Source organism: Lygodium microphyllum, chromosome 9, assembly GCF_053477565.2.
Source record: "Lygodium microphyllum isolate KBCC chromosome 9, Lygodium_microphyllum_v1.1.10, whole genome shotgun sequence".
NCBI classification, from domain to species: domain Eukaryota; kingdom Viridiplantae; phylum Streptophyta; class Polypodiopsida; order Schizaeales; family Lygodiaceae; genus Lygodium; species Lygodium microphyllum.
The window spans coordinates 137,848,601-137,992,779 of record NC_141143.1 but is presented as its reverse complement, the minus strand read 5'-3'; the positions used below and the strand labels follow the sequence as shown (position 1 = coordinate 137,992,779).

Below are 144,179 nucleotides of genomic sequence, written 5' to 3'. Positions count from 1 at the left end.
AAATAACCAAAATACTTGCTTGTATCGAAGATCGAAAGCCCCAACTTCGTACCTATCTCAAGCTCTGGTTCAGGGATGAATCCCTTACTTCAATGTTCGATATGAGGCATGCAAGTGCTCAAGCTTGAATCCATTGGTCCTGGAAATGGAACCAAAATGTGGGAGCTCTTGCTCGATTGCCAAGACCCACGGACCACTTATTGTTTCAAGCATTCCAAGCAGGCTCTAATTGCTACCTCTCACCTAGCCAATACACCTCCAAACCTATGAATGTAGTAAGCTTACCTCGATGCCGAAATGAGTTGCCTCCTACTTCACACACCGGTAGCTCCATGATCCTAGATGCTAGCTCAAGCCTCCTCCTTCAAGCTCCATCCACCATAGCCGTGTGCGAGCAAGAAAAGAAAAGAGAATAGAAGAAGAGAAGGGGGAATGGTGAAGAGCTTCACCCTCTTGATCCCTCACTCCCACGTGCTCACTCCCTCACTCTCTCAATCTCCCTCTCTCTATATCACACACACACACAAACAAGAGAAGAGAAGAAGACAATGAGAGAGGTCTCTTGTTAGCCACACATCAAAGAATGAGCTTCCATTCACTTTTTAGACTTTATATACAAGCCCTAAAATCCCATGGCCACCCATCCCTTTTTACATGACCAGTCATTGTGGCAAGGTCCTTTTTTCTATTTTCCTCTTCTTGCCTCATGCCTTAACCCCACACCCGTCTATTCTTTTACAAATGGCACACGAGGGAGTCTAGCGCTCTTTTACAAGAGTTTTTAGAGTTTTTTTAAAAGGCACCTTCTATTATACTCTCACAAGAGAGTAATGAGACTCGCTTCCTCTTCCTTAGTCAAGTCATCGACTATAAAGATAGGCCGAGGTGTCTCCCCTTCCTTGGCTAAATTGACCTCCTTGACCTTGGCAGGTCCTTCTATTGGTTTGTTGGCTTGCCCTTGGTATTTGGCTCCAAGCAAGATCACCATCCTATTGCCTTTTTTAAACTTCATGAATTGCTTTGGTAGGTCTTGCAGATTTCTTTACTTATCAACATGTGGTTCCTTAGGTTGCTTCCTCCTTCAGCCTTTGGTTCCTTAGGTGAATAGATAAGTCCCCTTTGGTGCATCTAGTCTTAGGAGGTTGAGGTATTTTGGGATCACTATCTGAGCTTACTTCTGACTCGAAATCGAACTCTCTATCTTCACTAAAATAGGGAGTATCTCCTAGAGGTCGCAGCTCAGAGGGTGAATCCATCCTGAATAATGGTACGGCACTTGGTTGGACTAGGCCTATTTGACCATAATCTATCGCTCCTATGTGCTCCAACCATGTGTGGTTGCAATCCATGTGCATGACTCCTTTCTCGATCCTAAAAACATTCTTCTTGCTTGGTTTGAAGTATGCTCATATCTATTCTATCACTCGTCCCTCGGTGTCATATTCTATGGTATCCATCTCTCCTTTGCTTTGGTTACTAAAGGAATAGCATCCCTCATATTCATCATTAGAGCTATATCCATCCGACTACTTGTCATATCCTAAGTCTTGATACAGCTCCTCTTTTCCGTTGGTGACTAAGGCCCAATTGTATATCAAGTTTAAGTCATGCACTTTAGTCCATTGCCACTTAGGTTCGTCCAATAGATCTTGGAGAGGTTTAAGGTTGGCGGTTGGGTTGCTTCCTAGCTTGTTTGTCAGATGCTCTAGGACCTCAAGGAGTTCTTGCTTTTTTCTAGGGATATGGAATTTGATAGGGTTTGGTCGTTCATTCGAGCTTTTAGCCAGCATGCAGACTGACACTGAAGGTTCGTCTCTAGGCTTACCAACTACCTTAGCAACTTGCTCGTACTCCTCACAATCTAAGAATGGTAGATTGATAATGGATAGCACCTGCATCTAATCTCGCTAATCTTCTGGACAAGGGATATACTTAGCCAATGGCCCATAAGATTTTCTAATCTAGGTGTCACCCTTCAGCATGGTTGAGATGGCATCTAGGTTGACTATTGTTATCTTCCAAGTGTCCATCTCTACCCTCATTGCTTCTATTCTATGGCCTAAGAAGATTATACCATTACCCTAGTCCTCTATGACCCGTGCATTGCACATCCAGGGCCGGCCTAGCAAGATGTCATAGTCCACCTCCTTCATGATTATAAGTCAATGGAGAATTGGACTCCTATGATCTTCAAGGGCCAGTTCTTTAACACTCGGAATGGCCTTACCTTTGTTCTATTAGCTAACGTGATATTAAACCTAGCATTCTCAATAGGCAGGTTACCCCAAGCCTAGAGTACTGCGTGGTTAAGCACACTAACTCCTGCCCCCATGTCTATGATTCCCTTTCTTGTGGTATCTCCAAGAGCTAAGATTGGTAAGACAACATGCATTTCCATGCCTTCCCAAAAAGCATTGATTGCAAGGATTTGGGCATTCAGTACAGTGTTAGACTCGGTATTTGCATCTCTGCATCATGTTCATGCAAGTTAGCAGTAGGTTGCTCCATCAAACCTTCAACCCACTATTTCAGCTCTTGCCACAACATCGGATGATGCTGCCTAAGCAAGTCTCCTAGGCTTAGCATCACAAGGGTGGTCACTAGTGTGGTGAGGAGGTTGCTAGTTGCTTGCTTTTCTCCAAATCCTACATTTTCAGGCCAATGGCCTTGACAGATTCACTAGCCCATAGCGATCAAGCTCTGTCTAATCGACACTACTTTTGGTGCAGTCACGTCTCTCGATTTTGGTCGTGGTGGTGAGTCTGGCATACTTATGCTTGACAGATCATCAGTCTAATCTTCCAATATGGGCTCAGCATCTTTTAAGTGTTCTTGGTCCTCTTTTACCCACTCCTTCACTTTTTCTATGGCTTTGAATTGGCGCTTTGGGTGACCTTTGCACTTCCCTTCTTAGCCGTCTTTGGAGCCAACGTTCCTGCCTCTACGTTTGTCATCTTTTTTGTAGCGAGCAGCAGCAGTGTTGTGGCACTCTTTTTTAATGTAACCTTTGCGTCTGGTCTCTTTTTCCTTTGCTTATGACTATTTTTTCCAATTAAGGGTGCGTCTAAGTTGAGCGGCCCTAGTAATGACATGCTGATCTACTTTGTCTATTCACAGGTCATGACATGCAAGGGCATGGACATGGCCTCCCTGTCAAGTGTCTCGACACCAAACAACCCCAATGGTTTGATGGCACGATTGCCAAACTAGAGGATAGTTTCCATCTAGGGAAATCCGCAAAGAGAGGAGTGATTCTACACTCCTCACATCTAACTTGCGATTGGCTTGCTCCCTATCAGGGAGGGGGGGCAGCATGAGGAGATATGTCCTGGGTGATTCCACACTCTGCACATCTAAGATCCGCCTTGTCACAGTTGGCCTACTCCCTCTCGGGGCAGTGCGAGGAGATATGTCCTGGGTAATCACGAGTCCACTTGGGTCTACCCTCCTAAGCCTCTACCTCTACCTCTACCTAATATCATCATCAGTATTGGTCTATAATCCATAAGGATCGGATTATCCCCTTCATCATACGAGACGTAAAGGTTCACATAAGGTTCTTCATCCTGCGGCTCCTCCACATAGTGGACTAGAGCGTCGCTTGGTGGATGGGTTACATAGGGTCCATGTGGTCTGGGTATTCCTATGGGTTTTATTTCCATCCTAAGAATGCCTGGTTTAGCATCGTCGGGTGCCGGGAGGGCCAATGAGGCTTCCCTTCTGAAGAAGTTTAGCGGCTTATTCACTAGGTAAGGTAGGGTTCATGTGGTCTGGGTATTCCTATGGGTTTCATCTCCATCCTAGGAATGCCTAGTTTAGCATTGTTGGGTGCTGGGAGAGCCAATGAGGCTCCCCTTCTAAAGAAGTTTGGTGGCTTATTCACTAGGTAAGGTTGATTGTAAGGTTACGAGTACAGAAGTTTCATTTGCAATCTACAATGCATGGCATCGTGGCCAAACCTACCGTAATTTGCGCAAGGTCGAAACCTAGGGTCCTGACACTCAATTGGTAGGTGGTTTCTGCCACAATACACACATTGAACATGAGGGCATGTTGGTCGTTTCATCATCTCTTGTAGTTTAGCTAGCTCAATCTTCATCTCCGCTAGCTCCTAACTTGAGTCATGACTTGGGTCAGCACCCTTTCCTTTGTCCTGAGTACTTGAGCCTGATCTGGATTCCTAGTGGTCAAGGTCTCCTGACATCATTCTAGCGTTGGGTCATCCTGGACATCCTACTTTACGCAAAGATACCCAATCTGAAGTAGATCACACTTGGTTCAAAGAGAATGGGAAATGAGAGGGCCCTCTCAACCTCTCTACCCGTGGGGCATAGTCCCATTCCGGTCCCCTAAAATGACATAAATCGAGTTCTAAATTAACAATACCTGAATGTCAAATGACAATAAAATCTTGTGAGAAGCCTCCCAGTTCTCTAGGACCACCTTGCCGTAGGACAAACCCGTCAAGGGTTCCGCCCACCCGCTTCCCTTAATAGCTTTAGTTTTCTAATTAGGTCCTATCACATTTATGTATGACATTCAAAATTAGCTTCCTTAATTAGGCCTTTTTGGGAACGGGGTTCGTTCAGGTAATTTATGGCACAGACACGAAAATAGAGGAAGCAATTCTTTTGACAAACAAGTTCCTTAAATTATCTTCAAGTTAATCTTTGTCTCCTACCCATACATGAGAATTATATATTCCTTCTGCCCAGCATAAGTAACTGGTCCAAATCACATGGCACCACAAATTACATCCTTCATCTAGAATAGGATCTTCCAATGACACATATGTTGGGCTCACAGTAGTCTTCAACTCCATTCTGGACTAAGCAAGGGGTGTCTAGAGCTCCACCTAACCCCAAGCAACCTAGGAGTGAGACACAACTTCCGAGGTTGGCCTTTTCACCACTCGACCTTTGGCCTGTGAATCGAGCAGTGCTCTCTCAGGTTGAAGTGCGGTTTGACCTTGGAGATGATCCACCCATGCAAAATATCATTTCCTTAATTAATCTAGTTAAGAATCAAGCACAATCAAGGCAATCAGTCCTAATATCATTTTCCAGGAAAACATTCCTTTGCCCTCATGGCAACTTGTCATCACAAACCCCTGCCATGAATTTACCATCAATCACAAGCACTTGGAATAATCATCCAAATCACATCCCCACAATCAGTTTAATGCAAAATCATTTAGGATGTTATTTAATCAATTCAGCCAAAAAACAATGGTATCCTTTTCTAAACATTGCAGGAATAGTCATGATGACCTTTCCATCGCATATTTGCTCTTGCCCTTGGGATCAAATAGCGATTCCGTGTAGAATTTACTTAACAATCCCCTCTTTTAGCTAAGGCATACGGTACGGTTTCAAACATTGTACAAGACATAAGTTCTATTAATCACTTACATTGTTTGATAATCGAACCTTCTTTCCAACAAGTACAAAAGCATCGGTCATTCCTTTGACTTAGGGTTTCCTAATCCTTGAGCTCTTCATTTTCCTTGGAGTTGTTTTTGCATCTAGCTCAACCGCGAATAGGATTGATAAACATAGTAGCTATCGGACGAATCTCAAGGCATCTCAGTTTTTAATCCCTATGATTGTTATTTGTGTCAACTACGCACAACATCAAGATCCCAATGAACTAACAATTCATGATATCAGTGAGAGCTTGGGCAAAGATCTCAAAGATTCGAGATTGAATTTCCCATAGGCTAGATTACTTACTATGTAATCCATCAAGCGTGCAAGCTACAAATACTTTCAGTGTGGGGAAATACATATCTATTATTTTTACGAAAGGAGAGTCAAAAATACCTTGGAGTGCTATTATGTTATGTACGAATTTGTTGCACAGCATCTAATTTACTTCTCTTGATACCCGCGATTTGTAACTTTATCTTTTGAATATGTGGGATGAACTTTATCCTTTTATTTAAACCATCCTTGTGTGGCATAGTATGGGTCTAATGCATCTCATGTGGGAATCAAAGCAAGCATCTGTCAATTTGGAAATGCATTACTTACAACCGGTACCGCAGTGGCATTGATGTCTTCACTCGAGGCTTCATTGCAAATTGTGGAATTGCCATCCGCACTCGACATTCTTTGCTTGGGGGCCATTCACAATTGTCCTTTCTTTTGCACACAATTCCCACAGGATTTCAGCAACCTCCTTCTCAAATAGCAAGGCCAATTGGAGAGAAAATAGAGCTTGTAGGGTGGAGGACAATCTCACGCGAGGTACGGGGAATAAATAGGTGCGTGTGGCCACCCTCTTAGGAGGGGAAAGGGAGGAGACCCTTTGGCATATTCCTTCTCTCCCTGTCTTTCCCTCTCTATCACACTCTCCCTCCCTCCCTCCCTCTCTCACCCTCTCCCTCTCTTTTCCACTGCCCATGCAGCAACACGTTGAGGCCTCCTCCTTTTGTTATGATGGGGGGGTTATAGGGGAGAGGTGGGTTATTATGGGGAGGGGGAGTGTGACACAAAGGTGGACTGGTGATGTCTCCCCCACCCACCAGTCGTCATAGCATGGCGGCGGGGACTGGGCAAGGTGGCCGCGAGATAGGTTGATATGCCCAAGGGGGGGAGTGGTAGGCCCGTGGCCTCCCCCCTCGTCATCATCGACTTTCTTCTTGTCGTCTTCCTCCCTCCTATCAATGTCATCACACCATCGTCATGTTCCTCCGCCACGTGCCAGCTTCCTCCACTCCTTCCTCGTCATCATCGACATGCCGATGTCATCCTCTTCCTTTCACCTGCCCACCACCTGTCAGCAATGACACGAGAGAGGGATTTTAAAAAAATCAATTATTATTTTTTAATCAGGGGGAGGGGTTTCTATAGGCCGCGGTAGGGGGGAAATATTACATCCTCTCCCCCTTAGAGAAATCGAGATGTCCTTCCTCATCTCAGAAGAACTTGGAAAGACAAGCATTAATGGGGCTTAAGGCTTGTGGGTTAGGACCCACCATGCCCGTTGTGCTACTCGTAATGTTTCAAGTAGTGCAACTAATATTATTTCAATTAACTACAAGTACAAGATTAGGATTTATTCCCAAAACAAGTTGTATTACATGTCGATAAAAATTTTAGAATTGCTAATCATCCTGAAAAGGTGTAGAGGGTTCTAGGTCTTCGTCTTCATCTGATTCCTATATATATCTAAAGACTGTGCCTATGTAGTTTGTTTCCTTGGGGGTTCAATGTCTTCCAGACTTAAGTTAGGGAAATATGCTTGGATGTGCCCTAGCTCATTGCAATGGAAGCATTGATGGTAGCAATATCTCCTACAGATGTTCCCTATCTCACCACACGTGTGGCATCTCTTACCCTGATCTCAAGAATCCTCTTTGTCACAATTGCTAGTTTAAGTTCTTGGACGATTGGCTTTGCTCGAAGTAATGCATCTCTTACAAGTTCATTGGACGCATTGCTTCTAAACAATGGTTTAGAGGAGTGTTTAGGCCATGGCAAAACTTGGATACTTGTTGCGCAATATCCATAGGTGGTGCATATTTTAGTAGGGCTACAACCTTTGAGTAGTAGGCTTCCAAGGTTAATTCTAGCTACTTAAGCTTGAAGAATTCATTCATCCTCAAAGTCTGGTATGTTGGTAGAAGATATATCGTCTGTGTACAACATCTTTCAGCTGAGCCCAAGTGACAATGACTTCAGAAATACCTTGATCTTTGCACCATTGCTTCCATCATATCTGAGTCTTGGCAACTAACTTCAGTTTTCCTATCATTGCTTGATTGGAAAAAGCGGTTCTTGAAGTAGAGAAATAATCATCCATCGACTCAATCCATATCTTTGCCTTGGCTGCGACATCTTTTATGTCTCCATCAAACTCACGCGTCTTAATCTGCTTGAGAAGGAATTTCTTCTCTTGCACATCACCATTTGTGGGTGCAAAGGGTGCTTGACAATCAAGCCATATCATTTAGGTTATTCTGTTTAGGATATGCCTATGAACCATACATAAATCTATCACATATCATTACAAAGTTTTGCTCTGATGCCAACTGTAACATGCCTGCTTATCGGCTATCCAAGCATGTTTTTAGTGGTCCATCAAGAGATGAATCTAAGTGACACCACCCGGCACTCCCATGGAATGTTACGAGGTTTGTCGCCTAGGGTTTCCCAAGCCCACCTTGCAAACAGAACGTTCGTGACCAAACCCACTAGGATCGACCTAAAATCTGGATTTCTAGTGGTCAAGGTCTCCTAACAGCATTTTAGCATAGGGTCCTAGACATCCTACTTTATGAAGAGATACCCAATCCGAAGTAGATCCATGTCGCACTTGGTTCAAATAAAATGGGAAATGAGAGGGATGCGCTGCTCAACCTCTCTACCCATAGGGCATAGACCCAGTTTGGTCCCCTAAAACGGCATGAATCGGGTTCTAACTTAACAACACCTAAAGGTTGAATGACAGTAAAACCTTGTGAGAAGCCTCCCAGTTCTCTAGAACCACCCTGTCATACCTAAAGGTCGAACGATGGTAAAACCTTATGAGAAGCCTCCCAATTCTTTGGGACCACCCTGCCATAGGAGGGATCCATCGGGTGTTCCACCCACCCACTTCCCTTGATGGATTAAGTTTTCTATTTAGGTCCTATCACATTTATGTGTGACATTCAAAATCAGCTTCCTTAATTAGGCATTTTTGGGAATGAGATTCGTTTGCGTAATTTATGGCATAGATATGAAAACAGAGCAAGCAGTTCTTTTGACAAACAAGTTTCTTAAATTATCTTCGGGTTAATCTTTGTCTCCTGCCCAATAGAAGTAACTGGTCCAAATCACATGGCACCACAAATTCCATCCTTTATCTAGAATAGGATCTTCCAACACCACAGACGTTGGGCTCACGATAGTCTTCAACTCCATTCTAGACTAAGCAAGGGGTGTCTAGAGTGCCACCTAACCCCAAGCGACGTAGGAGTGAGACACAACTTCCATGATTGGCCTTTTCACCACTTGATCTTTGGCCCATGAATCAAGCATTTCCCTCTCGAATTGAAGCATGGTGTGACCTTGGAGATAATCCACCTGCACAAAATATCATTTTCTTAATTAATCTAGTTAAGAATCAAGCACAATCAAGGCAATCAACCCTAATATCATTTTCCAAGAAAACATTCCTTTATCCTCATGGCAACTTGTCTCATCACAAACCCCTACCATGAATTTGCCATCAATCACAAGCACTTGGAATAATCATCGAAATCACATCCCAACAATCAATTTTATGTAAAATCATTTAGGACACTATTTGATCAATTCAACGAAAAAACAATGGTATCATTTTCCAAACATTGTAGGAATAGTCGTGATAACCTTTCCATTGCGTATTTTCTCTCCCCCTTGGGATCAAAGAGCGATTCCGTGTAGAATTTACTTAACAATCCCCTCTTTCAGCTACGACATATGTTATGGTTTCAAACACTGTACAAGACATAAGTTCTATTAATCACTTACATTGTTCAATAACCGAACCTTCTTCCCAACAAGTACAAAAGCATCGGTCATTCCTTTGACTTAGGGTTTCCTAATCGTTAAGCTCTTCATTTGCCTTGGAGTTCATCTAGCCCAACCCCGAATAGGATTGATAAACATAGTAGCTATCGGATGGAGCTCAAGGCATCTCAGTTTTTAATCCTTATGATCATTGTTTGTGTTAACTATGCACAACATTAAGATCCCAATGAACTAACAGTTCGTGATATCAGCGAGAGCTTCGGCAAAGATCTTAGAGATTCGAGATTGAATTTCCCCTAGGTTAGATTACTTACCATGCAATCTGTCAGGCGTGCAAGCTACAACATATTTTCAGTGTGGGGAAATACATATCTATTATTTTTACGAAAGGAGAGTCGACAATACCTTGGAGTGCTATTATACTATATATGAATTCGTCGCACAACATCTAATTCACTTCTCTTGATACCCATGCTTTGCAACTTTATATTTCGAATATTTTGGATGGACTTTATCCTTTCAGTTAAACCATCTTCGTGTGGCATAGTAAGGGTCTAATGCATCTCATGTGGGAATCAAAGCAAGCATCCGTCAATTTGGAAATGCATTACTTACAACCGGTACCGCAGTTGGATTGGCAGTGATGTCTTCACACGAGGCTTCGTTGCAGATTGTGGAATTGCCACCCATACTCGACATTCTTTGCTTGGGAGCCATTCACAATTGTCCTTTCTTCTACGCGCAATTCCCACAGGATTTCAACAACCTCCTTTTGAAATAGCAGGGCCAATTGGGGGAAAAACAGAGCTTGCAAGGTGGAGGACAATCTTACAAGAGGTATGGGGAATAGATAGGTGTGTATAGCCACCCTCTTACGAGGGGGAAGGGAGGAGACCCTTTGACATATTCCTTCTCTCTCTCTCTCACCCTCTCCCTCTCTTTTTCACTACTCGTGCAGCAACAGGTCAAGGCCTCCTCCTTTTCTTATTATTGGGGGGGGGGGGGGGGGGGGGGGGGGGGGGGGTGTTATAGAGGAGAGGAGGGTTATTATGGGGAGGGGGGGTGTGACACGAAGGTGGAGTGGTGGTGTCTCCCCCACCCACCACTCGTCATAGCATGGCGGCGAGGACTGGACGAGGTGGCTACGAGACACGTTGATATGCCCAAGGGGGGTAGGCCCATGGCCTCCCCCCTCATCATCATCGAGTTGCTTCTTGTCGTCTTCTTCTCTCTTATCGACATCATCACGCCGTCATCATCTTCCTCCACCATGTGTCAGCTTCCTCCACTCCTTCCTCGTCATCGTCTACATGCTAACGTCATCCTCTTCCTTTCCCCCTCCCCCTCACCACTGTCGACAAATGATAGGGGAGGGATTATAAAAATTTTCAATTATCTTTTTTTTTTTTTGGGGGGGGGGGGGGGGGGGGGGGGGTTCCTATAGGCTATAGCGGGAGGGAAATATTACACATTGTGATATTGTTATTGGGTTTTATCCTTGTGCTTTACGGTGTGGTTGTGTTTTAATCTATATTGGTTGTGATGTTATCTTTGTGTGCAAGTTGGATTAAGAGCCCTATATTTTGTGTGTGAAGTGAATTTTTTGTGGTGTGATTTTCAACCTAGGCTCCCCTTCCTAGTTGTGTTTTTTTCTATTGCGTGCTTTTTCCTTTCCTCTCCCATGGAAATTTGGAGATTTAAGAAGAAAATGAAGACTGAAGATAAATATGCAGATTTTTCAAGTGCTGATTGTGGTTCTTCTTCAACTTGTTCGCGGGGACACTTCACTCTTAAGCATGGGAGAAATGATAACTGAGAAATTTGTGCAAATAAAGGAACCAAAATGTGCTCGTCATAGAAACATCTTTTGTATAATGATCCATTGCAAATGTAATTCTTGTAAAAAATCAAATATGAAACAATGTATAAGTGTGGGCCCAAAGGCTCACAATGTAAAATATGAAAGGAAAAGGATGGTCAAACACCTTTTGTCCCATTCTAAAAATAAAGGGTCTTTAGACCTTAATCAAAATGTATGCAACCCAATCTTATAATATCAAGAAAGGAAAAGGAGGAGGCTTGTTGGGTGATTTGAGGAGATGGGAGGTTGAGGTGGTTACAACCTCTCTCTTCCATTATCTTCTCCTCTCACACTTCATTTCTCTCTCCCATTTTGGCACAGCTCTCATCTTTCTTGTTCTTGTTTCTTTCTCTCTTGTGCTCCTTTGCAAGATCTTATGGAGAGTGAGGAAGAGGAAGAGAGTGAGAATGGAAGCATTTCTCAATTTCTTGTGTGTCATCTCTCTTGTGTGTTGTGAGGACATGGATTCTTGGTGAGAAGGAGAGTTTTCTTGTAGGTTTTCATGGCCAGTAAGCCACTTGCAGCCTCTCTTGGCTGGTTCGTGGTTCTCTTTGTGTCGTGGGTAGGGTGCTCTTCAAAATGCCATGACGTGCAAAATATTTGTGAGATTCTTTGATATGGTACTCATCTCATTATTAGATCAAAGATCCTTCAATTGTTTTCTCTTTATTCTCTACAAGAGCATGCTATGCCACTACTTAAAAGTGCTAAAACATCAAAATTGTATCTAATAACCCAAGTCTTCTTGGATGAATCACTAATGAATGTAACATAATAATTAGATATGGCAACAAGCAATGGTACCTGTGTAGGACCCCATACATTGGTGTGTACAAGCACAAGCTTGTCACTTTTCTTTGACCTCCCAACTCTCAAAAGCATAACCCTTTTCTATTTTCCATTAAAAAAATGCACACAAAAACCCACCCACTTGCATACCTACCTACCTCCTGACTTGTGTACCTACTTTCCCACCCACCTACCTACCTATCGACATACCTACTTACTCACTTGCTTGCCCACTTGCTTGCCTACCTACCTTTCTATATACCTATCTACCTACCTCTTGACTTGACTCCCTATCTTCTTGTCTAGTTGCCTCCCTAACCTACCCACCTACCCATCTATCTATCTATCTATCTATCTATCTATCTATCTATCTATCTATCTATCTACCCATCTCTCTCTCTCTCTCTCTCTCTCTCTCTCTCTCTCTCTCTCTCTCTCTCTCTCTCTCTCTCTCTCTCTCTCTCTCTCTCTCTCTCTCTCTCTCTCTCTCTCTCTCTCTCTCTCTCTCTCTCTCTCTCTCTCTCTCTCTCTCTCTCTCTCTCTCTCTCTCTCTCTCTCTCTCTCTGTGTGTGTGTGTCTGTCTGTCTGTCTGTCTGTCTGTCTATCTATTTACCTACTTTCATGTCATCTATCTACTATGTGTCAATTAGTCTATCTATCTATCTATGTGGCTTTTTACTAGAAACTACTCATGAGGCTAATCTTGGCAACTTATTAACACCAATAAGGGCCAACTCATCAACATGTCAATTTGTCAACCTATCAATCTATTGATAAAGTATCAACAAGAAATATCTCAACAAATTAACTTGCTAAACTACAAACTTGTTAACTAGCAACTCAAAAGTGCTATTTGAAAACTTATTTGTTTGTTAAAAATTTGTCAATTGACTAGCTTGGGGTCAACTCACCAACAAGGAAATGAACTTATAGTGATGCTAAGATCAACAATTTTAGCAATGACTTTTGACAATGAGAATTAGTACATTTTTGTATCTGCCTTGTACTTATCTTGGTCTCTCATCACGCACGCACACACACATGCACGCACGCACGCATGCACCCACGCACCATGAACACCATTGAGGTGTCATTGTCCATGGATCTACTTGAGCTCATAAAGAATGTTGGCTCCTAAACTAAAAAACTTTTAGGGCCATAAATTCCTTGGTTCATAATCATTTTCTACATTACCTCTCCTAGCCATCACTTTTGGACCAATTTTAAGGAAAACTCTTTTTCTTTAGCTTGTATAGGTCTATTAGTATAAAGGATGATGTAAGATTGGTTTGTAGAGTGACGATATTCAATATGCCATATCTTTTTGAGACTACTTATACTTAAAATGCTTGATGCCCATAATTCTTCAAAATTGTATGCATGCCTGTTACATTGATGGGACCTAAAATGGGCCAGCACTGGCTATAGCACTAGCCAGACCTCATGCGTACGACAGACAACCCCACCACATGGCCTCGCGGGCTAGGAGTGTCTAAGACTCACTTTGCACTAAATGCTTATGACGATTTTTCGTTTGTATCCAATATGTAATCCAACATTCATTTTCCCTTCTCCTCAAAGGGAGATCCCATAACATATGGGCATAATGCCTCGTAATACACACATAGGGAAGCACCTCTCGGCTGTTTGTCGCGGCTCCACTGCGACTCTCCTATACCTCGGGGATTAGCCCCAAGATGCGTCGCTAACACATATAACATTCGCACAAACTCCACTCTTTCATAATTCAGCGTTCCAGGAGATTTTGATTTGCCTCACAAAACTTTCCCCAACGGAAGCACTCGTCTAACCTATGACTTAGGTTTCTTGTCCTCTCAGCATTGGTCAAAGTTTATCAGTCAATTGCAATGCATTCCAGGAGATACCACGTGGCATGCTTGATGCAAGGTATATGACGATTTTGCACAACCATTTTATGATTTAAAAAATAGCCATGTGAGGTGCGGAAAATGGCCCTTTCATGAATTTTAACTAAGCGTTACGTGATGCACTGCTTTAGGGACTAGCACCGGAACTTCTGTGCTACTCGTCACCCCTATTTAATTATGGAATGATCCCTAAATGCTATGTACAAAAAGGGAAATCATAATTTTTATCTTTTCAGCAATTAGATCGTCGCACAAACTTCCTCCCCCCCCACCGTTTAGGTGTTGCTGCAGTGCATAGGTGTAAATGGATGTTTTGTATCATTTTTGTATGTAAAAAGCAAAAAACACGGACTATAACACAAAGGATGAGGCCAAACTGAGGCTTGGCCCCATGCTTTAACCTTGCCAAACATTCACGCACATAAATCTTATTTTTCCATATTTTTTAAGCGCGAAAATCTCAATTTTCTCTATTTCTCACTATTTTTTCATATTTATTATTCATGGAAAATAGGTATTTTCTGACTTATTTTTATTGGCTTATTATTTTGACTAAAACTTAACATTTTCTCTGATTTTATTCCATTTCCACTCCTTTGCCCAACTCAAAAACGGAAAAAACTACTAATTTCCATCAAAAATGACATTTTGCGGATTTTAAAGAATTAATAATGGCTCTAAATCATCACGGGTTCTATATTTTTGTAGTTACAGCCCTCAAACATGATGCAAACAAGGTTCAATCAAAAATTCATTGGATATGAACAACATTTGGACCATGAAACAACAAAAACAAGCAATTTTCTTCATAAAATTGGAGCATACCGCGTGTCTTGCATGTTGCGGGTTTTTTAATAATTATTCTGGGTAGCCCACAAACCGACCAGCAACCATTCTTCAATGCTGAACCTCTTTTCTCAGCCTCCTCTTCATCTTGAAGCAATCCGATCACAGCCGGACAAGCATCCTTCAGCCCCCCTTCTTCTTGATTTCTTGCACATGAATTGCCTCTATGCAGGAGAGAGAGGGAGGAGAGAGAAAGACTGGTTTTTTATCTCCACAACCAGGAAGCCAATTGATGGGTGGAGACTGGTGATGGAGAGTGAAGATAGAATGTAGATCATGTATCCGGTCAGTTGGGGGGGTTGTTTACATCCCCCATCTTCCATCTCTCCCTCAATTCGTGGATATGGCACCTTCTTCTTGATTAGGCAAAAAAAATGCAACCCCCCCCCCCCCCCCACCCTATGTTTTTTATTTTGGGGCTCCCAAAGGGTCACACCCTTGGGCTCTCCTAAAGTCCATTTCCACACTTGCCAATTTGGCCTTTGACCTTCCGGGCACTCCCTTTTCCATGTCCGGTGTCCGATTCTTGGTCTGAAAAATTATTGGGCATCCATCTTGAAGTCTTCCACTACCGTGTATCTCCCAAGGTCTTGTCTTGCATGCCAAAAAATTATGAAAATTCTCCAACCGCCATCCAGTGGCTCTTTTAAGTACTTCTGGGGCATTGCCGCTTAAAATCGTGCTGATTGCCACCGCCGCCTTCGACGAAGTCTATTTTTCCCCAGATATTCATAATTTTTTGCTATTTTTAAGCACTTCTCGGTATCAAAAATCATCTGTCATACATGAAGTTTTGTTCATAGTCATTTTCAAAGGGTTTGTATAAAGGCTAGTCACACTACAAGGCTATAACATTTTCTATATTGTCGATAATTTGTTTCAAATGTTTTTTTGAGTTATTTTGGGGCTTTTTAAATCCTAATGTCAAGAAGGTGTTAGGAAAATCAAGGGAATATCCTTTGATTTCCTTTAGTCGAAGGATGTTTAGAAGTAGGTTAGCTATAGGGGCTTAGAAGTCATGGGAATCCACACATTTGGGAATGATTTTTTGGTTTTGATCAACAACAAAAAAACAACTATAGCTATATGTGTATATACATGCTCAAGTGTGTGGTTGTATGAGTCTAAAGGAGACATCTTATGCTATTTTAGTGCTATACAACTTACGTTTAGATTGGAAAAGATGAGGTCCAAGAGAAGTGGATTTCCTAATGCTCTCTACATGTATGTTAAATCTAACCTTGTCCTTGGCATCTCTCTCTCTCTCTCTCTCTCTCTCTCTCTCTCTCTCTCTCTCTCTCTCTCTCTCTCTCTCTCTCTCTCTCTCTCTCTCTCTCTCTCTCTCTCTCTCTCTCTCTCTCTCTCTCACAGACAGACCTCCGGGCTCACACTACAGCAGGCTGAGGACCAGCGTACCCGACGCCGCACGAGGATCCGGGGGTTTCGAACCCCACAGCCACACCGACAAGAGATCCGGAGGATTCTTGATCTACATCGACAGCAGACTGAGATCCGACGACACTCGACACATTGGATCTCAGATCTCCAGTTTGCTCTTTCTCCACCGCTGATGTACCACATCCTGCATCCAGGAGGGATCACCTACTATTAGCGACTTCGACGACTGCTACTACATCCCAGGATAGTATATCTCCCTGCATCTGTTACATATACACATCGCACCACTTTATCACAGCCGACAGTTGTTCCCCTATCACAGCCGACATTTGTTCCCCTTTTGTAGCCATTATCTGGAGTACCAGAGCTACATACGCACATACACATATACGACACTTATCACACTCACAGCACCGTATTTTCAGTTTCCAGTTTTTAGCTTTTCATTCAGCACTTTTATTTTGGATAGCTGGACCTCATCAGTTGTATCACAGTTTGTCTCATAGGCCAGTTTTGGTCTTTAGAAGACGTTAATATAACTTTCTCTCTCTCTCTCTCTCTCTCTCTCTCTCTCTCTCTCTCTCTCTCTCTCTCTCATGATGGAACATTCACCGATTTCAAAAACTTGTTATCAAATATACTTTCAAGGAAAGGCACCAATCTTGATGATGTCCATGTTCAATATCTTATTTTTAACATTGTCCACTTGAGTGGTACTCTAGTTATATATTATTAGACTTTTTAAGGCATCCTCATCAAAGTAGAATCCTTTGTTTATCAAAATAATTTGAGCATATTGCCAAGAAAATCAATATGAACATAAATTCAAGTTCATATCCTCACATCTCATGATTGCTATATTGTAAAAATCAAAATGAAAATAAATTCTAGCCAACGATCTTACTTGTCATGATTGCAATATCTTAAAAATCAAATAATATTGGCAAGCAATTGTATATTTTGTTGCATTCTTAAACTATGTCTATTATGTATATGTTTGATTAAGGCATTATTAAACTAGAAAGCCAAACCTTGCATATGCAAATATGCATTATCTTTTATGGGAGACTCTAATAACCTTTTAAAAAACCTAAATTAAGCTCAACAAACATGTAGATAGTAAATACTTTTCTTGCAAATGAATGCTTTAGCCAAGGAATTTTACTTCGGTTTATTTGTTAAGATTTATAGAGTAGAATTGCTTTCTCATTGGTTTATTTAAATGAATCAAATTACAAACTCATACTATGCAGGGAGTATCGCATCTAGAATGATTAAATAATGCATGTATATGTAACCTCATAGAGTGTGATAGTATATTGGAAGAAAATATTGTAAAAAATAATGTATTTTCTAAGTTAGAATATTCCTTAGGAATACAAAGGAAAGATTATATGTTGAAAGAAATCAAAACTACATAACTATTCAAGCTTCAAAAAGTGGAAAATCAATTTCCAAAATTTTAAACTTTGAACCCCAAAAAGCTTCTCATAAAAGTTACTTTTCATTGAAGCTGAGAGTGCCAACCTTGTTTTCCTATGTTGCCATAGATATTATATGATTGACTTTAAGCATAAGAGCTCTATCATTACTTGCTTGTTAATGCAAAAGGAGACATTCATTTTCACAAATATTTACTAGATTTTTTTCTAAAGGATTTGGTTATGCAATATTATTTCTTAAAAATAAATAGCACCACTTTTTACAAAAAAACAAGTAATGTGCTACAATTTTATCTGTGGTTCAAAAATAATGGATGGCCTCTTTGTTATAAATTTTTCATTATCTAATGGACATTTGGGATTCTTTGAATGGTGCTCTAATCATACATATGTGATTGAGCTAGAGATAAACATTTTTTGTGCTTGCCCCTACATCCTCTTACTTTCTACTATACGTTTTCTATTGTACATTTCCACAATCAAATAAAACCAATTGAAAATTTATTATTTGACCACAATGATATTTTTGAAGATTTTCTTTGATTATGAGTATCTAATGATAATAGAAATTAGCTCTAATGTAATAAGAGAAGAATTTAGGCTCTATGCATAACTCAAGTTGCCTCATTATGTTTCTACTTACCATCATTGGGGTGGTATGGAAACTACTAAAGGATGCCAAGGATCTTGCATTCCCCTTGTTGATTTGCATCAAACTTATTAAATTATTTCAACTTATTTTAGATGATCTAATCAAATTTAGTGTTTACATACTTGTTGGAATGAAAGCTATAGATATACAAAATTTATCCTTGCATATATAGATTTCAAATGTGAAAACATTTCAAAGATCTTGTATTGTGTAGATTGATCAATATCCATCACATCATTGAATCATTTGAAACAATATCATATGTTTATTTTTGGCTTCACATTGTTAACAAAGTTTCATATAGAGATTTGGTAGGCCATCTCAAGTTTCTAGGACATAATCATTATTGAGTTGTCCTTTTGAAGCAACACCATCAACTTGGGTTGTCACTTTCATAAATACTTACATTCTCATTGATGTTATCCCATAATTTATGGCATGAGTCTTTTCACTATATCTAATTGATAATATCTTCCAAGTTGGTATTGGATTTCCTCCATAGGTGTCATCTTTGTGGACTTGTAAAGAGCCTATTCGAGAATTTTTTTCTTGGAGATTAGGTGAAGATCATATTCATGAAGGTGTCTATGAAATGTTGATTAGGTTGATTGATTAACCTTAGATGAGTGGACATTGATCCTTATTATCTTGGGAAGACCTTTTTAGAATGTAAAACGATTGTTAGAGCACATAGATGTGAGAAAGCGCACTAGAGTCCTATAATTCGGACTTGGTTGTTGGACGATTGGTCTCTATATCATGAACCTCAATAAGAATGTTAACCTTTTGATCATCATGAGGAGGTGATATCTTTGAAAAATTTTAATCCTAAGAAGTGAAAATAAAAGCAACAAGAAACAACTAATGCAACCAAATATGTGAAAGCCTCATCTTCTAATCCTATTGTAGAAGGTTTATCATTCATGATAACTAGTGTGTCAAGCAAACAGGAGATTGAAAATAATTCTACATGCACACACATATGCTTTCATACCATGAATGCACAAAATCACAATTTAAAGGGGCATGTATAATGGTATCAAAAAAAGGGGATATGATACATGAAGAGAGATAAGTGTGAGACTCAAATAGAGAGAAATCCTAGAGAGAGAAACTACGTAGTTGATTTGAATGTGTTAGATATGTGGCAGACTCTATATCCTTCTAGCACCACTACCTAGCCCTTGCCTGAAGGTAGTCACTATTAGAAAACTACCCTTATCACATCTGTCAAGAACCCCCATAAAGAAACCCATTTAGTACATGCCTAAGCTAATATTACTACCCCCTAATGTAGAAAACACCAATTTAATTTATGTATCTCTATATATATGATTTTTCCTGATTGGAATTTTCCACCACTTATTTAGAAGATTGCCTATTAAACCTCTATGTATTAACAGGTCACATAATTTAAACTCTCTCACTAGTTAACTTACATGATAGGATGTATTTACAAAAAGTGAATGCTCAATGACCTATTTATGATCATGCATGGCAAAAATGGAATGTGTCAATGATTTTTTTAAATAGGCTAGGTGAATATATTGGATTTTATTTTTAAGTCTTCATTCATCAACAACCATCTAGTTTGAAGGCCATCTATCAGACGATGAGTTCACATTAACAATGGTGAGGTTGACAAGCTAGGTTGACATGTTAGATTAATGAGTTTGAGTTGAAAAGTTTAAGATCGATGAGTTTGCTCTTTGGAAGGTTGAGATTGATAACTTGAGATTAACAGTTTTAGGTTGATTAGTTTTGATCAAAGAGTTATCATCAACAAGTTGGGGTTAACACATGGTTGGCAACTTAGGTTGAGGTTGACAGGTTTGAGCATGTATCAATGAGTTCACGTTGCAAGTTTTACTTTGACAATATCACCCTGATAAATTCTTGTTTATAAGTTCCCATTGACAAGTTTGTAGTAATAGTTTTAAGTCCAAAGTTTGCATTGATATGTTTCAGAATGAAAGTTTTAGCTTGACAATATCCCATTGACAAGTTTACATTGATAAGTTCTCGTTGACAAAGGCATATTAACAAGTTTAGTTGGACAAGATCCCATTGATATGGGCATGCTAATAGTTTTGACTTGACAATTTCATATCGATGGTTTTATATTAACAAGTTTACATTGACAAAAGTTCACATCAATGGTTTTAAATTGACAAGAAGACCTTGTTGATAGGTTTACTTTGATCAGATTTCATTGAAAAAATCCATTTGACAAAGGCACATTGACAATTTAAGTGACATGTCTAGGTTCACAAATTTACAACAATAGTTTTAGATTGATAAGTTCATGTTGACAATTTTGGTTTGATAGTCTCCCCTAGACAAGACTCCGTTAACAAATTTCCATCGACAAGTTTGAATTGATAGTTTCATGTCGACAGGTTTTAGTTACAAAAATATTCTTTCAATAATTTAATAGCAAGATAATACAAAAAGGACAACCTGCAAGCAACCAATTCTAGATAATAACCACTTTTGATTGCAACCTCTAGATTCAATGCTTCACTCTTTTTCTCACTCTTCCCGACACCTTGACACATTGCTATCGACTCATTTTCCAAGAGTCACAAGTAAGATTTATGAGTTATCAAGAATCCAATTTAGGAAATTTAAATAATTAGGATAGTGTGAAATCTACCTCCTTAGTGGCTCCTCATTTTGGTAGTAGTGATGGCTCCACTCCTTTGATTGGTGGCTCTTTCCTCCCTTTTCAACATCATCATGGTGGTTGTCCCTTCTTGATGGCATGGGAGTAGTATTGATTGGGTGGTTGCTCTGGTGAAGGGAAGCAACTAAGAGGGAGGGTGGTTATAGTGGGAAGAGAGAGGGATGTGTGGGGATGGAGAAGTGGTTGGAGTGAGAAGGATATGTAGAATAGGGGATGGTGAAAAATAAGGGGTGTACGAAAAGAGGACATTGGTAGTGGTAGGGAAAGGGGAGTGATGTGGCAGGGGGAAGCATGGAGAGAATTGAAGGGGTGATGGGGTTGTAATTGGAGAGATAGAGTAGTGGAAATGATATGGAGGAAGTTGAGGTATAAGTGGAGAAGGGAAGAGGGATTGGGGTTATGTCAAAGATATGGTGGAAGAGGGGTGCATAGTGAGAGGATGAAGATTATGCGAGAGAATGAGTGGGTGGAAAGGGGTGATGGTCTATTGGGAAAGACATCAAAAGTTTGTGGTGGGATATTGGGGCTTATTCAACATAGGGCATAGAGTTATGTGATAGTTATGGCATTCATTGTAGTGGTGTAGCTATGGGCACATGTGGTAGGGTCATAGGCTCGTGGTGGAGGGTTGCCGATGGCTTCAATGCTACCACACAATGGTTGTGGTAGTGGCGGGCTGCTAGGCAACACGGTTGATAGTGCTTGTGAAGTGGGTGCTAGTCAAGCTAGTGGGGGTGCTACAAGGTGGATGTGGCAAGGTTGTTGACTATCAGCTGGTGGCAGTGCAAGGCAGTGAGGCATTGGAAGGCACAAAGATAGACGTGAGGCATCCAAGGGTAGCCTAAAAGTAAATTGCAATAATAGGGCACACAGGTGAAGTTGAACCATTGCCACTTGATCAATCCCAACATTGATGTCAAAAAAGAGTGGGGTAGCCCATCTTCATAAGGGGTTATAGATTGTTGAGGAACCTTGATGATGAGGTAGAGATAGTTGTAGGTTGTGAGATGAAGGAGGGGTCTAAACTCTATTTCAAAATGTGCAAAGGAGGGAATCAGGTCAATAGGCTAGAACATGTAAGTTCTTGTTGACATGAAATGCTCTAATATTAGGGATCCTTAGGAAATTGTACCTACCATTCTCCTTTTCCTGATAATCTTGGCCATACCTTCTTGGCTAGGGACAAAAAAGTGGATCTACTTGCTCCTTTTTTTAGAATAGATGAAGGCTTTCAAGGACATCTTATTATTTTCCAGAAGGGGATAATGCCATTTTGGTAGTCCTAGCCATAGTTCCTTGGGCTTTATTTTTAGGTACCTTCCCTTGCTATTTTGAAGCTTGCATGACTTTTGATAAGGTTACAAATCTAGGGGGTTTAGCTAGTTTGCCGCAATGTTGTCAAAAGTTCATATGAGAAGCCATACAATGCATAAGGGGAGTGGCTTCATGAATTTGCTCTCCTCATTCACCTTGAAGTCAAACTTCACAACATGACTAGCCTCTTGCTTCTCCTAGTATTTGTGCACTATGTCCTTGAGGCTTTTTTTCTCTTCCTATGGTAGAAGCTCATGTGGAATGGGATAATCCATTACTCTTTGTGGTTAAGCTTATAGGGTCTAGATCATGGTAGTGTAGGCCTCCTTCTACTGTAGATCTTGCTCTTCAATCCACTAACTCCCCTATGTCAAAATTTGGAAAGCTTGATAGGTCCATGGGGGGATGTTATGACTTTAGGTGGATCTAAGGAAATGGGAGATGTTAGCTAGGGCTACACAAGCTGCATCAGTCTTGTTGAATTGAGTTCATACTCTTTATAATCCTTTTGTCTTGATTATCGAATTATGTCCTCTTGGTTTGGCCCTTTTGTCACTCGTTAGATTGATTCCTTGAAACCTCTTGATGCTTTCCAAGGTGTGGGAGACCAATTCAAGTTGGCTTTAAGTTATTTTGGATTTTTAGATTGAAGCATATAGGTTGTCATCATAGCTTCCCTAAATAGCTCTTGTAGCTTTACCATGACCAATTTGCAAACCTCTAATTGGACTCTATGATGGCTTTCACTATATAGGGTTGCTCCTAGGTCATTAGAGAGCTTTTTTAAGATGGTCTCATACAGCCTTTGCTTGTCATTTTCTACCATGCTCATGATCCTGAACAAGTTGGTAGAGATGGTCTCTTGCAAGGATGCATATGAGTAGCTCCATTGACCCTATATTTGTTGATGCTCCAAATGTTATTGCTAATGTTTAATGTGGATTTATCTTTGATTTCTCTTAAGCCACTTCAATCTCAACATTAGTGAGGTACCAATGGTGGCTGATTATAGCTATCTATGTATTTACCTCATCCATTATGATTTTATAGATTGTGAGTGATTGGTCTTACTCCTTGAGTCTATCTTGAAGTTGCCAATCTCGTGCTCTTTAAGTTGATCTTGGAGCTTTTTAAGAACTGTGTTGTGCTCCTTTATTTGATTTTGAACCTCTTGTATCACTTCTCTTGAAGTCCTTAAGTGTAGTGTCATGCTCTTTCATCTCCTTTTGGAGATTTGCAAGCGCCAAGGCGTGCTCCTTCAACTAGTATTAGAAATCTTGCTCTTGCTTTTCTTGAATCTCCTTCAATGCCTTTTCACATACCTACAATTCAACTTGGAGCTCCTCAAACTATTTTTTTGTGTCTATCAAGAAGTTTTTATACTATTCCCATGTCCTCTCCAATAGGTCCTAGAGCTCCTAGTTGGCCTTAAGTGCATTGGCTTCGTCTTCTTTGAGCTCTTTGATTATCCACTCAAGGGCTCCTATCCTTCCTACTACAGTTTTCTCCTTGGAAGTGTCTTGCACATTCTTAGTGGTATCTCTTGGGCAAGAGTTCTCTTTTGGATTGGTTGTGGTGGTGACTTTAGGTGTGGTCCATGCCTTTGTGCCAACTCACTAATCTACACTTGCATGATGGCACCAATTTGAACCATTAGCTTACAAGGAGTCACAAAATCGATGGTTAATTGCTTTATCTTCTTCTCCTTCCCTTGTAGAATTGTTAAGGTTTGCTATTTACTATGTGATGGATTCTTACTTGCTATGCATGGACTTCTCTACTAATGCTTTGATAGCCCTTTCATGCCCTTCCTGTGATTGCGTCATTCTAGCTTCTAGTTTTCTCCATTCTTTTCTTAACCTCCATTTAATAGCATAGATGATCAATCACTATTCTTATGTGTCCCCTTTGTTAGAGTCTTCCAAAGATGAGCTCCCTTCTTCCTCTTCTTGATGCTTCTTCTTCTTCTTGCGTGTGTCTTCACTATGGCCAGGGTTTCCTCCTTCTTCTCTTTGCCTCTTTTCTCTTTCTGTGCTGTCCTCAAAGGAATTCTTAGATAGTTCGGGTGGCTCTATACATGATGTCAAGATCTCTTGGAGAGGTACTTCCACTATGATAGCGATGCTGCAGATAAGCAAGCTGCCATATTTAATGATGCTATGCTTAGCCTCTATGCGATTAAGCTTCCCAGCTTGGAAGGGTAGGTCATAGTGTGTACTTATATTTTTTCTGTTTGAATTATTTTATTATATTTTATGTATTTTATAGATTGATTAGCATTGAGGTGGTTCTTTAATTTGGCCAGTGGAGAAGGTTGGTATTCACTCACTCAATATGGGGAAACTTGGTACATGTAAGAAAGGATATCCTCTTGTGGGGGCAAATTGGTGGACAAAGAGATTGTGCCAACAATAGTCGTGTCTAGTTTAGAGGATTTAGAGGTTGTGTTGAATGGAGAATCTAGGTAGAGAAGGAGTGGCCAATAGTGTAGAATGCATTAATGAATCTTTTTCCTAAGTGGGAGTGTTGCATGAAGGTTCAATGGGGCCTTGGTTAGTAGGCATAGTGTTAACAGTTGGTTTGTTTGACTCATGGGATGTCATCAGAGTTGTAACGAGATCTATGCATGACAAATAGCCATGCATGCATTTGTGGATAATTTGGGCATCTAGAGTACCATAGAACTCTTATGCATGGGTTACTATGAGACTGACGGTGTTTAGAAGCATGTCTTTGCTTCTATTTTCTTGTCTTACATTGCAAAGAGTTGTGGAAGGAGGTTTTGGGTAGGTATTTCTTCTCAGTGGTATAGTTGATAGGTGACTTCTTGCAAGCTTAGTCACTTAAGAGTTGGATCAAGAGCATTGAGGTGTTTGGTGTGGTTGGGCTGAGATGTAGGGGAGATCTGAGTAGGCTTGAATCCACCTCTTTGGAATTGAAGGTCGTGATTACTTGTCCCTTACTTGTTATCTACTTTATCTACTAGCTGTAGGTTGATACACTTATCAACATAGTTAACATTGCAATTACTCAAGAACTTAAATGTTCGTCTTAAAAGAATCTCCATTCAACTCCCCTCAGAGTTTGGAGAACATAAAAGATGAGTGGAATGCTCTCAATTGCATGGTGATTATCAATTTACACTTATCCAACAAGGAGTAAAGTCATCCTTCATAGGGATTTGACTTTGTATTCATGGAATGTGGTTGCGGCTAGCTAAGCTTTTCCAATAGTAATAAGGAAGTGTGTTATAATCTAACCCCTTGTCAATAAGTACATTAGCAAAGAAAAGTTTGACTTAGTTGCTATAAGGCAAATATGAAGGTAAGCGGCTTGAATCATAGGCTCATCGTTCATTTCTAAACTACTAATAGTAATAGCTCAAACATTTATGACTTGGCTAGTTAGATCTAGTTAGGAGTGTGGTGCATGGATATGTTGTTATTGTTGCTCAAATTGTTCATAGAAGGTCTATTCTATTCACAATAGGAGGCTACGTTATGTGCCATGGGTAGTTCATGGGAGGGATGTCAAGTGGATAATACTAATTTATTCTACTGCCACTAAAATGACTGATGGGTTGGCCATCTAGTGTTTCTAGCTCAACATTCTGTATCTTGTTGATTATATGGACATCAGATGGTTTAAGGCCTTGGAGTTTCAACTTTTTCTTGTGGCATTCAATCAAATAGAGTAGCAAAAGACTCCCCTTGTCTAAGGATCATCTCTTGACATGCATGTCAAACTAGGCCTTTTGTCAAAATTTCTTAACAAGTAGGCATGAGTGACTAGTATGCGTGTTTTAGTCAAGCATTTGAGTTCTTTGTGGCAAATTTCCAAGCTCTATGCCTTCCCAATGTTCTTGGCTAGGAATGTGTAAGCTAGGGACTAATAATTGTGCAAGCATGATCATGTCTATGCTATATGTAAGTCAGAATGGGTTTTGTTATGCGGTAGTCTTGTAACCTACCCAACATGTCCACAATGTTGTTTTGTGAGCTTATGATCCCATTTTGAATGTGATGTTGATATAATTTTGGTTAATATACTAATGAAAACTTTGTTCGTGGCTTTTGCAGGCCATGTGTTTGGGGATAATATGGACTAGAATTCCTATGAATGACTAGGAGTGTAAATAGCAGCACTTAATCACTTCATCATTGATGAAGATGGTCATCAATAATATCACTAATGATTTCAATGGTTAATCGAAATGTGAGATGACTTGCTTCTAGAGAAACCATGTAATGGTTCATGCATTGTTCTGACAGGTTGCGATGGCCTCAACCCATTTAGTCATATAATTTGTGGTGACAATGATATATCAAGCCTGTGAGTATTATGCGTTTGAGCTTTTGGGTCCTATGAAGTCTATACTCCATTTTTCAAAAGATTAGTGGGTAAGTATCAATGTGAGCTTCATTTGATCCTTTTGAATAGGCAACTATGTTCATTAGTGCTTGTCATAGTATTTAATAAATCTGGCTGCATGCTTAAAGAGAGTGGTCCACAAAAATTCAGCTTAAAGCACTTTCCAAGCTATGGTATTTGTGTTGAAGTGTTCTCCATCAATGCCATTATGTGCCTCTTGGAGCACATTCTCAATTTTATACTCATAGATGCATCACCAAAGAAGACCGTCCTACCCTAGGCACAATACAATTTACCCACAATCGATTGATAGGGTCAAGTCTTAATCATGAGGTGTACTAGTCAAGCTTTTTCAATTTGTTGTTTCAATAAACCTTACTCAAGAATATGCACAATGTCATCTTCCCAATGAGATGTAAGATTGACCTTAAAGAGCTGAGCTCCCTGGTTAACATGTGAGCATTAGGGAGTTGATCATCAACTCTTGTTGCCTTTTTTCCACTTGTAATATGCCCCCCCTTTTTTTAAAAAAATTAATTTTAAGGCAAATTTTTTTATCCCTCTCTCTCTCCCCGCCAACAACACATCGGGAGAGAGAGAGAGGGGAGTGAACTAGTGTTAGGGGGGGCATGCAGCCCCCCAGGTGTGGGAGGGGTGGCGGCCATCTCCCCCCCCCCCCCCCTCCACCATAGAAGGGAGGCTCCCCCTCCTTGTGTCGATCAGTGCCCCCTCCCTGCATCGAACAGAGACCCCCCCTCATGCTTTATCACCTTCCCCCCCTCCGTTGCGGACTACAGCAGCCCCCCCGGGCTTCGTCAGGAACCTTCCCCCCCTCTTCATTTGCCAAGCAGCCCCCCCCAGGTGATCAGTGAGAAGAGAGAAGGAGAAGAAGAAGGGAAGAAGAAGAAGAAGAGGAAGAGGAAGAAGGAGAGAAGGAGAAGAAAAAGAGAAGAAAAAGAAGAAGAAGAGGAGGAAGAAGGAGGAAGGAGAGAGAGAGAGAGAGAGAGAGAGAGAGAGAGAGAGAGAGAGAGAGAGAGAGAGAGAGAGAGAGAGAGAGAGAGGGAGGGAGAGAAGGAGAGGGAGAGAGGGAAGGAGAAGAAGAGGAAAAGAAGAAGGAGAGGAAGAAGAGAGGGAGAGGAGAAGAGAAGGAGAGGGAGAGAGAGAAGGAGAGGAAGAGAAAAAGAAGAAGAAGAGGAAGAAGAGAGGGAGAGAAGAAGAGAAGAAGAGGGAAGGAGAAGAAGAGAAAAAGAAGAGGAGGAGGAGGAAGAAGAAGAGAGAGAGAGAGAGAGAGAAGAAGAGAAGGAGAGGGAGAGAGAGAAGGAGAAGAACAAGAGAAGAAAAGAAGAAGAAGAGGGAGAGAGAGAGTAGGAGAAGGAGAGAGGAAAAGAAGAAGAAGAGGGAGAGAGAGAGAATGAGAAGAGGAGAAGAAGAAGAGAGAGAGAGAGAGTTGGTGTGTAGAGAAGGTGTCAAGGGCCGTGTTGAGGAGCTGCATTCAAGAAGCCATTTTTTTTCAAACCACCCCCCCATCGGTGAAGGTCACCCTCTCACGACCTTTCCTTTCCCGAGCCTGTCATCTTGAAGGCCCGTTAAGGTCAAGACTATCCAAACTCCGTGTGGTAAATGGCTCCCAAAAAGAGAGTTGTGAGAAGTGTAAGTGCCAAAGCTACCAATGGTACCGGTAATGCGGGGGAGGCGAGCGAAGCGACCAACGCAACAAATGCCCCTACGGTCACGAATTAAACCCAGGTTCTTTAGATATCCTAAGCTTTATATTTAATTCTGTATTATTTCTCAAGGAAGAAATAAAGGGGTAGCTACATGCATGGAACAAGAACGAGTCTTAGGATTTTTTTGCATGCATGAAATGGTAGAGTATGGAATTCGCATAAGTTTATATACATGGAATGATAGCTTTCACACACATAAAATGATAAGGTTTTCACATTATTTCACATAAAATAATAGTTTTTAAACCAGTTCAGTGCATGAATAGTCATTTAGAATTCATGCTTCGCAATCATGATTAAAAGAAACACATGAAATGTTAGTTTTCGTTCATAAGATGCAATTGCACCGATGGATAGAAACCTAGACTTTCATATACGTAAGTCACATGAGATCCGGTGCATTAGGAATAAGTATTCGTTGCCGGGCATGAAGAGAGTTAAAGGTCGTTTAGGATGTACAAATATACTAAACGCACCATGTGCATGATGGATAAGGATGATTGGATAACTCTACATAGTACCACACTATGAGAGATGGAAGGGACGCATGCATCTAGACTGTATCCTGAACGCCTAGATGAAGAATCTTGTGTTGCCAAGTCTGTTAACTGAACTTGGTTAGAACTAGAAGAATAACGGACCCTTGGTTGGGTTGCAAATAAGGCATGTCCGTTGCCTTGGTTGACCAGTTAATGCTTTGGGTTAGGGTTAAGATACCACAAGGTAAAACTCAAGGGAAAGAGCAAGTCAAAATAAGTTAACTTACCAAGAACATTTACTTGCATGATCTTGTTTGAGATTATTGGGATCTTGCCAAGTCGCGAATGATCCAGGATCGGATGCTGGGAGCATCCGAGAAAAAGGTCCAGGATCAGATGCTGGGAGCATCCTAGAAAAAGGAATCACACCTTAGCAATTGGTCGTGCAAACGGCCTCCAAAATGTTTGTGATTGTACACTTAGGTACATTATTTGATCTCCTTTGCTCAAGGAACTAATTCAAGGAAAAACACTTAATGCTTCATGTTAGAAGCCTAGAGGGAGAAGCAGGAACAGTTACCTCCGACTGTCAGCCTGGCCCTATCCAAGGGGGTTGTTAGCCGTGCCGGGTATTTGGACCTAACCCACCGCGAGAGGTCTCTCTGTGGGTGCTACTTGGAGCGGGAGGACGCTTGGGTGCCAGGGGAGGCTCTAGGTGTAAATTCCTTGCCTTCGAATCCCGCACAAGAGGCCGACATGACTCGAGATGGGATCTCAAGGCCCGTGTACTAGTCTATGGGTGAAACTTGGAGCATCAATCCTGTAGATTGCTGGGATAGCCTTCAGGCATGATACTTGAAGTACTCCGAGATTATGATAAATAAAGAGCAGATATTTGAGAAAAAGGAACTTGCTTGACATTGTTTTTGTGTCAGTTCCTAAGTTACGTGAAGGAACCAATGGTTAAATTGATTAATTAAGGAAGCTGCTTTTGCATGTCAAACGTAATGTGGTAGGTAATTAGATAACTAAGCAAACTGAGGAAAGTGCGGTGGATGTGACTTGGGTCCGTCCTATGGAAGGGTGGTCCCAGTTAGCTGCTGGGAACTTTTCTCAAAGACGAGATAACGAGACTATGAAGACCTAGCATCTGTAGAGTTAGAATCCTGATTTATGTTGTTTTAGGGGAAAGGAATGGGACTATGCCTTATGGCAGAGAGGTTGAGCTTCGCATCCCTCTTGTTTCCCATTCTCCATGAACCAAGTGCAGCATGAATCCACTTCAACTCTATTGTTCCTACGCAAAGTGGTTCATCTGGAGCTCAACTCTAGCTACTTCCTAGAGACCTTGCTGTTAGGAAAGGAACCCTGACTTCAGGTCGATCCTAAGTGGGAACGGCCGGACACTTCTACTCGAGGCAGACTCGGGAAGACCTAGATCGCAAACCCTGTGACATTCCTTGCGAGTGCCATGCAGAGCTTTCTAGACCCTCTTCCCGATGGGCTGCTAAGACGTGTCCCACAAGTGGACGAGCGGACACATTACACCACTGGTCAATCGTGACAAGTGATCGACAATGAAGTGATATTCCCTTTACAAACAACAACTCATAGACTATCACTAATCCCTAAGCTCACAAGAGGAAATCCACATTATGCTCACTGGGTTGGCATAACACTACTCTAATAGTAATTTTGGATGCATCAATATTTACATGGAATTTTATTGTTCAATCTACAGATCTTAAAATAAGACTAGTCATGAGAACCTTTTTTAATGCTTATCTAGGCCCAATAATCATAGCTTATAGAGTGGTTGTACAATAGTAGCATAGTTTAGCACAAAGCACTGTTAATACCTGGTATGGGCAAAAAAGAACTACACCCCCTTTGGCTTGATGGATGGAGAGAGATTCATGATAACTTTAATTTTAGCGGTGTCAATTGGGATCTCATTTTTAGACATAGCATAGCCTAAGATTGCACCATGATAAACCCAACATTGACACTTAAGGGGATTCAAGGAGAGGTTATATTGCCTGCATCTTTCAAAGACTAGGTGGAGCTTATTAAGATATTCTTCCTAGTTAGAGTGGATAGACAGGTCATCAACAAACACCTTGAGCGACTTTCGTGGCATGTCCTTAAAGATAGTGCACATGAGTCTCTAGAAGGTTATTGGTTATTAGTTAGTCCAAAAGGCATGACAATATAAGAAAATATCATTTATTGGTAGTAGAGTCAATTTTTGGTCTATCATTTGGATGAACTTGCACCTAATTATATCGTGAAAAACCATATAGGAAGCTTCCTTTGTTGCTACCCATTTGATCATAAAATTAGTGCATGGTAGCAGATAGTAATCTTTCTTGGTTGGAGCATTTAATTTCTTGTAATCGATGCATGCAAAAAAAATTTTGTTCTTCTTTAGTACCATGATGATCAATGATATCCAATTAGTATGCTTGATTTCATAGATAAATCCTGCTTTTACATCTTATTGATTTCTTTTCTAACATAGTGGGTGTATCAAGGATTCATAGGATAGGGTCGCTGCTTGACGGTGGGATTGGTATCAACTTTGAGATGAATCATGTGGACATGAACTTGCACATTGAAACACCTAGTGTAACATATCAAAATCTTTTGTGTCAACCTAAAATGCTCCTAACCACCAAATGTCTTGCTTTTATTGCATGCTGAAGTGCACTAAGTGATCCATGTCTTCATCACCCTCACTACCTAGTTGAAGAGCCCTATTCATTAGGGTGATAGAAACTCTCATCTTCTTATCCTTTACAATCTCTATTTCATCAAGTTGATAACAAAAATGGAAACCCCATTTGCTATTTTCTACTCTAGCCTATAAAGTCTTTAGGTTGAAGAATATGTTATTACAATTGTTGTACTTTAGCACCCTCTTCTTTCTAGGATAGCTTCTATGATGTGAAAGGGCTCACCAAGTACTTCCAAGACTCTCTCATTGATATTATGTCTTGCTTATATGAATTGAGGATGGCTTTGAAAGCAAAGACCCCTTTACCCTTTTCTTCTTCAATGTCTCTTACATGACTTTGAAGAGCTGAGTGTAGCTTTGTCTACTAATCCCCAGTTTGTCTAGGATGATTTGGATATCCTCTTTGTCCAGGAAAAAACATTGTAAGAAATTTTCAATGCATTGTTTCTCGATCTTCCTAAACCTCTTCTCAACCAATATGTTCCTTGCATCTTTGGGAGAAATGATGTTGTTGTAGGCTTATGATGCTTTCTTCATGCTCCTTGTTATTGTGTTTGGATGGAGAATGGCCCTATTGACCACAACAAAAATGAGCACACACATATGCGCGTGTATTTTTAATGCATTCATAGAATGAGCACTTGCTTTGAACTTGAAGCTCTTGAAACAGAAGAGAATAATACAAATAGTTTAGCATGAGTGGCCAACTATTACCGTATTATTCTTCTTCTTCTCTTGCAACCTCCACTTCCAAGCTTGAGTATGTTGATATTCTTCACACATCCTTTTTCTTTCATGTAACTTGAGCACTATTTTCTTCCATTTGATTGTAAGTAGTTGGATTTGGATACTCCATATTTTTCCTTAGCTCTCCTCTCATTGTTTTTTCATTATACGTATTTCCCAACATAACCATTGGTTCTCCAACTTTGAGTTATTTGAATGGCCTACTAGCATCTGAGTATATGGTAGAAGCCCTTAACGACCATCTCCAAAAAACCTCAACAATGAGGAATACAAAGAGAATGGAGCGGTGCTTCTTGTCATAGCATCCATAGGATACAATTTACTATTAGTCCATAAATCGATCTTCTTTTTGTCTTTTGATCTCATTGCTTCCAATGACTTGGTGTGTGACTTGACACCTTATTTCTTTTTGTGAACATGTGCATACTCATCAACTAGATCAATATGGAGGTGGTATGGATGTTTATGATTATCCACGCGTGAAATTGAGTTACCAAGAGGCGATCCAAGCTTGTAATGGAAGTAGTTTACAACCCCCAAAATGAAAATTTGAAAACAAAGAGGTAATATTTTGAAAGAGTCACTAACTCTTGAAGAAAAGTTTCTAAGTAGCGGCAAGGCATTGAAGGTGACAAGTGCATGTGATGCCTTTAAGGAGGTTCATCATTGAAAGATAGAGCCTGAGTTGAAGCACACAAGCAGAAACAAGATCTATGGTAGATAGAGTAAGAGAGAAAGAGAGAGAAAGACATCATATATGAGAACTCCAAGAGTCACAATGTGTGACCACGATCTTTCCTCATTCAATAGGTACTAAAAGAATAAAGATAAAGTGATAGTGATGGGTGCCTAGCACCTATAGTGTATAGGTGTGTGATCACGGTGTATGAAGTAAATACAAGGAGGCATAGACATAGGTGCCTTTATCCCCAACAACCTCCCAGTTAAAGGCGAATTCTTCTCTAGTGAGGAGAGAACAGGAAAAAGTGACAAAGTACAAATGTACATAAAGTACAATAAGATGAGGAATAGACATCATCTCATCCTATGCCCATCATCTTCCTAAGGAAGGACAAACGTTCCATTGAGAGACTTTCAATGAGTAAATCTGTAGGATTCTCATCAGTTCAAAATGATATTGAGAAGCTCAAGAGACTTGTCCTCTACCACCTCCTTGATGAAGTGATAACACACCTCAATGTGCATTGTCATCACATGGAAGACCGGGGATCCTTGGCCAACTGAATAGCACTCATAGATTCTAACTTAGTGTAGGATTAATAGTAATACCAAGGTTTGGCCTAATCATAGAGCCTCCTTGTAAGCCTCAGTGGTGGTTATCGCATACTCTCTCCCAGTAGTAGATAAGGCCGTGCATTTTTAAAACCCTCGACATTCAAGGGACATCACCTTTGGAAAAAGTAAAGACATATCCAGAGGTGGACTTTCTAATATCTGTAAGTCGTGCGTAGTCAGAGTTAGTGTAACCCATGATTGTAGTATCTTGATCACCATAGTAAATCCTCATATCTATAGTTCCTTTTAAGTACCTCATGATACTCTTTACAACATCCCAATGTTGTTGGCTAGATATAGCCATATAGCGTGCCACATCTCCCACTGTAAATGCTAGGTACCTACTTAAGACCTCAAGGGATCTTTCTTAACTTACACATTAGGTGTTTCCCACCCTTTTCCTGAAAGTTCTTAGGCTACTGCATATAAATCTCATTATGCAAGTCCCCATGTAAGAAAGCCATCTTAACATCCATATGATAGAGATCTAGATCTAACTGAGTAACCAAGGCCAACACCAGGCATAGGATAGTTATCTTGACTATAGGAGCAAAGACCTCATCAAAGTCAATACCATACTCTTGCTTAAAACCCTTAGCAACTAGTTTAGCTCTATATGCTAGCTTGGTGCATCCAGGGTTACTCTTCAACTTGTACACCCATTTGCATGGCAATGCATGTTTTGCATTGGTCAAAGGAATCAAATCCCATGTATGGTTTTTCTGTAATGAGTCATACTTTGAATGCATGGCTCTCTCCCATGGCCCTCTTTCAAGAGTGACTATAACCTCTGTGCATGACTTCCAAGAGGGCCATGGCTCTCTCCCATGGCCCTCTTCCAAGAGTGACTATAATCTATGTGCATGACCTCCTCGTAAGTAAGGGGCTTACCAGAATGTGTCACCATAACATCGTCCATGGAGGGTGCAAATTGATCAAGTTGACATCTATATCAAGTAGATTATCTCAAAACAGGTTGTGGGGCCTATACATTTGTTCCAACATCATGATTATGCGCCACTGGAACATCATCTATAGGCTATCTAGCTAGGTGTATAGTAATAGGAGGCTTCTCTTAAAAAATCACATACGTATCTCAACTAGGTACTCAGATGTCTTATATATCTTCTCCTCATGGAAAACAACATCATGGTTGTAGATAATCTTTCAAGCATGTAGATCCCATAGGTGATAGTCCATCTCACCTACGTCCCCATAACTAAGAAAGATGTATTTCACTAACTTAGGATCCAACTTATTGCATTTGTCCTTTGGTACATGGCAAAAAGCCTTACATCCAAAGACACGCAAATGAGAACATGATGGAGGTTTTTTAGACTATACCTCTCCTCTGAAACTTGACAACTAGTAGCAATGCATGGAAATTTTTTTATCAAGTGTACAGTAGTAATAATTGCCTTAGTCCAAAAATGCTACGATAAGCCTACCTGGCTAAGCACACTATGGATTCTCTCTTGAATTGTCCTATTCATACACTCTATAACACCATTTTGGGGTGGAGTATAAGGGGCAATTAACTAACGCTTAATACCTCACTCATCACAAAACTACTCAAATACTTTAGAGATATATTTATCCCCATTATTTGACCTGAGGCATTTCAACCTATACCTAGACCGATTCTCAAAAAGACCAAGACAAGTCCAAAAGGTAGCCAATATATTGGATTTTTGCTTTATGGGATATGTTTAGACCTTATGTGAATAATCACCAATGAAAGTCACAAAGTATTTCATGCTACCTATTGATTCATAGGGCATGGAACCACTTACCTCATAATGAACAAGAGCTAGAGGCTCACCTATGTGCATAATGCCAAACTTCTTATGAGAACTACATGTCTGCTTGCCGTAAGCACAATGATCACATGAATTAAAACATTTGTAGCCAAGGCATGCAAGATACTTCAAATGAGAAATCATTTTCATTCCTTTTAAAGACATGTGTCCAAGGCAATGATACCATAAAGATACATGTGGTATGTCAACCATAGCCAAAATATGGTCTATGGACCCACATACAAGCAAGGGATAGAGACTGTCAGCCTTGCATCTCGAGCAAAGACAAGATCCCCACAAGTAATCTTTCACAAGAAATTACCAAATTATATATGATAGCTTGCATTATCTAACTGTCCATCATCAGAGAGTAGGCTTTTGGTCAAAGTTGGAATATGTTGTACATCATGCAAAACAAAAGTGCTGCTTGAACTAAAGTGCAATCTAGTATCACCAATGCCAACAATATCCAATAAAAAGTTATTTCTTAGTATCATAGAACTTGTCATGTTGCGATAGGAATAAAATCAATCCCTATGTGGGGTAACATGTAAAGAAGCCCCCAAATCAAGTAGCCAACACTGAGAAAAAGTAGATGAGGCATCAATCAACTAACTGGCATCAAGAGAAGAAGTTATAAGATGTAATCATCATCAAACTTAGGCTTCAAGATATTTATCTCCTCAATTTTTACATTGGAATTACTAAGAACAATGTTCAAACTTTTTCAGCACTTTGCCCTTACCTTTCTCTTTGCACTTATAATCACACATCTTACAACACTATGACCAAATATGTCCCTACATCCCACAATAATGATGTGTAAGAGAGGCCTTACAACCATGGAAGTTATTGTGACACTTCCCACAAAATTGAGACCTCTATGTCTCTACCATGGTGGTCATTATACCATTTTTACCATCATGTCTGCCCTTAATAGTCAACGCATGAGAAGTATGGGCTGCATTCACATTTTTTCTATTTATCTCCTCTATGAGTAAGGCACCCTCAATATCCTGGAGTTTTAAACCATCCTTAGGTATATTAGCACATACGGTAGTACACAAAGTATCCCATGACTCATGAAGTGTCACAATCAAGAATAAGGGAGAAAGATCATCCTTAGATTCAGTGCCCTATGAAGTCAACTAGCTGAAAATCAAGTGAAACTTATTCAGATACATGGACACACTAGTCCTGTCCTTCATACAAAGGTCCATTAGCTATTTCAACCAATATATCTATGAAGAAGGACTTTCCTTGTCATAAAAATTGAAAATCTTTTTCCATAACTACCAAGCATTATCCTTGGATGCCATGACATTGAAATAAACATGTTTAGACAATGATAACATAAAAATGGATTTACATAGCTTACCCAACTCATCCCAAGTATCTTAATCAATACCTTCGAGCTTTACACTCTTGGTTTTCAAAGGCCTAACTTGCTTCTTTTGAATTAGTACTTGCCATATCTGCATCTTCTAATAGGTGAAATTTGTTCCATCAATCTTTCTAAAATTGAAAATAGCATATCATTTGAATAACCAATCATAATGACAATATACCAATGAAAAATCCAAGAGAATAGGTTGTTGTAAATCAGTGCAAAATTAGCTCCCAAAACTTAGCCAAAATAAGGAAAAAATAGGAGGGAATATCAATGTATAGAGATGTCAATCCAACTATAGACAAATAGTCAAGAAAGCAAGCTTTCACTACTAGGGATATATAAGTAGTTACCGAGATACAAAGAATGTAACTAGTGACTAAGCATAGACCACCGATACCAACAATGATTGTCACAAACTCAAAGTGTTAGTAAGCCATACATTCCATAAGTATATATATACATCACAAACAAAATTTTGACAAATGTAAGTGCTAGCGTCCAAAGCATACAAAATCAAATCAGCCCATAAGCGAAGGTAAGTACGTCCAATAGTATACAAGAGAGCATATACATGGACCAAGAGTCCCACGATCTCAAAGAACCAAGCTCTGCTAAGTAAATACAAGCATCTCCCACTAGAAGCAAATCCAAAATGCAAAATGAGCAAGCAAAGCTTAAGACATATACATCAAAGTATTTGAGAAGCCCAAGCGCATCACAAATACATCCAAGAGCATAAGTGTCCAATGAAGCTTCAATACCCAACCATAAGTGAATAAACATAAAAGCTCAAAGAATTTGACCAAAGTCCAAGTACATCAAGTGTAGCTTAAATCCAAGTGCCAAAGCATGTCATAACCATATCCAAGCTCGTACATCAATGCTAGACATCATTGTAGATATGTAGTATACCCGAAATACCATGTAGGTACAATAGGCATTCAAAGCATGAAGCTCATTGTTGTATGCTTCATGTCCACACTATTATGACAATAATAAATCTATGAAAAACTGAACAAATCAAGCTCTAAAAAATATAGATAACATTCCAATGCATAACCATACCATTTGGGTACCAAAATAGCATTCCCAAACCATCAAGCATGCATTATGGAATTTATTGTTTTTACTATCCAAAACTAGAATTGTTCTATTTTTGTGAACTAGAGAACCAAAGACTCCATAGAATTAACTCTATGACTACTTAGAATTGTAGCTCTCATTGCATTATTTAGTGAGCAATATGTGAAGATAAGTCTCTCACACAATCCAAAAATGAGACGCCAAGGAGTGTTGGTTAGGGAATTGACTTTATCGACATGTGGAGCCCCAAGAGGAACACCAAGGAAAAGGGAATTCTCTTGCAAGAAAATCTATCTTGTAACATCAACAAGCTTGTTCATTATGTTTCATATGATCATAATGAAGAAAAGAACACCAGGCACAACAAATCTTCATACAGCATCATGTAGATCTCCCACGGATTTGATAGAATCAACCATATTCTTCAAAATCTTCATAAAATCCATCAATAGAACAAAGAAAGCAAAGGAATACACCATCTTTGAATGAAAATACATCACATAGTATTCATCTTCAATATCTTCATAGTCTTCTCTCTCAATCTCTCATATACAATCACTATGTTTCAGTAGAATTAGCTATCTCTGACTCTCTCTCTCTCTCTCTCTCTCTCTCTCTCTCTCTATCAATAATACATCATATCCTCACTACAATCTCTCATAATCACTCTCAATAATCCTTCTTAGGTCGTGGATACCCCTCCCAAGAGGTATGTCTGATATGAAGAGTCACCAGAGCCACTACAGTGTCCTTTCATAGCTCACTACTATCACTGTCACTTAGTCTTCTCTTCGGTTTTCAACAGCTACTTCTTTCAGCTCTTTTGCACTTGTATTCACCTCTTTCCAAGGCTAGAAAAACGAGGGTGACCAGAGGGCGGGGGCGGCCTGGAGGACAGCGCGGGGCGCTGTCACTGGCGTCGAGGACGAGGCGGGCAGGCGTCGAGGGCACTGGCGACGGCCAGCGGGAGGCATGAGAGGAGGGGAGAAAGGGGAGGAGGAGGGTAGGTGGGAGAGGAGGGAGGCACAAGAAGATGGAGGAGAGGGAGGGGAGCGGCACGACAAGTAGGGAGAAGAAGATGGGGGAGAGGGAGAACGGGAGGGAGGAGATTGGAGGGGAAGGGATCGTGAGAGGGGAGGGGGGATAGGGAAAGGTAGGGGTGGGAAGGGCAATGGGCAGGGTAGGGGTAGGGGTTAGGGGTAGGGTGAGGTAGGGTAGGCCATAGGGTAGGTGCCCAAGGGGTGGGGTAAGGTAGGTGCCCAAGGGGTGGGGTAGGGTTAGGACCCAAGGGGTGGGGTAGGGTTAGTGGGCGGGGTAGGGGTAGGGGTCAGTGGTAGTGGGCGGGGTAGGGATTAGGGTTAGTGGGCGGGGATTAGGGTTAGTGGACGGGGTAGGGATTAGGAACCCAAAAACGAGGCGTACCCCCGTCCCGCGCGCGTGCGCGGGGCGGGGTAAAAAAATTTGTCGTGACGGGAGTGAAAGGGCGCCCGGACGCTGGGACAAGGCACGCGGATGCGACCGAGGCGCGTTAAGATGCGGAAAAGCGAAAACGGGCGCATTCATGGGCGGGACAGGGCGCGCGAAAACACATAAAAATAAATTTAAAAAATTTAATATCTTCCAATCCAGACGTCAAAACGAAATGGCGTAAAAACAAAAACTGGGCAGGATAATAGGGGGAAGACAGGAAAAATGTGCAACGGGAGTTCCGGGGGAGTTAAGGGCGGTCACGTGCAAAAAACGCAAAAAATGAGTCCAAAAACGCAATTAAAAATTAATATCGGAAGATCCATGCATCGGAACGAGGTGTAGGAAAGAGGAAAAATGTGCAAAAAGACGTGCCCGACAATCCTATCATGTCTAAACATAGTTTTGACTAAGATAAGACGCGTTCACGTGGGAAAAACCAAAAAACAAACCCGAAAATGGGATCGGAAATTAATATTGGACGAACCGTGCACCGGAATGACATGCAGTAAGAAGGAAACATGTCCGCAGGAAGGGATGGCACAGGGTTTTCATGTTAAAACACAGTTCCGGTGGAAGTAGGAGGGGTTCATATGCAAAAAACACCCAAAAACACATGTAAAAATTAATAATTAATAATCCAGAAGGCGAAAGAGGGTGGAGGAAAAAGGAAAAAGGTGGGGGAAGGCGCGGAGGACATGGTTATCAAATAAAATTGGAATTCCGATGCAAACAGGGCAGGTTCACATGGAAAAATGTCAAAAAGACGCACGAAAAAGTCTTTAAAAAATCGAAAAATTAATATTGGACAAACCATGCATCAGAATGACTTGGAGTAAAAAGGCAAAATGTCAGGGAGAAAGTGGTTGTCAGGGCTATGACATCAGATCACGGTTTTGAAACAAGAAAAGCACGTTCACATGGAAAACCAGCTAATTTACGCAAAATGCTTCAAAAATTAATAACTCAAAAACCGTGCACCGGAACAAGGGTAGGTAAAAAGAAAAAATGGTCAGTTCAAAGGGAGGAACATGGCTATAAGGTTAGATTTGGACTTCGATGAACGTAGGATGCATTCACATGGCAGGACAGCAAAATCAGGGAATGAAGGAAAACTGCAAGGAAACAGTCCCAAGGGTGGGTGAAAAATGAACGCTTGGGTGGGAAGGGACTCCATCAGGGTAAAAGCAAGTCATGGCATAGATGCATTAGTAGGTTGAGGCATATGCAGAAGGGTATGCAATGTAGACGCGCAGGGACGCGTCCCCACACTTAAGACCTTAACGAATAGGGTTAACCGAGCAACAGGGACCTAGGACCATGTCACAGACCATCCACTAGCGTCCCCACACTTAAGACATGATCGTCACTGAGAAACAGAAGGTGTAGGGTTAGAAAAACTTGGCCCATATTGTCGGGAATCAAAGTTGATTGTCAATGGCACTTCTTGTGTCGTTGTCGGCTGCTGGAGGTACCAAGGCATCTTCTCGGCACACATCCTTCATGGCAGGGACCATGCAGCAGCACCCAGGGAGGTAGCTGATTGAAGGAATCGCAGGAAATTCGTCGATGATGAGGGATATTGCACTCAACTCACAGTCACTCAAATGGAATGAAAGAACCGTCACTCGCCCCATGACTGATATTACTCGAGGAAGAATGATTGAAACCCATATCTTGTACCCGGTTTAGAAATCAACAGGGGAATGGTGCAGAAGGAGTATGCCAGGGTGCACAATTGATGGTGTATTAGTGCGTCGAACCCGTCTGGCATAAGTGCAAGGAGGAAGGCAAGGGAGCCTGACAGTGCAGTGTATAGAACAGGGTGACGTGTCCTATGTTGACGGAGAGAGACCCATCCCGTGGGTGCATAAGAAAACGGAAACATACCTGACTCCAAGTGTCGTAACGTCCCTCAATCTCACCTCTCGGTAATTGATTGAAGAAACTCCAGTCACACTCAACCCACCCTCTGTCTCATGCTCTGTTGATAGATACAGAAGGGCAACCATGTCCTAAAACCCATTGATGTAATCCTCATGATCACTTGTGCAAAGGTTGTATGCCTTGTGCGCATTGGATGGTGCAACTGTGCATCTCGCCCTGTGCCGGCATACGATACGAGAAGGAAGGCCAAAGAGCCTTATGGTGCAGTGCACAAAAACAAATTGTGCTTTGTGCATTGAGAGGCCCATCCCTGCGTGCAACACTCCATTCACACTACTCACCTCTCATTTGATTTGAAGGGAAACGACTGGTCTCTCGGCCCACCCTCTATCTCACTCTCTATTGATAATTACAGAGGGCAACCCATACTCACTTTCCCATCCGGTTAGGATGAAAATCTCACATCACTCGATTGTTTGTCGATGAAGATCACGTCATCAGTTGTTGAAGAGGCATACCCAGGGAGGTAGCTATCAAATCGAACATTGTGTTGGATAGGAACATGTCGTCTGCGAGAGGACAGTTAGACGCTCTGTAGAGAGACCTAGGACACAGCGTACCAAGGGAGGTAGCTTCGGAATTGGATCCTGGAAATATCAATTGATGAATCCACTTTCTTGACTACTGGGTGTTGCCACCTTTTCCACAGCCAGCTTCTCGCCCAAGGGTGTGTGCCACCTTTTTGTGGAACGAGGCCTGCTATGACAGGGAATTGCTTCCTTTTCTCCCATAACAGATTTTTTTCTAATTTTCTTTTCTTTATTCTTTATCTTTTTCTCCTACTCCCGAGGGTGTTTCCACCTTTTCTCGAAGAATAGGTCGGCATGACAGGGACCTAAGTCATTTTCTCCCATGACCGATATGTATTTTTTTCTTTCTTTCTTTTTTCTTTTTTTTTCTTTCTCTTTGAATTAAGCAAGGGAATGGTAGAAAGACCATGTATCAGAACCAACCTCACCACTAACGCTGGTGGAAAATATAGGATAAGAAATCAAGGCTGGAAGGTGGGGTTGAGGGGACAGAGGGTTGCATCCACCTCATCAAGAGTGGTTGAAGAACGGTTATCAGAAGTAGCATCATAAGAAGTACAGTGCCACGCCAACGAGGGAAAGGATCAGGTGACCATGATTGTCAAGATCCCCAAGGAGGGAAGTACTTCTTCAGGCGATATCCATTGATCGGGAAGGGATCATCAGAGGCATCAACGGTCTGCACTTGGACAGAGCCATTAGGGTTGACGGCAAGTACCTTATATGGGCCCATCCACCGTTGTTGGAGCTTGCCAGGAAACTTGCCAAATCGTGAATCATAGGCTAGGACTAAATCACCTTCTTTGAACTCCTTGTGCTTGATGAAGCTGTCATGGTAAGCCTTGCGCCGAGCTTGCGTGCCTTCCATGCACTGTAGAGCCATCCTGCGAGTTTCGTCCAAACATTCCAAGTACAGGAGACGGCGTTGCAGTGAATCATCATCCCCCAAACGCTCTTTGATGGCCAATCTCAAAGAGGATAATTCCAGTTCAACAGGGAAAACAGCTTCTGTACCATACACCAGAGCTGGAAGGGTGTCTGTCCTGTTGCTGCTTTATGGGAGGTTCTGTACGCCTAGAGGGCCTCTGCAAGTCGATCGTCCCGATCAGACGATGTGCAGCAATTGTTCTTGTCAGGATCGAGCAGATGATGCAATTCGTGACTTCGACTTGGCCATTGGCTCAGGGGTAATAAGAAGTGGACTTGCGATGGCGGATCTTATACAACTCTCTCAACTCTTCCATGACTTTATTAATGAAATGAGTGCCTCTGTCACTTACCAGCTCTAAGGGACTGCCAAAATGGGTGATGATATTCTCATACATGAATAGGGCCACGCTGCTACCATCGTCCGGCTTTAGGGCTTTAGCTTCACACCACTTTGTGACATAATCCGTACATATGAGGATATATTGGTTCTGCTTCCTTCTGGTGGGAGGATCGATTGGACCTACGAAGTTGATGCCCCACTTCTCAAAAGGCTTCAAAGGAAGGATAGGTTGCAGTGGCATAGCACTTGTCTTGGTGGGTTTCCCCATTCTCTAACAAGCATCACATCTTTTACATTAATCATAGGCATCCTTATGAATGGTAGGCCACCAGTATCCTGCCTAGCAAAGCCTTCCTGGCTGTAGCTTCTCCTGCAAAGTGGCCTCCACATGGCTCGTCATGGCAAGCCTTCTAAACAATCCCAATCTCGTCTCCTGCAACACATCTTCGGAGCACTTCATCTTTGCCTTTCTTGTACAATGCACCACCTAGCATGGTGTAGGGGGCTGATTCTAACATAAGCTTCTTCCTTTCCCGACTAGAAATGCCAGGAGGATATTGTTGGGTTGCCAGCAGATTGGTAATGTCTGCATACCAGGGAGTTACAGTTTCTACCAAGAATAGGGAAGCATCAGGGAGGTCTCGATCATCCTGCTCCTCATCTGTAGTCTGTGGGATACGGAACAGATGATCAGCCAAAACATGGGAACGACCAGGTTTGGTAATTACCTCAAAGTCAAACTCCTGGAATAGAAGGAGCCATCTCATCATTCATCCTTTCACGTCTGCTTTGTTCATCAGGAAGGACAGGGCCTCATGATCCACATAAAATTTAAAGTGGGTAGATAGGAGGTAGTAGCGGAACTTTTCCAGTGCAAACACCATTGCCAAGCACTCCAGCTCTGTCACTGTGTAGTTCCATTCCCTATCAGTGACTTTCCGGCTTGCGTAATAGATAGGTTGATCCAGCTTCGAGGAGCCCTTTTGGCATAGGACAGCACCTAAGCCTTCAATAGATGCATCAGTGTGTACATGAAACTCTTTCGTCCAATCAGGAGGTTGCAGAATGGATGCCTCAATTAGACACTGCTTCAGAGTGGTGAAGGCTTTGTCACATTCTTCTGTCCGAACAAACTCTGCATCTTTCCTTAGAAGCTTGTGCAAGGAGGTTGCCTTTGTTGCAAAATGGGCTATGAACCTTCTGTAGTAGCCCACATGGCCTAGGAATCCCCTCAACTGTTTGAGGTTGATGGGTGCTGTCAGAGCTGCAATCTTTTCGATCTTTGCAGGGTCTGTTGATATCCCTTGTGCAGAGACAATGCGGCCCAACAGAACTCCAGAAGAGACCCCAAATATGCATTTGTCGGGGTTAAGGGAAATCCCATACTCCCGGCATCGGTCAAAGCATTGTTCCAAATGTCCCCAGTGTTCACGGATCAAACTATAGACACAGAAGTCATCCAAATATACCTCAATAAAGTCATGCAGATGATTTTGGAAGGCGGCCATCATGACTCGCTGGAAAGTAGCAAGGGCATTGCAGAGCCCAAACGGCATCACTCGGTAAGCATAGGTTCCCCATTCTATGGTGAAGGTTGTTTTGGATTGATCTTCTTCTGCGATCTGCACTTGGTTTATCCACTGAATCCATCCAAAAGGAAATAAAGCTCATGTCTTGCCACTGTGTCCAACAGTTGGTCTGTGAAAGGGATCGGAAAGTGATCCTTCTTCGTCTTGGAATTGAGCTTGCGGAAGTCAACACATATTCGAAGCTTGCCATTCTTCTTGGGTACAACCACGATGGGTGAAACCCATTCACTATTTGCCACTGGATAGATGAACTCGGCTTCCAAAAGCTTCAGTAGCTCTGCTTTTACCAATGTGGAATAATTCGGGCTCATTCACCTTTGTCGTTGCCGTACTGGCTTGGCATCATGCTCCAAGTCAATATGATGCTGACATATTGTGGGATCAATCCCCTTTAGGTCTTTGTAGGACCACGCAAACACGTCCAAATTTTCTTTCAACAAGTTGTACAAGGTTGACAACTCCTCTTCTGGGAGGCTGCTACCCATCTTCAAGTGGCGTTCAGTGCCATCTGCATCCACAAAGGTTAACTGCCTTTCACCTTCTACTTCACGGATGAAGGTCCCACGGACTGCTTCTGGATACAAATTCGACTCCTTCAAGGGAGTGATGTCCTCTTCTGATGTCCCACTAGACCCAACTTCTTCTTTTGGTGGAGACTTAGGTTGCTCCTTAAGATGTTGAAATGAGATTAGAGCCGTTTCGGGTTTGGCTTCACGATTAGTTACCTCTTGGCTTGAAGACTCATCTTCTGATGACACATCCAAGAACGTCACATAACAGGGACCCTCTGATTTCTGTTGGGTTTGTGGGACTGGTGCTTGTTGGCACGGTGCATCATCATCATCTTTCTTTGGCAAGGATGGGTGAGGATAACAAGAGCCATTGCTGAAAGACGGCTTATTCTTCTTAATCCATTTCTTATAAAGATTTTGTATATGAGAAGATCCATTTACCAGACCAAATGGTACCATCGCCATTCTGTCCCATAGCATGAGCTCGTCTGCTTCTGGAACTTCTTCTCCAAATGTATCCTCTGCAGGTGGGATAGATTCTTCTGGCTCACTTTCATAACCTTCTTCTTCCATATCATATTCATCCTCTTCTGCTTATGTCTCTGTCTCTGTCTCTGTCTCTGCTTCTGTCTCTATCTCTGTCTCTCCTTCTGTCTCTGTAGAAGCTCTGTAAGAGAAGAACACGTTCTCTGTTTTGTCTTCTGCCTCTGCGTCTAGCTCTGCTATGGCCATGTAACAGGGAGAGCAGTACATCCATGCTTCCATCTCACTGTCAGAAGTGATTTCGGAAATAGTTCCTGGTTCAGGCAGGAAGTATTCACCCATTGATAATGGCTTTGCATCTTTTGGAAGTCGGCTTACGGTATCCACTATTAAGGAACGTGCCACTGTTTTCTTGAGAAGGATCTATTTGACAGCATCTTCGTCTGCTGATGTTCCATCTGTAGCCTCATTAGGCGAGTCAGAAGATCATTCCAAGGAGGTGGATCCATGTCCTTTTTGAGAACCATATAGCTTCAACACCACTTTATTGGGTCCTCTACCCAAGGTCAAGGTTCCTTTGACCCAATCTGCCCTTGCTCGAGCTTCAAAAAGCCATGGTCTGCCCAGTAACAGGGGGTAGGATGTACCATAAGAGTTTGGCTTCACCACCACATAGGTTAGCCAATAATATTTTCCAACCACTGTAGTCTTCACATATGGGAGAATGCCCAAAGGCTTAATTCTGCTCTGATCCGCCAGTCTGATGAGCCATTGGGTTGGTTGCACACCTTGTAGGCCTAGATCCTTCATTGTCACATCCATCATAATGTTCACTGATGAACCACCATCAATCAGTGCATTTGCAATGAAGTAGCCTTCTATCCACACACCAGTCTCTGGAGTACCCGGATCTAGGAAGGCGTTAGCTACGTCCACTTCTTTCACAGGCTCTAGAGCTTTGTTGGACTTTGTTGTTGTTGAGGGAGTAATCCTTAATCCAAGTCTTCTTGTCAGTATACTTTTGAACCTTTTTCGGCAACTAGGAGACAACACCAATAATTGTCAGAATGTAAGGTTTGGTTTAAAGGTATCTAAATCTCTGACCAGATCGTATTCCTTAATAGGATCCACTGGCTTCTCTAACCGGTTAGGGAATGGGGCAACACCCATTTTCATTTTCCTTCTTTCTTCCAACAGAGGCATCATGGGAACTTCTTCTGCCACTTGTGGCACTTCCTCCTCTTCTATCTCCTCGACCTCTAGTCCTGTCTCTGGAACTGTCTCTGTAACTCTCTGTGGCACTGTAGTGCTCTATACGGCACTATCAAGCTCTGTTCTGTTCTGTTCTTCTGGTGGAAGATTGAACTTCACTGTTCTAGCAAGAGGATTGTTTTCTTTCTGGATAGGTGGTTCCTTCTTCTTTGCACGTGTGATGGCAGCAACTTTCAATTCCACTAAATTGGAGCTCGGCTCTTGGGCCTTGGCCGAATTATCAGTAGCACTGTTTTTCACTGGGGCTGGGCTTGGATAGTCTTTTGCAGTGTGGCCTTCTCCTTTGCAACGACTGCATAAGGGCTTATAATCCACTGACCTTCTAGTATTTGGACAATTTGGTGAGATGTGTCCCTTATCTCCGCATCTGTAACACTCCACTTCTGATCTCTGACCACCGCCAGACTGTCTTCCTCTCTGACCAAACTCCCTAGGCTTGGGTCCAATATCCTGTGTTGTCATTTTGGATTCTAGCAAGTTGAATCTTGCGTCTTCTTCCTTCCTTCTCCTATCATGCATCTCCTTAAGAGAGCAAATGTCCTCTGTATGGTTCTTCCACAAACAGTAGGAACAAAAGGCTCCAGGGATGGTTGGTTTTCGTGTACATACAGTGGCTAAATGGCCTGCTTGATGACACTTACCACACCAAGTATTTGACCGCATCACATCTCTTCCTGCTCCTGCAATGTTGGATATGCTAGCGGCATTCACTTTCAGCGTCTGTAGCTGCTCTGTAATCACATCCATCAACTCCTTTTTGATATTTGCAACTGAGTTGGATAAGTAATCCTTCAAGCTTTCTCCTCCTGAGGTACTGGCATTAGGGTTTTGAGGAGTCTCTGTAATCACTGCATAAACAGGTTGGGCTGGTGCAGAGGGATCTCTATTCTGATTCTGATTCTGAGCTCGTGTTTGAACTATTGGCTGTTGGCTCCAATTGGTAGGGTTCCACTGTTGCTGCTGATTTGGCATTGGGGAAATTGGTTGGGACCATTGTTGTTGTGGTTGAACCATCATTTGAGGCATTGATTGTAGCCACTGTGGATTTGATGCACTGTACTGTGATACTGGGGGCATCTGTTGGTAGGGGTAGGGGACTGTCCCTGGGACTACATTTGGTGGGTACATCATTCCTGGCATCAGAGGAGGTAGAACTCCTCTTCCTGGATTCATCGCCAATCTAGCTTCCACTTCATCGTATAGTCTTGCACCTTCTGTTGCAGCTTGCAGTGTGGCTGGTCTTTGCAGCTCCACAAACTTACGGACTTCTGGTTGTAATCCTCTGAGAAACACCCCCTTCTAAATGCCATCATCTAGATTATGGTTAGTCCATCTCTTCAGGATGGATTCCATTCGTGAGACATAAGCTTCTACTCTTTCTCCAGAGGATTGACTTAAATTCATAAATTCCTCTCGCATCTGCTCTTCAAAAACTTCACGGCTAAATTTAGTGAGGAAGGCCAACTTCAGGTCGTCCCATGTGCCAAAAGTTCCTGCTGCTTGTCTCTCATACCACTAAAACGCTGCACCCTTGAAAGTGGCGGGGAATATTGCTAACCAATGCTCAGGGGTTCTGGCATTGTTAGCCACACATGCTACCATAAACTCTGCTACATGAAGATCGGGGTCTTCATTGTACTCTCTCTTAAAAATTGGCAATGGGACTACATTCGCTGGCCTGTCATCAATATTTACATGACGGATCTGGCTTGGAAGTGGACCTCCAGCAGGATGTTCTAAGGCAATCGAGATAATGGCATTGGAACTTCTGTAAAGAGTTCCGCAAGGGCGTCAAAGGCGGCCTCTGCTGTGAGCTCGTTCTCAGCCCTGATTTTTGCTTTCTCTCTTTTCACGTACCTCTGGACTCGTTCTAACGCTTGCCTCTTTATTGCGTCATTCATCAGGGGATTGGCTCTACTATGTTGTTAGTGCTCCACAGAGGGATAACAGAAGGCTTCAATCTCTGGAGGACTGTCTTGCCAACATTTCCTCTACTTCTTCCTTTTCAACGTCTCTGAATTCCGCTTTCATGCCACTGCACAGAGGAAGGTATTCGGTTCTAAAGGTGTCAAAATGCATCCGTCTAAGCATTGTGGTGGTGCCATCATCATAGTAATGCCAGCTTCTGATGGTTTCAACAGTGTATGTTGTAAAGAACACTCTGTCTACCAACTTCCAGTGGGTTGCTAATTGAACAAACAGAAGATTATCAGTGCACCAAGCATCCCATGTATCTTGCTGTTGAGCATCCATGAACAAATTCCAACTCTTTTCCTTCTTATCTTTGTGAACCTCCACAAACCAAGACTCCTGAAGCTTCTTCACAATCTCCCACTTGATGATGTCTGGAAACTTCTCAATGAATGCCAAATCTTCCATGGATGGTCATTCTCTCTGTTTCTACTCTTCAGTTTATTCCCAAACAGTTGCCACCAAAATGCAAGTTTCTATTGCTTCAACAGGAAGAGGAAACTGTCCACCACATAGAGCATGCATCATGATGGTGAGGTGTTTCCGCCATTGTGGGATGAACTTCTTGTGGAAAGTGGCTTTGATTATTAGAAATTCCAACTCTTCAGTGGAAGAAGAAACTTTACAAACATCCATTGAATTCTTCTCTTCTTGGCAATGCCATTTCCTTCATTTTCAGCCTCTTCTGGTGCTTGTTGATGGCAAGTTTCCCCGGTTGCGCACCAAAAACATGGAGCCCCAAGAGGAACACCAAGGAAAAGGAAATTCTCTTGTAAGAAAATCTATCTTGTAACATCAACAAGCTTGTTTATTATGTTTCATATGATCACAATGAAGAAAAGAACACCAGGCACAACAAATCTTCATACAGCATCATGTAGATCTCCCACGGATTTGATAGAATCAACCATATTCTTCAATATCTTCACAAAATCCATCAATAGAACAAAGAAAGCAAAGGAATACACCATCTTTGAATGGAAATACATCACATAGTATTCATCTTCAATATCTTCATAGTCTTCTCTCTCAATCTCTCATATACAATCACTCTGTTTCAGTAGAATTAGCTATCTCTGACTCTCTCTCTCTCTCTCTCTATCAATAATACATCATATCCTCACTACAATCTCTCATAATTACTCTCAATAATCCTTCTTAGGTCGTGGATACCCCTCCCAAGAGGTATGTCTGATATGAAGAGTCACCAGAGCCACTACAGTGTCCTTTTATAGCTCACTACTGTCACTGTCACTTAGTCTTCTCTTCAGTTTTCAGCAGCTACTTCTTTCACTTCTTTCAGCTCTTTTGCACTTGTATTCACCTCTTTCCAAGGCTAGAAAACTTTCCCAAGCTACACTCTCATCCAACACAACACATACAGAAGCATACAGAACAGTACCAAAACAGCTACAGTACAAAACAGAACAGAGACAGAAGCTCTACAGAAGACCTACAGAAGGTTACAGAAGGTCATCAAAACCACATAACTCATACTCAAACCATTCCAAACTCTCACAAACCATTCAATAAGCTTTCACAAGATCTCAATCCCTATCAATCAATACTTCATCCCTCCTTTCAGAAGACAAACAGAACAAAACAGAACATAACAGAAGCTATACAAAAGGTATACAGTACCTATCAGAACATCACAGAACCTCACATCTCTACTAATAAACATCATGAACTTCCAAAATACAATCAATATCATCCAAAACACTCTCAAACCACTTCCAAACTAATCAATCATCTCATAAAATCAACCATTCAGCTCTCAAAAACAACAAAAATCAGCCAAAAAACAAGTCATTTCAACACTCAACAACATGTAACTCAAAAATGGAAAATTTTTAATTTTTGACAACTAAAACACTAGCACAAATGACTGATTATGCCTCTTGTGGCTTTAAAAACATCAAAAATATGTACAAGGTAGAGCATCTAACACCTTGCACAATGTTCGAAAAATACAAATTTTGAGAAACAACAATTGCATAACTTCCTCATATCTCATTGAAATTTGTTACAACACTTTGAAACCTATGCATCCAAGTTTACGAATACTTCAACCAACACAACAAATCCCCACACACTTGTGTGTGAAGGCTTTTAAAAGGTTGTGCTTTCCATAAAGCTTTAAAAGAACGTTTTTTCATTTTCCTTTGTGTTTTCTTTTTTACTAATAGCCTTCAAGATTTTTTATTAAGCAAAGTCATTGCTTGAGGGATGTTGACTGTTGCTAACGATGTACCGTCTCCTTCCCTATAACTACAGTAGTCAATAGCTCTCTTTAATGACTTTGTAAATTCTCTATGTGATCCTATTTGATTAGCGCAATTCCACATGCTACTCCTATTGATCGCTATTGCAACTCATCCAAAACCAAGGCCTTCTACAATAGTAGCTGCATTGCTTCTACATCCTCCCTTCTACTAATGAGTCTACCCCTTTAAAGTCGCACTAATGATACTCTTTGGAAAGTACCTACCATGTGTGTATCAGAGATAGACATCCATCGTTTTCTCCACTTGTGTCTTGTTATCCACACTAACCTGCATGCAATAAAGATGATCTTCATTGTTGATTCCTCTCAAATTGTTGTGATTTTTTTTTCTTCTACTCAATCTCAAGCCTGAGCTTACCATGAGGCCAAATTGATGTTTGTATAGCCTGAAATTTTGGTCTCGTTTAATCACAATTTTTGAAGCACCTTCCCCACCATTACATATCGCAACAATGCAAATCCTCTTGTCTTTCAAAACAAGACATTGATGAGTTTGATAATGATACAAGTTCTTATGGCACAGATAATATGTCCAAGAGACATTGCTCCACCATGGATATTCACATGATCAGATGACAACCCCATCAATTTTGATTAGCAAGGTCTGCCACTAAGAAGGCTTCATTTGCACATTCATAATTTCAAGTATTCTCTTGGACAACTTATCTAAAAAACATGGTGGGTAAGCCATAGATTGTTGCTAAGATGTGAGTACAATCTCGATTCTTTGCAAATAGTTTTCCACACCCAACTGATTGATTGCATTTACAAATTGCTGATGCAACTGGATCGTGACCAGTATACACATACTTTCTTCAAGCTGTTAATGCCATCTATGTTGCAATCCACCATCTCCACAATGCTCTCTTTTCTTTTTCCACTTCTTGAATGACTACTCTAATTGAGAATTGGCTACCCTTGCACTATCATCACCTTCTGTTTTTAAAGCAAGATCCTTGCTTTTCCTTCATACCACATGCTACAAAATGTTCCTGAGTTCTTCCACCCTCACAAAATTGATTAGATAATCCCAAGCTCCATGGATTATGCTTTTCATGACCAAGTTAGTTTCACCATTAGCAAACATCACTCTTTGGGGTTGTGATAACACTTCGAGCCTTCAAACATTGTTGTTATCCATAGTTTCCTGCTTTTAATTTAGTGCAACTGTGTCCTATCTAATGACATGCTTTCAAATGGAGCTCCATGCTCAATTATAAATGCTGTTGAGAAAAAAATGCAAAGTTATATCCATGCTAGGAAATCATACAAATAATTCTACACTCAAAAAGATGGATGCACTAAAAACAATAGTGCCTAGCCTATTTACATGTGCTTGTGGAACATGCAGGATGCAAACACAGTTCCTTGATTACTTTAGATCCTTATCCTCACCTCTCATCACTCATCAAAAAAGAAGTGTTATACTCCACTCTACCACCCAAAATCTCATAATCACACAAAAAAATATGGTCCTCAAGATGTTGACAAAAAAACAATCCATCCCATAATTGAAGGCATCCTTCATGACCCTCAACTTACCCAACCACCTTTTCCACTCAACCAGAGGTTCCTAGTCTGGTGATGATTATCCCAACACTCGTGTGTACAATGAAAGGTGCTCTCTTAGGTAGACGTGCAGCTAAGATTTACTACATATAGTTGCAGCAAGCATCATGCCATGATATTGCTCAACGATGGTGCAAATTGTGCATCAACCGAACCCTTGTCATAGAAGTAATTGATATAATCAAGAGATGACCCTCGAGCGCAGTGCATTGAATAAGTGTAATGTGAAGTGCTTGTGAACCCATAATCCCCGTGATGTATAAGAGTGTCAGCAAAAAATATACATGTTCTAAGATGTTCAATAGCTACTAACAAACTCTAGCTCCAACTTGTTTAGAAAACTCCAATCTCGACCAAAGCTATCAAGTTTTTACACTTAACAAATCCAAAAAAAATAAAAAATAATTATTGAGATAAATAAACACAAAAATTCAACTACAAAATATCAAAACAAATAATAACATAAACAATTAAGCTTTAAAAATCCTATCAACCTAAAGTTATTCTAGGGTTTTTAGTTTACACAAAAACACTTGATAGTGTCTTTGTTTTTAGCTATAGAACACTTGAATCCAATGTTGTATGCAAAAGTTATATAGCCAAAATACAAAAGTATTGTCGAGCTACCATATATGTCCAAGACTTCTACAACATGCTCTATATTCACTCAAAATGGATAGAACGGCTGCTCCCTAGCTTAATAAGTACTTAATAAGACTTAACTAAGCCTTGGAAAGCTCCTTAACAAGCTGGGAGTAAGTTGGAAGACTCAATGTATACCTTGGAAGGAAGAAAAAATGGATGCCATAAAACCTTGAGTTTGAACTTTGAATTTGGGTTGAAGCAAAGGATGAAGAAGCTCCTCAAATGGTTGGCTATGATATCACTTAAAAGGTAGAGCCCGAGTGAAAATGCACAAGTGGAAGCAAGAGCTATGGTGGATGAAGCAAGAGAGTAAGAGAAAGAGACACTTGATGTGAAAACTCCACTAGACAAAATGTGTGAGCGGCCTATCTTTATTCAGTAGTTTTTGAAAGAAAAAAAAATAAAGTGATAGTGATAGGTGCCTACTACTTGTAGCGTATAGGTGTGTAATTACAATGTGTGAAGTAAATACATGGTGGCATAGGCATAGGTGCCTTTACCCCCAATAATCATCAATAAATGATAGACAACAATGAAAGTACCAACGTACAAAAGGGTAAACATTTCCCAAGTTTGTGAAAGTGTAATATTTCCATGCAATAAAAGTTAGTTGGTTAGTTCGAAAGTTAGTTAGTCAATTAATAAGTTAGTAGGATTACTAACTAGAGACTAACTAAGGTAAAAAACTAACTAACATTAATAACTATTCATTTTTATTTAATTAAAAAAATCAAAAGTCATAAATTTGATATTTTTCTCGGATTGACAAGGATCGTAGCCACCCTTCACGAAAGTTACAACGTGAATGAGACTTATGAGCCTTATTAATCACTAGTATTAATGTGTATAGTTTGGGTGGTCCAAAAATATTAGATTTTGGGTAAAACTAGCATATTCTAGATATTTTAGATATTATCCTAAAAAGATATGGAGATTTCTAGAACTAGATGTCATTTAAAAGAAAAGGCAAGTGATGTTTTAGTTAGTTTTCGAGATTTTATTAAAAAAATAAAGAAAAGTGATTGGCGAAATCACACGTGTCGCAATCGCAGTCTACAGGAAGTAGACAGTACTTCGAACAAGGAGAGAAGGAAGGAGTGATCTGCAAGCTTTCCAACCAAGTGTCTTCGAGTTTTATTCCCCTTTTGGAGCCAATGGAACCATCAGATTTATGAGTTAAGCATCAGATCACTGAGTTTTCCAAGAGTCCCTCCCCCAAGAACTCTTATTCTCAGCCTCATCCCCTCTTCTCTAATTCAATATAAATATGAGGCATGGGGAGGCACAAGAGAGCATAAGGAAACCCCCAGAGGCTGCGAGAGAGAGGTAGAGAGAAGGATACCTCTCAAGAGATTGTGAGAGAGAACTTGAGAGAGAGAGAGAGAGAGAGAGAGAGAGAGAGAGAGAGAGAGAAGAGTTACCCCGAGAGGCTGCAAGGAGGAGAGTTCAATTAGCAGGTATAAAGCTAGGCTAGTTGCAAAAGGCTATGCTCAAGCATATGGCATAGATTATGAAGAGACATTCAGTCCAGTTGCTAGAATGGCAACTGTTAGATGTGTGATTCCCTTGGCAGCATCCAAAGGTTAGAGTTTGCAGCAAATGGATGTTAAGAATGCCTTCTTGCATGGTGAATTACAAGAAGAAGTGTTTATGGAGCAGCCAGCAGGTTATAAGGATTTAGAGCATCCTACATATGTGTGCAGGTTAAAGAAGGCGCTGCCGCGCCACTAAGAGAGGCTGATTTTGAAGGCTAAAGTGAAGGAGAAGAAGCAATGTTTGAGCAATCAAGCAACGGGTAAGAAGCTCTCACATTCTTCCACTCTCTCTCTTGGATAGTGCCTGTGGAGGCACCAGAAGCAAGAGGGTAGAGTGAAAATCTCAGATTATTATGAGATTTGATGTGCAAGCAGAGTACTATATATTCTACAGAAAAGCTTTTTAGGGCTCATCCATAGTTATTTTGGGCATCTGAGGCCGTTCCAGGCCCTATTTTAGAGCCGCAAGGTTGCAGACAACAATTTCAGGGTACATTGTGATGTCGACTATATTGACCGAAAGTGGGTACATAGGTTATAGATTTCAAATCTGTAATTTTTGAGGAAGCAAACAACAGGTTTATCTACAAACAGGTTGCAGATTACATGTACTATTGAACAATCAGTGAAAAAGGTTGCTTGGTGTATTGCTATTCACGTGTTGTGAAAGATTGCAGAAGACTAGCTTGATGTGTTGTATCATTGGTTGTGATAATGGCAGAGAACAGTGGAAATCCCATTATTGAGAAGCTCGACAAGAACAACTACCCTTCATGGAAGTTCTGTGTGATGAATTTCCTCATTGGAAAGGGCCTTTATGAGTTTGTTTCACGTGAAGAAAATGAGCCAAAGCTGGGTATCCCTCCGACTACAGATAAATTAAAAGCATGGAAAGAATGGAATGCGAAAGACAAAAAGGTGATGTACTGGCTATCTGTAGTCATTGATAATATGATGTTGGGACATATTGGAAATGCAAAAACTTCACATGCAGCTTGGACAATTTTTGAGAATATGTTTTCAGTAAATACAAAGGCACGAAAGATTCAACTCAAAAGCAAAAGTTGAATGCCTTGAAGAAAGGGAAAATGTTTGTCAATAAGTATGTGTTGAAGGTGAGAAGCATTGCAAATACTTTAGCAGCGATTGATGCAATGCCTGATGATGATGATTTGGTTTCATCAACTTTGAGTGGCCTGAACAATGAGAAGGCATGAAAATCATTTGTTACTTTAGTATATGTATGGAAGCCATTTCCAGATTTTGATGAGCTGATCTCTCTCATGATTACCGAAGAAATCGATATGTAGGGTGATTCTTTTGAAAGAAATGGTGAATAGGTCCAAGCATTTTACTCAGGTTCAGGAAGGGGACGTGGTAGATCCTCTTCGAGAGGCCGTGGTATGGGACGTCCTGGAGATAACCAACAAAATATGTTCAATTAAAAATTTGGTGAAATGCATGTTTCAAGAGGCCGATGAAACTTTAGAGGCAAGGAAAGCTCTAGAGGAAGAGGTGGATGGCAGAATGGAGGTTCTGGAAATTCTGCTATTGTTTGCCATTATTGTGGTAAAACATGTCATATTACAACCAATTGTTATGCTAAGAAGGATGATATTCACAATGGTAAATTGCAGCAAGGAAGCTATGCATCGTCTTCACGACAAAATGAAGACAAAAATGAGCATCTGTTTGTTATGCACCATATGATGAATGCAGTTACAAGAAAGGGGACACATGATAATGTATAGTATGTCGATTCAGGTGCATCTAATCATATGACCAGTCATGTTAAATGGTTTGGAGAGATGCAGGACTTACAAAATCCAAGTTATGTACAGATGAGTGATGATTCATGCCAACCAATTCCACACATTGAAAAGGTTCCCTTGTCCTTGTATGATGGCCAGACAAAGAGTAACAGATGTATTACATGTGCCCTAGTGTCTGTTGGCCAAATGGTAGAGTAGGGGTTGCAAGTCTGATTCGATGCAAAAGGTTGTTTTGTAGAAGACTTTAATGATAAGTGCAAGTTGGTCACAAAAGGAAGTAGAGTTGGCCACATGTTCACTTTAGATGCTGGAATTCTAGCAATGGATGCTACTATGTATGCTAAAGAAAAAGGAGTAGTTGCAGATATTGAAATATGTCATAAACATATTGGACATGCAAATGTGCAAAGGCTGAAATTAACGCAATCCAGAGGATTGGTTATAGGATTGCCTTCATTTAGAGTTGTAGAATTACATAAACTCTATGAAGCATGTTAGTTTGGTAAGTAGGCAAGACAACCCTTCTTGCATGACAGAGAAGTGGGTAGAAAAATACTTGCTGTAGTGCATACAGATATTTGGGGGCCTACACAAAATGTATCTCTTGGTGGTAGTAAATACTTTGTCACATTTATTGATGACTGTTCAAGGAAGTTATGTGTATACTTCATGAAGGAAAAGAGTGATGTGTTTGAGCACTTCAAATCTTTTAAGGAAGATGTTAAAATAGAAATAGGCTTAAAAGTGAAGTGCTTGAGATCAGATGGAGGGGAGAGTACCTCTCTAATGAGTTTAGTGGCTTCTTGAGGACTCATGGGATAAAGAGGCAATTTACTTGCAAGTATATCCCATAGCAAAATGGGGCAAGTATATCCCATAGCAAAATGGGGTTGCAGAAAGAAAAAATAGGCATATTGTAGAAGTCGCACGGGCATTAATGGCTAAAAAGAATATGCCCAAACATTTTTGGTCTGAGGCTATCCATGCTGCTGTCTATATTATGAACAGAACCCCCACAGCTGTAGTTCATGGGATGACTCTTGAAGAATGCTTTACTGGCAAGAAGCCCAATGTATCGCACTTGAAGGTATTTGGATGTGTTGCATATGTTCATGTGCTAGATGAGCTATGGAAGAAGCTTGATCCAAAGGTAGAAAAATGTATTTTTATTGGATATTCTTTAGGGCAGAAAGGGTATCGATGTTATAACCTTGTCATAGGTGAGTTCAGAGTAAGCATGGATGTTATCTTTGATGAGATGGGTAGCTGTATGTACCTGATGGTGATGTATTAGATGATGATAATGATCAGGACAGCTATGTGCAAAAAGAAAAATAAGAATCATGGAGTCTTAGTGGACCATAAACATCATTTGGTACTATACCTACAGTGAGCCCTTGGTCTGGGAGACTAAGGAGTAGCCCCCACATCTTTAGGTTTATCTATAAGTGTTGTAGGGAAGGACAAAGGAAAGAAGAAAGTGTTGGATGGTAGTGATGCATCTACCAATCATTTGGGATTTGACAAAGATTCTAGTGGTTCAGAGAGTTTGGAGATGAGCTTGGTATTCCTTCAGTTAGGACGCCAAGTGTACACAGAGCTCATAGTAATATAAAGGCTCCATTGAGTGATCCGGTGGTACATAGATCTAGCAAGGTCAGATACCCTGTTAAAAGATTTGATTTTGAAGGTTATGCAGCTCACCATTATGCTTATATGGTAAAACTAGTTGAGGATGTTGAGCCCACTTGTTTTGAGAATACTGTTGATCATGCTCATTGGGATGCAGCAATGGATGAGGAGATGGCTGCATTAGAAACCAATAAGACTTGGGATTTGGTACCCTTACCTAAGGGTAATAAAGCTATTGACTGTAAGTGGGTTTACAAAGTCAAGCATAATGCAGATGGTTCAATTAGCAGGTATAAAGCTAGGCTGGTTGCAAAGGGCTATGCTCAAACATCTGGCATAGATTATGAAGAGACATTCATTCTAGTTGCTAGGATGGCAACTGTTAGATGTGTGATTTCCTTGGCAGCAACCAAAGGTTGAATTTTGCAACAAATGGACGTTAAGAATGCCTTCTTGCAAGAAGAAGTGTATATGGAGCAACCAGCAGGTTATGAGGATTTAGAGCATCCCACATATGTGTGCAGGTTAAAGAAGGCACTCTATGGGCTGAAGCAAGCACCTAGAGCATGGTCTGACAAGATTGGAGAGTATCTTGTCAATATTGGATTTTGTATTTCTCATGCTGATCACTCACTTTATGTGAGAAAGGGAGATGCAGGCTTGGTCATCATAGTCATCTATGTGGATGATTTGATTATTATAGGTAACAGTGACAATGGGATTGTTAAAGTTAAGGACTTCTTGAAGAAGAAGTTTGAGATGAAAGATTTGGGTGAGTTGAGATGCTTTCTTGGTATTAAGGTGATCAGATGTGATGATGGTATATGGCTATCCCAAAGTCAGTATAGCTTGGATATGTTATCCAAGTATGGTATGACAGCATGTAAGCCTCTTTCAGTACCATTGGAGCAAAATGTGAAGTTGAGTACCGACTTTGGGGATGAGCTAGAAGACCCTACTATGTTCAGGAGGATAGTAGGGAGTTTAATTTACATGACTATCACAAGGCCAGACTTGAGCTATCATATTGGCCTTGTCATTTAGTTTATGCAGATGCATAGAAAGCCTCATTTGGATACAGTTAGATGTATATTGAGATATGTGAAGTCCACTTTACACTATGGACTTTTTTATGAGGCAGGTAAGGACGTACAGGTCTTTGGATACACAGATGCAGATTGGGCTGGTAGCATGTCAGACATAAGATCTACTAGTGGATTCATGTTTTCCCTTGGTAGTGTAGCAGTTACATGGAGCAACAAAAAGCAACCTATAGTTGCTTTATCGAGTACAGAGGCTGAGTATAGAGGTGTTGCTATGGCAGCATGTGAGGTGGTACAACTACAAAAGTTATTAGGTGATTTGGACATGCAAGGAGATGGTCCAACTTCATTCATTGTGACAACATGAGCAGCATACATCTAGCTAGAAATCCAGTGTTCCATGCTAGGACAAAACACATTGAGGTGCACTACCACTTTGTGAGAGAGAAGGTACTTGCAAGAGAGATTCACTTGGTATATGTCAGCACATGGGATCAGATAGCTGTCATTTTCACAAAGGCATTGGGTGTAGAGAAGCTTCAAAAGTTTCGAAGCTTACTTGAAGTTGCAGAGATAGAGTTGAGCTTGAGGGGGAGTGTTGAGATGGCAAGCTCAACATGTGTGGACATTGATGATGGACCGCCTGGCTAGATGGGTCCGTACATCTACACTTAGCACGTTGGTGGTCATTATGGCACTCACATGGCCACTAACTTATCACTTATTATATTTAGTTTGTTACACCTACCTACAACTGGCAAAGATATAGCACCAGTCGATTAGTGTAGTCAGTTATGCACTATTTGACTTAGAACTCCACTTTCCTTTATGTTGTATCTTATCTATACTTTGTGTACATTGTATAGTATGTGGAAGAAGAAGAAAAAATCAGCAAGAAAACATTTTGGCCTCCATATATCTTCTTGTGTTCTTGAGTGAGCTTCCTCTTGTATATATAGTGTATGTTTGGCGCAGCAACTCAAGCAAATCCCCCCATCACACGATTCTTGACATGCTTGATTTGTTTTCGTATTTGTGATGTACATTACGCGAACGAACCCTGTGCCCTAAAAGGATTAATTAATGAAGCCGATTTTAAATGTTGCACATAAATGTGGTAGGACCTAATTAGAAAACTAAAGCTATCAAGGGAAGCAGGTGGACAAAATCCCCGATAGGTATGACAAGGTGGTCCCAGAGAACTGGGAGGCTTTCCACAAGGATTTATCGCCATTCGACTTTAGGTATTGTTAAGTTAGAACCTAATTCATGCCGTTTTAGGGGATCGGAATGGGACTATGCCCTACGGGTAGAGACCTTGAGCGGCGCATCCCTCTCATTTCCCATTCTCTTTGAACTAAGTGCGGCATGGGTCTGCTTCGGCTTGGGTATCTTTACGTAAAGTAGGATGTCCAAAACCCAACGCTAGAATGCTGTTAGGAGACCTTGGCCCTAGAAACCTAGATTTCAGGTCTATCCTAGTGGGTTTGGCCATGAACGTTCCATTCTGAAGCAGACTTGGGAAACCCTAAGCGACAAACCCCGGAACATTCCTTGGGAGTGCCGGGCGGCGATGCTTAGATTCATTTCTCGATGGACCGCTAAAACGTGCTACAAAAAGTTTTTTCAAAGAATATTTTTTATAATGATTTTTTTCCAATAATGTTTTTATAAATTGCATCTCACTTTCTCTCTCCAACAATACTAACCTCTTTTTTCTTAATCTCTTTCATTGACAGATTAGAATAGTTCTTAATTACATGACTTTTTTCCTTAGAATGCATGTAAAATATTTTATTCTAATTTTTCTTTTCACTTTTTATTATCTAAATAGCATTTGCATATTTTTGCTTATTGGAGAGAATGTAGCTTTTCCTTCATTTTTTAAACTAGCCACCACAAAAGCTTGATCTCTCAATATGCATAATGAATTGATTTTTTTGACTATGAACTTTTGATACAACTCTTTGCATGCCAATATAGACATTATCAACTTAATCAAGGATCTCACTTCAAGTTCTCTATGCAAATATGTATAGAAGGTAATAAGAAAGGATTTCCAAAATCCAATTCAATCAAATTAAGTTTTGCAAGCATATGATGTTGCTTCTATATAACATTATCTAAGAGATTTTATTCTTCCTAGACCATACATCCTTACAAAAGAGAGATAAAAGCAAAATTGGAAATCATGGAGTTTTGGTTGACTACAAGGATATTAAAGATTCAATATATTTTTCAAATACAAATAGAAAATATATGTTTAAAACTTTTAAAAAATACATTCAATAATGCTTGGGGATCTTAGTAGGGTGTAAGTTGCACATGCTACATGCTAATAACATGGCTCCAAAGGATATGGAGGATACTTACCAATTATCAAGCAAGGTTTTCTAAGTAGACTCAAAAATTAGGAGAAATTTGTTAAAAGCCAATGAATTGAAACATTTGGATCATATGTAAATATCATAATCTACAAATATGAGTTTCTCAACTTATTTGAAATCATATACAAATATGGATGTGTTAATGGCAAAAATTACTATAGAGATCAGTATGGAGTTGTTCTTAGCCATGACATATCAATAGACTTTCTAGTTTATATTGATTATTAAAAGAAAGGTGGAAGCACTAAGTAGTTGTGAGAGCACAAGTGGAAGAAGAAAGCAAGAGCTATGGACGTTGGAGAAAGAGGAGAGAGCGAGACAATATGTGGGAACTCCGACATTCATATTGTGTGACTTTCCTTTTCTTATTCAATTATCACATTAAGAATTAAGAATAGAGTGATAGTGATGGGTGTCCACCACTTGCAGTGTACAGGTGCATAGGCAGTACATACAAGATAAATGTAGGCAGCTAGGCTCATGCAATTGACTAGTCAAAGACCACATCCACTTTTAGCCACGTTTCCAAGCCAATTCAGAAGAGTTGTTGCACTCGATTGGTATGATCTATCGCTATTTCTATAATTTGACTAAGCCTTCCAAATATTTATTACACTCTTTTGCTATAGTAGTCCAACTAGTAACACACAACGTCCAGGAACTAAGTAATCCCACTCGGCTCTTTTTGTTTCCCTTTTTATATTGATTCATGCAACTAGGTCTCTAGATTAGACACTAGAATTCTATCCCAAGCTAACTATGGTTTTCCCCCATCTTGCAAGGGTAGCTCCTCATAATTTGCTCCTACCATCCTTTGAAAAGTTGGTTTCAGAATATAGATCTAGTAGATCTATTAGTGTACTTCCATTTAAGTTCCTTTTTAATTGTTTTCTTTCTCCACCTTCTATATAATTCATTCATTTTATTTATTTAACATCAAACATTCAAAGAAATCAACCAGCGTTTCAAACCCATCAATCTTTTGTTTTTTTTAATGCAATCCCCCTCCCTTCTATAAAATGCAAGTTCATCTCAAAACCTAGAATTTTCCTCCCTTTAATTAATAAATTATGCTAGTGACCCTCCTCTCTTACCTTACCTTATCAAAAAATTAACAAAGTCATGTTCATTGATGAAATAAATTGATACATAGTTTTAAAGGTTAAATTCAATGTTGAGGCTCAAATTTCATACCATTAATGTATTTATATAAATAAAGAAACTATTTTTGAATATATCGTCAAATTTGCAACTTAACTATTTGGATAGTTTCTTTTGTATGAAAAAGATAAACTCATATAATCTTAAATTTTCATTCAAAATTATCCCTTATCCCCAACATCCTTGTGTGCCACAAATCAAATTACACACATACTTTTATTTAGCATAACATTGGAAATAATAACTTTTTATATAAATATTTTTTTTGAAAATAAATTTAAGCAAAAGCCTCTTTCTCTAAAATTTTAAAAATTTTAAAAATTATCTAGGAATAACATTTTAACTTCTTTTCTAATTGTGATAATTTTTTTTGATGAGTATACATCATTTTTTAATCCAATATGATCAAATTTTCAATTTTGAAATATAATAAAAATTATTCAAAAAATATAAAAAAATTAGTAGACTTTTCATAACGTAAAACTTTATAAGAAAAATATCATTTTGTATTAGTATGTTTTTTGTAATTTTTAATGATTTTTAAAATAACTATTTTTTGACTAATTTGATGAGTTTTTATCATCGTTTCATTTATGAAAATTATCTAACATGATTTAGGATTCATATGGAACATAGAATATGTAGGTTTGAATCAAAAATATTAAGCACAAAATTTAATCTTTTATATATTATTGATTCATAAATAAATATTATGCTGACTTGGAAAGTTTCACGTTTTGTAGTTGCATCCTTTGAATTAGTGTCTTCGCAGTCTAGTCCCCCCAGAGTATGTCAATCTAACCAATCCTCTACTCAGCATCAGCTTGAATTTCCATTTCGGTGCTAGAACGGTCTTACTTTCCTCTCATATAGGAATTAGCTTTATGGTTCTTGTGATTAACCCTTTTAATCAAAGGTTGGAAAGGGAAATTAAACTATTAACTCATTATCTTCTTGAAACGACAATGGATGACTACCATCATGAATGCATGCAAAAAAGATTGATTCAATTGTGCTTCAAATACTGTGGAAGGGGTGGCAATTGAAAGAGGAGAAATGATCATTTCCAAAAATGATGATAGAAGGAATGATTATTCATGAGAAGATGATGGAGAGGATAGTCCAATTGATGACCATGATGGAGAAGATGATAGCAAGGATAAATATCTCCGTGCTAAGCACACACTTCAGGACCTCTCTCTCCCTTTTTTAGGCACACTAGTCCTTGCATTATCCTCTCCTCTTCTTCCCATCAATCCGTAGGATATGGCGCCCCTTCCTCTCTTCTCTCGGCATGATGGCAATGAGCTTTTAATGCCTTAAAATGGCAATGGTTATAGGCAAGTGAGACAAATGGTGATGGTGATGATGACATGATTGTAGACGATGATGATTGGTTGCTTTCTTTCTCTTCCTTGCATAGACAAGATAACGTGCTTATGATCTCCTTCTTGGCTCTCCTTTTCCTCATGACATGCCTCAAGTGCCTTCTCGCATTTCAATAGCCTCTTTCTTCTTTTTTCTTGATTTCTTGATTTCTTATTTTCTTTTATTACCTTTCACGTTTTTTCTTTTTAAAGCTCTACCCTTCCCCAACGAAGATGGTGACCCCTTTACATCCTCTTGTCTCCCAATGACATCCCCTCATCGTGGGTTTTTCTCTTTTTTGTTTCATTTTATTTCCCTTCTCATAACCATTTAAGGTGTCCTCTCAAAAACATTCTTTGGATGTCTGTACCAACTCCCAAAGTGCACCAACTACAATCCGATTTTTAGCATTTACTTCATGCTAAACAAGATGACAAAGAGCAAGCTCTATGTGCCGTTGAATTGGCAATGCCTCACTACTGGCATTTGAAACCACCCATGGTAATGTGCCATCATTTATAAGTAGGGATCTCCCTCTTCTTTGTCCTTGTGTTGCTCCATGAGATTTGCACTTTGCAAAGTTTGTTATGCCCCTAGCAATGTGTGCAAGAATATTTGGATGTCTTGACCTTATCATTCCTAGAAGAGCTCTGATCCTTCCTCTTCCCTTAACTTGCCTTGCAACTTATGATTTCCACAAAGATTGGTAATTACCCTTTTTGTTTTCATGCTACAAATCCTATAACACTATGCTCAATGTAACATACTTCTTTTTCCTCTTGCTAGACTCCGAAGACCATCCCCCAAAGACACCAACTACAAACACCACCTCAACATTAAACTAATGTAAAAAGATGGTAATAATGTGTGACACTTAAAACACCTTTTTGGCACAAGAAACAAGAAAATCAACAAAACACGGACTTAGAAGCAACTCTAGCCGACCAGCTAGCAGTTCAAGCAACTAGTAGCACCAGACTCAGTCATAGATCCCCAAACAGATCTTGATCGAGCTAAACAATTTAGCATAGACCCTAGGACTAGTGAGAATGGCCAAAAATCAAACTTACAGCCTATCAAGCCAAATCCATAAACGAGAGTGCGAGAGCCGCATAGTCACTTTACCTTTGCACTCGTACTATTTTCCAGCACTTGAAGTACACCCAAGAAAAGTCGAAATCCTAATTGCGCACAACAGTGCATGGAAGAGAGTACACACACACACACACAGTGACTGTAAATTGAGGATTGTTTGTAATTAACAAGAAACACACCCAAATGTAACCATAGAATAAACCCACCAATAGGGAGAAGACCCTCAGACATAGTCGGCTGATCAAAACCCCAAGCGTAGGACCAAGTGGAAGATGCAGAAGAGAAGCCAGATGCAGCAAGGATAGGCACCATTGGAGGAGTGGATCTACCCGATCTAATCAATCTCATTGACAACTGAGTGGAGAGAGACACCGCTGACATGGTAGAGACAAGTACTAATCACAGATGAAATGAAGAACTTGACTTGGGAGATTTTCCAAAGGTGATCCAAGAAATGGTGAATAAATATGACACTCAAACTTGGCTGGACCACCACGGTAGGCCAGCCGAAGATATTATGGTGGATCTCAAGGAGGAAATAAAGCTAGCACGCAAAGCCTTGCAAGGCATAGTTGCATACAATCAGGAACATCAAACTAAAAGCTTTATGGTAGAACATAGAAATGTGAGAGATCTAGCACAAATGTTAGCTCTGGCAGGCAGAAATCAGACAGGACTAGATGCAGAGAGAGAGAGAGAGAGAGAGCACTAGAAGAGTACCTCACACTAAGCAAACTTTTGAGACAAAGTGACTATTAGATAACATGGTGGTAGAGCAAAGTGCAACAGCTCTAGCAACTTTACTGCTTGTTGCAGGATTAGGAGTTACTCAGGGCTCCCAAGAGTCAATCTAAAATCCTTGTAGTCGCGAAGCAACTAGATAAATACTAGCTAGACAATGATCCCTACAGCTTCATAGAGCAATTCAAGCAGGTTTGTGAAGCCAACAGCCTCAGTGATCTCGCTTAGCGATTACAAGATTTTAGCCTATGCTTAGGTGATAAGGGAATGACTTGATACATGAGCCTAGATGCCGCAGAGCACAATAACTTTAATCACCTCAAGAATCTCTTCATTAAGAGATTCTCTGAGGCTGGGTACTCAGACAACCTAATCATACGGCTCATGAATGTGAAACAGAGAGATAAGGAAGACATCAGGGATTATGTGACCCATGTGAGGAGTCTCTTTAAGAGAATCCCGATGAACGAATGACCCACATAGAGAGCGGTATCCAGAGTCTTCATCAATGGGATATAGAGTGAAGAACTCTACAAGGCCTTAGCAAGCAATTCAAGCTTACAGCGAGACACACTAACTAGGATCTTTGAAGAGGCCATCAAAGTGGATGACTAGCTCAAGTAGAGAAGCTCCAGGAGCTCAAGTCGCGAAGAGACTAACCCTAGAAACTTCGAGAGAGCTTCAACATCAAAGGAAAGATAATAGTATACATAAGGGATATGCTGATCAAGTATGGAATGGTAGATTATGAGCCCATGGAAACACTACTAGATTAGAATGAAGCTTGGAGTTGATGTTGGCAATAAGATAGAGAATGTTACAATGTACATGTAGATGGTGGATAGCCTGATATATCTTACCATTACGCATCTTGAACTTAGTTATTCAGTGGGGTTGATTAGTTAGTTTATGTAGAAGCCATGCAAACCTCACTTAGATGTAGTTAGGAGGATTATGCGCTATGTGAAGGGAACTTCTGACTATGTGATGTTTTATGAGTTTGGAAAGCCACTTGAGTTGATAGGATATACATATGCTAATTGGGTTGACTTTACATATGATAGATGATCAACTAGTGGTTATGCTTTCAGTCCCATTATTCCACTCTTTTTCTTGGATAATGGTTGATCCTAGTGGGTTCGGCTATGAATGTTTCTTGCAAGCTCCATGACCACCTCTTTCCCAGCCAATGTGCCAAATGAAGAGCACCCTGCCACGGCACAAAGAGAACCACAAACCAGACAAGAGAGGCTACAAATGGCTTGCTGGCCATGAAAACCTGCAAGAAAACTCTCCTTCTCACCAAGAATCCATGTCCTCACAACACACAAGAGAGATGACACACAAGAAATTGAGAAATGCTTCCATCCTTGCTCTCTTCCTCTTCCTCATTCTCCATGAGATCTTATAAAGGAGCACAAGAGAGAAACAAACAAGAACAAGAAAGATGTGAGTTGTGCCAAAATGGAAGAGAGAAATGAAGCATGAGATGAGAAGATAAAGGAAGAGAGAGGTTGTAACCACCTCAACCTCCCACCTCCTCAAATCACTCGACAAGCCTCCTCCTTTTACTTCTTGATATTATAAGATTGGGTTGGATACATTTTGGTTAAGGTCTAAAGACCCTTTAGTTTTTGGAATGGGACAAAAGGTGCTTGACCATCCTTTTCCTTTCATATTTTAAATTGTGAGCCTTTGACTCACACTTTTACATTGCTTCATATTTGATTTTTTACAAGAATTACATTTGCAATGGATCATCATACAAAAGTTGTTTCTATGACAAGCACATTTTGGTGCCTTTATTTGCACAAAAATTTCTCGGTTATCACATTTGTAAGGAGAAATTTGTTCTAGGTGCATCTCAACAAAATGATGTTCAAAGACGATGAACATGATTATCATGGAGCATGCAAGGAGTACAAGGATACATGTAAGCTTTTCTCTATAGCTTCGGTTGAGGTAGTGAATAAAGCAATTGATCTAATGACCAACAAGTCACCTTCAAGTGCATTATATGGTGGAATTTGAGAAGAGGCATGGATAGGTAAGAAGGTGGACATTTCCTTCTTGAAAATATGGACATGAGCCTTTCGTTCATATTCATAAAGAGGAAAGAATCAAGCTTGAGACAAAGCACATCTTCATTGGATATAATATGGATGATTTTGTTTATCAATCATGGGATTTTTCTAATAATAAAATCATGGCTTCAATGAGTAGGTCTTACACAAAGACCAAGGTCAAGCAAAGCGAGTTGGATAGGAAAATTTCGAGAATGTTTCTTTGGACAATGATACCAACCACAAACCTTCTAAAAGTTGGTTGATACTAATGAGAATGGAAAGCAAGAGCATAAGTAGGGAAAAGTATACAGCCTCTAAGTTATTCCTTCATTTTATTTTCTCTTAAATGATCATGGTGAACAAGAATGATATGAAGAATCGGTGCATGCAAATTCCTGTGAGAAGTGGGGGCAAGCCATGAATAAAGTAATGAGATACTTGATTGATAATGACACATGGGAACTTCTAAAGCTTCCAAGGACAAAAGAATATTGAAAAGCAAATGGATCAACAAGTTGAAGGAGAATATCAATGGTCAAAAAAGATTTAAAGCAAGGTTAGTTGCGAGGGGTTTCCTTTGAAGGCCATGTATTGACCTCAAGACAATTTTCTATTATTGTTAAAATGACTTCAATTAGGAGACTGGGAATACTTGAAGATCTACATCTTGAGAAAATATATATGAAGACAAATTTTATCCATGGAAATTTCAAGGAAGAGATATACATATGAGACAACCACAAGGATATGAGGTCTAAGAAAAAGAAAAAATGTTGTGTAGGTTAAAGATAAGATTGTTGGTCTCAAACAAGCCCCAATGAAACAATATCTAAAGTTTGGCATGTTCATGATGGAGCAAAGCTATACTAGATGACATGTTGATCAATGTTTCTACTTCAAGACCTTATGAAGGTTATGTTATCTTGTTGCTTTATGTGGATGGCTTGCCAAATGGAAATTATGTTATCTTGTTGCTTTATATAGATGGCATGCTTGTTGCTACAACTTGTAAATATATCCAACTACTAAAAGAAATGCTTGCAAAATCATTCACAATGAAGAACTTGGTGCTACAAAGTAGATTCAATCAAGTTAGGAAGAACAAATAGTAATTCTATCTTAAGATGAGTATATCAAGGTGTTAAAGAGATTCCACATGCAAGTTCCAAAGCTTGTGTATAATCCTTTAGCAAGCCATTTCAATCTACAAAAGGATTGAAGTGCTCAAACACAAGAAGAAGAGGACCATATGAAGCTAGTTCCTAATGTTTTTATTGTAGGAACTCTTATGTATGCTATGATATGCACTAGACCAAATTTTCCTAATGCAATGAGAGTTGTGAGCAAGTTCATGAACAACCTAGGTGAGGTGCATTGGGATGTTGAACCGGATTCTATGAGCATTTGAAAGGGACATTAGATAGAAGCTTGTATTATGGTGGGTCTAATACTATATTAATAGTATATGTCTATATTGGCATGGATCGAGATCAGGATGGTAGCAAAACAACCCATAGGTTATGCTTTCACAATTAGTGATATTGCTACTAGTTGGATTTTCAAATTACAACTTGTAGCTGCTTTAACCATTATGGAGGTAGAGTATGTTGCCACTATAGAAGCAAACAAGAACATTGTGGCTACAAGGATTTATGGGTGAACTACATAATAAGCAAGACAATCCTAGACTTCATAATGATAGTCAAAGTGTAATTAATATTGCCAAGAACTCAATTTTTCACTCATAGACAAAACACATTCATGTTGAGTATAATTTCATAGGATGCTCAATTGAAGTTGGAAAAGATACATCCAAGCAAGATTCTTGCAAATGTGCTCACAAGGTAGTCATAAAAGAGAAGTTGGAATGTTTTTTAGCTCCTATAGGTATATGTTGATGAGATGTGGAGAGAAGGAACTTGTCCACCAATGCATCTAGGCACAATTGAATTGTCCCTTGAGCTTTCCAATCCAAGATGTCTCATTCCAAGTCACCCATATGTTCTAGCTCCATCTCTTTTTCATTGAATGGAAAATACATATCATTCTAATAGCAAAAATCTTCAATTCGTATCTTCCATAGTAGCTTTGAACATTGAACTTATCAATCCTTAACTTCCCTCTGTGCCCTAATTCTACTAAACAATATGCTTGCTAAATGCTCTAATACTAGTTGTTGATAAATGTGCATACACATAGAAATATGAACATAATGTACTTGAGAGAGAGAGAGAGAGAGAGAGAGAGAGAGAGAGAGAGAATAAGATATCATTGTAATGTGGTTCACCTAAAATGGGTACACTCATAGAGAAACTTATGAAATAGTATTCTTTTAGCTTCATATTTACAAATGCAAGTCCCAAATTGACAATAAAAGAAGCATATATAATCTATCCACTATACCATGAAATCACTCATTTGGGTGAAAATATAATAAACAAAAATGCTCCCAGTTGATGATGGAGATGCAACTGGTGATGGTGAGGATTCATTATGTTATTAATGAAGGCAATGATCATTATTAATGTTTCAACGGCGACGATGATGATGAGTTGATGCTAGGCACAAATATGTGTGTAGTAAAATATAATAGTGAATATATTGTGGATAAGCTAATGATGATGAGGAATTAATTAGGTACTAATGTCAATGATGACATAAATATGGTTGTTGATAAAGACAATTTTATAGCCCCTTCAGGACGTCTAAAAAACATAGAAATAAGTTAGACATTTATCCACTTGAGACCACTATCGTCACACAAAACTGTAAAGTTATTCATACTTAATCTTAACATACCATACCACAAAGATGTATGACTCAATAGCACTAGTGCTTACTACTCCTAAGAAGATGAGAAAAATGGGCTAAAGCTCCTATTTCAAGAATGAATGTAATGTACTCCAAGATAGAACCCATCCTACTTATTCAAGCCTACCAAGCTAGGAGCTATTTCGCTTAATTATTTAAATGGACTCTTCCACTTTAGCTTCCTAGATGGTGTGACCCTTCATATTCCTACCCTAAAGGTTTAGGCATCCAATAACAACCATAAGGCTTCATGCTTCCTAGGACACCTAGATCTTCTAGAACATAATACACTCCCCATATTCTAAAACATTGCACTATTGCAAATGAAATGGACACAAGCTGAGTTGAATATTCTCAACTCATGACCAAGTGAGTAGATGGAATCGGGATTCAATATTCATAACTTAAAGAACATAATACACTCCCCATATTCTACAACATTGCACTATTGCAAATGAAATGGATGGAATTGGAATTGAATATTCTCAACTCATGACCAAATGAGTTGACCAAGTGAGTGGATGGAATTGGGATTCAATATTCATAACTTATATAGCCCAGTAAATCATTAATTTCTCTATCATACCCCTCGCTTCTATATACATTAATTTTGCACTAAAATGTGTGTTTTTCCTTGAGTTTAACTTATTAGGATCATTTGGAACATACATGATCTCAACAAGTTAGTGAGGTATAATTATATTATCCTTGCCTCCCAACTTTTCTTTAAGTTGACTCATATGAAATAGTAGATAAACTCTAACAAGTGGGGGTAACTTCAATTCATATACAATAGTACTAATCCAACATAAAATTCAAAATGGACCACAGCATCTAAGAGATAACTTTAAGCTATTGAGATGTTTACAATCACACCTACTTCAATCTCTTTGTAAGGAGTAGTGAGGGCTCAAGACTAGAATCCCATATGCACAGTAGGAGAAGTGCTACCATCCAGTTTCCTATAAGCATTGTACTTGCTCTCTTTTCTAATGCAATGTCATAGTACTTTTGTCCTTCAGTAAATTCTCTGTGTCATTGTCAATCTTATACACAAGATTGTGTTTATGAGTCCAAGTCTCAATCTTGGAACCTAATTCACTCGTGTAACAATCAGTCATGTCAATGTCTTCCTGAACTCACTCTTTCTCTTCCAACCTCCATAGCATCTGCATCTGCCATGCTCTAGATCCCACATCTTTTCACATGGTATCAGAGCTCAACTGAGCATGGCACTGCCTCTCCAGTCTCTTCTCACCTCTAATCATCTCTGCCCAGCTCACATTTAGCTCATGACTTCATTTTTTCAACTTCATCTTCAGTCAAGCTTGTGACTGCCATAGCCAGACAAGACTTGCTATACTTGGAGCTTTCATATATCATCATAGACGTCATATCTTTGGAAGTTTCCTTCTAGAGATTTGTGCCTTTGCTCAGTTTGTTTTAGGGGGCTAGAATGGGATTTTGCCTTATGGGCAAGAGAGTTGACGTACCGCACTCCCCTCCGTCTCTCATTCTCTTTGAATCGAGGACCCCATCTAGGCCCCGGGGCAGCACTAGACCCTTCCTGGAACTTTTGCATTTTGACCCCTCAACGTGTCACGGGGCACCTCAACATGTCACGGAACACGACACGGAACATAACACGACGTGAGTTTTGCCAAAGGGCCCATCTTGGGGGCTGCAAGTCATATTCATAGATAGAAAGCATTTACAAGCTTGCACGAGCTCAGTAAGGGACCATGTCACGGTGGGTGGGTGGAGCTATCAACGCGCTACAACACGACGCCACGACTGTGGGTGAGGGAGCTACAAGGGTACTCCCTCATATATATATATATATATATATATATAACAAGATAAAAATTAATGAAACAAGCTATTCATATGGTGTGCAAATTTTGCCTTCTTGTCTTCTTGCAACTCTTGTGCCTTGAGAGTGAGAGTGAATGAGAGGGAGTGTGACAGCATGTGTGGAGTGAGGAACATGGTTATAGGAAGCTCCTTATGTCCTTTCTTTTTCTTCTCCATCCCATCTTTTTGGTAAGAGCAAGAATATGTGAGTTCAAATGTGAGAGGGTGGGGGATGTGGATCAAGAAACCTTATTTTTCCCTTCATTATCATGAGCTCATCCTAGGTATCTCCTCTCCATTGTGGCAGTAATGGAAGGAACATCAAAGGCGAATGAGCGTGTGCATGAATCAAGGATGTGACTAGCCAATACAATGACTATTACACATGGTAAGGACAAGTACGCACCTTCTCTTGTCATTTTAGTCATAGATCTGAGGTGTAAGTAGGCTAGGAGAGAGATAACCATAAGTGGTAGGTCAAAATTCTTGAATTGATAAAAGTGTGTTCAATGGTATTGGTGTCAAGCTTGTAGAGCATGACATGTTGATTCTATTGCCGAGACCAATCATACATTAGCCATGTAACCACTCACACACTTTGCATTGCAGAATAAAAGAGATATGCATGCACCAACTAAGACACACATACAATAGTTGGATCTTGTTTCTTGGATTGAATTAAATGCACAAAATTGTTTTTTGTTAGATGTAATGAATTCTATGGGTTTATTCATGATAAAATGATTAAATCATAGTTTTGAGTAACAAATTTATATTCTTTTATATTTATTTTACAACAAAAAACCGACTTTTAAAAAAAATTGATGAGCTCCATAGTATATTGAAAGAACCCAAATGATTTATTGATTTCACACCTGTTACATTGCTTGACATTAACAAGACTGACCCTCGTAAGGGGTACAAGGAGAGAGAGAGAGAGAGAGAGAGAGAGAGAGAGAGAGAGAGAGAGAGAGAGAGAGAGAGAGAGAGAGAGAGAGAGAGAGAGAGAGAGAGAGAGTGTGTGTGTGTGTGTGTGTGTGTGTGTGTGTGTGTGTGTGTGTGTGTGTTAATAGCATTGCATATGCCATTGGTCTTGAAAATTACTCGTTGCTATTAATTTCAAACCAAGGGGAAGAAAGACAAGGAAGGAAAGAAAAAAAGAAGGTGATTATCATCCTCTCTCCTCCTCTATTAAAGGCGCCCATAATCATCATTAGATCACTTGTTGTAATCAAAAGCACCTGTCGTTGCTCACCCTCTTCTTTGTCATGATCATAATCATGATTAGCATCAACAACTGCACCCTCTTCATCATCATCATCTGCAGCCTATTGTTGTCCACACTTGCTATCCATGTTGATCCACATTACCTATTAACGCTTGATGTGGGTCATGTTTATCATCATCAAAGTGATTGAGAGTGCCTAGTCACTATTCTACATCATCATCATCATCATCAACAACAACATCCTCATCAGTATTAGATCTTGTTGTTGTTATTGATCGTTAGCAACAAAATCTTCATTGGTATCAAATTGTATTGTTGTTGCATTGATCTACTAGGGCCTACTATGGGTCATGACAATCATCATCAACATGGTCATCATCATCTTCAGCATCTCCTATATCAATCTTGGCTATTGTGGGGACATCATCATTCTTGTGTTCATCATAATAATTGCCACTAGCCACGTCCTCTTCATCATCAACATTTTCATAATCGTCTCTAGCCTAAGGCTATTTCCCATTAAGGCTTAGAAGTGTCTACTAATATTCATTATCAACATCTTCATCATCAATAACGTCAACATCTTCATTGTCTTCTCTAATAGTCATGTGGCTATCCATGTTGATGCAAAGTGCATATTGCTACCTATTATTATCATCTTTATTGTCATCTTTGGCATATTGCTTCATCCGATATAATCATCATTGATTGCCCCTTCTTTCTTTATAATAATTTATGAATTTCTTATTTTAGGGAAGGGGAGAGTCTACATGGGAGGGGGAACATTTCACAATTTCACTAGTAAAGCCTTTCCATTATGGGATAAAAAAATATATATCTTCATCTCTTATACTAGCCACAATAAGTACTATGTAGGGCCCTTTGATTGGTTAATCACCCAAAGCATATATAGGACAAGAGTCTTGAGTGAGTTTCTGATTGTCAACAAGATCTCCTCAACTTTAATAGCTCCATATAGAAGATTCATTGGATCTTCTTCATAATTTGAAAGCAACTTGCAGGGCTATTAGAAACCTCCCAATTTGTCTTGGTCCTTGACCTTGATCTATGTTTTGATAATTTTTCTTGTTTTCTTTATTGGATAAACTTTGGGCCATGGTTAGCAAAGGTGATTACGTACATGGCTTAGGTTAGCAAAGTTAGTTGTGTAGGTGGCTTAGCCAACCAAATACATTAATTTCCACATAGTATCCCATCTAGCAACACTTTGGAGAATAATCGTGGCATTTTGTTGACTCTTGATTGATGTTTTTGATGGTATTCCTAAGATCTTTGCTTTTTTTCTTGTGGTGATTTTTTTAAATAGCCTTAGAAGTTGTTTTCAAGTTTGTAGTAGCAAGATCCATTCCGTGCCAGGAGGATTCCTATTGTGAGTGGTATCCTTCTCTCCTCTTATGCCTTGATCAATTAGTTGAGAACTTCCTTACTATTTTTACGCACGCTTTTGCTTGACTCAAAAGATATCTCTTTTCCTTCCCTTAAGAGTTGGTAACTTTGCCTTTCCTGAAAGTTGTGACTATCTTGGTACATCAGCTAGAATCAAGTGCATTTGGTGTGGTTCATAGTCCATGTTGTGTTTGGTAGCATGCTTGAAAGTTTTTCCAAATTCTCATTTCCCATATATTCATGGTTTGGAAGAATGTAAAAATTGATGGGTATACTTTTAGTTTCTATAATCATGAGAATATTGCATTTGCCTAGAAGGGAATATATATATCCTCTATAAGATTTGGTAGTTGCATTTGTTGGGACAAGTCCTACTTATTCGATCTTGGTCCATGCATCGTAGGTTACAATATTAATCTCCACTCCTTCATCAACAAGAGCTTTGATGATGTGCTTTTTTAAAACAATTAATTTGACCCTAAGATAGGTTGATGGGATTAGTTCCTCCTCTTTGAGCTTGATCTATGTAGCTTTGGCCCTTTGAATATCAAATCCTGTAGACCTAGATGGATAGCTTACATTTAGGAAAATCTTGATACAAGTGAGTGAATCCACACTCTATGCATTGGGCTTCAACCATGGTGAGAATACCCATTGAACCATTTGAAAAGGCCAACTTAATGTTACCTACCCCTCCTATTTGACATACATGATCATTGCTAAGACAAACGAATCATCTACTACTATGATGCCAACAAGTCCCTATGACAAGTCACATGAAAAAATGCACCTAGATTAATGACCTAATCTTGAGCAGTAAACTTATCAATTGCAATTAGAAAATCATAAGTGAGTTTAGATGCATAAAGAACATCCCCATCATCGCTAGAATGAATGTCTATATTCACTTTCTTAATTACATTTTAACATGGCCTTTTTTCCAACAATAGTTCTATTGTAAGTTCCCCCCCTTGATGGAGACCTTCCTATCACTATCAAAGTATTGGCATTCTAGTGGTTGAACTCTTCCATGAGCAAGCTACTCTCAACATCAATATATTAGATAGTCCATTTGATAGAGTTACACAAAATGTGGAGAATGCACAGAGAGAGAGAGAGAGAGAGAGAGAGAGAGAGAGAGAGAGAGAGAGAGAGAGAGAGAGAGAGAGAGAGAGAGAGAGAGAGAGAGAGAGAGAGAGAGAGAGAGAGAGAGAGAGAGAGAGAGAACACTATTTATATGGTGTCTCAATAGCTTTGTTGTGAGTAGTGCCTTTTATTACCTTATCACTAAATGCATAAGGAATGAGTGTATATGTGTATATTATTAGGGTTAGTGAGTGAGATGCACGTTGTCCTTTACCCTTTAAGAACCTCCCACTTAAAGGCTACTTTGGCTTTGAGGGAGATAGAATAATAAATTAATATATGAGATAAAAATATGTGAAGTACCCTCAACCAATGCCCATGTGCAAACTTCTTGGAGGGTAGATTCTTGGTAAGAAATTTTGTAGGGTTTTCATGTATATGCACTTTGACCATCCCAACATGCTATCACGATTTTTTGGGAAAAGAAGGGAAGCCTCTCGTATATGTTGTAAATACTTTAGGTTTTGTGAAGAATGTAGGTAGATGTGTGTGGAAACCAAGTTAGTTGTGATAGTTTCTTGAATAGGATGTCAAATTACATGTTAAGATGCAATGGCCATAGAGCCAAGATTCCCAGTAAATGATTATGATTTTACTTGGGGGCACTCATAAATATATGTGTATATCACATGGGTTCAAAACAAAGGATTTTTTAATACCGTTTTTACATTTGTTAAACATATAGAAGGGTGTCGTAGTGGAAAGGATTTATTTACATATTGAATAGAAAAGGGATTCTTTTATTTAAGAAAGTTTCAAAGGTAAGGGTATTTAAAAGTAGGTCTTGAATGCATGCGATGCAGAGAATATACATATATTGAACCCACCAAATGATCTTGATTTCACAAAGTAGGGGTATGATAAGGCCTCAATCCACTCTTGCTACTCTATTAGATCTAATCCAATCCACAAGTGTTCCATCAAAAAGAGGGAAAGTAGAGAAGGAGACATATCGACCTCAGCCTCACACTCTACCTCTCACCCTCTAAGCTATGGAAGAAGAAGGTGAAGAAGAGAATATAGAGAAAGCGACAGAAGAGTTTCACTCTCCAAGTCCACTCACACTCTATCATTCTCTCTCACTCTCAATAAGGTGCACAAGAGGATAAGATGGAAGCAAGGAGAAGGGTTTCTCTCAGCGCTGCATACATAAGCATAAACTCCTCCATTCAAATTTTGGCTTTTATACATAGGGTTTGAATTAGGGTTTCCCTTAATAAGGGCCCCATGCCCAAATTTTAGGCTCTTAATTGGTCCCTTGTAACTTATGCATACACCTTATATTAATTAGAGTATCTCTACCTAAAGTGAAAATAAGATTTAGGCCCACTACCTTACATCGATGCATGTCTCCCTAACTAACTGCGAGACATGCTAAAATTTATGTGCAAGTGAGCTTAGCTCTTACATACTATTACAAAATGGATACTACAGCCAAAGTAGTTGTAGATTGTAGATAACAATGCCTAATTTAATATAATGTAATCCAAAAAGATAATTGTTTGTCAAATAATTTGGAGACTTTAACTTGCACGATTGCTAAATTTCTTAAAGTTACTATTCTTTAGAAAAGAGACATTTAACTTGAATGGTGGAGGGCTTGATCTTTGCATCTTGTCATATAGAATGTTGATTGATACCTGCACCATAAAATAATAAAATAGAAGAACACCATTACACATACCATGGGATGGATCTACCATGCATGGCTATAACAATAAATTGTATCCAACCTAGTGCTTGCCCAAGACAAGTCAGAGTGCTTATTCCTCCAAGTAAAAAAATTTGAGGGCACCACTACAATCCAAGGCTAAGGTGTTGACTAGATCATGGATTATAAGGAGTATCTCCCATGCTTGAACTGCACCATAGGACTAGTTTTAAGATTCACGTGATTTATGTGATGGAAATTCCACCATATTCTATCTACTTTGCTAAGTTTGCCCCTCAACAATAGTTATTGTAGGTACCTTAAACCCTAGAGGTTTGTTAGAGTTCTGGTCAACAAGATCCAACATCTTACAAATTTTCCTTGGAAAATTTCTTGCAAAGTGGCCATTTGCCTTACTAACATAGCAAGTCTTTGGGAAGGAGGAAAATTTAACAACATAGGTCTTAACTTCATTCTCTAGAAGAGTGTGAAGGTTAGGGAAAGACATCCAAACCAAGCACTCTAATTATAGTATGCCCTCTAAGGAGCCTCGTAATTCAAGGTATTCAATGAGTTAGGTCCCCTTTGTAGCCTAGTGAGCAAGACAAACATCGACTCCCTTTCTTTGGTCAAATGGTAGAAACCTCTAACAACAAATTGATATTGCAATAGGTTGAGTCATGCTTGAAAAGCCCCTCAAACCACGTGGAGAATTAATCTTCAAGGGGAGCTTCCCCAAAAAGAACATGAACAAACGAGAAGTTGCATAATCAAAACATTTATTGCAAAGGGACTCCATAGAGAGTGAAATCTTAGCCTCGTAGATATGCTTTCTTCCTTCTCCCAAACTTTGTTTGTGCACAACATTGATCTTTTAGAGATACGTTTCCATGGCTTTGAAGACAACATTTGAACCATAAGCAAGGTGCTTTACTTGATCTATGTAATAAATTGGTTCCATGTCGACATCATCTCCTGATTTGTGCAATATATTGGTGTCTTAGGATTCCCCAAGTAGGCTAGGAGGCCTCTTCCCTTACATGGAATTGGGGGTGAGGGGAAGGATATGTAGAATAGGATCAAGAAGGAAGGTAGAGCCACATAGTTAGTTTCATGATTCTGACGCTTACTTCTCATCACTTGTCACTCTTGTTGAGTAGCCTTGGGTGATGAAACATTTAAGTGAACAACCGGGATTGATCAAAAGACATGTGTAAGTTCTAGCAATTTAGAGGAGATCTACCATGGGCGTTGACACTAGTGGCGGAAGTGTGTGGAAATGTATTTTTTATGTTTTAAAAGCAACCAATCACAAAACTTTATGCACACTTTGGTTGAATCAAAGTTTTCTACATGTAAAGTGGAATATCTTCCATCAAGCCAATTTTTTCTTTTGGGGGTGTGAGGCTAGTAGAGGTTCTGGTGGGTCTGGAAGAAAACCACCCTTTTCTTTTCAAATGAAAAATACATACATAGGGTGATGCTCCTCCCCTTTTATCTATTGATGCCTTGCGTGAACCCAGCCTATGTTCAATACTCATGTTAGTTATGAGACCCTTGCTTGTCCATTAGTATTAGGATTTGACATGCAGCCCTAGTTTTCATGGGTCATTTTCTTTTAGACCTTGCCATTCCTATTGGCATGGCAAAATCAAACTTTGCCAATCCATAAACAATCGTCATAAATTTATGTTTTTAATGCTATTATGATTATAGACATAAATATACAACTAAAAGATGCAAACCACAATTACGATTGAAATCACTAAGCATATATGTCTTACACTGATATTTGTACTCCTTTATGACACGATATGAAGCAAATAACATGACAAAAATATCCAATAAAGTTACAAATAATGTACTATTTCTCGTTACATGAGACAATATGCTTTAAATTGCTTTTAGTTTTGGATACACATTCCTTGTTATTGCTCATCCAGAGACATTTTACCCAAAATCTTTACACTTCTGTATGGATTGACAATTTTCTAAGTTTGGTATTATTTTGCCATTCGTATAGGATGCGTTGGAGACCCTTGGATGGTTGCCCGTGCGCCCTTCCACAGGCGACGTTGATCATCAGGTCCCGTCACTAGTTTTATTTTGTGGGCTTTATTAAAGAAAAATAGTTTTATTTTGTGGGATTTATTAAATTAAAATAGTTCCTGTATACGTTCTCGACACATTTTCCAATTGCAGAGGTAGACATAGCCATAGCCACGGCCACGGCCATACCTCTTATGCTCAAGAGGAACCGCAGGAGGATTTGCCGCCAAACTAACTTGCTCCTCGGTCACGGAGGTTTGTTGCAGATGGAAAACGGAGCCCAGAGCAATACATTTTGTAACAACTGAGGTAGCCATAGCCATAGCCATAACCATGCAAAAGAGAGGCAGGAAGACGATTTGCTGCAACAGTAACTTGCTCCTTGGACATGGATGTTCGTTGCAGATGGAAAACTTGGAGCACCAGGAGGATCTTTGTGTGCATTGAAGAAAGCTAACCAAGCCTCACAATCGAACCTCACACAAGGTACCTTACAGAGGCTTATTCGATCTCACTGATGGTTGCTGTTGCCGATGAACACGTTCTCTACTTTTTTCCCTAACACATTACCTATCACCGAGATATATTGAATCCTTTTTGATTATTTGTAGGGTATCCTGCTTGTTTTTTTTTCAAGGGACAGAGTAGCCCTATTCAATCATGCTGGTTAGACAAGTACGGCACAGATGCTGCCCATTTACAAAGGTGTTCCCCATACCATGTAAATCTTACACTATGTAAATCTCGAAATCAAAATTGTCATAACATTTTTGTACGAGGCGTTAACATAGTTTTCTACCTTTGATCATGGTTATGCGCGTTTCAACTTGATGCTACGTTGTTGATTATTTCGCACACTTTCATATCGATTGCTCACTGTTTGCTTGCTCTATTCTCATCAAGCTCAACAAAACAACATCAATCTATCGACCAGTTGGTTCTTGTTTGTAGCACCTTTCATTCTCAATCTATCTAGTTATGTTATAAAGGAGAGATTTCTAGAACCTTGGATTAGACAGTTCTGGAACATGTCTCAGCCACATGGTTTTTGATCATTTTACCGAGTATAATGGAGTAATAGGGAGACAAAAGGCTTGCTTGACTCAGCATTTATAGTATTGCTTTTGCATGGTGAGTGTCAGTTCAAAGTTGTTCGAATCCTATAGTAAGTAAAACTTATTAGCTACCATGCTATGTTAGCACATTGAGTCTGCAGACACTTCTTTAGTCAAAAGGGTCAAGCAGTCATATATGAAGTGACATGTTAATTCAAAATCCAGAAGAATGTCATTGATCGATGATGTCTTCATCCTGGAGACAAGATATGAGACAGTGAGCAGCAGATAATTTTACTGCAGCCTGCAATTGAGAAGCTTGGATTATTAAGCCTGAAAAGTAACGCCTAAATGAATGAGTGGAGAAATTTCACATTCTTTTTTTAATACTTCTCACAGTGCAACGTGTTTGAATAGTCTGCTTATAAGAGGGATGCCTCGGATCTTGACTTTTGCTATTTATAAAATTTTGACTCTCATTGAACTGCTTGGTTCTTGAACTTGCTATATTCTGCATGCTTATGTATCGTTTTTTGGTATTCTAACCAGTGATGTTAAGAACTTGCTGAAATTAGGCAACAAATATTTCTCCCCACTTGTGGACAATGAAGTAGAGAGACCATGTATTGGGCCGTTTTTGAAAGGCTAGTGTTTGTTGAGGATTAGACTAGGTCGAACCCATACTGTAGTACATGTCTATGGGGTTTTACTTTGCATTAGTTCTACTCACATGTTTGCTGTCATGCTTTGTGTAGCAGAATTATTTACGAGGCTATCTAACTGAAGGTCAACAAAAGGAGGAATGGTGGGCTGTTGATGGCGAGTTGTTCAAAAGAGAGGAGTTCAGTCCAAAGCTACTTCTGGAACCTGAGCCAAATGAAGCAATTCCCACTAGAAGGAGAAGGAAAGAAAGAATCCGGCACTTAATGCAAACACGTCTCAAGCTTAGAAATGACGTATGAGCTCCCTCTTCTTTTAAGCTGCTATTTAAAGTTCATTGTTAATGCCATGTTTCAAACTGCTAATTAAAGTACCTTGCTAATGCCAATGTTATTGTAAGCTTTTTTTTCAAATTTTAAAGGCTATTCAATCGGTGCTCTCTTTATTTCAAGTTCAACTATACAGGCTTGTTATAAAAGTTGACATCTATTTGATTTTTGAAACTACATTGTGTCTTTGTGCTGATATTGATATATGAACTATCCTTTTATAACATCCCATGCTATGTTTTTGTAGGGGTACCTAGAGCCTGACATTCAGTCCAACAAAACATTGGTGTTTTGTATTGAATGTGCCTCACTTTCAAACTTCTTGTTTCACCTCCATCTACTCGCTGCCACAACCACTCCCCATCACTGCACCCAAAAGCCACACACCATTCCCCGCCCCCTTGCCCCCCGCCCTTTTGATGGACTGCTTATGCCCCAAACCAAAAAAAAAAAAAAGACCTGCCTGCCAAAAGCCCCTAGAATCCTGGGTCTTGGTTGCCGCTCCGTATGAGCAACCAAAATAATAGCATGCATTTAACATTTAATTGATGCCTAATTTTGATCATATTAAACAGCCCTTTATTTGTATTTATTGCATTTTATTTGTAATAGTATGACACATACCAAAAGTCATTTGTATAAAGGACATGTTGTGGGCATCCGACTTCTTATTCTTTCTCCCTCTCCACCAATTGGCACTTAACCGGAAGACATTGCTTGGAGCTGCTGTCCAATTGCATTGGGAGTTGTAGTTGCTGTCACTGACCATTCTGGAGTACCACATTGATCAGCTTACTTGCAGCATGCTGCCTAGTCCTGGGCGATCTCTATTTGCTATGTTTTGATGATTCTCTCCCTCTTGTAGCCAGTGTTTAAACTTTACAACAACAGCTGTCGCAAGCCCATCGTCACCTGCATTTTGCTATTTCTCACCCTTTGGAGTAAGCATCATTGTCCTACAACTATCATCATCATTTGCTAGCTAGCACTTGCCTCCATAGCGGTTGCCTTCATCTTCTCTTTATGTTTTGCTCATTTGGTAGTAGATTTCATCTGCTGCCCCCATCACTTGTATACTGATTATTAGCATTTTATGATTGTCTTGCCTTTTGGAGTCAGCATCCTTCATTTGTAGCGGTTGCCATCGCCAGACTATAGTTGCCTTCATTTGGAGTAGTTCCATCTTCATCATCAACTCTCCTTAGCATGAAGGATTGTGTTTTGCTCCCTTCACAATGTAAATTCCTTGACAGGTGCTACCATCTAGACAGTCAAGAAATTGCAGTTGTTTTTGAGCTTTGATTGGTGTCATTGACCCATCCCAACTCACCTTAGTCTTGTTTTGTGAAACATTATACCTTGAGGCCTCTTGTATTCATTATATTCTACAGTCCATTCATTCTCTAAGTTCCTGAGTACATCCATTGTCTCCATGTGTTGTTGTAAGTATTGATTCTTTACATGATATCAGCAGCTAGATCAGAGGTGTACCAATAGCTAAAGCTCCTCATCCTTCATGAAGGTGAATATAGGTTGCAAGAAGTGGCAACATTCTCTCAGATTCCAAATTTCTCTTCGTGCCACTACATCATTTGAGAGAAATCGTTATCTTTTTCGTCCATCCCATTTTCCCATTATTGGTTAGCCATACCAGTACTATGGCTTGTTCTCCAAAAGAGTGAGCCCAGATCGTCGCTGGGTGCACTTATTGCGCCAAGAACGGTCACTCCATTTGATGACTATTGTCATTAAATTTTGCTCCCCAGGGCAGTTGGAGTATACCTCTAGGCACACCTTGTGCTGACTTACTGTTCTAGGCCATGAGTGACTATCTACATTGGCCATCAAATTTTTGTGGTCAAGGCAGTAAGACGCCAATGTGCACGCTAAGCCCTTTGAAATATATGAGAGGCCATGAGACTATATAGTTGTAAGTCCTCCTAGAGACCATTACAATGAGCGATGGAGGACCTTACTTCCCATTTTTGAGTTCATATCTTCCGTTGCTACAACCCTTGAATCTGCAGCCTGCTCCATCGAGAGAATGCTATTTGATATCATCTCCCTCTCCCTCTCCACCAGCTGGCTCCTAATTGGAAGACATGACCTGAGAGCTGCTGTTCATGCACATCTGGAGTTATAGCTACTATCGCCCACCATGCTGGAGTACCACATTGATCAGCCCATTTGCAGCATGCTGCCGCCCAGTCCATGGTGATCTCCATCTGCTGCATTTTGCTGATTCTGATCCTCCTGGAGTTGGCATTCACCAACTGCAGTTGTCACTATTGTTAAACTGCTGTTGCAAGCTCATCCTCACCTGTGTTTTGCTGTTTCTCACCCTCTAGAGTTGGCATCATATTCCTGCACTTGTGATCAGTTATTAGCAGTTGACTTCATCTAGGGCATTCTTCTCTTTGCATTTTGATCATTTGGCACCATCATCGGCATTTCATTATTGTTCTGTCTTCTAGAGTTGGCATCCTTCACTTTCAGTTGTTGCCATTGTCAGACTACAGCCGTCTTCATCCAGAGGATCTCTCTCTCTCTCCATCCATATTTTGAGATTGCCTTCATCAGAAACCTTGGAGGAACTCCGAGGTACTTGGTATTGAGCTGGAGGAATATTTGCTATAGAAGATTGGGGAGACCTGTCACCCCACTCAGGTCTTTGAACTCCTAGATGGAAATGATAATGGTCTGGATAAAGAAAGGATTCATGCTTGTCCCACAAAGAGAGGTAGAAGGGGAAGGGAAGCAACCAATTCCAAGGAAAGAGAGACATTGTAAATTGGTTTTGTTAAGCTCACCAAGTCACAGATCCACACATGCATTGGACTCCAAAAAATTGCTAAAGCTTTGGAAAGAAGAAACAAATTGAAATCCTTTTTTTGCCAAGGGAAATCAAGCTGTCAGAACCAGTTGCGAACTAATTGAATAGTTCTGAAGAGGGTGAAGACAGGGGCTCGGAAAACTAGCATTTCTCTCTCTATCAAATGGAGAAACATCTGGCTGTGTGTGGTTGATGGAGCATGACTATGGCTAGAAACTGGATGAAAGGAAAATGTGGGCTCTTCAGCCTACATTAGGGAGGGGGTGGATGAATTGTAAGAATTGGTTCAGAAATGGATAGGCTGCACTCTAGAGCATGAAAATCAGGGGAATTATGAGAATGAATTCAGAAACAGATAGGTTGCACTGCAGAGCAGAAACACAGAACTACTAATATTTTTGAAGGTGTAAGATGTGAATCTGGTGCAAAATGCAAGGTTGCAAACTCTATGGCTGAGCTGGGCAGGCTATAAACAGCCAAAACACTGCAAAAGTGCGCTATCTTTAGTTGCAGTTGGACGATCAATGCAGCCATTGGAATTATCATGAATAGGCTCCCTGGATTCCAGAAGAGCCCTGATTGGAAATGCAAAAATTGAGGCAGTTGTGTCAAAAATGGCTCTGACACCCACCGTAGCATAGGTTAGTTCAAGAACACACTAAGAAACAGGCCTGTGAAATAATAATTTGGACAGGAACAGATTTAAAAGCAAAAAGGTTAAAGAAATAAAGAAAGCATCTGCCATTGAATATAAGGTTGGAGACTTGGCAATAAAATGAAATGATTGCTTTTTACATTGTTTGCAAATAATATTATAATAAGAAGGCCATATTCTTTGCTCAAAATTAATGTTAAACGAACAAATAGAGAGCTCAGTAGCTTCAGGTAAGACTCATAAGCTGTGAGTTTACTTCATGGCTCTCTCCCTGTCCCCCCACCCCCTCCCCGGCCCGCGGGCGAGGTTAAGCAAGTGGGTTGACAGAGAAGCTGCTTTCCATTGAGTGTGCAGGCAAGTATTGTCAAGAGATCCCAGTGTCACTATCATGAGAATTCACTCCTAGTTCTGGGCATGAAGGATTTTGGATTAGCGGTCCAGGATGTGCAAGCCTTGCATAGTCACTTGCTAAAATGTTAGAATGTGAAACTTTCATTTTAAAGGCCAAAAGCATGATTAGAAGTTCTTAGAACCATATTGTGAAAGTTTGGGCATGGCCATTAAATGTTAAATCTTGGTGAAAGTTTGGACAGGCCATTAAATTTGAAAATTTGGACGGTCCAATATTTTTAAATATCTGAAAAAATTAGTGTGTATTTTTTGCATCTCAGTTTGGGAAAGTGCAAATTGCCATTTTGGATTGTTGCTTCCCACTTGGGGCTGTGTGCAAGCCAGGACAGCCATTGTAGGCCACAGGAAAGCTGAGAGAAGGTACTATGTAGGGCGTGTGACATTTAAAAAATACACACTAATTTTTTCAGATATTTCAAAATATTGGGCTGTCCAAACTTTCACCAAGCTTTAACATTTAATGACCATGCCCAAACTTTCACAATATCCCTGTGGAACTTCCTGGCTATGCAGGGCTGAGGAACAGTGTCATGTTACAGCATCATGATCAGTCAGGGCAGCATTTTGACCAGGTCGGTAGGCATTGTGTTACTGATTCAGATCAAGATTTGGCTGTGTGTTACCTTCTGTAGCATTGAGTTAGCTGTTGAGATCTGGCATAGATATGCTGATTTGCATCAGACGAGTGTGATTACCTTCCCTGTTTCTCTGTGTCTGTCTATCTCTCTCTCTGTGGTGATGTTTTATCTCTCTCTCTCTCTCTCTCTCTCTGTGGTGACGTTTATGCTGAATCAAGGTGGTTCAGGGGTGCATACTGCAGTAAACACCCCTGCTTGTTGGTAGACATTAGCTTGGGAACAGATTGGACTAGTTTGCTGCTGTGTATGTGCTCCAGAGTTGCGAATGTTGGGCATGCATGCAATGTTTTCAGCCTATACAGGCATGGAAATATATGCTGGTGCATGATAGATTGCAGAAAGTTGTCACGAGAAAAGCTTGCTATGAGAACAACAATTGGTAGAGAGTCAAGACAAGGTGCAAAGTCAAGACTGGTTTTGAAGGTCATGCATAAACTTATTAAGTATTTGGGATCAAAATAGGGACTGGTTTTGCTATTGTGGATTAGGAGCTGCAGGTGGATTGGATTGATGCACTAGTTTGGGATTTTGATAGAAATGGTATTTGAGCAAGCAGTCATTAAGGTATACTAGCCCAGAACAATTACCAGCTGAGCATATGTTTTGTGCTCCTTTTTGGAGGGTTGCGTAGTAAATTATAAAAATTCTACGAGGGGTGCTAGGGTTTGTAGTGGCCAATGATCAACCCGTTGAGCGAAAAATTTATTACCCATTGATTAGCTCTTTAAAACAGCCCCAAAACAGTAAATTACCAAAAGTTTCATTAAATGGGGAGCGGTTCTAGAGAGTTTGTATCCCACATGCAAAAACCCTAATTTGGGAGGATCCTTTTACATCTATAAATAGACATGCTGCCCATAATTCAGCCCCATCTTTGTGTGCAGGTTTCTCAATTCCACATGCAGATTTCAGCCATTAGTCTTCCACTCAATGGTTGTCTAGCCCTCTTGATTGCTGCCGTGTCATCACCATCCTCTCCAACCCTAGGTGTCTCCATCCTACTATCGCTTGTTAAGATATGCGATGATGCAAAGAGACAGTAGGGTTTGCGGGGAGAAACACAATGTGTATGGCAAACACTAAAAGAGAAAATAAACTCAAAACACAAGAACACAGTGATGATGCATTGGATCATGCTTTGAGAAGAAAAGCTAATATAGTAGAGTTGAATATCAAAAGATGATTGCACTATCCTGTCTAACTCAGGCGGCAACACCTATGGGGAATTTGCATAGTGAAGGGAGCGAAACGTAGTCCTTCGGGTAGTCAGCTATTGAAGTAATCACTAGAAGGTGAAGAATAGCTCTTGAGGGAGCGAACCGCACTCCTTGCATTGAACCACAAACATTGTTGTGGACAAGCTATAGTTTGTGAATAGATCTCACTGAACCATCTTTTGAAAACAAAAAATGTTGCATTTTGTCCTATGCACCCTTCATAAATGTGCTTTCCACGTGCCTCTAAGAGTAGGCAATGAAGACATCATATTAGATTTCTGTAGGCATAGTAAACTAGCAAAATTCAAATGACTAAAACGTACATGCCACGGTTTTGCATCTAAAAAAGCCAGCAAATCTGCAACTATGTATGCCACATCTTCCACACATTTACCATAATGATTGAGCTTCTAGAGCCTATGACATAGTGAACCAAATTCAAATATTATATTACCATAAGAGAGAGCATGAATTGTATGGCTACATCAGAAAATTTCACAGTCAAGCCAGTCTTGGTGAGTGTAGAAACTCATGACAATTTCTTCTTTTTCTCAAATGCCATTGGAGATGAAGAATATAATCACTAGTTGTTGAGAGAGCGAAGCACAGTCCTCGGACACCAGAAAGATGTCTTGGGCAGCAAATGCAAATCCCAGGAGCCAGAATGCTGAAAATGCAAATTGTAGAAACCTAGATGTTGATGCGTATGTGGAAGGTCACCAAATGTGAAGGCGATGTTAGATGATAGCAGACACAAGATGCAAATGCCTCTTGATTACCAAATACAATGGTGTACGATGATGCTAGGTGATGGAGATTGACATTTGAGTGAGGAAAGTTGACGCCAATTCCCCCGATCAGCAAAGTCAAGCAATAGATATGTTGCCACGTATGAGAAGATGATGCCAGAGTGAGGAGAGAAGCATGAATGCCCACCACGAACCACAATATCTACTTGAAGGGGTGTGAGGGCAGTGGAGAGGTAGGAGAGAGAAGGGAAGAATATTGGAGTGACGCAAGAGGAGTGAAGAATGGCTAAAATTGTGAAGAATGAATGAAGTGATAGCTTGTTAATAGGCCTAAGCTGCCTATGGTGGTGCACCATTGCTGTCTAGGGTGGTGCGCCACAAAATGGGCGTTCACTGATGAAATTACTAAAATGAGGACCTGTCCTTTTTGGGGCTGTCAGTGTGAAACTCTAAGAAGTGTGGAAATTGAAGAAGTGGTTTCTCAACACCTCCTCTCAGGCCCAAAAAAGGATGAAGAAAGAGGAGTGAAGAGAGATACGAGGATATAGAGGATCCCAAAGATCTAAGATTTTCATCTAAAAGGTAACTTGTAGTAAGGAATAGTAGATGGGATAAACTATAGAGCCTAACTTCACCTTGGGAGAGAAGCCACTAGCTTTGTAACACCATGCTAGAAGGAATTGGAAGGCCTCGTTGCCAAGTTGCGATTGAATCTCCAAGGTCTCAATCTAGGCAGCCTTTGAAGATCTTGGGTATCGGTAGGAAAAATGATTGCTTGAAGATAGCCATCCCCAAAGAGTAAATGGTGGGTGAAGAACTTCATGATGAGTAGGTGCCCCCTCGAGGGTGGTGAGGGAGGGGTCCCCTTTGAAGCCAAAGAAGAAGTAGGAGTCCCCTTAAAGGGAAAAGAGAGTACATCCCCCTCTGGGAGAGAGAGGAAATCTAAAAACTCATGGATCATGGACTGCGAATCATTTAATGGTGAAGAAAGTGCTGTCAGTTGTGCCAAAGAAGGTATATGGGGTGCCAAAGATATTGAAGAACTCCTAGAGGGGCCTCTCAAACTTGAGTAGTCGAGGGTGGGAAAAGGAGAAGCTCATGTGGAGCCAAAGGTGGGCAACAATCACTATCTCTCAATGGAATGAATTGCGGAGTTGAAGTAATGAAAGGTGTCGAATAACCACTGTCTTTTGAAGGAGCGGATTGCCGAGGGAACGGTATCCAACAATCATGGTCTCAAGAGGACTTGGTGCACATTGGATGCGTCTTATTGCCTTGAGCATAAAAATCTAAAAGCCGGTGTAGAATAAACTTTGTGGTCGAGAAGGTAGAGGCGGCGGCACAATGAGTGCTTGGAGATAGACATATATACTCCGGCGGTTTAGGGAGCAAAGGTCCATGTCGACATAGTTGGATTTAAACACGTATGATTCAGCATACCACACATCTATAAACATTTGGTATATAGATGTATGAAAAGCCATTTCATACCTATTCATTTTTTGGATTTTAAAAAATGGCTCCGAACTTGTTAAAATTGTTGCTTTTTGCTGGATGATATTTTTTGCTGCACTCTCAATATTTTCCCTTATAGAGTACTTGCATGTGTAGTCTATATGCCTCAGCCTGTTCATGTGCAACTTGCAAGATCAATTGTCAACGTGTGCAATGTGGAGAACCAGGGCAACATATGCAGAAATTCAGGTTTAGGACAGTGTGCTTGGCATGTGCAAAAATAGGGTAGCATGTGCTCAATCCATGCATATTGCAGTGTGCTCATTGTTGAGTTTAGCCTCATCCTCTCCCTCTCTCTTTTGTTGTAGTTCTGAGTGCTATATAGCCTACACTCTCTCAAAATTCATATAGTTCTCTTGTCAAGTTTGATTGTCTTTTATGCTTGTTTTTTAGAGTGTAAGCTTTGTTGAAATGTTTAAAATTCCTACCAAGGTTCAACTTATCATTTTTACGTACTTTCTAGTTTTTAAAGCAAAAAATTAGGGCAACGTATGATTCAGCTTGAGAGTTTGAATCATACTTTAATCATACTTTCATACCTGTACATGTATGGAAGTATGAAACGATGTTATGAATTATGCATATTGACAAGCATTAGTGGGAGGTTTGGTGATGTTGGAAGAGGAGCACCCAGTGGTTTGTCCATCTGCTTGTGGAGAAGTTATAGCTCTGAAGTGTCATCTTGTAAAAGGGAGGGTGGATGGGAGAGGAAGAGAAGGGTATCTTTGTCTTTTGGTAATGTAGCGGAAGGGAGAAAGCAGTGGATGATGCTCAATCCGCAAACTATCTTTGCCTTCTCTGAAGAATAGGGACTTTAGCTCTTTGAGCTCTTGTGCTCTAATACCAAGTCAAGATAACATGTATGCTGTGTTACAATGCCAAGATATGCAATGATGCAAAGAGATAATAGGGTTTGTAGGGAGAAACACAAACTGTGTATAGCAAACACTGAGAGAGAAAAGAAACTCAAAAACACAAGAAAAACACGGTGACGCTGCATTGAATCATTCTATGAGAAGAAAGGTGATACAACGGTGCCGAAGCTCAAAAGATGATTACATTGTCTTGTTTAACTTAGGCGGCATGACTTATGGGAAATCTACACAATGAAGGGAGCAAAGCACAGTCCTTCGGACCGTTGGCTATCGGAGTAATCATTGAAGGTAAAGAATAGCTATCGAGGGAGCAAACTGTAGTCCTCAAATGCAATCAAAGATAAGGAAGATAATCACCAACTATCTTGGACACCAGGAAGATGGCATGGGCAGCAAACACAAATCCCAGAAGCTAGATTGCTGAAAATGTAAATTATAGAAACTTGGATGCTAACGCCTGTGTGGAAGAAGTTCGCTAGATGTGAAGGCAATGCAAGATGATGGCAAATCCAAGATGTAGATGCCTCCGGATTGCCAAACGCAATGGTGTACAATGATGCCAGGTGGTGGAGACTAACGTTTGAGTGAGAAAAGTTGACGCCAATGCCCTTGATCAACAAATGCAAGCAATAGATGTGCCACCAAGTATGGGAAGATGATGTTATAGTGAGGAGAGAGATGAATGTCCACCATGAACCACAATATTGCTTGAAGTGGTGTGAGGGTAGGAGAGAGAAGGAAAGAATGTTGGAGTGACGGAAGAAGAGTGGTGAAGAATGATTGAAGTGACGGTCTATTTATAGGCCTAAGCTATCCAGGGTGGCGTACCACTAAGTGGCTACCCACTGATGAAATAACCAAAATGGGGATACAAGCTCTTTTCGAGGCTATTAGTTTGAAGCCCTAACTAAAGTGTGGAAACTAAAGAAGTGGTTTCTCAAGATCGCCTTGTTGCTTGGAGATCTCACACTACTGCGTTTTCAGCTGCTAGTTGTCATTGCAGTTTTCTCATAATCGATACTTGGATTAGCTTGTATTTATAGCTCTAGACTTGGCGATAGACTGATCTCTACCTAGTGATTGAATCAGCTTGCATTTATGCAGCTGGTGCGGTTGCTTGTAACAAACCTTTTGTATATTAATTGTTATAAAGATATATTGGCTCAATGATTCCCAATTTAATTAATGCTCATATACTTTAAGAGGTGATTTGTATTATTTAAGTATTTCAAAATATGATTAAATGTTCATCTTTCTATTTAAGGGTGGTCAATGGTCAGAATGCTTTATAATTATATTTGGCTTGTCATTGATGAAATGCCCAAGAGAAATTAAAAATTTAGTTGAGCGTTCATATTGACCAAAGAGCTCAGATGACTAAGACTTTTACATTCAAATAGTCACATTGATTAGAAGCTGATATAATGAGTGGTTTCAGAAAGTGAAACTAAATGCTTAAGATCAAAGAAACAAACCATGAACTGATGAACCTATGTAATAAAGCTCTCTAGAAGCTAAATTTGGCGACTCTTAAAATTTAGGAGGTTACTATTTTTGAAGTTGTTCAAATGGAAATTTTGTTCACGACAAAGATTTCAAAATTTCACAAGGAACAATTTTGTCTTTAGCAGCTATCTCAAATTCTTAATCGTTTGAGAGATTTTTAGAGTAGAAGATTTGAAAGCTTCTTTCACTAAAAAAGTAAATATGGCTTCTTGAATAGGATATGTCTCATTTTGAAGAGACAAGTGCCACTACACATGTTATTTTTAGCAAACGCTTGTCATTTATAGCCTCTACTTTTCACTTTTGAGCACCCAAGCACTACACCTATATGGAGGCCTCTCTCTTTATTTGAAATAAGTCTCATGCTGAAATTTTAGCCACATGCTTTGTACTCTTCTATCTTTCTCTCATTCAAGAAGTATTTTCTACTTAGCTTGATCTAATCCAAGCACTAAAGGAGATAATCAGCTTGCTACTCAAAGTTTGCAGATATTAGGGTTTCAAAACTCTAATTTTCAAAATTGGAGCAAATCAACCCTTTTACATATGGTTCATGCACTGGATGACTGTGGTTTTGTTTCAATAAATTCCTGTAAAGGGAGAGGGTCTAGTTTTCCTCTCAATGTGGTGTACTCTTTCTCTCTCTCTCTCTCTCTCTCTCTCTCTCTCTCTCTCTCTCTCTTCCTTTTAATTTTCATGGTGAAAATTGATCGAGTTGGTTAAGCTTAAAGTATTGTCGTTCTTACGTTCTTCCCAGTGCTTACATTGGTATCAGAGCAAGGACTCCTTCTTTGCAAGAACTTTTTTGGGTGACGATCTTTGGACTAACTTCCTCAACATATCAAGAGGTAAAGAGGAGAGTTTTGGGGAACAATCAGAAAGCTCTCTCTTTATTTGTATGCTTATCTGATTATGAGAAGATTCAAAGATACAAGGAGCTGGAAGCCGATCTAGAAATTCAAGCTTTGATGGAGAGAAGGAATAAAGCACGGACTGAAGCAAAGGGCTTTGAAGATTTCCTTACCGAGAAGACTCTTGAGACAGATAGTATTACGGCTGTAAAGGCCCATCTCAGCATAAAAGGGATCAATGTTATTGATGTAATTAAGTCTATGAAAGGTAATACATCACCTATCATTTGAGGATCCACCCAACTGGTGACTTTAAAGTCTCATCATACACAAGCTGCTTCCTCTTGTTCCAAGAATCCCGTCATGGAGAAGGACAATGAGAAAGTCAAAGAATCAGTTATTTTCGTGGTAGCTGAATCTCCAAAGATGCTTTTAGCAAAGGAAAACGATGCTAAAAGAGACTTCCAGCTTGGAGAAAAGAGCATCAAGTTTGATGTTTTCTATGGTAAAAGAGATTCTTAGAAAGCTATGTCTTTTAGTAGACAGTTTGATGTTGCTTTTAGTGGTGAAAATTATATAGATAAATACAAATTGAAATGGTTAAAATACATTTGAAGGATGGCGCTTAGAATTGGTAGCTTAAAGTTGTCAAGAGGAAAAGGAATCTAAGTCTTGGAAAGAGTTTAAGGAGATGTTCAATAAGAAATGTCTGCATTTATCCTTTGAAGCTGATGTGTAACAAGAATAGGATGAGATGAAGCAAAGCCATGGAGACAATATTGAAAGATATATCGATAGGTTTGCAATTGTTTCTGTTAAATATACATCTCTTAATGAAATTCATTTTAATATGGAGATATGAGAGTTTATTCATGGATTACATGCGATGATATGGCGAGCTGTTAAGATGACAAAGCCTAATACTTTGGAAGTAAGCCAAGATGCGGCCGTAGAAGTTGAAGGATTGCATATGCCATGGATGCTTAGAAAAGTCTCAAAAGAAGAATCACAAAGAAAGAAGACCAAGATATTTGATCAAAAGAAGTTAAGTAAACAAAAACCAAAGCATAAGGATGGAGGTATATTGCCTTTACCATCCAAAAAGAAGCTAACATATCAGCAACTAGTAAAATATACAAGAGAAGGACGATGTTTCTCTTGTGGAGAAAAAGGACACATGGCTGGTCAATGCCCTAATAAGGCAAAGAAGGAAAACTAGCCCCAAAAGACACCTCAAGCAAATGTTGTACGTAAGGAATCCTTATAGCAGGATGAAACTTTGTTAGAGAAAAGGAAGCTTTTTATGGCTTGGGATAAGATTGCTAATCAACTTGTTCTCATTTATTTTGATATAGGGACTACGTATCATTATATCCATCCTTCAATTGTTGGAGCTTTATATCTACCAAAGGAGGAGGTTTGAAGCACCAAAATTGCCAGGTGTTGCTTTTCAAGGAATGGAGTTAGAAGTTACTCCCATTCTTGGAAAACTACAAATTGAGATAGGAGATTATGTAGATCATGAGAGTTTTGTCATGGGATATCTTAGTCATTGTGATGTTGTATTAGAAATACATTGGTAGAAGAATAGATCCAGCCATTAATTGGAATCAAAATATATTTAGATTCTCTTTTAAGGGTAAAAATGTATCTTTTGATGTGGGAGTGGAAGGAAACTCTATTTCTATCTTAGCCCATGTAAAAATTTGTAAAGTGATGAAAAAGTCTGTTTCCTGATACTTGATTTTTGTCAAAGATTTTAACAAAGAGTCTAGAATTGAAGAGTCCATCTCAGTTATGAATGAGGACGGAATGAGTTTCTTAAAGCAGTACGAAGATTGTTTTGCAAATACTTTACCTAACAAGTTATCACTAGAGAGACTAGAAGATAATCACATTAATCTCATTCTTGGGAGCTCATCTCCAAATAGGCTACCCTATCGCGTGAGTCCAATACAACAAGAGGAGATTATGAAGCAAGTGAATGAGCTTTTGGAGAAGGATCTGACAAAACCTAGTTCCTCATCTTTTTGCTTTCCAGTCCTCTTAGTGCAGAAGAAAGATGGATCTTGGCACATGTGCGTGGAATATAGGGCCCTCAACAATATTACAATTTTAGAATAGGTTTTCCATTCCAAGAATTGATGATATCTTGGATAGATTGGATGGATTCAAAGTATTTAGTTGGATTGACTTGAAGAGCGACTATCATCAAATAATGATTGCTTTTTAAGATACTGATAAAACAACATTCAAGACAACTTTTGTTTGTATGAGTTTCTTATGCTACCATTTGGTCTCACCAACTCTTGTAATCCTTAATAGAATGATGGAAAGAATCTTTAGAGCACATTAGAAGTTTACAAGTACTTTCTTTGATGATATTTTGGTTCATTCAAAAGATGAAGAAAATCATAAATAACACTTGAAAATAGTATTTCAAGAACTCTGTAAACACAAACTTTATGTGAATGGCAAAAAGAGTGAATTTTTCCTAGAAGAGATTGACTACTTGAGCCATATTGTATCCAAAGATGGGATTCAAGCTTTTTGCACTAGAAAAAGTCAAGGCTATTGTAGAATGGCCAGAATTGACTAGTGTTCATGAAGTTCGAAGTTTCTTGGGATTACTCTTATTATAGGAGATTCATTAATTGGTTTGCAATGGTTGCTAGACCATTGTATGATTTAACTAAGAAAGCAACGACATTCCAGTGGACCAAACTAGAGAAGGGAGCTTTTGAAGCTCTAAAGTTTTATATAAGCAAAGGACTTACCTTGATTATACCTAATTTGTTGAAACCTTTCTTTGTGGAATGTGATGCTTCAAGAGATTGCATTGGTACTGTCTTAAGCCAGGAAGAGCACGTAGTTACTTATGTAAGTAGAAGGTTACAAAATGCAAGAAAGAATGCTACTGTCTATGAAAAGGAGTTAATGGCCACCATTCAAGCTTTAAAAGAGTAGAGATACTATCTTTTAGGTGGAGAAGTTCTCATCAAGACATACCATGATAGTTTGAGATATTTTCTCAACCAACCAAAGATTTTTGAACAACATATTCTATGGATCAATTATTTAGCTCAATTTAACTTTTAAATACTGTATATTCATGGGAAGCAAAACAAGATAGCAGATACTCTATTAAAAAAATCTCTGATACATGCAATGTCCATGATTTATTATACATATTTTACTAGTATAAGGGATATGTATACTTCTAATGAAGATCTTAAAATTATATGGGAGAGTTTACAACTTGGTAAGAGGAAAAACTCTTATGTTATCAAAGTTTGATTTCTTTTGATGGGGAATAAGTTATGTATTAGTAAAGATTCAGGCCTAAAGTAATGAAAGAATGTCATGCGACTCCTTATATGGCTCATCATGGTATTTTGGCAATAAGTAAGACACTCGAAATGTACTTCTTTTGGCCAAGTCTTTGATGAGACATTGAATAATTTATCAAAGAATGTCTTATATGCCAAAAGAATAAGTTTGATCGCAAAAAGCTTATAGGGCTTTTGCAACCATTGTTAATTCAGAGCCAACTTTGGAAAAGCATTGCTATGGATTTTATTTTTGGCTTGTCAAAATCAACAAACGGCAATGATGTCATATGGATTGTTATTGAGAGGTTTAGCAAATATGCTCTTTTCATTTTGGTCAAGAAGACTATTAAGTCCTAACATATGGCAATAATATTTATTCAACAAATATTTAAGTATCATGGGTTACCACAATCCATTGTGGATGATAGAGATCCACGAACCACTAGTCTCTTTTAACGAGCTCCTTTTGAAAAATCTAGGTATAAGTTTACTTTATATTCTTTCTATCATCCTTAAACAAATGGTCAAAGTGAGATAACTAATCTTATAATATTAGATATGCTAAAAGTGCTATTGCCATGAAGCCAACTAACAATGGAAGTAGTATTTACCTTTGGTAGAATATGCCTATAACAACACAATTCATATTTCTACAGGTAAAGTATCATTTGAGATTATATATAAAAAATCACTATTACCACCTATTCTCAAAACAAAGGAGAATATATTTTATGTTGGTGATTTTGTGTGTGATATGAATATAACTTTTGCCTAAGTTTGACAAGCTATCCAAAGATCTTAAGAAAAACAAAAGAAAGCAGAAAATAAGCATAGAAGACACTTAATTTTACAAGGAGATTAGGTGTGGCTCAAATTTGACAAAGCTTGTCTAAGAAGCTTTAATAAGTCTTCATCCCAAGTTACTAAGCTTGCAGTTAAAAATTATGGATCATTTCAAGTCACTAAAAAGATTAATGATGTTTGTTACAGGTTATAATTTTCAGAGCATTGGAGAATTTACAATGCTTTTCATATCTATCTTTTGAAGCCTTATGAAGGGCCTCTACCATTGGAATTTGTAATAAAAGATCCACTTGAAGTAGATTAATAAGAGGAGATGTTTCAACCAGAGCAAATAGTCTTTCATATGATCAAGAAATGAGGAAGAAACATTAATGAATGCTAAAAGAGTATTTTAAAGACTATCAAAAAATACTTGCAGCTTATAAGTAAGCTGTAAGATTAGAAATACTTCAAGCAATGTTTTGAGAACAAGATAGATTTCAAGAGGAAGGGATGTAACGAACCTTGTGTATATCAATTGTTATGATTAATTTGATGCTCATGTACCTTGAAAGGTGATTTGTATTATTGAAGTGTTTCAAAATATGATTAAATGTTCATCTTTTTATTTAAGGTGGTCATACTTGGGTCATCTTGACGAAATGCCCAAGAGAAATTTTAAGTTTAGTCGAGTGGTCAAATTGACTAGAAAGCTCAGATGACTAATACTTTTGCACTCAGATAGTCACATTGACTAGAAGCCCATATAATAAGTGGTTTCAGAAAGTGAAACCAGATGCTTATGATCAAAGAAACAAACCATGAACCAGGAAACTTATGTAATGAAGCTCTCTAGAAGCTAAATTTGATGACTTCTAAAATTTAGGAGGTCACTATTTTTGGAAGTTATTCAAATGGAAATTTTGTTCATATCAAAGGCTGTGGAATTTCGTAAGGAACAATTTTGTCTCTAGCAGCTATTGCAAATTCTTAATCATTTGAGAGATTTTTAGAGTAGAAGGTTTGAAAGCTTCTTTATTTAGAATAGTGACCCGTGGCATCTTGAATAGGACATGTGCTATTTTGAAGAGACTCATTTTTCAACAAACACTTGTCATTTGTAGCCCCTACTTTCCACATTTGAGCACCCAAGCTCCACGCCTATTTATTGGAGGTCTCTCTCTTCATTTGAAATAAGCTTTCATGCTGAAATTTCAGCCATATGCTTCGTACTCTCCTATCTATCTCTCATCCAAGAGGCACTTTCTACTTAGCTTAATCTAATCCAAGCACTAAAGAAGAAAATCAGCTTGCTGCTCGCAGTTTGCAAAAATTAGGGTTTTCAAAACTCTAATTTTCAGAATTGCAGCAAATCAGCCCTTTTGTATATGGTTTAGGCACTTGGTGTTTGTGGTTTTGTTTCAATAAATTCCTGTAAAGGGGGAGGGTCTGGTTCCCCTCTCAATGTGGTGCTGACTTCTCTCTCTCTCTCTCTCTCTCCTAATTTTCATGGTGAAAATTGATCAAGTTGGTTAAGTTCAAAGTATTGTCATTCTCACATTCTTCCCAGTGCTTACACCACTTGCATCATTCTCCACTTCCTTTGCTATTTACTTGGGTCTCCTATTGCCGTGGTGATCATATTTATAGGAGCAACTTGCTAGCATTGATAAGCTTGTGCCACAAAGTCAGCTCGTTTCCACAATGCTGTAGTGGATTGCATGTGTCATATTAGACATTTGTTGCTACTGGAATTAAGGATTTGCAAAAGAAGCTTGCTAACATTGATGAGGTTGTGCCACAAAATCAGCTTGTTCCATAGTGCTTTAGTGAATTATTTGAGCCATATCTTGCCTTTGCTCCTACTTTGAGAGTGGTTGCTAAAGGCAATGCAAATCTTTAGGATAAGCTAGTTACATTTCTATTGCAAGACAAGTTGGGCTGCCTAAATTGATTGGCTACATTGATAGATGATTGGGCTTTTGCTTCCTTATGGAGAGGGGGAAAAAAAAAGAGTGGGCCATCTAGTGGACAACATAAACTTTTTTTTTTTGGGGGGGGGGGGGGACTAATCATCTTGTAGCCAACCAAAAGAAGATGAAAAGCCAAAATAGAAAAGGTGCTACTATTACGGCAATCATGGGCATGGCATTTTAGAGGATTGCAAGCGTAAGGCCTTTGAAGCATAAAATTATTGGGTTAGGATAAGGTAGCAGATCTTGCAGAGGCTTTTGAGGATTATACATTTGCTGATTCATGCTCCTATCATCCTCCACTCCTTGATAGTCTCTTAGTTGAAGAGAAGAAACAAAAATGGATTTTTTATTAGTAGTATTTCTAACGAGTTTTCAATTTGAAGGGATGCTTGCAATCATAGTAGTTTCATGGGGCCTAGCTTATTTATTCTGTCCCCCATTCCACCATGTCTCCAGTTGTAAAGAATCGGCCAACCTGCAGCTGGTTGACTTGCATTTAATGCAGGTCAGACTGGTAAAAATGTGCTGGCCAGTCAAAATGTTGCCGCCTGGGGCTTGTTGTTTGGCCTGATTTCAAGGTGTTTGGCTGCTGTTTATACATTGGATGATATACTCAACCTGGTTCTTGCTGAGGGTTTGTTTTTGGCCCCTAGAGCTGGCGAAACCAAATTGTCATAATGTTAGGTGATCCCAAAGAACTGGCTGACCTGCAGCTGGCCGACTTACATTTAATGCAAGTCAGACTGGTCAAAATGTTGCTGCCTGGGGCTTCCTGCCCACGGAGAACGTCTGCCCTACCACGTGGCTCTAACACGGTGAGAGAGTTTGGGGGGAGAAACCAACTGACAAAGACTGTGTCGGAGTTCCTAATGTCCTTGTCTGATTCAGACCAAGGCTCACGGCAGGAGATGATCATACAAGACACATGTTGCTAATGGATTTGTTGACCAAGTGACCTCTGTGAGGAGCCATATAAACTTGTTGGAGCAGTGGATGCTTTCATGCCTTGCTGGTGTTGTTTGTGCTGATTTCAAGGTTTCTGGCTGGTGATTATTCATGTAATGATACACTCAAATTGGTTCTTGCTGAGGGTTTGTCTGTGGCCATCCGAACTTGTCTAGAAAGTATGTTAAGTGTCCCCATAGAGCTGGCAAGACTAAACTGTCTTAATGCATCATCCCTCGCTCTGCCAGTCCCCCTTTCTAGCCACCCGCAAACCTTGGTGTCTGGCCCATGGACCAAAAAAATAACCAGGAAGTAACGTGCTCCATGAATATGTGAAATGCAATTCCAAGTTCTAATTGTAGGGGCCGTGGAACCTCCTTGCATGGTCAGCTATCATGTTCATGCTACTTGTTGCAAAGTGCTGCTCGTTAAATTGATAAGCAGAGGTGCTAGAATCAAGAATGGTCTTTAATTGACAAATGTGCTTTGCGGGGAGATTGGAACAGAAGCTAGAGGATAGGAGGGAGACGATTTAGGAGAATGGTACAGTGAGGGTATGGATTGTACAAGCAGGCATGTGACAGGGATGGGGTACGTTACTTTGGTGGTAGAAGGTGGAAGGCATGTGGAGAGGCATGTATAGAGACATAATTGGAGGCGAGAAGAGTGGTGAATCCTTTGATTCATGTGAGATGCAGGTGGCATATGGTGTTGCAGGCTATTGTCCACACCTTGAAACCTTTTGAAGTCTAGGCTCTGCTAGGGTTCTATCCACTCTCCTTGTTATATGTCCACTGTATCCTTTTCATTGCTGCATGTTGACCCTGAGCCAATGAGGACTGTTGACTGAGTTCAAATTGCTACCTGGTTGGTTCCCTTGTCTGCTGTGGACCTTTCCTGCCATTATTTGCTTAACTTTCATGCTAAGCTTGTGAGGGTTATTCAAGTAAACATAACTAAATATCAGCTGATAATTTGCACAATTGTAAATGCAGTTGCATCAACGTGCTTGCAAGGATTTAGTTCAGGACTCCTATAGTACATGATTATTAGCTAGGTACTTGTATATCTCATTATGTTTTGCCCAATCATGTCGTATGATTGCAATTTGGTTTCTCATCAACAAGATCTTGCATTTGTCAAATCGCACATGCAATGTGCTTAGATATTCTTTTCTTTCTCTCCCTTGCAGGACAAGCTTTCTTTAGTTATTTTTGTGTTCACTCTAGTCAGCTGTTTTCACCTGCAGGCAGAATTGTTTTCTTGGAAGTGGAGGGTTAATGCTGACTAATTAACTTTGTGTTAGGCAGCATCAAGAATCATATTGGACAGCATATATGCGGAGGTTCCAAATAATGAGAGATGAATGGGAGAGACTGGTTTGGGATCCTAAGCCTGTACCCAAACCAAGGCCCCGAAATCCAGTTTGGGTAAAAGAGGAATCTGAAAGATATGTTTGGATGGATCCTCGGAGGAAATTCTACAAGATGAAGAATTCAGAGAGTCGTGATGATCTTAGTCCTTGTCTTTCCAGGTTTGGGCTAGCATATGATATCAAGTTTTGTTTTGGGAAGTTCCAAAATTTCAATGCTTGTCAATTTGTCTCTTCTGTAGTTTGACTAGCATTTGAAATTGCAGTTATCGTAATGGTTAGTATTCTTATATTATAATGTGGATAAAACAGACAATACACATGGACATACAAACACACAAGAACAAGCAAGGGAACTGGATTATGAGCCAATATTTATATATTACTTATATTCATTACATTTTGTCCCAAAGAGCTTGCAATCAACTTTATCTATGTTTGTATGCATGTTAGTTGGAAGGTATTTTGATAAATTCGTTCAATTCAATCAGCTCTTGGTTGGAATTAAGAGATAATTAGACAGAATGGTGCATTTAGAGCTGGCTACTGTCGAGTTGTGACAGGTTATCACGGATGGACATAGTGGGATTAGAACACACTCGCTGTATTTCTGCACTTGTGTGACTTGATTGGACACTAAATTGTGACAATAGATTAGATGGATCATGAGAGTTTGTGTAATCCTTATATCTATGCTGAAACCTGGTGATGCATATATATTTTCATACAACTGTCACCTATGACTGTTTGTAGGTTGTATGTGCTTTAATTTGATACCCATATGGGGGCTTCTAACTTTCAGGACATCCCTAAATAGTGGGAAGCACAGATTACCATAAAAGTCTTAATCATGAAAAGTAGGGATCACCTACTAGTTTTGCATATGAAAATCTGTATTAAATTTGGTTGTCTCTATTTTTGGGAGTTCAGTCAAAGAAGAAAAACGCACTTTGCATCTAAGAAATATGGTCATGAATTCTTGAAGCCAAAATTGAATATGAAAGCATTCATAGTTTTCCAGATATGCCAAAGCCCAGTTTGAATTGAATACTAAACACCACAACTACTAAAGGTGTTGGGGTCAATCCAATGGAAGCAAGCATTGAACTTGATGGATCCTGTAAATTTCATACTTGGAAGCTGCCTAAAAAGCTTGACATAAACATGAAGAGCCCATTGAAATTCTTCCATGTTGATAATGTCCATGATATATACACACATCAACAAGTTAATATTTCAGTTCCTAGCCTGTAGTGATGAGGGAGTGATTGTACGAGCAGATCTGGTCTCAGAAAAAGATGGAATTCTTACAGGTAAGTAGAAAGTTTCTATGGGAGTGACTAAAGGCACTATCTGATGGTAAGCTTCATGCAAGTCTCTCAATCAATTAAGGATTTTGGTCAATCTTGTTTGCTTCATATTAATGGCATTAAAAAAGATAAGGTGAATGCTGGAATGTAAGAACAACTTAAGCTCTTAAGGGAGTACAATATCGTTTCTCTCAAAAGATCTATGTTATCAACTTTCCTTAGAAGGCTAGAAGTCCATCAAAAGAGCTGTCATTCATGGCAGTTCTCCTTCAAATATCATTGCCATACCATGGGGCTAACCTCAAATTAAGAGAGCAAGTGGAAAATCCTTCTCAGCCATTGGTTAATTCAAGTAGCTCTCCCTTCTATTCTCTAGTTCTTGTTCAAACAAGGGCACGCTATTGCGTGCAAGAGCATTGCCCTTCTGGGTTTTATTATTATTATTATTATTACTATCTTGCAGATGCTTCTTTCGTATCTCAAGGACTTTTAAAATACCATCAGTATTCATAGCCACAAGTCAATTGGTGGAATAAGCCAAGCATGGTGTTGCTCTATCACTTAGGCATTGAGGAGCATAGAGCTTGTAAATACCTTAAATGGACGAGGATAGGAATGTGACCATTTTTTGATCCTTGTTGATTGCTTTTGAGAGTCGAATCCTTGGCCAAATGAAAACCCTTTTAAGGGAGCTACTTACATAGGAGAATATAAAAAATATATAAGGAAAACCCTTAATCTCATCCAAAAAGTAGAAGCATTAGAGCTTTGTTTCATCATCAATATTGAATACTGATTAGAATTATTCAGTCTATTAACACCAAACACATAAATGAGTTATCCAAATCTATAGTTACATTCTCTTGCTAATCTGTTTTTTCAATGTGTCTAAAACTTCGTTTGTGGCAAGGGCAAAGACTAGATAAATCAACAACAACATGATAGATTGTGTTTACACAAATAAAACTAGCCTGCCCAAAGCATATAATTAATACAATCTTCTCCAAATTACTAATTCCCAATCATCATTGACTTCTTGGCACATTTTCAAGGACTTTTCAATTTGGAATTTTAAATATTCTAAGGGCACACGATAGCCCACTCCATAATAAAACATTATAGGCATTTCATATGATGAATTGATATTTTATAAGAGAGAGCATTGTTTTAGGTGGCTTTGTCACGAGGACGTGAAAATTTGATGCTTTGCTTATGTTTAATTGACATTTGATTAAAGGATTAATCAAATGTGCAATTAAGAGATGCACATGTGTTGCACATGTGAGGTGCAAGCTACTTTCTCACAGTTGAAGACCAAAGGACCTTGTGAAAAAGATGGGTGTTAAAGGCAAAAGTTGTAACAAGTTACACTTGCTAGATTCTAGGTGAATTTTGGTGTCAGTTTGCCCCTAGGACCATTAATTGGCCATTAAGTGTCAGTGGTGACACTAGGGACTAGGCATTAATTAATGGATTAATGCTTGTCCAAGGGTCAATTAATGTCTGGGACCACTTTGGGTGCAAATGGCTTAGCCAATTAATTTTTGGATGGGCAAGGTCATTTTTCTGGGCATGGATTAAGGGTTGAATTAATTTTCAGAATTAATTAATTTTGAAAATTAATTAAATGGCTGAAAATTGCTGAAAATGGATTAAGAAAGCTGCCACTTGGCAAAACTTTTCCATGCAAGTGGGGGAAAGGCTAAATAGGGCTGAAGGGAGAGGGAAATCTCGTTTTTTCATTTTGGAGCTGTTGGAAAGAGGTGTTGGACTGTTGCTGTCAGCTTTTGGGGCCAATTCCTAGCCATTGGAGACCATTTTGGTGATGGAGATTGCATATTCTTGACCTTGGGAAGTTGACAATTGTTGCTGATGCACTTTCTCTTGAAGATCAGAGTCTTTGATGCTCCTATTGTTGTTGGTGCATCCGTTTGGGGCTGGTACAGCAGGGCAGCAACTGATTTTGATCAGTTCTTCGCGAAAAATCTCAAAATTTTCTCTCTCTACAGCATTTTCTCATCTCCTTCAGCCTATGCTCAGCCATTCTCAGCAATTCTCAGCCATTCGAAGGAGATCTCAGTCATTTTTGGTGGGGTGATCTGTAATTTCTGCAATAAATCCTAATTCACAGTAGAAATTAGGGTTTAGCAGCCACCTTGGGATCCGTGCCAATGATTGAAGGCTCAAGAGACTGAAATTAGCAGCTGATAACTGAAGATTATCAAGGGATTTCAGGAGCTAGCCCATCCCAAATTGATTTGGGGCAGCATTTGGCCAGCCAAGGGTCAAATTGGAGAAGAAGTCCTGGGTGAAACAAGGGGCAAATGACCCAAAAGGCTTGCTGGACATTTATGACAGCAAGAGCAATTGGTTAGCAGGAGGAGATTGAAGAATCTCAAGTTGTACTCCTTCCAATTGAATGAAAGCTAAAGAAATACCGCAAGGGGTGTCAATTTTAGGGCCAATAGGGTGTCTATTGTCCAAGAATCTTATGGTAAAGTGTGTATTTCATTTTATGCTTATTTATTTATTGCTGTAATTAACTCTTAAATCAGGTTATCACCACCCATTCCAAGAAGGAAAGGCTTTGTCAGGTAGAATCCCCTCTTGCAGCATATAGACAAAGGCATTGACTGCTGTCACCAAGCCATGCATAAGCAGAAATCATGGCATTCCATAAGATGACATCTCACCCGTGCAGTTTTTTGAATACCGAATGTGCTCCATTGATGCAATTGTAGTTGCTATACATGCTCCCAATTGCAGTTGCTAGGACAATATTGAAATCCAATACCTTAAGAATAGAAAGCATATGGCACCATTTCCCTCTTGCAAGGTCTCTCTCAATGCTGTAGACAGAAAGGATGCGTACAAGAATATCTCTATCATGTGGAATTGCTTCTTGGTGCATTCGACCAGAGAGATGGAAAGCCTTCACAACTTGTTGATGATGGACACATGCACATATGATGGCATTCCACGAGTACACATCTTGGATGGTGTGAAATTGAAAACCATGCTTTTGTATCATGTTTGGCGTTGCATTTGTCATAGACTTGGATGATAAGGCATCTGAGAAGATTGCAGAGGGGACAAGTGAGAGTGTAGTGATGGAGGAGAGCACCTTCCTTGAAAGACTTGGCCTTTTGGCAAGGTTGTGCGAAGGCCAAGGTGGTGCATGGACGATGGAAGCACAGAAAGTGGCAGATTTGATGTTGTCTTGGTGGCATGTGCAAAGGCCAAGGTGGTCTAGGGATGAAAGGACGTAAAACGACGGATGTTGGCAACTGTCTTGGTGGAAAGCTGTGACTTTGCATCAGTTGGAAAACCCCCAAGGTGAACCCATTGTTGTCTGGACAGATGATGACACACAGACACAAAATACAGAATGATAGAAGGTCCTTGTCCACTGCACATCTTCCTATGGCCAAGTCCTCCCTCTTCTCATCCATCCATTTTTGGAATGTGCCCTAGAGCATCTTAGCGGTAGCCATGGCTTGAGAAAACCTTGTGCAAGGCAAATTGATTAAGTTGCAAGATGCCTTTCATCATTGTGGTGAAAGGCTCTTGTAGTAGGTGTTGCTCCTCCTTGCCATACCTGCTCATGAGAAGCTCGTAGGTGAGGTAGAAGGTGAAGCACTTCATGAGAGAGTAGATGACAACCTTCTCGTGGCCTTCAAAGTTCCTAGTAGTCTCTGATGTGATGCACTTGTGCATCTTGAGGATATACACATGAAACACTTTGGTCCTGAGGAAGGTATGGTGTGCGTCGTACTCATGGTAGGTTCTCCTTTCAAGGTAGTGACTCGTGAGGGAGCTTTTGCCTAAAATGGAGATGACGCCACCGTGCCACAATAGGTTCATTCACAAATAGACAAATAGAACCCTTTTTCTTTAATTTTAAAAATAAATTCTTCTTTCTCTAAAAGCAAGATATCTGTCTATTTTAAGACCAAGTGGACTAGTTAATTGAAGTTAACAATGGGTAAAATTTTTGGGACCTGCACTGTCAGAGTGAAGTTCTGCGGAAGTGTATGACCAAGACTGAGTGCAAACAAAGAGAGAAGAGAGAGAAAGAGAGTGGAACACAGGAAATCTGCAATGAAGAATGCTATATAAGGAAGCAGATACGTACATGGGCATAGAGTGTATATCTACATGTCTCCACCTCGAAGATCTCACGGGTTGTGAACCTTGAAGTATGTGCCGCAGATTGCTCGATCAACAATTTGGAAACCTGTGATCAGAATGTGTCTAACTGTGTGCTGAAAACAGGCAATAAATAGCTTGACGAAACATGATGAAAATATGCTGTTGGTTGCATTAAATGCAGCCGATTGTATTGTCCGATAAAAAGAACCGTCCGATTACACTATTGACGTGGCAAGCTTTGTTGAGCTAAAACACGCTTTTCAGCTGATTAGCATTCTTAAACAGCCCCAAAACATACTTAATTAATGAAAAACCCTAAAAAGGGGAGCAGTCCGAGAAAGTTGTAGTGGTCTCCCAAAAACCCTAATATTTAGGGCACCCTTCTACATCTATAAATAGACAGGCTGTCCTCATTCAGCCTCATTCCGTCTGTGCAGGTTTCACACTCCCCAGTGCAGATTACAGCCATCGATCTACCTCTACATGGCTGTCCAACCTTCGTGACTGCTGCCATCTCTCCCTCGAGCCTCGTAGTGCCATGGCGCCTTCTTCTAGCTGTCGCCCACTATCTGGCGTCATCTCCCAGGCTGCATTTGGCCTCCAGCTGCCATCACTAGCATCTCCAACATTAGGCAACATCCTACAGCCTGCGTTTGCATCCTTGTGGAGCCTCTTGGTGTCATCTCGCCCCTCTGTAGCTGTTGCCTCTATCTTTGGCAGCCCTTGGTGTTAGCGTTTTGCAGTTTCCTCTCTCTTCACTCTCCAACTGGTGGTCACAGACTCAGGATCTGTCTTCGTGGACGTCACACTCCGACATTGCTCTGCCCTTGAGGACACTGTACACTCTCAGAAAGAGAGAGCTTGGCCCATCTATTGGCTCTTTTTCAACCCTTTTTTTGGCTGGTCTCTTTGTAAACTAGGCCTCTCACCCTTGCATTTCCCTTCTCAAGCTCTAAACTTCCAAGCCCTCACTTACACCTATCTAGTATCATTGATGACCGCAAGCTCCAAGAATCAAGCTCTAGTATCTTCCTCTTCATCTACCTCTATCTTGGTCCTCTTTCTTACCACTCCTTCCTCTAGCTCCTCTGTTCTTTGTCTGTTTGTACCTCTAGGCTCTACTATCCTCCTCTTTATTGACCTTCTCCTCTTCCTTTACACCTTTCCGTTCTCCTCTCTCTTCCTCTACCTCTGTCCACTCTTCTATCTTATCACAATCATGGAAGCAAAAACGGCTTGAAATTTCTCATGGGGGGTCCAGAACTGCTGAAACGTTTGATTCATGAACCCCAGCCGCAGGTGATAAAATTTCTTTGAGGGAAATGTGGCTAGGAGGGACTGAGAAAAGGACGGTAGAACGTAGGTGGCTGCTGTCCTGAGCTGAAAATGCTGTATGATGGATCTATTCCAGCAGTTGAACATGAATGATCACTTCGAAAGCATGGAGCACAAATACTTCAGAAGGGGATGCTGGGGCTAGGTAGAAGTGAAAGGCAACAGTTTGGAGTCTCTAGGGATGAAATGGCAGCATGCACTTGCTTGATGGCTATTGTTGTTGAATCCTTTGGTGCAATGGGTTGCTCTATGATTGGCACGCAAGGGTGGGAAGTGAAATTCATTATGCAAGTATCTTGCTTAACACTTCCCATGGTGCATGCTTGATGCATGTATCTGCAATAAGAAGTTCGAGAGTGTGGAAGGCGGGGGGGCGCTTCTAATGCCCAAATCTGCTGTACTGTGGATCCGAGGGCTCAGGACTGACATATTGTTGTTGGTTATCAAGAGGCACAAGGCACACTACTTGCAACGACTTACCCCTTGAGGTCTAGCACTTCTCTTTAGGTCGCCAACCAATGCACCTTCGGTAGTAACTAATGTTGCATGGCAACTAATTCTACAGGTTGGTTGCTAGTCTACTGAGACAAAGGGCACTTAGTATGAATCTCCAGGAAGTTCTCTTAAGATGGCCAGTAGTGCTCTCATTTGACAGCAACGTGGGGCTGTAAAGTATGTAATGCTCAACCTTAATTTGCTCCCCTGAGCAATGGACAAAGGAAGACATATTAACACCAACATTGCTCTGTTAGTGCAAATCCTGAACAACCCTTCTCAAGACATTCTGTATTAGCACTCTTGCTTGTCATCTTCATGTTTTGAAATGACATAAAACTGTTATGATTGATTTCAGCATGTATGCAGGATAGAAGTTCATAGGAACAAGGTAGAGTCAACTATTCTTACCGACTGTTTAGAGCATCTGTTTGCTTTTCTTGAGCCCATCTAGGTGTGGTTTTTTGGGACAAAGTTCTGTCTGGCAAGTTGCATAAGCTTGGGATAGAGCCACCTAAGTGTCTAGAAAGCTGCATGATGGCAACAAGTTGTTTTTGGCTATTCAGAACAGGATGGATTATGAACTAGATATGTGTAGGTGTTAGGAGGAAAAATGCTTCTTTCTGCTGGCAATTGGGATTCTGAATACTTTTTGTTGCTTGAGATGTCGGAAAGTGGTTATCTTGTGGGTGCTTTCCCTGACAAAGTTGCTTTTTTGTTTTTTGTTTTTTTTCAGGACTAACCAACTGTTTTAAGAATCACTTAGTAAAAGATGTTATTAAAACATTTACTTTTGAATGTTTCTTTTGAAGCCGTGCTGCATGATGTGAACATCAGAAATACACAGATGTTTACAGTTGTTTATTACATATCGGTAGAACTGAATTCTTTATGCGAATTCTTTTAAGGATGGAACCGATCTTAATGTTAAGGTAACAGAGTTGTGGTAGCTTCTCAGAAGCGGAAAGAAGCACAATGATATTTATGCTTATATTGACACAATATTTTTCTACATTACTTGAGCCTAGTTAGTGACTGAAAGAGAAGTTGAATATATTGTGACACTAAGGAAAGTGTGACAGCCTATTGTGTGGCTTTTCTATCTATTCTCAGATGTTTTGAATTTGTTTTTTTCTTGGTTACAGGATTGATGGGAATAGATCACGTTCATCCTCCAATTTGGATCACAAGGTATTTGCTTTGCGTAAGGTTGGTTAAATATAAGGTGTTGGTATTAAAATATATTGCTTATCATTTTTAAGAAAAGCAAGTTTACATTGTGAAAACAAAGGCTTTCTGCCCCATTTTATTGTGCTACTCATCTTCCCTTTTGCCTGACACATGTTGATAAAGAAACAATATGATTTATAGTGTACAAATTGTTGGTCCCTTTTTGTACATGTTCCAATACTCCCTTAACTTATATATAGTCATGCATTGTAAGGCCAGAAGAATTTCAGTTATATCAAAGATAAAAGTAAGAAGTCTAATGCAAGTGCTAAATGGATAGTGAATCAGGTGGCCAATACTACCTAAATGGAAGAAGGTATCACAGTTCTAAGTGCAGGGAAAAGCATCTCTCCTCCTCTCTAAGTGCTCAAAGCCACCATCTACTGTCTCCCATGTTTTATACAGAGTGGACCATCTGTGACCCATCTTTGATTGATAGTTGGACCATCTGTGTACTACAGAATACACACGTACGGGGTTTAGAGGGCATGGCTATTTACACACATGTGAGACATGTTTGTACACGGGCTAAGGCCAAACAATTTATGGGCTCAGTCCATTTAATGTGTGAGAACAGGTGCTGAAACTGGACTTTGGAATTGTGCACATGAAGTAAATCAGGAAATAGACAAAATTCTCACTGAACAAGAGAGTTAGAATGTTCTTGCACAGTAGATGGCACATGATAGGCTCCAAAGGTTGGAACTTGGTGCTCCATTGCAGTATTTCTTTATCCTGATGCTCTTGATTTTGCCTAGCAGACATTCAGCACTGCTAGAAATTGATACAGCTGCAGCAGCTGCCATGCCAACAGTCGGGGTTGTGACAGCTCTTGAACAGCAAGGGACTTTTTTTTTCAGGTTTTAAGCATTTAATCTAGGGAAAATCCAGACCATCTACTGTGTAAACAGCAGTAAAACAGAGCAGCAAATTAATTCAGCGAGATAATAGCTGAGAAGCATGGTTTGTGTCATTGACTTGTGCGTGCGAGTCATTGATCAATGCACTGAATTCAGCTTACAACAGGAGAGGGGGAAATGTGACTGGTATCCCATCCACACATCTCAAGCTCCATCCTATGCTCCCATCTCCTAGGTGGCCACACATTTTGCCAGCATGACAATACCTATGTCACCCACCTATCCCCCTCCTCATCAAGCCATCCATCCATATGTATTAGCCAAGCATGAGTTTAGGGATAAGAATCGTTTCAGGTTTAACTTTATCACTTGGTCTTATCTGATGCGGCATGTCTTGGATTCCCAAGGCATACACAGCTAGGTCCCTGTTAGTGGGGAGCTAGTGGGGAGAAATTCAGCATTCATGTGCCGGATGAGGTGAGCAACATGCGAACACCCTCACTTATCTGAAAGATGTAACAACTCTTTGGCGAAAATTTACCGCTTTTTATGTTAGAAAGGTTGGGGATGGTTTATAACTGCAGAGTTGCAAAATGTTTTTCAGCATATCAATGTGCTTGTATGTGCATTGTCCCTGCAGTAGCTTTGTGAAGCAACATGTTTTCAAGATGCTTTTTTGCAAATGCTTTCATTAAATTTGTTACCCAATAATTAATTGACTACTTTCAACATTGTGCAGCTTGCTGCAGAGGCTCAATGGACGGATCACTTCTCAAATGATAGACAGAGAGATGCAGGTTTATATGAGGAATGAAAAAACTTAAGCTTAGTATTGCTGTAGCTGTTACAAATCTGGAGCAATATTGTGACTTTGAAAATGCTGCATTATCCAGTGGTTTGATTTCAAAGCTTTCAGATTGTTTTAGGGATTAAAGTCCTGAGTCTTTGCAGCATAAAACAGACTTGTTTTGATAATAGCCTTCCCTTGCTTTCCCATCACTGTTGCGCCAAAGACCATCATTTTGGCATATGTTTTCCCACCAGTTATAAGTTCCACTATTGATTTGATTGCTTTGGAAATTTCAGGAACATCAAACAAATATGGGGTGACTTATCAACCACTATCAAGGTCTTCTCATCAAACAACTAGGTCTCATGCTTATAACAGCAGAATTGGTACTGGGTTTGCAAGATCTGCTGTTCAGAATCGTTATGACTATGACAAAAATGATGAATCTGATAGTGAAAACTGGGATGATGACAATGCTGAAAACAAAGAGGGGGATGATGACGATTCTGATGTTGAAGACTTCAACTGGGATCAACCTGAAGATGAGAGTGAGGCGGAAAGCACTGAAGATGAAGGTGGTGATTTCGGATATAAATACAATATGCAAAAACCCTTAAAAGCCAGCAATGAACCCAAGAATATGAGGCACTATGAAGATGACCTTTTTAAAGATGAAGACGATAATAGTTAAAGTCCCACATGGGACTGTATGGTAGTTTGTTTGATAGACGATAATAGTTAATGTCCCACATGGGACTCTCTCTCTCTCTCTCTCTCTCTCTCTCTCACATTTGATAGCTTTAGTAGTTGGTTTTGTTTTTGTGCTAATGGCACCTTGACATAGGGTTCTTTTTGTGCCAATAGCACCCTGCACCCTGAAGTGGATCTCAAGAGCCCACCACTATTTTCAAGGTTTCTTTTCAACCCACCATATTTTACCTATAGTTTGTCATCGAATCAAATGGTACATTATATTACACATCTCATTGATTTATTCATATGACTCTACACCCCCTCTTCGTAGCTTCAATGGATTGTAATTTTGTAAAGTACCTTGAATATTGTTTCTTCATAGTTGGTAGTGACAAGATAGGACTTGAAGCAAATGTTTTGCATGTAGCTTTTTCATCTTTATTTTCAATGTTGTTCTCGAGTTTGTGGAGAAGACTAGAGTCCAGACTAACATTTCTTGTATACTTTTTTGTTCTCTACCTATTTGTGATGGGTATATTTGGATAAATGGTTTTATATTTTATAGAGTCAAGAATAGTATATTGAAGTACATTTTTACATTGACTTTCTAGAAGCAATGCTTCTATTAATGTTATATTTGAACTTTACACATGCATGCTATAGACAACTCCAATGTAACTAAGCATGAAGCTACTACTAGTTTGAACCACACATGCATATTTTAGCCAAGCATATAGTTTATGGTAAACCTTTTTATCCCTTTGTTTATGGATAGGTTAGTGATTAGTGTTGTAGTTGCATATTGGATTGTGTTTTAATTATTCAAATAGATTAAATTGTGAATATGGTGTCACATGTTGGAAAATTCACAAAATCAATTGTTATAGGTATGTTACTATGTTATTGGAACATGATGCATATAAACAAGTGTTGTAAGGTTGTTGCTTGTGGAAAGTGTTTTGAAAGTCTTCTTGAGATAGGAGGTAATAACATACTAGAACTTGCGAGTCCTAGGGAGTTAAGCTTTGTAGACATTTTTGCTTGAATATATTTTGAATCTTTCCTCTCATCAACTTTCATAAGAAAATTTGTTAGCCTCTCTTTTGTGCACTCTACAACATGAATTTCTTCCTCCATGATGATGGTAATGCCTTTCATATGAACCATTTGAACTATCACATGGTGCTTTATAGCACATTCTCAAAGGTCACGAAAATGTAAATAGTTTTTGATAATTGAGCATTAAAAATGCAAGTTTGAGGAACATCCAATTATGTGAAAAAACAATATGAAATGTCATTTCATAGTCCATATATCCTCATACTATTGTGTCATTTTGAATCTTTATGAAAACTAAAGATAATATTGCTTGGTTGTAGTTTAGATCAATACAACATGATTAGGATGAAACTTCCTATATGCATATATAGCTTGGTTGTATTGACCCCCCAAGCAAGCAAATACATGGCCAAATTGCATGCAAACTACAATCATGAGTATGAAAGATTGCAAATGCTTCATTTTTATAATTGTAAAACCAAATACTATTCGAAAGTTCATTTTATGGTCTCCAAAGTTGAAACATCTCACAATTTATCATGCCAAAATGCATGCATATTACACCATGAGAACATAAATGGTTACAAATAATTATTTTCTACTATGGTGAGGTTCAATTATTTTATTGAGTTGCATGATGCTTGGGATTACCATGGTAAAATGTATGTAAATTGTGGAAATATTTATCTGTGTTATAGAATCTATCCCAAGTTTGAATGTCAATCAAGGGTCACAACATCTATAGAAACTTGGGAGTCTTCTAACCTCATATTCACCCCCACCTTTGGTAGAAGATCCCTTTGCTCCAATTCAGATTTTGTAGTTGTCTTGCCCTTGGAGCTAAAAACACCTATGAGTAATAGTAGCCAATTGAAAGCTAGTTCCTCCCCAATGATGAAGGGAGTGTGTATAGTTCCCATTGTGAATACAAAGCTTTCTTGTCTTCTTGCATCCTTTCTTTCTCTCGTGTTAAGTGATGTCACTCTCATGTGCATGCCATGCAAGGAACCCATGTTATAACTCTATGTTGAGGTCAAAGTGGAGATCTGCTATTGTGTCTGAGGCCTCCATGGGACGTGTTTGGAGGGCTTTTGGGGAAAGTTGTTGGAGGGGAAATCCCTTTTCAATGCATTGGAGGGTTGGTTTATCATTTTGAGATAAATAACTAATAATCCCATGGCAAGGTAAGTGTTAATATAAAATACCAACAAATGCAATACTAAAGACAATGGCATGAGAAAGTTAGGGAGGCTTCAATGATCTTCAAGAATATGAGATTTAGGGTAAATATTGAAATGAAAGGAGATATTTTTGTTAGTGATGTGACATGCAATCATGAGTGTATAAGGCTATAGTAATGACAATACAATGGCCGTCCTAACAATCATTATGCAATCAACACCTCTATATGTATTAACAAGTCACACGAGTGCCACATGGTGCATGACTCCTTTTAAGTCTTGATTGAGTTGGACTTTGAACTTCCCCATTACTCCTCAAGGCTAGATCTTAACATTCTAAACTTTGGGCATAGCAAGTATTCAAATGAGTCCATCCTCATAGTATATGTTCTTAAAGTGTTGTGTAGATTTTTTGGCTTTGAGCACATGGGTTCAAAGAGAGAGAATTGTTCTTCTTGAAAAATATGTTTGACTTAGAATTTTCGGCTATGCTCTAACCTTCCAAGCCTCTAGAAATGGATTTTTCTTGTGCTATATTACTCATGCCCTAATTACTAATCCTCTCAAGAACCCCTTATTAAAAGGCTATAGGAAGTAGAGATATTTCATGTATGGTAAAGGAAATTCTCCCTTGCTATAAGAGGGAAATAAAAGGAAAGATGGAATGTGAAAGAAGCAAAAAGCAACTATTTTTAATTCATTTCTCTATAATGTGATTTTTAAAAATATTTATTGTGCAAACTCACTTCATACTAATTAAGCAACTTATTTATCATGAACATTGGATTCTTTTACATTTTCTTCTATTTGTTGTTGATGTTTGATAGACTTATATGTTGAAGTTATTTTCTATAGAAGGTGTTGGATATCTCACATAGTAATTTTAATTTTGTTGTCCCATGACCATGTCTTACAATCCTAAAATGAAATCTTCTTACTTGATAGCATGATTTCTCGATGGCTTGGGTGTTCCATATTGGCAATGGTTGATAATTCTCAACAAATGTTCCATGTCTTGCTATAAATATCCTTTTTGTTTTGCTCTATCTTTATACATTGAGGAAATGATTGAATTTTACGTCATACAATATATTCTTCTTGAGAATGCAACAAAGAACTAAATATATTTAGGTTGATTGGATTGTAAAATCTTCTTCTGGAAAATCTCATAGCCACCTCTTTCTTGGCCAGTGCACCAATGAAGAGCCGTTTTAATAGAATGTGCTTGTCATGAAAGAAAATACCTTGATATTTTTGTACTTTGGAATCATGCTAATTCCATACCTTGTAATTTCCAACCCTTGTAAATTTAGCCCTTGCCTATGTAAATGTACCCTTAACTTTGGAGAGGAGGAGTAAGGATAAAGAAGGCAAGAGGCTAAGAGAAGAGATCTTTTGGCTCATTCACAAAATTTTACTATTCACTTTCTTGATGTTAGCTTCCTCTTTGCTAGATGAAGCATCAGCCATGGCTGTCATGTATTTTTGGAACTCTCATCATTAATACATGGCAAGATGTCTTTGTGCAATAGTTCTTTTATTAATTCATGTCTATTTCAGTTTTAGTTAGATTCCTTTTCCTGGTTGAATGCTTCATTACATTGGTATCAGAGCATTAGTTTAGATCTTGTCAGAAGTCATTTTCATGCAATAGATTTAGTTTCAATGACTAGGGAGTGAAAACCGCAGTTAAATTCAATCACAAGAGTTAGTTCTTCCATAACCGTGGCCTGACAAGTTGGACAAAACGAAGGTTACAAGACCTAGTTTGGTTCAAACTTGAGTTACTTTTCAAGAATAGGGGTTTCTTCCTTTTTTCCTTCAAGCTTCTCTCAAGAATCCATGGCCAAAGGCTGAGCAAGATCTCTTGCAGTGACTTCTATCATGCAAAAGGACTTCATAGCCTTGTTCTCCATCCCCAAGCTTTCAATGGAATGATGGAATGGCACCATATGCTTCATTTTTGTCTAGGAACATAGCAGAAGGCAACAGCGTGAATTGCGCTTGCTGCATATTCTTGCCTGTTTCTTGCTAAAGATGAGCTGTGGAGCTCAAGTTGCTGATGATTCATGCTCTGTAGCACTTGACAAGTGATCTCCTTCAAGCTTTGGCAATATTTCTCTCTATTGTGGACTCTTCTCTCTCCCATGGAACCCTGTTATTGATAGTTTTGGACAACAAGCGTATTTTCACAAATTTCTTATCAATATCATGGGGCTTTTGGTCAATTTCACTTCCTGAAGCCTCTACACAAAGGATAGTACCAACATTGCATGGATTTTCCACCATTGCAGAAGAATGGAGTGGATTCTTGAAGGACTCATGGAAGGGGCAGCAAATGTCATTTGAAGGAAAGGAATTATTGGATTCTCTTTCAAATTTTGAAGTTTCTTTGAAGCCTACTTCATACAATGAAGAGTAATCAGCATCTTCAACTCAAGTGGCATCTCTATTGAAGCCTTCATCAAATTTTGGGTCCACTGGTTCATGGGAGCACTCTTCATGAAGATTCTTGATCAAGAAGCTAGATATTAGCATTGGAAAGCTAAAATGGGGATTTCTTGGATTAATAGAAGCTGAAGTCAAGCTCTATTGCTAAAGCCAAGTTCTATTTGTGGGATATTCCTTCATCAACAACAACACTCTTCTCCTACCAGCTTAAGAGGTACTCTAATCATTTTTAATCTCTCTTTAAATCCTCTTACTGAGCTAAGTCCAATTGATGAAATAGGGAATAAAATGATAAAGAATCCCATCCATTCTATCAAATGCATTTCATGGAAAATCCATCAAGAAATGGCATCATTATCTCTATGGAATACATTTTAAAGTCAAAAGCGATCATAGAGTGTTGAGATATTTTCTCTCATAGCCCAACCTTTCTCCCAAGCAAAAGAGATGGCTGGCTACCTTGCAACCATATGATTTTGAAATAGCTTACATGGCTGGAAAGGATAACGTTGTGCCTGATGCGTTATCTAGAATGTGGGCATGCAGTTTATCTACAATGTCTACAATTAATAAGGATTGGATAAATGACATCCAAGAAGAATATGTGCTGGATGAGCATGCTGTCCAGATTTTACAGAAATTACAGCAAGGACATGATGAAGAATTTTCAAATTTCAAAGTGCATAATGAACTCTTATGGTTTAAGGGTAAAGTGTACTTGGTTCCTAACAGTAAATTCAAGCTGAAAGTGCTCCATGAGATGCATTCATCACCAATGGATGGTCATTTGGGTCTTTTCAAGACCTTTGACAAGGTCCATAAAAGTTTTTATTGGAAGGGTTTATGGAAGGACATCAAGGAGCATGTATCCAAGTGTTTAGAGTGCCAACAAAATAAGGACTCCACTTTATTACCAGCTGAACTCCTTCAGCCTTTACCTATTCATACAGGCAAATGGACTGACATTTCCATGGACTTTATAACGCGATTACCTACTACTAGTCATGGATGGAATAGTATCTATGTGTTTGTTGATAGATTGACTAAATCAGTCCACTTTATTCCAACCAAAATACAATATTCAGCAGTGCAAGTGGCTGAGCAATTTATGGAAGGTGTGTTCAAGCTGCATGGTATGCCATTGAGAATAGTATCGGATAGAGATACAAAATTCATGGGCAACTTTTGGAGAAGTCTATTCTCTTCTATGGGTACTTTTCTCACTCCTAGTACAGCCTATCACCCCCAAATCGATGGTCAAACGGAGAGAGTCAATCACTGGGTGGAAGTGTACCTTAGGCATTATTGTCATGGCACACAAGCTTTATGGGATCGTTGGATCCACCTTGCTGAATTTTGCTATAACAACACGTATCACATGAGCATAGGTATGTCCCCATTTGAAGCACTTGATGGGTACAAAGTCCAAATCCCATCAGTTTTGTTTCATGAAGATATCAACCCCCAAGCAAAGGAAGAGTTGGAAAGGATGGAGATGCTCATGAGACAATGCAAGCACAGCATAAGGAAAGCACAAGAAGTAATGAAAGCCTATGCCAATGAGAAGAGAAGACATTTGGACTTCAAAGTTGGAGATTGAGTGTTTCTTAAAGTCCACAAGACACACTATGCTTCATTGAAGGGTGGGAACAATAAGCTTGCTCACAGATTTTATGGACCATATTTGATAGTGGACAAAGTTGGAGAGCTTGCTTATAAGCTCCAACTACCTTCTTCCACTAGAATACATGATGTATTTCATGTTTCGCAACTTAAGAAGTATGTTGGACCTGATGTGCAGGTATTGGAAGAGTTTCCACCAATGGATGAAGCAGGACTTGTCATATATGAACCTGAAAGTATTATTGGAAAGAGAGAAAAAGTGCTCAGAAATCGTACTCTTACTGAGTACCTCATTAAGTGGAAGAGCCTACCTATGGAGGAATCTTCTTGGCAACCATCCACTTATGTGAAGGATTTTCCTTGGTTATTGCAGGATGATACATGACAGACTGTGCATGGACAGCTTGCTGTGAGATATTACTGTTGGCAATAAAACTGTCCTAACTTTATTTTTTTTTAAAATTGACGTTATGGGGTGATACTAGGGATTGTATACTTCATTTCTATACTTCATATGTGTCATTTGGACCACTCTATCAAAAGTTATGACAGTCTTGTAAATCAGCCATGTTTGGACAATAGCCAATTTACTCACAATTTGGTATAGATAAAGGTCTCTTTTATGTGGAAAGTGCTTTCCTATCATATCAGAGCTACATGGACATGATTACTATCATCCTTGGTTTGGATTTAGTCCATTTATCCTTGGTTTTGAGGACAAAACCATCTTAGGACGGGATGGTTTGTCATGAAAGAAAATACATTGATATTTTTGTACTTTGGAATCATGCTAATTTCATACCTTGTAATTTCCAACCCTTGTAAATTCAGTCCTTGCCTATGTAAATGTACCCTTAACTTTGAAGAGAAGGAGTTAGGATAAAGAAGGCAAGAGGATAAGAGAAGAGATCTTTTGGCTCATTCACAAAATTTTACTGTTCACTTTCTTGATGTTAACTTCCTTCTTGCTAGATGAAGCATTAGCCATGGTTGTCATGTATTTTTGGAACTCTCATCATTAATACATGGCAAGATGTCTTGATGCAATAGTTCTTTTGTTAATCCATGTCTATTTCAATTTTAGTTAGATTTCTTTTCTTGGTTGAATGCTTCATTACAGTGCTTCGAAAAAAAAAAAAAAAACATGTCAGAATTACATACAAATATTAAACTTATTACCTCAAACTTAAAAGATAAAGCGCCTATTAAATAGAATGTAGTACTCTTTTTAGGCTTGGGCCTTTAAAATTGTCTCTACCAAATCCTAAATTGCATTCTTAAAATCTAAAGAATGACTCACATGGATCCTCGTTTCTATCAAGACTTAACATCTTTCAATGAACTTACAATAAGATCCTTGATTAGATTGATAGCATCCTCTGTTTTGGCATGCTATTTGCCTCCTAGATACATATGTTTGAATTCGATTGTTTTTTTTCTTTTCTTCAAGTTGCCTCCATTGTATTTTTTAAACCTAAATTTAGCACAACTCATTGACTATCTCAATTTAGCTAGATCATTCTGGTTCTTATATTCGAGGATTTGAATTGTCCCTACCTCTACTTACTGTCTTCTAGTTTATATTTTTTCTCCCAAGCATGACGGTTTCGATAAAGCATTCATTACCTTTTGCGATCTTAGCTTCTTGTTTTGAGAATGCAAAATGTCTCTACCTTTGTTTACTTCTAGTTTATATTTTCGCTCAAGCCTAACGGTTTTGATAAAGCATTTGCATTACCTTGCGATCTTAGTTTCTTGTTGAGAATGCTAAGAATTATAATATCCCAGCAAAGCACTATTTTCCTCTCTAATAGACTTCCAGGGAAAGCACTATTTTCATCTCCAATAGAGCTAGTTACATCATCTTTTGGATGTTTGAGATCCTCCATTCATCCAAAGATTAATGTGCTTTTTGCCTTGATATCTTAACAATTTGGCTTCAAAATGATATGCAAGAAATTTATTGTTGTGCTTTTACATGTGAAATATGGTTTTGCCATCACATTCTTTCTTTTTATTGGAGCTTCATCCACGTCTTTTGGCTTTTCTTCTAGAAGATATTACTTGTTTTGGATTGCAAGCAAGAACAAAAAGGTTTCAAACACAACTTTGTCCAACATTTCTTGGATATATTATTTGCACAAATAGAAAGAGAAAATGGGGATTCAAATGTAAATGAAAAACTTTTCTAACTATAATTACATGTATTATAAAAGAAAGTGTTCATGGTAATCCAAATAAAGGCTTCAAGGATCCCTATGCTAATGGCACATTGAACACACACACACACACACACAAAATGTGTGAGGCATGAACTATCAAGTACAAGTTTATTGATGCTTCTAAAACTATTGCAAATGCAAATGCAAAGAGAAATAAGAAAGTTATTATGTGAATGAGAAGTACCACTCACAAGACTTCAAATGATTCCTTGAAGAGTTTCATGCTTATGCCACATACTAGCACACCTTGCAATCTAAATGATACCTCAATTTTCCAGATGGCACATACAAATACATAGAGGGAGAAAGAGGAAGGGTGAGAAGAGAAACAAGACAAAGAAAGAAGAAAGAACAAACAATAACAACAAAAGAAAGTTGAAACATGGTGTAAAAATATTCATAAAAGATCTCAAAATAAAAATATTATAACAAAACTTTACGGTTCAAGGTCTAATAAATTTATCCAAGAATGGGACTACTTGAGGCGAAAGTAAATGGAAGAGAGAAAACGAGAGAGGTGTCATTCTTATTTAATGCCAACATGCTCCCAAAGTTGTAGAGAAACTAACTAATGAGACATGCTTCTTTCCTTTTCTTTATTAGAATGTTATTAAGAAATTAATCAAATCCTTACATGCCCCATTTGGCCTCACTTTGTCCCTAATAAGAATGGGAGAGGTTTTCCATACTACCTATCTAGGCTAGTTTATCTTCTCGTGTTGCTCTTATTGATGTTGTTATGATGACAATAGTGATTGGCTGCCTACATGCCTTCTAAATTCAAAGTCTCATTCCATTTTTGTAGTATAATGAGCACAAACATAATCATTCACACCTCACCACTTCAAAATTTGACATTACTATATGATTCACCGCATGGTGTTATATGGAATAGAATATCATGTTTATATGTGGAAATGTGCCTACCAACATTCTTGCCACATGGAGCACACTCTATCATCATAATGTCACATGAACCACAAACTAGGTGCGTGTAGAACCTAGTTATTATTATCAACACCTCTCCAATGTCATGATTATCACAAGACAATTGCATTTTACCCATGCAAGTGTATGTGCCAACACTAAATATCAAATTTTTGCTTATATTGGTTTGCTATTAAGGTTTCCAAGGTGAAACAAAATATGCATTGCTATCTTTTCAAATTTCATCAATTGGACCACTTGGCCCAAGTAGCATTGAACCATTGAATTGTTCACCATGCTAACCTTAAAACTTCTACGACGCATGTTATATGTATACATAACTATTGTAGAGTAGCATGCCTTAATCAAATGGCATAAATAGTAAGGCACATCTCAACACTTATCAAGATCAAAACCCCTAACTATGTCATATTTCCATCATTTTCTCTCATATTAATAATAAGCCATATTATCCTCTGCCACTACACAAATGTTTCGTAAAGATTTGGAGGTCTTTCTTTCTCGACATGCTTTGCACAAATAAGTTTCCCCCAATAGTCAATGTTGAGCAACTTAAAAGGTTCATGCAATATATGATCTGTCAATGAGTAACCTAACTTTTTTAAAATATCTAAAAGAATAATCTAATCGCCACCTTTCCATATAGGTGTTCTTTTTTTAAAGATTATATTCATCATATCTAAGTGATTTTGTAATCAAGTCTAGTCACACATGCATTGTTTTCTCTCACAATTTTTAACATCTCATGTTCAACATTAATAACATTTCGCTATTCAAGCTTTAGTCTTTTTTTCATTGTGATAAAAATTGTGATGGTAAATAAACCATGCAATGTACACATATATGTATTCTCATTGCTAACTAAAAGCAGAATACGCCTTTAAACATGCACATATTTAACTTGCTATCTTTTTATTTATTTATTTTTAAATCGACTTTGAAGAAGACCTATCCAACAACTATCCTTGCAACAATTCAAATGCCCTTTAATTGGAGGAGAGTAAATATATTCACTATTACAATAGTACAAAAGTTTATAAACATTAGCAATAAAACAAGCATAACTTGTTTAATAAAGGTTTCTCGTGTAGTATGAAGTAGTGATCTCCATGATTAAATTTCTCCAGTGAATCTTCTCTTTGGGCATTAAAATTGGAAAGTATGGAGCGTTTGTGTTGCGAGATTATGATTTGTGGATTGAAGGAATCTCAAACATTGTTTAAAGCAAGCAACCTCATTATGACAAGAGACGGCTATATTATGGTTGAAAGGGTAATTGTTTGGTTAAGTGTGCCTACCAATCACATGCATGATATGTACCTTATTGTAAGTATAGTAGAAATGTAAAAGTTGTTGTGCTTACTTAATTCTTTATGATTAGCTTATATGTCAAAAGTAACCCTGTGAGATTTTAGCCAAGATTGGGAAGGGCATCTATGAGTGTACACACTGTGTTGAAGTTCAATCAATCAAGATTGTGTATCACATACAATCAATTCAATCTCATGTCCAATATTCATAAGGAATAAATATATAAGCTCTAATATTTTTTAATAGTGATTAAAAATATGATGCTAAACAAACCCATGAAACATAAATGTGTATGTATTCTCATGGCCAAAACTGACTTAATTGTCTCACTAAATAGTGACACAAAAGCAAAACATGACTTTGAGCGTCCACATTTTTAACTTGCTAGTTATGAAACACCTATCTAACAACAATCCTTGCAATAGTCCAAATTGCTTTTCAAGGAAGAAATATATGCCCTATTACAATAAGGATGCACTATTGCATGCAAGAGCATTGCCCTTTTTTTTTCATGTGTGCATGAAACAACTTAGGACGGTGGGAATGTAGGCAAGGCTTTTGAATTGGATTTGGATGAGCTCCAAGGCCTCAAATGCTTCTCAGGGACACAAGCCAATAGAGCAGAAGGCGAGTGTTGAGGCGACAGCATTTCGATTCGGCGCATGAGAATACTCTAAAAACTTGCATCGCGAGAGAAAATATTCAATACAACTTCAATGGCCCTTTCCTTTGACTTGCCATTGTGAGAACAAACACTATATTTGCATCTACACCACCTCTCATTCTATCTGGCCATTGTGTCTAAGCTCCTCATTTCCACCAATCTTGGTTAGCTAGTTCACATCCTTTTTCAATTAAAGTCCTCAACAAACTCCTTCGAATAAGCCACTTGCTTACGTATATTGGCACACCAAACGCCTCCCTACAATAGGTAGAATATTATTCGAGTTCATATTGCAAAGGATACTCGATGTAATATGTAGTGGAAAATAACTTGGATTGCATTTATTTCAGCTTGGGCATCATCAACTATGAAAGCATTTGCCTCCCTAGACTTTTTGCAATCAAGCACCAATCGCCATGAGTCGATTGACAATATATCATTGCAAGAAGTGATAACCCATGCAACCAACACACCATTCATGAAGGTGTCAAATACAAATATTGTGTATAGAAGAAACTATAAGATATCGAATATTAGAGCAATGCGAATAAACAAAATCTCACATAATGGCTCTGAAATAATACAATCCCCAATGGTGCCTTCTTGTATTTATTTGTACCAAATGTTGCATCCATAGCCAAGACACTACTATTTTCCCATTCGCTCATCATTAACAAAAATCATTATTACTTGTGAGGATGATACATCTCTTTTTGCATGCAATGCTCTCTCCGACTCCACCACCTTTGGAAAAATCATAACATCCTTTATAACTTGTCCCCAAAAATGTGTATGAAAAGAATACCCTTTTTCTTTATTTGTTAAAAAAATAAACTTTTATTTCTGAAAAGCAAGATATCCACACATTTCAAGGCTAACTTGAACATTTTTAGTGAGGTTAACTGTGGATAATTCTTTTGGGACCTACACCACCTTGTCACTGTACCATTGTATAAGCATATATTCTAGAGTGCAATACTAGCATTACCAATGTTTATAGACATTAGAAATAATACAAACGTAACTATATGGTTGTTTGAAAAGGTTCCTCGTGAAGTGGACAAAAGTGATCTTCATGATCAAAATCACACTTGAACATCCTCATGGCATTAGCATTAGAAGAGTGGAGCATATATGTTGGGAGTTGATGGTTCCCAAATGTCAAACAACCCACCCCATTGTGGCATGAGAAGGCTACAATGTAATCATATGATCAAAAAGGTAATCATGTGGTCAAGTATACCTACAAATCACATGCATAATATGATGCTCTCATTCCAAGCATGGCAACAACATAAAACTAAGTTGTCTTAATTCTTTCTTCTTGCCTAATGCCAATGTTTTCGCCCTACTAGATTTCAAGTATAATCTATGGACTCTAGCATGTAATTGCTAACAATTTCCCAAAATGATGGTACCATCACAAGGATAATAGTTTATAAACACACGTTGCAATTGACATTCAATAAACATATGTACAATAAAGGTACATTAGGTGATACACATTGAAAGTTGTCCTCTATGTGAATAGGAAAATGCCAATGTGGATCTTGCAAAGCTCTCTTGGATAATACTTGGTGAAGTCACCTCCCTCGCTCAAGTGTGTGGGTCTCATCTCGGGGTTGGAAGTGTTGAATCACGGATGTACATAACAATGATTTCTTCAACGTGAAAAGACAGCATAGTATTCGCCATGGTGTTAAGAGTGAACCTTTCAAGACAAGAATATACAACTTCAAATTCTATAGTATGTGCCAGAAAGTCCTTGGAATTTGCAATCCATTAGACAAAAGCACCACTTCAACTTTACATTGTTCTTGTTTGAGCTTTGACCCTCATGAGAGACCATATGGATATACAAGAAATTTTTAAACATCCAAGAAGATTAATTTAGTTTTATGTTGGATTGACGCAAGTTCAAAAGTTAGTTTTATGTTGGATTGTCGCAAGTTTAAAAGTAAAAAAAGTTAAGTGGGAAACAACAAAGGGTGCTCAAGAACACAATGCAACTCGCATCATCTACTTTTGCACAAGCCTCCACTTGGAATAGATCGTTTAAAAATGATGGAAGCATAGCACATTGCACTTGAAGCAAAAAGAGTCATTGTGCTTGGCCATTTGGTGTAATTTACAAACTCACCTCAACTTTCAAAGGGAAAAACTCCCCAGCTTCATGTGGTTGGAGCATAATCTTCAACAACATCCTTTTATTCTAGAATGTCACGAGAACAAATGCTGATACACCATCCATTCTCTATTTTCAACTAGCCAATACTAGTGGAGGAAAAACCATCGAAATACTACTTGCATAACAAAATGTGTTTACTAAGGTATTCAAGCTTGGGTTGCAGCTAATTTTTAATCATATTGGCCAAACAAATGTGCATTCCACAATGAGTTTCTAGGGGATATATTTTTGAAAACCCTTCAAAAATTTCACCAACAGTCCAGAAAATTCTGTGAGAACGTCTTCCCTGTTGGCAGCACCCAAAACAGATTATACTCTAAGAATTGCCACCTAAATACTACCATACAATATGATTCTTGGAAGGTTTTGACAATAAACTGTAAGCACTACGACCTTCCTTCCAAGAAAAAAGCCACCAGTACTAGTGCAGGCCTGTGCATTATTGTTCCTCATGATACTCTTTGAGGATGTGATCCTCCAGTAATAGGTACTGCTAATATGCACTGACCAGAAACTTCCATGCATTGTAGAATTGAGTTCATTGTAAAAATCATTCAATGCTCTATGAGAGGCTTTATGGTCAACCTTGCAGTACCCAAACCAAGTGGCTATTTTTTGTAGCTTGTGTGTGGTAACAAAAAGGGACTATCTTTAGACAGTAAGCAAACTTGTCATGACAACTGGCTTCCAGCCCTTCATTATAACTTCCTGAAAGAGCTGTGATTACAGAAAGAATGAATCTCAAAACAAAATCATTTGCCACTCAACAGGCCACTTACGAATAATGGTATATGAGTTTCACGAATTCGCCTCTTGCCTTGAGCTCAAGGCTGATCATAAAAGCCCAAAAATGTAGCTGGTCTTTGACATGCAGACAAACTCCAACATTACCATCCTCTTGTACTAAGAGCAGCCACAGCTGCACCCAATGTCTTGTCGATAGTACAATTCCAAAAGTGCGCCAAATTTTCTCGTGTAGATTTGTTGAATAAAGGCTCTGGAACCTGCACACCAGAAGAAGATGCCTGGGTGATGTTTTGGATAATTCAAGTAACAAGGTATTCTAAACCCATTAAAACACAGAAATTCTTATTGAAACAGAAGAACTGAATTCATCAAAAAAATGTATATGATTGAGCACAAGGAACTTCAGCCAATCACATATTAAACTAACTGTAACTGCATATCCTACATGAAATACCCTCACATTATAGAAAGGCAATTCCTTTTGGCATCTCTACCAAACTCTGGGAGCATCGAACTGCCTCCCGATGAAGGTTACTTGTTTGTTTGGCACTTCTGGCAACTTGGCTGGTGTCACTGATTGATGGGACCCCCACATTTCTTCGGTTTGGATCCTCTTACAATGGTCATTAGGCTTTTCCTTTGTAGCAGCCCATGCTTTGGTGCTCAATAATAGAGCTCTAGGTTCCTTTGGTACCACCCCATGGCTCTTCCTGACTGATGGTGGCCCCATCCAAAGTTAAGTTAATGTGTTTTTGTGGCACATGTAGCTGGCACTGACCTGAACTGCATGACTAAGATATCTTATCTAGGCACTCTTACCCAACTCTGCTGCAGCTGTGCTTTCACTGCCCCAAGGCTGCATTCTAAACTTATTGTGCTCAAGCAGCTCTGGTGTAAATGTATTTTGCTGCTGCTTGAAAGTTGAATCGCTGATCAGCTGCACCAAGCTTGTTCAAGAGACACAGCTGCCCTGATTGCAACTGTTGGTATCCAAAGTTTTCTGGTACAGATGGAGATTATATGCTGCTGTTTACTGTGCTGAAACTCAATCATCTTTTTGTTCCTTGGAGCAGCCTAGCATTCCTCCCCGGTATCAGCAAGTTTGGTGATCTTTCAGCAAGAGTACGTGAGACTATTGTAAGTTGCTGGTACAGATGGAGAATGTATGCTGCTGTTCACTGTGCTGGAACTCATCGTCTTTTCGTTCCTTGGAGCAGCCTAGCATTTCTCCCCAGTATCAACAAGTCTGGTGATCTTTCAGCAAGAGCAAGTGGTCTCATGTACTCTAGCTGTTTAACTACAAGCATGACATTCAGTGGATCATTATGTGAATATTGTAAACTTTACCCTTATATCTTTTGCACTGATTGGCACATCCCCTTCCTCCCCCTACTGCATTGGCAAGATCTTCCGTTTGCATAAGGCTTTGTATGGTTTCAAGCAGGCAGCTCAGAAATGGTATGAGAAGATCCATGCTCACTTGATTGCTCTCGGATTTTGCAACCCATCTATAGAGCATGCTACATGGCTGCATGGATGGGGAGGATCTCCTAATCCTTATTCTTTATGCGGACAATATGCTGCTTACTAGGCCAAATGCAACATACATTGCGGTATTTAAGGCTACTTTGCAGCAATTTTTTGATGTCACTGGTTTTTATCTATTGCACAACTATGTTGGCATTGCAGTATTTAAGGCTAATTTGCAGCAATTTTTTTATGTCACTGGTTTTTATCTATCACACAACTATGTTGGCATTCAATTTGCTTTGGTTAAGGGGGGCTTTTCATGCATCAATCCAAGTACATTGGATAGTTGCTTCAGTGTTTTCAGATGGAAAATTGTAAGCCCGTCTCTACACCGTTGAGAGAAGGCATAGACTTGCAGTTCAAGATGCAACAGAACCATTTGATACCTCTCTTTATCAACAAACCATTGGATGCTTACTTTGCCTATGTAATACATGGCTGGATATTCACTTTACTGGTCTCCTAGTCAGCACATTTTATGCACAGCCTCAGTACAAAGCATTGGCAAGCAGCCAAACATGTCTTTGGATACATTAAAGGCTCTCAGGCATTGACAATCTTCTATGCTTGAGGGTCTTACACTTGCATGGTTTTACACACACTGATTGGGCTGGATGTTGCAACAGTAGAGTGTCCACCAGTGGGAACTGTTTCATGCTTAAGGATTCATGTATTTCTTGGCTCAGCAAGAAACAGACAACTATGGCCAGCTCCAACTGTGAACAGAATATAAGGCAGCTTCCACACCTACATTGGAATGTGGACAGCTATGGTCAACTCCAACTGAATAAGGCAGCTTTCCACAACTACATTGGAATGTGCACAGCTCAAACATCTATTGGCCGATCTACATGCGGGATAGCAATCACCCACTCGTATCCACACTAACAGTCAAAGCGCTATGGTAGTTGCAATGAATCCAGCATTTCATGCTTGCACAAAGCACATTGAGGCACATTAGCAGAGTGTTGGGTAAAGGCTCCGTGCTAGAGAGATTAACTTGATCTATATCCCGATTCCCTACACAAGGCAATGTGGCAAATTTAATTACCAAGGCTCTTCCGAGAGAAAAGTTTGAAGTCTTTCACAAAGCTTTAGGCTAACTACCATTTGGGGATTGATCTATCATACCTATATACATTTACTAATGTAAATGCCCCATATAATGTAGTATGCTTGCAATTATAATATTTGCTTGTTTCCGAGACTTAATTCAAGAGAATAAAAGAACGAACACTTGAAGCTAAGTATGACAATCGTTTAGAAAAATTACAGCCATGGACAAAAAGAAATGGAAACAAGTTAAGGTTTGAAGACAAGCGAATCCCCCCCCCCCCCCCCCAACGCGGGAGCCTTTGCAATGTACAGCTCAAACATCTTTTCGCCGATCTATGTGCGGGATAGCAATCACCCACCTCTTATCCACACTAACAACCAACGGACTATGGCAATTGAGAGAAATCTAGTGTTTCATGCTTGCACAAAGCACATTGAGGTGCATCAGCATTATGTTGGATAAAAGCTCCATGGTAGAGATCAACTTGGTTTACATCCCTACCAAAAGACAATATAGTAGATGAATTTAGCAAGGCTCTTCCAAGAGAAAAGTTGAAATTCTTTCACAAGGATTTAGCTTACTTCCATTTGGGGATCAATCTATCATACACTACATATGTTCACTACTATAAGCTACCCATATAACTGTTGAGAAACCCTTCACCCGCAGTTTGCGTTTCTGCGTTTTGCATTTAGGGTTTGCAGCCCCAAAAAGGGACGCCATCCTAGACTGACTATGCCTATTTTTAGGCCACTCTCTCATTCATTCCTAATAGCCGATTCATTCAGTCCGTCACCTCTTCTCTCCAGCCTCTCCACTACCCTCACACCCCTTCAGGAGGACATTGCGGTTCGTGGTTCGTGGCTGTCTTCATCATCTTCCTAGTGCTACGGCACCCTTTTTCCCTTGTATCACATTCACTCCATGATTCGGAACTTCATCATTCCATTCATCTGAGTTTCTTCTCTCTTCTCTTCTTTTCTCTATGTTTGCCGAGTTCACTCCGCGTTCCTCCCCGCAAACCCTACTCTCTCGCTGGTACATCATCTTTTGGCATGGTATCAGAGTTGGATCTGCTCAAATAGCGGCAAAGATCCTCCACTCCACTGACGGCAAAAACCGGTGGTGGGTTCAGCATCCACTTCTCTTCTTCTTCCGCTGCATCAACGTCTCGTGTTTGAAGGTTTCAGGTGTTTTCAGCTTGCTGCCCACACCCCTTTCGCGAAGGACATCGAAGTCTCAGCTATCCCTTGCTGTTATCTACAGTCTGGCACCTGTTTCCAGCCTTCCACCCGCAGTTTGCAACTGTTTACAACAGTGTGTTGCTGATCACTCTCCATTCAGAAAACAATCTCGTTTTTGCAAATTTCAAGTATTTCAGCTTGTTGCCTGTGAAGGAAACTACTAGGGTTTACACTAAGGACACACAGAGTGTACAACCACGACAGAAACACAAAGAGACAGACACAGACACAGAGGGCAAAACTCAAATCCTAAATGCAAAACTCAAAAACTCAAACCCTAAACGCAAAACTCAAAACTCAAACACAGAAACTCAAACACAAACAGAAGAAGGGAGAGAGAGAACACAACTCTAAAGTGAATGCATGATGTAAAGGAATGTAAGAGTGTACAGTGTACTCAAGGGCAGAGCAATGTCGGAGTGTGACGTCCACCGAAGACGATCCCAAGTCTGTGACCACCAATCGGAATGTAGGAGTGCTGAATAGTGAATGGCAGCAGTCTGGTCACCAAAACGCAGCAGTCTGGAGGCTGAAAACTGGTAAACGCAGCAGTGTACCACCGATTGGAGGCTGAAAATTGTGCACAGTCTGCTGTAAACAGCAGGCTGAAACTGTGTCTGAGAGTGTCAAGGCCTGCAATGCCGAAAACGCAAGCTGGCTGACCCTGGAGATGATGGACAGCAGGCTGAACAGCAGTTTGGGATAGTCTGGAGCAGTCACCAGCAACTGAGAGCTGTCGCCTACAGCAATGGACAGGCTGAAGATAATGTGGCTGCAATCGATGATGACTGGACAACAGATGGAGGCGGGCTGCAGGTTGGAAACTGAGCGCCAACAACAGCAAAGGGTGTGTGGGCTGATGTAACCTGCAAACAAGGATGATAGCTGAATGGGGGCAACCTGTCTACTTATAGATGTGGAAGGGCACCCCAAAATTTAGGGTTTCCACTAAACTCTCTCAAACCGCTCCCCGTTTTAGGGTTTCCACTGAACTCTCTCGAACCGCTCCAAGAGCATTTTTAGTGTGTTTTGGGGCTGTTTAAAAGTCTAATCAGCAAGATATGCATATTTTAGCTCAACACTGCCCACACCCCGGACGCGGAGGACATCGCAGTCCAAGCTGGTCATTGCTGTCTATAACGGTCTAGTGCCTGTTTCCACCTACCACAAACTGTTCGGAGCTGATTTCAGCATACAAATTGCTACTGCTAGATTTTCCTGCGTTTTCAGTCTTTTTCTCCTGCTGCCTGCGTTTTTAGTCTTTCTCTCACCTACTGCCTACGTTTTTAGTATTTCTCACTCCTGCAAGCTGTCCTACCTGCGTTTTTAGTCTCTCTCCTCCTCATCAGAGAAAACAAAGACCGATGACGAGTTCGACATCAACATCTGATTTCTCTATCATTTCTGTTGCGCATTGGGAGATATCCTTTTTCTCCCTCCCACCCTCCCTTATCCAGTTTACCACACCAGTACCATGGCGTCTCCCCTGACAAATTAACCTTCTACTGGGTGTTCCTACTGCGACACGAACAGTCGTCCCACCGAAGACTGTCGATGCCCACTAAGTCCTTTCAGAGATCCTTTGCTCCCCACCCCTTTCTGGGCCACAGAGATCGTTCTACATCGGCTATCAGAGTACTATGCTCAAGGCAATAAGACGCATCCGATGCCCACTAAGTCCTTTCAAGCACATGGAGGATCAATTGGCGCTACGACCTCCTGGAGATCATCGCAATGTCAACGGCAGTCTTCTCCCACTTATTTTCAGGTACAGTGGCTTCTACGACCTACGGATCTACAGTCGGCTCCATCGAGAGACAGTGATTGTTTGATACGATCTCCTCGTCAGTCCGCTCCTTCGAGAGACAGTGGCTGCTTGACTCCTTCCTCTTCTTCGGCTACCCAATCCGCTCCACTGAGGGACAGCGACTGTTGCCCACCTCTTACTCAGTTTGAGCCCCACCCTTCCCCACCCTCAACTACTCAGGTTCGAGAGGCTACCTCTAGGGAGCTCTTCGGCACCGCAGATACCTTCTTCTGCACAATCGACGGCACTTCCTTCGTCATCAGACATTTCATAGTCCGTGATCCATGAGTTTTTGGATTCCCTATCTACTTCAAAGGGGGATTCACAAGGAGATATTATTTTTTTGCCCTCAGAGGGGGCATCTACTTCTTCTTCGACTTCAACGGGGGGCCCTCCACCTCCCACCTCAGAGGGGAAACCTACTCCACATGAAGTTATTCACCCATCCTCTACTTTCTTGGGGTGGCTGTCCTCGACCAGTCATCTCTTCTACTGATACCTAGGATCTAGAGAATCTACCTAGATCCGGACCCTTGGATCTTCAACACGACTTGGTTACTAGGCCTTCGTATTCCTTCTAGCATGGATGCACGAAGCTAGTGGCTTCTCTCTCAAGATTGAGTTTCGGGTTCTATAGCTCATCTTGTCTCCTGATTATCTTCAAAGGTCTCCTTTTAGGTGGTATTCTCAGAATATAGGGTGGATCTTCTTCATCCCTCGATCAGCATGGAGCCACCTCCCGAGATCAAGTATAGACATATCCTTATGGTTCTTGGCCCCACACAAAGTCTGACATTCCTCCTATGCATTGCATGTTTTCATCATCTTTGTACTAGGGCGCTTGGGTAAGTGAACAATTTTCCCACGAGGGACACTGTCCAAGTGGCACCTATTGCATAAGCATTGCATCTCCGCCTCACTCCTCTTGTTTCCCTTTTCGGGCCTGAGAGGGGGTGTTGAGAAACCCTTCACCCACAGTTTGCGTTTTTGCGTTTCTGCGTTTTGCGTTTAGGATTTGCAACCCCAAAAAGGGCACCATCCTAGACTGACTATGCCTATTTATAGGCCACTCTCTCATTCATTCCTTACGGCTAATTCATTCAGTCCGTCACCTCTTCTCTCCAGCCTCTCCACTACCCTCACACCCCTTCAAGAGGACATTGCGGTTCGTGGTTCGTGGTTCGTGGCTGTCTTCATCATCTTCCTAGTGCTACGGCACCCTTATTCCCTTGTATCACATTCACTCCATGATTCGGAACTTCATCATTCCATTCATCCGAGTTTCTTCTCTCTTCTCTTCTCTTCTCCATGTTTGCCGAGTTCACTCCGTGTTTCTCCCCGCAAACCCTACTATCTCACTGATACGTCATCTTTTGACAATAACACGGTATTCTTGCAATTAAAATACTTATTTTTTCAAGACTTAACAAATCGAGAGAATTAAAAAAACGAATACTTGAAGTTGAATATAACAATCATTTAGAAGAATTACAACCATGGACAAAAAAGAAATAGAGACAAGTTAAGGTTTGAAGATGGGTAAATCCGCCATACCCCCCTCCCTACCTCCCCTCAAGGGAATGTATTTCTACTCAATCCAAGTCACTTGGGGAATGTGAAACCAGCCTTCCTACTCGGATAGGGTGGTAAATAACTTGATTAAGCACTATTTACAGCAACTGGCACAAATCCCAAGGTGACTGCCGAACCCTAATTACTGCAATAAATTAGGGTTTATAGCATAATTTCTCTTGTTATCCACCAAATCTAGCAATGATCTTCTTCAAATGGCTAAGAAATGTTGAGATAACTTGAAAATGGACTAGTGAAGGTGACAAAATTCAAAAGAGAGAAAAATTCCCAATTTTCCACACGGGAAATGGCTGAAATTAACCGTTGCTTGCTCTAATCAGCCCAGATTGTTATCACTTACTACCAAGGAAGTACCCAACTATTGTCGCCTACATCTATCGGCATCATAAATGCTGTCACCTGCATCACCAGGGTCTTTTGCAACAATTGACAACCTCTTGAATGTCTCCACAACAGCAAATTCTAACCATCAGCCTCTCTTCCTCTCTCACACACAAGCCAAATAAATTAAAAGACCCTCCAACAATCCAAAAATGTTTTCTCTCAATTGCATGGATATTTCTACCAAGTGGCAGCCTTCTAAACCCATTTTTTAACATTATCTAGCCATTAAATTAATTTTTAAAATTATTTTATTCTGAAATTTAATTTCTGTTCTTCTAACCTTGTCCAAAATTAAATGTGCCCACCCATAATTAAATTGGCTATAGGCCATTTGCAACTTGAAGTGGCCCCCAACATCTGTTGACCCCTAGATTAGCATTAATTAATCGATTAATGCTAGTCCCTAGTGTTACCACTAACAACTATTGGCCATACAACTATCATAGGGTCAAAACTGACACCAACTAACACCCAAAACCCAAATGGCATAACTTGTCACAACTTTTACCTTTGACACCCACTACATCCTTGGGGTCCTTGGCCTGTCATCATGAAATAGCTGCCATGTGTAACACGTGCTTAACAACCTTGCACATTTGATTATTAACTTAATTAAATGTTACTAGCAAGATTAAAACATCTCAAAAATTTCACATCCCTATGACACATACATATAAATATATCCAGCATGTCTCGGTCTACCCCAGTTAGATCCCACCTCCTGCTCCATTCTAGTTGAGGTTGAACAACAACAATCTTACAGGAGACCACATAGTAATGTGATTAGGCAACCCAGCAGTGAGACCAGGATGGAGCTGCAGGGAGAGAACTGGACAAAGACAGATGGAGCTAAACAAAGCAAGGATAGGGCCCAAAAAATGTCAATATACGTGGCATTTTGACCTATTGTCACATAGCTTGACATCCAGAAGGCTGCTAGTGATCTGCCAGTTGGAACTACTATGCTGTAGCAAGTCAGATTTACTGGTCAAACCAGCCATTTGCATGCCCTATTTAGAGGATATTTCATTGGAGCTTAAAGACTGACCTTCCCACTTTCATACATACTTTTGCATCTTCTGCGAATCTCAGCCCATCCAATTTTCATCTCAGTCTGGACTGTTTTCACCAGGTTAACCTCCTTGGTTTAAGCCTGTCTTGTTTCATTTCGGACCCAGGATAGCATGAGACAGTTTTCCTAATTCCTCTTCCCCTGATAAGGCCATTTCATTGACATGGGACACTCAAGTTGCTTCTGCTGGGGATTCACTTAATAGCAGAAACATGCCCAGATAATGGATAGATTTCGGCCCAATTGGGAATGGCCTTTTTAAAATTTCATTGTTCCTCTTGCAAAAAACCTCTCCATTAGTTACCCAAGACATTTCAGTCCACCCCGGTCAGATCCAGCATACTGCTCAATTCGAGTTGAGATTGAGCAGGGATAAGTCTCACAGGGGCCCACATATTGATCTAATTAGCCACCCCGTACAGTGGACAGACCCGAATGGAGCTGCAGGAAGCAAACCGGACAAAGCCAGAAGGAGCTAAACAAAGCAAGGATAGGGGATGTCAAGAAACGTGATAGTTTGCCCTACTGTCATATAGCTTGACATCCATGAGTCTGCCAGTGATATGCCAGTCAAACTACTACATACTTTTGCATCTTCAGCCTATCTCAGCCCATCCGTTTTTCATCTCAGTCCGAGCTGATGCCTTTGTATTTCCCAGGCACAAGCAATGCGTGTGTTGTTTTGGGCGCTACTTTCTCTCTTCCTTCTTGTTAGTGCACTCATTATGTTTAGCACTAAGCACTTGACACTTGTGTTCCTGTGGGAGAGGGATAAACATGAAAGAGAAAATCCAATTTTAAATGAGATCCAAAAGCAAGCTGGTCAAGCTTGCTCTATGGTTGGACAAGCCTAATGTGGCAAGCCACGATCACCTTAAACACTCAAATTTCACTTGCCATTAGCTGCAAGCTCTATCCACCTTCAATTTTGTCAATGTTCTACAGGTATATCATAGTCACAGTCTCCTTGCTAGAGATAAATCTGGTCACAACTACATGGCCTCTCGCTCAAGACAAAGCTATGTAAAAGCCTCCTCACAATCAAGACGGTCCAGGCCTCTATCTGCTTAAAAATGTAACTGTGCAGAAAATGCATGCGAACTTAGATAGCAAGCTTTGATATCCTATTGGAAGAATAAAACATGTCAGACTTGAAGGCGAAAAAGACTCAAACTAAATCGCTGCAGAAGTTAAAGTCTCAGTTATGACTTTCAAGGTCGATTTGAAGTGCACTTTCTCAATGAGAAGGGCAATTTTGAAACCATAATTTATAGGTTGACCTAGTTCTCAGCCTTCTCAGCCCTTCATAGAGTGTAAGAACATACATGCAAGCTCTAACTTCAAGTAATTCAAAAGCATCAGCATGAGACCACCTCTGCCAATAAAAATCTGCTCATATCTCGACTTTCATTGACAGACAAACATCATCTCCCAACAACTAGGCCTGCAAACACATCACCTTGCAACACCCAGGCCTTCACTTGTGTTAGTCTTGTCTCCACAGCAACTTTGACAACCATAAGCTAGGCATTGTTTATGTTCTATATTTGCAGATATCTGTGATCACATGCAAGCTTAGGACGGTGTAGATACCCAATTTCGCCTTAACAAAGGTCAAACCCCATGCTACCAATTTTCTTGCATTCTCCAGTAGTTGCTATTCACTCTTGGAAATTGTACGATGTAAAGTGCTAGATGGTATGTTAATACATATTAGAGAATGGCATGGCAGTTGCTCTTTTCAGTCTCAGCAATTGTTTGATGTAAAAATGCCTCACACAAGATGGTTGGCATACATGTGTGATTTGACCATCTGCAAAATCTTGTCGTCATATGGCACCATCTGGTACACGTGCTTCACCCTGTGGACATATAATCACGGTTCCTGCTGAGAATCGTGCAATATACGATGTTGCCTGCTAGTGCTTTCTTCTTTCCTCCCTGCATGAAGGTGTCTGCCTGCAAAAACATGAGACCACAAGTGGCAATATGTTGGCACCTGCACGGGACTTGGCTGTGGGATCCGACCGCGCGAGACAACGCGTGCCAACTCTGCGGTCGAACGCCAATGGAGCCTGTCCTGGTACGCAGCCACGCCGACGCCGAGAGCGGCGCCGAGAGAGAAGCCTAGCAAGCGCTCCTGAGCGCAGACGAAAGGGAGAATGAGCACCGGCATTGGAACTGGGATGACAGACCCGACGAGGATGGCATGAGTCTCTTACCTGCATCAGGATGGAAGGCATGGTGTCCGATCTTGCTTCTGCGCACTCAGGACGTCTTCCGGGCGATGGGGACCCGGCAGTTTCTAAGAGTCTTATGTGGTGGATGGGTAGGGTCACAAGATGTCAAAGTTCCAAATGCCATTATAATGTGGATCCTTAAGGAGGAGGACTCTAACACATTGTACGTCGTTTCAAATGCAATTATAATGTGGATCCTTAAGGCGGTCTATAAATTTCGAGGAGAAATAAGGATTTTGTGTTTAATATCTTAATATATATCAATAAGGTTGCAAGACTTTAGTTCTCTTTCCAGAGTGGCATGGAGATGCTAGCCTTGCAACGTGTCATCAAGCCATGACCTCTTGTGGAGTGGTAAGGCACAATTGTGTGATAGATTTATTCAAGTCTCTTAAAAGCCAAAAGAAAAAACAACAACAACAACTTAGAGGATATAATATCATCATAATGAGAAACTATGTTGTCGATACAATTTTGGGTCTAGTTTCCCAACCAAGGGCTATTTGATTAACCCTCATTTTGTCATATGAGTGCAACTTTGATGGGTCTATGATGTGTGAAAGAGCAATAATATAAATGAGGCCATGACTCCTTATGTGCATTGGATTTAATAATAGAAAGGTCATACGAGGCATTGTGGTCAGTGGGGATAGTTGTGATGTTAGGGAATTGCATGGCAAACTAAGTTTCAGTGACAATGATGTTAAAGTTTTTCCTAATTTGAAACTCTTTGATCATTTTCCAAATAGATGCACATATTTCAACATTGTTGCTCGTATAATAGAATCAATGACATTTACCCAAACCCATGCGACTATTATATATCAAGCCCAAAAGGCCCACTGAGAAAATCAACAAGCCCATCGAGGTTTTCTCGATTATCAAGTCAACTCCAACCTACTAAAGAGTAAATTGTAATCAATGTGCAAAATGCTCACAAGGTAATCATGCACCTTGTTTACTTAAAATTTTAAGTCAATGTCCTCTAAGAGACACCTTTACCTCAACTTTTTCATTTTGGAACTTGATCTACAAGATGTCTTGATTATTGTCCGGAGAAATATGATCAAGGAACCATTTTCTCCATTCAATAAACTATCAAGGATGTCAATGGTTCTCTTTTTCATTTTGTGTCGCTTTTAATTGGAGACAAAAATGTAAGCCTCATATGTTTTCTAGGTCATTAGGAATTCACATATGGTGTATGGCCTTGTTGTGCTTACTTATTAAGAAAGATAGGCAATGTTGTTTGGCTTAGATGGCAAATTGCAACATCAATTGTTCTATCATTCCAAATCCTTGTCAAATTGATTACCCACATAAATCTTTTCTATATATTATTTAGAGGTTTGATTCAAGGATCCCAAACCAATGAGAAGGCTCCCAAGCCTATGCAGCATCTCTCAAGCGCATGTACAATTATACTAGAGAAGAAGGAAACGCATGTAGGAGGTTGTTATTCTCTCTAAGTAGCCCTTTCTTTCTTTTCCATGTGATGCTTCTCTTTCTTCTTCTTTCTTCTTCTCCTCTCTCTTCTTCAAGTGTAGATATGCAATCATCATCTATATCAAAGAACAGCCAACCATCCAATTGAAGCATATAGGTGCTTTCATAGATTAGGGTGTCTCAAGAAGTAATGTGTAGCTTTCCATAGGCAATGCATCCTTGAGTTGCTACTCACACTACTTGAGAAAGAAAACCTCTTCAAGGTGGTTGTGTGGAGCAACAACTGCTTTATAACTTGCTCCAGTAATTCCAGTTGAGTGCCCCCTAGCCCTTGAGAAGAAAGAAGAGGCCAAATTAAGGTGATGCATAAAGGTGGCATTGATGTGGTCCAACCCATAATGCACCACTCGTAGGTTTATAGAGCCACCATTGCTACTTGCCAAGATCTTTGGATTGTGGGCAACTAAACATGACACAAGAGGCAAAGGACATAAAAGAAAAGAGAATTTACACTTGCAAATGGCAATGATGGACCTCAATCCTCATTCTCAACATAGCCATTTGATGCCTCTCTATCATGGCTAGGCTCAAAAGTTTGAATCCTACTTATTAATCACTTTCCTTATCTCTAAAAGTAGAAAGAGAAAAGCAAATAGGACTAAGACATCAAGGTTTGTAGACACAAGAATGACCTTGTCCATTGCTTTTTTGAATATATGTTAAGTTGCTTTTTTTAACTCGTGCCTACTTTTTCCATTAACCAATAGTTTTGATTGACTTCATTTGACCTCCATTCATCAACTTTGACATCTTTCTCACCACCTTTGGCTTTCTATTTTTGGCATCAAAGTGATCTGGTTTAACAAAAGGAAATTGTGTAAGTGTGGCTCTAACTTTGACTAAATGGTGTCAAGAGGGGTAGATGCAATTTTTAAGTAAGAGAGGAGGAGGAAAGAGTGACACATGGTCACCAAGAAGTCAATATCACCACCAAATTGAGCCAATTATTCCATAATTACTTATTCTACATATTTCAATTGGATTGCCATCTCCTTCATAACACACTCCATCCAATACCACAACCACCACCATCAGTGCTTGCATCTACCATTGCCACCACCAATACTACCATCGTCTATTGACCCACTACCATCACCATTGCTAACACCACCCCAATCACAACCCACTTAACCACCACAAATGGTTACTATTGTTGATGTCTTGCCACCACCACCACCACTTTGTATCATCTCCCTCTATCTTACACCCATATATACATACATACACGTGTGCATGTGTATCCTACTCATGCCCCAAAAAATTCCATTAGTGGATTAGTTATGCTCTTAAGTCAAGTGATTAGATTATTTATATTATTATTATTATTATTACCTTTTATTTATCTTAATGCCATGGGATACCATTTTATTATGCAAGAAATCACTTAAGCTAATATCACAAGACCCAAACTACATTAGGAAATATCTTGTGAGCACAACATTTAAAGCCAACTAATTATGTAGCGGCATTTCCATTTATACCCCAAATTGCAATACCATATGGGTAGATCTATGGAAGAGATTAGCCGATATTAACATTTTTAGATATTGCCATGTAATGGAAGATTTCTCACACATGGATAAGTCCTTCATGCAAGTGCGCTTCATGAAATTGATTTTTAAATATCATTAATTAGTCAAGGCCTCTAGTATGGGTAGCAATGACTAAATACGCAAGTGAAATTCATGGCAATAGTTTGTTTCTAACACAAATGACTTGTTGTAAAATTGTACCATCCTTTAGAATCTTTGACTTTTTGCCTATCAATGTGACATTCATTCACCTACTAGGAAAATCCATAGAAAGGAGGACTTGTTCTTAGATGCTTTTTAACGTTTTTCCAAATCAACTTAGCTGTCTAATGTTGTCATTAACATAACAACAATGAGAATATAAGTTGATCTAACCCAGTCCTCTCATATTAGCAAGAGCTCCTCATAGCTCTACAATAAATAAATAACAAGCCAACAATAAATAGGAATCAAATGGTCTCACAATGTTCTAAAGCAAACTCAAAGACCACTTTATAAGAGCTTTTGGGGTCATGGACTTATTCTTCCCACGTATCTTCACATAGGACTTGTAGGTCCTACAATTGTACATACTGACCAAAATTTGAGAGAGAGAGAGAGAGAGAGAGAGAGAGAGAGAGAGAGAGAGAGAGAGAGAGAGAGAGAGAGAGAGAGAGAGAGAGGGAGAGAGAGAGAGGGAGGGAGGGGGGGGAGGGGTGGGGACAATAGGGCAATGATGATGAGGCAGTGGAGTTGGGGTCACCATGGGGTGGTAGTATTAGTAGTGATAGGGCAAGCAAGTGGGCAACTATGGTGGTGGTAGTGGATGGGTAGTGATGTAGCGCCACAAACAGTGTGAGTGTGGTGTGGTGGAAAGGTGTACGAGCAAGTTATATGGGTGTGTTTAATTTTTGTAGCTTTTTAAAGCTTGTTTTATTAATAATCATTATTTTTCTTTATTTATGTTTATATATAGGCTATTTTTCCTCCTTGTCGTCACCATTATTCATACATGTGCAATGCATCTTGTTGGAGAGAGGTGTGGGGGGTTAGATGTCACATGTGCCTAGCCACCCATATTTACTTATACTTACCACCTACATACCTATACACTGCAAGTGGTGGCCACCTGTCACTGTCACTTTATTCTTTATTCTTATAATGCCAATAGAATAAGGAAAGGCATGTCACACATTGTGACTATTGGAATTCCCACATACCGATCTCTCTCTTCTTTGCTTAAATATCCATAGCTCTTGCTTCCACTCCTACTCCACCTTTTTAAACTAGTATCAAAGTGAGGCATTTGAGAAGCTTCATCAATCTTTGCTTCAGCATGTGAATAGAGCTTCACTTCAAGCTTTCATGGTCACCCCAATTGTTCACCTCTGAGGTATGTATTGACTTCCCCCTTCAGCAAGGCTTGTTCCCTACATGTTTTCCAACTTTCAAAGTGTCCATTGAGCATTGGTCATTGGTCATTGAAGTGAAGAGCATTAATAAAAAGGCCCAGATCAGCTAATGCATTTTTCACTGATTTCAACCCCTATTCCCTACATCAACTTCCTTTTCCAGCTTGTGCTCATGCTCCTAAGTGCTACTTCTACTCCTTGGAATTACTCTTGACATTGGAGGCTTGATCTTGAGCTCTTTTTAAAGTGCTTACGCTCAACCATTGACTATGTAAACAAAGCAAGTCTATTGTATACATTGTGAACATCATGTATTCGAATACTTCATGTTCATATAATACTTATGGGGTAAGTTTGCAACTCTCGGATATTGGTTTGATGCTTCGATAAGCTTTTTGTACTGTTTAGAGCGCGAATAGCTTGATATTTAAAGGTTCCTTTGCTATAGCAAAGTCTAGACATCAAGCATTCACTATGAAGGTCTATGTGTTACATACCTACAAGTGCTAGGATTCTACATCTATACATTGATGCTTAGCATTTATGTATATGCTCGAATATACTTATGATGAGCTTAGAGCTTCACATTTGAGCTTGGTTGAATGCATTTTGGCATTGGCTTATTAATACAATGATTCTTCACTTACGAGTTGCACTACAAGATATAGGCCTTATACCGACGTTAAAAGCGACGAAAATGTAAATAACAAAATTTGCCCCCGTCGTCGCAAAAAGCCTCATTGCAAAATTTATGGCAGGGCAGTTTGAGTTATATAAAATAGTTTCTGCACTGTGTACAATGCTCGTGCAAACAAAAACAAAGTATACTGAAATCATAACACTGATACATGAAATAAATACATGATTGCATAATGAAAGCGATTGGTACAATCATGACAAGATATCACTAATACATAGAAAATGTCTACATAGATCAGGCGACCAAAAAATAAAGGTGTGTGAGCTCCAGGGATCCAAGGGCGAGCTACATATCCTCGCTATCCGAAAGCTTGTCCTGCCGCAAAGGAGCATCGAACAAACTCTGCAAAAAAAGAAACAACAACACATCAGTCCACCATACAATAATGCATTCTAATTAAACATGGTAACTACGGACAAGAAAGATGAGTGACTTACAGGGCCGCCGCATCTATATAATCGGTCGATCAATGAAGTGAGACCGTGCCTCTCTGCATATCGAGTCTCAAGGCCGGTCGGATCGCGATTTGTAATGGAGTGCTGTAAAGAAAACAAAATACTAACTGTTAGAAACATGATTGTCAATATAAAGGATATTGCAAAAAAAAAAAGAAAAGCAAAACAAAAGAAAAACTTACAAAGTTCTCCAAATATGTCCTATGGCCG

General features: G+C 39.7%; 2 protein-coding genes across 8 annotated transcripts; one reads left to right on the top strand and one right to left on the bottom strand.

Annotated features, from left to right (window-relative positions):
* The first annotated feature begins 80,379 nt into the window (after positions 1 to 80,379).
* On the top strand, positions 80,380 to 113,369 carry LOC148031630 (uncharacterized). 6 transcript variants are annotated; one of them, XM_087685216.1, is made up of 9 exons: positions 80,381 to 80,534; positions 80,651 to 80,806; positions 80,903 to 80,983; positions 81,135 to 81,202; positions 82,311 to 82,508; positions 102,138 to 102,361; positions 110,637 to 110,682; positions 112,321 to 112,378; positions 112,668 to 113,369. In XM_087685216.1, the coding sequence occupies exons 4-9, from the start codon at positions 81,158 to 81,160 to the stop codon at positions 113,060 to 113,062; spliced, it is 966 nt and encodes a 321-aa protein (XP_087541342.1). In that variant the 5' UTR covers positions 80,381 to 80,534; positions 80,651 to 80,806; positions 80,903 to 80,983; positions 81,135 to 81,157; the 3' UTR covers positions 113,063 to 113,369. The 6 variants fall into 6 exon arrangements, with proteins under 6 accessions (XP_087541338.1, XP_087541337.1, XP_087541342.1 ...); XM_087685214.1 differs by having other exon boundaries at positions 82,308 to 82,508; XM_087685215.1 differs by having other exon boundaries at positions 81,109 to 81,202.
* A 13,108-nt stretch (positions 113,370 to 126,477) lies between these two features.
* On the bottom strand, positions 126,478 to 138,523 carry LOC148031629 (zinc finger, C3HC4 type family protein). 2 transcript variants are annotated; one of them, XR_015691925.1, is made up of 4 exons: positions 138,368 to 138,523; positions 138,145 to 138,285; positions 127,491 to 127,715; positions 126,478 to 126,997 (listed from the first exon to the last, which is right to left on the bottom strand). XR_015691925.1 is itself a non-coding variant. In XM_087685210.1 (3 exons), exons 1-3 carry the CDS (start codon positions 138,386 to 138,388, stop codon positions 127,599 to 127,601), a joined length of 279 nt encoding a protein of 92 aa, XP_087541336.1. In that variant the 5' UTR covers positions 138,389 to 138,523; the 3' UTR covers positions 127,298 to 127,598. The 2 variants fall into 2 exon arrangements, 1 of the variants encoding a protein (XP_087541336.1); XM_087685210.1 differs by lacking the exon at positions 126,478 to 126,997 and having other exon boundaries at positions 127,298 to 127,715.
* Between the last annotated feature and the right edge of the window lie 5,656 nt (positions 138,524 to 144,179).

Bases quoted from the DNA above. Each gene is read 5' to 3' on its own strand.
- LOC148031630 (XM_087685211.1), top strand. From the start codon at position 80,890: ATGTTCGTTGCAGATGGAAAACTTGGAGCACCAGGAGGATCTTTGTGT. The intron at 80,984-81,108 runs GTACCTTACAGA...GATTATTTGTAG, and splicing joins ACAATCGAACCTCACACAAG to GGTATCCTGCTTGTTTTTTT. The intron at 81,219-82,307 runs GTAAATCTTACA...TGCTTTGTGTAG, and splicing joins AAAGGTGTTCCCCATACCAT to CAGAATTATTTACGAGGCTA.
- LOC148031629 (XM_087685210.1), bottom strand. From the start codon at position 138,388: ATGCCTTCCATCCTGATGCAG. The intron at 138,286-138,367 runs GTAAGAGACTCA...GTCTGCGCTCAG, and splicing joins TGCCTTCCATCCTGATGCAG to GAGCGCTTGCTAGGCTTCTC. The intron at 127,716-138,144 runs GTGCCAACATAT...TCTGGTGTGCAG, and splicing joins CACAGCCAAGTCCCGTGCAG to GTTCCAGAGCCTTTATTCAA.